We start from the raw sequence: 140,004 nt of genomic DNA, 5'->3' as shown, positions 1-140,004 counted from the left end.
AGGGGCTGACTCAAGTGAACAAAGCCATCAACCAAGACCAGGACTTTGGGAGTTTCTCAGACACAAATGTGTCTGAACAGATACACACTACTCTGAGCTCCGAAACAGGCTTTCCACTTTACCGAAGGGGCAAGCTTTCCCACAGGAGCAGCCGACAGTGCTTGGGTCAGGTGCTTAATCCTGGGCGGCCACAGATGTGGCATCTGTAGCTGGGCCTGGAGTGAGGAGGGTCTGCCTCAAAGTCACTGAGTTACTGACAAGAGACGCCTACCCCGCTCTGTCCCTATTTGTCAAGCCACATCCGCCTGCCCTCAGAGCCCAGGGGAGTCGTAGGTTCTGAACGACAGACTCGTCCTGTCCCCCGGCTTTGAGGACCACGGTTCTCTGCCATCACCTCCAACTTCACTCAGGTCCACTAACCTGACCTCTCCAGTTCTTTGCTACTCCAAATTCCAACTTTATCTAATTCATTTCCTTAGCCCTGTTCTGCGCTCAGTGGTGACAACACGGACAAAACGAGCTCTCTGTAGTGTGACATTCACTCATGCAACAAACACACCTGAGCACCTATGCATGGGCCCTGTTCCAGACCCTGGGAATATGGCTGTGATGGGGAGAGTGAGTCCCTGCTCTCATGGAGCTTCTCCTCCAGCAGGAGAGACAGACAGGAAAACAACGAACTTCATAAAGGAATCCTATGTCACTCTTTAATAGGCTAAGCATTATGAAGGAAGAAAAAGTGGGGCAGGAAAAGGGGAACAGGGCAGTGGTATGGGGGTAAAGGGGTTGACTGAGTCATACTGAGGAAAAAGCTAGAACAAAGGCCGGGGGCAGGGGTGTGTGGCCATGACAACAGGAGGCCAGTATTGTTAAGGGGCAGGGGCCACTGTTCCTAAGCCCAGGGACTGACTGACCCTCCCTACCCCAGCCCATTGCCTGTATCTGGAGCAGGGGTGTTTGGGAATTAATATGGGGGGACCTCAGCCTTGGACCAAAGGAATGGAAGGATTAAGAAGGCAACATGTGTGTGTGTGGGGGGGGGGGGGTCTGTGTGCCAGAATAATGGCCTCTATACATGTCCACCCCCTAACTCCAAACCTATGAATATGAGAGCTCACATGGCAACAGGGACTTTGCAGATGTGTTTAAATTAACGATTCTGAGATGGGGAGATTACCCTGGATGGACTGCATGGACCCTAAATGTAACCATGAGGGTCTTTAAAAGTGGAAGGGGGAGACAGAAGATGTGACCGTGAAAGAAGTTCTGAGAGATACTATGTAGCTGGCTCTGAAGACGGAGGGAGGGGTTCCAAGCCAAGGAACGCAGGGGGTCTCTAGAAGATGGAAAAGGTAAAACATGGATTCTCCCTCAGAGATTCCAGAAGGAAAGAGGTCCTATGGACCCATTTCAGACTTCTAACTTTCTGAACTGTAAGAGAATAAATGAGTGCTGTTTTAAGCCACTACATCTGTGATCATTTGTTATGACAACCGGAAGGTGACAGAGGAATGGGGGAGAAAGAACAGGATGGACTCAACCTAGACAAATGGATGGGAAACACATCCTGGATTTGGGGCCAAGGAGAGGCTGGAGAAGAAAAGTGACAGGGCCAAGGCGCACGGTCTGCCTCTGTGCAGCAGGACCAAGGGAAGAGGATACAGCAGTCACTAGGGCCTGGCAGCTGGGGAGCAGGTAGGAAAAGAACAGAGAGCTGTGATTCTGAGAATCTGGACATCCCCTGCTGCTGGGGTGACCGAATCAGGGGAGTGGATGTGTGCAAAACCCAGCAACAACAGGCCACCTACGACAGAGGGAGGGACAAGGTGGCCCGGAAACACGAGAAGGGCTGACGATGGTGACAGTGTTAGCCCACAGGGCAGGATTTTCTGCTTTTGTTCACTACTGTTATGCCCAGCATCTAGAGCAGTGCCCGGCATGCAGCAGGCACTCCATAAATAACTGCGAGGGACCAACAATCTGACAACTAAGAACTACCGTTTACAGAGCACCACCTATGTAATGGTCCTGGGCCAAGAATACTAGGTAGGAGCACAATGAATCCTTCCTGGATGGGAAACAGGCTCAGAGAGGTGATGCAACTTCTTCAAAGTCACAGAGCAGCAAACACTAGTCCCAGGATGGGAATCCAGATCTTTCTGGGGCTAAGTGCTGAAGTTCTGCCTGGAACAAGGAAGGAGATGTCAGAATTAAGTCTTAAAGGATGAACGGGGCTTTCTGGGCAGACAGGTCACCGAGAGAGTAAGATACACAGGCCAGCTTCTGTACACTTTGTGGCTGAAGCAGCAGGCTTTGGGGAGGAGAGGTTGGGGGCCAGGTCACAGAGGTAGATTGCCAGGCTAGTCCATCCAGTGGAGACAAAGCTGTAACATGGTTTCCCTTCCTGATCCCATAGCTGCCTTTCATCTTCACACCTCAGAAATGTAGTGACCCTGGGGCGCCTGGGTGGCTCAGTGGGTTAAGCCTCTGCCTTCAGCTCAGGTCATGATCTCAGGATCCTAGGATCGAGCCCCCCATCAGGCTCTCTGCTCAGTAGGGAGTCTGCTCCCCGCCCCCTGCTTACTTGTGATCTGTCAAATAAATAAAATCTTTAAAAAAGAAAAGAAAAGAAAAGAAATGTAGTGACCCTTCCACACTAGGATCCTGCACTGGGGATGGAGACAGCTGCTGTCCCCTCCTCTACACCAGCTCAACTCCACTTCATTTGGGGCAGCAGCGAGTACAGCCAAAGGGCTCTATTTCCCAGGGCTTCTAGATGGGGCTTGGGATTATGAGTCCTGGGTTTTCTAGTCCACTGATGGGCTGGGATGGGGACTGCAGACAGTAGGCCTATAGCTGTCATTAGAAGTCCAGACTGGGGATTTCTGTGTGCTCTGAGGAAAAGGGCCTTGTTTGTCCTTTTCTGTCAGTCACTTGGCAAGACTCTACAGCCTGCTGGCCAGAGACCCTGCTTCTTCACTCCTAATCCTGGGATCTTAAGTTCTAAATTCATCCCCACGCCTTTTTTCTCACATGAAAAACAGGGACTACAGCTCATAGATCTGCAATGGGCACTTAGCACGCTGCACTCTCGGGGCGCAGGAAAAGCTAACCTCTCACTAATGCAAGCTCTGGCAGCAACTAGAGGAGACGCTCCTGACATTTCAGGCCCATGGCCGCCTGGTGGCGCTGCCAACAACGCTGAGGCCAGGGAGCAAAGGAGCGATCACTGCGGGAGCCACCTCTGCAAAATAAGCAGTTTAGTGGGGCGCCTGGCTGACTGAGTTGGTGGCGTGGGGCTCTGATCTCGGGGTTGTAAATTCGAGTTGGGTGGAGAGAGTACTTAAAACATAAAATTAAAAAAAAATAAATAAATAGGGATGCCTGAGTGGCTCAGCTGGTTAAGCCTCTGCCTTCAGCTCAGGTCATGATCTCAGGGTCCTGGGATCCAGCCCCACATCCGCATGGGAAAGGGGGGAGTCTCTGCTCAGCAGGGAGCCTGCTTCCCCCTCCCCCTCTGCCTGCCTCTCTGCCTGCTTGTGATCTTCTCTCTCTCTGTCAAATAAAACACTTAAAAATAAATAAATAAAATCTTAAAAAAATAATAAGTTAGCAATTAAGACTTGGAGGACATGTGATGGCAGACTCAGAGAGACCAGAGTAGGAGAGAAACAAGGGAGCACAGGAGATGGGAGCAGGAGAGAAAAGGCAGAAAATCAGAGACTGAAGGGACTTTGCCTTTGGCCCCCATTGGCCCAGCCAGGGAAATCTGATTCCCCTCGGGGGCTCAAACACCTGCTGGTACCTTTGCCACTGTGCTAGTGTGGGAACTCCCTGTCCACTCTGCTGTCCCGTTGTCCATCCCACCCCCCTCCCCCTCCCCACCGCAATCATCTCTCCCCTCTGGGTTGTCTCACCAACATGTAAAACAGAGGTCACTGGCCACTCACCCACCCCGAGTCAGTGCACGCTGCTGCTGAAACAACTCTTGAATCAGTTCTTCTTTCTCCCTCTAGTCAAAGATAAACTCTCTAACCCTCAGGAACAGGCGAGCTGAGAGCGCACCAGCCCTTCAGGAATGGAAATCGATAGCAGCGAGCTGCTTGCTAGCCAGACCACAGCCAAGGCAGAGTCTACAGTTCCAGGCGGGGAAGGGACAGCAGCGTGCTAGGTGGGCTCCGGAGCAGGGAGGGGTCGGTGCGGCCAGACTAGGGTGCAGCATGAAGCCGCAGGAGGAATCTATGTGAAAGGATCTCGTTTGTTTTGAAGGCCTTCCCCAGGCGGCTGGGGAGGAGCTGGTGGTGTTCTGGGCCACTCTGTCAGGCTCTTACACAACCACCGGGCCTGGCGGGCACGGGCAACCGTGGTTGCCGGGAAAGGCAGGAGGCTTTTGTAAGCTAAACTGGAAGCAGGAAAACCTCGGTGCTCCCGGCAGTGTGAAGGCTTCTCTGCCACAGGGCATGGTGTCCTCAGCAGTGAAGGCAGGATTGACTCCCCCTCAGTTTTCAAGCCCTCTCACCCCCTTAGGCCACTTGGGATTCTGGCCCCAATTTCCTAAACCTGTTCCTCCCTGAGGACCCCCACATTCGAGGTCCTTCAACCTCCCAGGTATAATGAACTTGTGTTAAATATTAGAGACCTGTGAAGAGAGGACACAAAAGAGGCATGTCTGTCCATCTGTCTGTCTAATCTTCGGGGGGAGGAGCTACGGAAAGCCTCACAGCCTGTTTCACTGCGACTTGTCTTTGGCCCCAGGTGGTGTCCCATGATCAGATTCTTCAACGCCCCTGCACGCTGACTGCTGGGCAGCTTTGTCACACGTGTTCCATTTCTCAACCTACCCAATAATGTGGTGCTGGCTATTTTATTTTCATTTTAAAGATTTATTCATTTACTTTAAAGAGCCAGAGCACACATTAGTAGAAGAAGGAGCGGGGGGGCGGGGCGCGGGTGGAGGGAGAAAGTGAGAGAGAAGCAAAAGAAGCTGACTCCCTGTTGAGCATGGGGCTCCCCCGGTGGTGGCTATTTTATTTATTTATTTATTTATTTTTAAATATTTTATTTATTTGACAGAGAGATCACAAGTAGGCAGAGAGGCAGGCAGAGAGAGAGGAGGAAGCAGGCTCCCCGCTGAGCAGAGAGCCTGATGTGGGGCTTGACCCCAGGACCCTGAGATCACGACCTGAGCCAAAGGCAGAGGCTTAACCCACTGAGCCACCCAGGCGCCCGGTGGTGGCTATTTTAAAAGTTAAAAAAAAAAAAAAAAAAAAAAAAAAAGTGAAATTTAAATTTTTTGTGAACAGATCGTTTGTTCACGTGGTTTTACATTCCAAAGGGAATACTGTGGTCTCCGTCCTCCCCCATCCCCATAGCCACCAGCTCTCTTTCCCAGAGACAAGCGGTTAGGTTTCCTGTGCCTCTTTCCAGATTTTTTTTTTTTTTTGATTCATTTAAGCAAATGCAATGCGCGCTCTACCCCTCTGTACACGAGAAGGTCACCTGTCAGACCCACTGTCCATTTTCACTTACTCTATCTTTGGACTCATTTTATGTAGGCTTGTCATCCTCATGGGACGGAGGACACCCAGTCTAGCAGAGGCACCCACAACCTGCCTTGGCTGCTCGCTCCTGTGGTTGCCTCGAGCTGGTACGCAAATACTTCTTGGATTCATACGTTCCCAGCCTTCTCTTCCCTTTCTTCCTTCCCCTGAAAAAACTGGTTTTACCCCAAGTCACTTCCCAGCTAATTAGCAATTACATTCTTTACTCCAAGGCCTGAATTATACCCAAAGGAGCTCAGGTGGTGGGAAAAACAGTTCTCCCACAGGGAAAACAAATCAGGTTAAGACCTACGTGGAAAAGAAGTCAGGAAACAAAAGAATCGATTTTAAGGAAGATTCTAGAATGACGACTCAATATAAAATAACGGGAGTGGAAGAGATCTGAGGAATTCTCTGGTGCTGGGCCCCCTACCTATTTTGCCAAGAACTGTTTTCTCTTCTACTGAAAGATTTTTTTCTCTAACTGCATTTAAAAAAAAAAAAGATTTTTATTTATTTGACAGAGAGAAAGATCACAAATAGTCAGAGAGTCCGGCAGAGAGAGAGGGGGAAGCAGGCTCCCCACTGAGCAGGGAGCCCAACGCAGGGCTTGATCTCAGGACCTTGGGATCATGACTTGAGCCGAAGGCAGAGGCTTAACCCACCGAGCCAGCCAGGCATCCCTCTCTAACTGCATTTTTAACCTTTAAATTTTAACTGCACAATTAATACATAAGTCCTTTCTTTAAAAAAATGTCTTGCACATCACCATCAAAGCTAAGATTCTCTCGATCACTACCCTGCACCCTGGTTCCCACACCTGTGAGGTAACTGCTGTTAAAAGCTGCCCTGTATTTTTTATCTATGTATTTGTATGTGCATTCATAGCCTGAGATGAAATGATTCTAATCTTTCTTTTCTCCAACAACACTCCAACAAGCATGCTTCTTCACACCTTCTCTGGCATAGGCGCTTTTCCAGGGCAGATCCTCAGGAGAGTTGCTGGCTATGGATACTTGCATTTTGGTTTTTCGAGGGGCAACCAAATTGCCCTCTAACTCGCCTCTAACCATTTTTATTCTAACTGGCAGTTCCTGGAGAGAATCATTTTCCTACAAGCTGCCAGCACCTGAAATTAGGAAACTCTATCAATCTGATGTACCAACTACATTTTATTAAAAAATGATCAAGCACCAACCATTCAGCACTCATTATATGCCAGCATGGCTGGGTAATTCACAGATATCCTCATTCATTCAGTCAGCACACATCCACTAAGACTTAGAACAGGACGGGCCCTGTGTGGGCAAACGAAGAGACTACGTCATGGTCACCACCTTCATGAAACTTAGAGTGATAAATAGAAAGAAAAAGTTACCAGAATTGAAAAGAAGCACTGAAACAAAAACTCGCACACAAATATTCAGGGGCATTATTCCCTATAGCCAAAGTGTACCCTCGCTGGTAGCCACTCTTTCCCTCCAGCATTCCACTGCAGCCCCACTTGTTCTCGACTAAGTATTCCCGCCTTAGGGCCTTTGCACCTGTTGGTCCCTCCTTCTGGAACACTCCTCCCAAGTGTCCCCATGGTCACCCTTTACTTTCTTAGTCTTTGCTAAAACTACTCAGTGAGGCCTTCCCTGACTATCCTTAGGACTTAGCACCATCTGAAACAGTAATTACTGAACTTACGGATTTCACTTGTTGTGTCTCTCCATCCGAATGTCAGCTACATGACGGGCAGCAGTTCTGTCTGTCGTTTCCACTGTGGTATCCCCAATGTCATTAACAGCTGCTGGCCATCGCAGGCACTCAGCAAATGCTTGTCAATAAAGAGACCCAGGGGCTGCTTTATGCCAGGTGCTTATACAGACTCCTTCAGTCCTAACCCCTCCAACTGCAAGGTAGGTACCACCCGTATTTCCCTTTTAGGGTTAAGTAACTTGTCCAATGTCAACATAAATGTCAAAGTGAGGATGATTAAGGTAAGGTCTTTTGCCCTCAACTAATTCAGAATTTACTGAGAGTAACAAGAGATAAATGATAGGATGACACTGTGAAAGAGCTCTCATAGAACCTACTGGAAGCCTAGAGGACACAGTGAGTACCTTCACCTGGGGAATGGGTTAAGGGGAGGGTCAGGGAAATACTCCTTGAGGAGGAAGGGATATTTAAGCTTGGTTTTGAAGGATATAAAGGAGTTAGGGTAGGAAGGAGTTAGGTCAACACCTCATTCCAGGCAAAAGCTTGGAAAGGCAAGGGCTGTTGCCTTGTGGAATGGTGTTGGATACCTGTGTTAAAACTGCAAGATGCTGGGGCACCTCGGTGGCTCAGTGGGTTAAGCCTCTGCCTTCGGCTCAGGTCATGATCCCAGTGCCCTGGGATCAAGCCCCACATTGGGCTCCCTGCTCTGCGCGAAGCCTGCGTCTCCCTCTCCCACTCCCCCTGCTTGTATTCCCTCTCTCGCTGTCTCTCTCTCTCTCTGCCAAATAAATAAATAAAATCTTAAAAAGAAAGAAAAAAAAAAAAGGAAAACAAAACAAAAAACCCCACAAGATGCCAGGGGTGCTTGGGTGGCTCCGTTGATTAAGTGTCCAACTCTTTTTTTTTTTTTTTTTTAATATTGTATTTATTTATTTGACAGAGAGACACACAGCGAGAGAGGGAACACAAGCAGGGGGAGTGAGAGAGGGAGAAGCAGGCTTCCCACCAAGCCGGGAGCCCGATGCGGGGTCCGACCCCAGAATCCTGGGATCATGACCCGAGCCGAAGGCAGACGCTCAACGACTGAGCCACCCAGGCGCCCCAAGTGTCCAACTCTTAATTTCAGCTCAGGTCATCATCTCAAGGTTGTGAGTTGGAGCCTGCAACAGACTGAATGTGGAACCTGCTTAAGATTCTCTCTCTCAGGGTGTCTGGGTGGCTCAGGTCATGATCTCAGGGTCCTGGGTTCAAGCCTTGCATCAGGCTCTCTGCTCAGCAGGGAGCCTCCCCCACCACCCCACCTGCCTCTCTGCCTACTTGTGATCTCTGTCAAATAAATAAATAAAATCCTTAAAAAAAAAAAATTCTCTCTCCTTCTGTCCACTGCTCTCCAAAAACAAACAAACAAACAAACAACCTTCCCCCAAAAACCCATACCACCAGAGCCAAAGAAGATACACAAATGACCAATAAACATAGGAAAAGATGTTCATCATCACTGGCCATCTGGGAATGCAAATCACAACCACAATGAGATACCAGGTCCCATCCACCAGGATGGCAATAAAGATGGACAAGTGTTGGTGAGGATGTAGAGAAATCAGAACCTTCACTCACTGCTGATGGGAATGGAAAATGGTGCAGCCACTGTGGAATTCCTCAAAAGGTTAAACTTTGAGTTACCTTATAACCTAGCAATCCCAGTCCTTGGTATCTTCCAAGAGAAATGAAAACATATGTCCATCCCAAACTCGTACATACATATTTGTAACAGTCAAAGAGTATCAACAACCCAAATGTCCATAAACTGATGAATAGATAAAATGTGGTATATCCATGAAATGGAGTTATCGCTCAGCTTTTATTTATTTATTTATTTTTTAAAGATTTTATTTATTCATTTGATAGAGATCATAAGTAGGCAGAGAGGCAGGCAGAGAGAGAGGAGGAAGCAGGCTCCCTGATGAGCAGAGAGCCTGATGCGGGGCTCGATCCCAGGACCCTGGGATCATGACCTGAGCCAAAGGCCTTAACCCACTGAGCCACCCAGGTGCCCCATCACTCAGCTTTTAAAAGTAATGAAGTATTGGGGCACCTGGGTGGCTCAGTCAGTTAAGTGACCACCAACTCTTGATTTTGGCTCAGGTCATGATCTCAGGGTTGTGGGATCAAGTCTCACATGAGGCTCTACACTGGGCTTGGAGCCTGCTTAAGACTCTCTCTCAGGGAGCCTGGGTGGCTCAGTTGGTTAGGCATCTGCCTTTGGCTCAGGTCATGATCTCAGGGTCCTGAGATTGAGCTCTAAGTAGGTTCCCTGCTCAATGGGGAATCTGCTTCTCTCTCTGCCTCTGCCCTTCATTCTGCTCATGTGCTCTCTCAAATAAATAAAATCTTAAAAAAAAAAAAAAAAGATTCTCTCCTTAAAAAAAAAAAAAGAAAAAAAGGAATGAAGTATTGACATATGTTACAAAATGGATGAAGCTTCAAAGCCAGATAAAAGACCATCTATGACGTTACTACATTTATATGAAATGTCCAGAACAGGATAGACAAAACTAGAGACAGAAAGCAGGTTAGTGGTTGCCTGGGATTGAGGGAAGGGAGGGAACAGGGAGTGACAGCTAACGGATATGGGATACGGGGTTTCTTTGGGGAATGATGAAAATGTTCCAAAATTAGATTGTGGTAACGGCTGCACAACTCTGTGAATGTACTAAAAACCACTGAATTGTACACTTTAATAAATAGAGGTGTGTTATACAATACCTCAAAATAAAACTAATAAACAGACCAACCGGGCATGGGATGGCAGGAAGGGGTTGAGGGGGCAGAAGTGAGGTTACAGAGGTGGGCAGGGGCCAGGCTCAGTCCTTGAGGGCAGGGGCTAGGCAGAGAAGTTTCCAAAGATAGGATCATGCTTTCTTCTGGGGACAAGTGAAGCTGGCTTGGGAAGGAGACTGGAGTTGAAATGCTCCTGTCAGCTGTGAGCCCATCAGGGGCTCCCCGAGAAATGCAGCTGGGCATGGGGGGTCAGACAGAGAGGTACCCAAGGGTACGCAGGGTGGGATTTTATAAAATTCTATTTTGTAGAATCACACTCATCCGTGCTCCCTTCTCAGCCTCACTCCCTGTAATCAACACCAGCATCTCAGGGGAGAGGCAGTGATGTCACTGGTGAAGGAGGAAAAGGTCCAGGCTGGGTTGTGGTAGAGACAGTTGCCATGAAGATGGTTTCTCTGGGGACCAGGTGAAAGCCACCAGAAGTTGGGGGTGGGGGAGAAGAGTGGCTTTGACTCTGAGAACCAGAAATCAATCACAGCCCCAACCTGCCTCTAGGTATCACTTCCCATGCTAACACTTTTGGAGATTTATTATGTGCTGGGCTGTTTGCAGTGCTTTACCTGCACTGGCTCCCAACTTTATGAGGTGGGAACTGTTCATGACCCAATTTTACAGACATACAAACTAAAGTCAAGAGAACTTCAGTAACTTACCCAAAGTCACACAGGTAGTCAGTACTGACCCACCAGGCTGTCTGACCCCAGAGCTGAGCTAACTACTCACAAGCATCTCCAACGTGACTTTTCCACCCCACCCCCATCACGTGCCATGTCTAGTACTCCCTTCCCACTCTCTAAGGACAGCTTGGGCATGTCTGTCACCTTCCAGACTTGTGTTTCACTCTGAATCCAGTTCAGTGCTGTCTACCTTCTCCAGCTGCAGGCGAGACTCCTGAAGGCTCAGGGTGAAGGGGGAGGAATCGGCTGCTCTTCCCTGTCCCTGCCTATGGAATCTGTTCCCAGTCTGTGTGGGGGCAAGAAGAGAAGGGCAAAGGGCTCATGAACTGAGAGGGGGGCTCTGCTGGTGCTGACCCAATGCTCTCCAGGGGCAGTCCCCACGTGTGTGGGGGGCACCTGGGAAGCATGGGGGCCTATGAGGTTTCCCCATTATGGCCCCCTGCCTCTGCCCCTCTCTCTCTTGTTCCCCTCAGCTCCCACCGTTACTGGCCATCCCAGGAGTACTGGCAGGGTTCAGGTCCTGCTTCCTTCTTCTGTGTTCAAGTCACCCGGTGGGAACTATACACATGTGGCCCACCCCATGGCAGGGGGTTTCCACTTCTTTCCCCCCATTTGGAAGGATGAGCTGGTTTGCTTTGAGAAAGAGAAAGCAGCCCTGGCAGCCAGGTCCTGGCATGCTCCAGTCAAATACAGCAACTCCAGAGAATACCAACATCAGGCAGGGCCACTCTGACTGTGGTGGACCAAGACAACTGTGGAATCATATTTCAACACAGACAAAAGCACATTGTCCAAAGCATAAAAATGACCAACCTCCCCTTCCTGGCTCAGAGCTAACAGGTGCTTCTCACATTAACCACAGCATTAGCTCTGCTCATTCCTCCCCAAAGTTACTGAACTTAACCCAGCTGCCATTCTAAGTCCTCCTTAATACACACTTCTTGAGATGCCCTGAGTGTCCCAATGGTGCGTAGCTCCTTAGCTGCGACAGCAAGAAACCCAAGTTGTTCAACTACATGTGTTCCTGGTGGCCTCTGGCTGGAGGCACAGCCAGTTGGTAAGGGACACACAGGGTAGTAAGACACCAGCCCCTCTCTGTTAGGCACCCAACCCTCAAGGACCATTCCTGGGACCTGCTTCACTGCTTCCCCACAGACACAGCCCTCTTGACTTTACAGGATGGGACTGGGTCTGAACAAGGCCCTACTCTTCCTCAAACTTGATCAGTCCAGCAGGGAGAGGTGTGGTCCAAATTGTCAGTAACTCTGGAAGGAGGAGTACTTGGCTCCTTTGGTTCTCTGCTCAAGGCAGAGAGGATTACAGATCTGAGGGTGAGGGGCTATCACAGAACCAAAGGTCAGGGAGGACCCGCAGCCTGAGAGTCTCTCCATACTTACGGTTTGTTAGGGTTTCTCTCAATTACTTGCCAACCTTTTAAAACTGTATCTTACAGAAAATGCTGGATTTTCAACTTCTGTACAATCAGGAGCTCTGCACCACCGGGCCAGTACTGCTACCCAGCAAGTTGGGCCACCCCTGAGCCACAACTGTGCCTTCCGGGTGCCGGGGGCTTTGCAGGCCTCTCCCTGACACATGGCCTTTGGGTTTGCAGAGGTGGCTCACTCGCTGAGCCATGAACAATCCTACGTCTTTTCATGTATCATCTCTTTGGTCCTCATCTGCGGCCCTCTGAGGGTTGTTACTGTCCCCAATTAAGCGACGAGGCCACTGCAGCATAGCATCCTGCCAGAGCTCACACAGCTGGAAGTGATGGCACCGTGAGCTCTGGGGCACTATGTGGTCAATCACCTTCAGTTTGCCTGGTCCTTTTCCTACAGCTAGTCCCGGTGGGCATGGGCTGGGGCACCCTAAGACTGACCCCAGCCTTCATCTCCTAGATGAGAAAACAGGCTCCTAAAGGGAGCTATGGCAGGCTGGACACTGGCTCTCCAAAGAGATCCACATCTCAGTCCCCAAAACCTGTGAATGTATTACATGGCAAAAGGGGGTTTGCAGATATGACTAAATTGAGGATCTTGTGATGAAAACATTATCCTGGACTATCTGGGTGAGACCCAATGTAACTGTAAAGGCCTTGGTAAGCTATAGGGCAAGATCATCAAAAGAGAAAACAGGAGAGGAGATGATGGAAGCAAAGATCAGAGGGATGTAAAAAGGGCCATGAGCCCAGGAAGACAGCCACCTCTGAAAAGGCAAGAAAATGGATTCTCCCCTCCAGCCTCCAGAAGGAACACAGCCTTGTGAACCTATGTTAGACCTGCAGTCTTCAGAATGAAAAGGGAATAAATATTGTTGCTCTGAGCCACTAAGTTTACGATGGCATGTTCCAGCAGCCATAGGAGACCTATACAGAAGATGGCTGAGGTGCTGGAGCTGGTGCAGCAGCGTGAGACCTACCTAGGTGGGAAGACCTGTGGCCGCCTCTGCCCAGTGACACACGACGGGAGCAGGGAAGGGCTGTGAAGCTACTGGGCCACGTGGCAGATCGATGCTGTACATGCCTGGCCTCTACACTGCCTTTCCCCCAGTTGGGATGGCCTTGGCCTTCCTGCCCTTGTTTGCTGGGACGTCCGCCTCCGCCTCGGGCCTCCACCCCACCACCACCTGCATGACCCAGGTACCTGCCCTAGTGCCTCTTCAGAAAGAATCTAGGTCCATCTGATGCAAACTCTGTCCCTTTTCCATCACGCCAGGCTGTCACCTTGATTGGGAAACCAGTGAGGGGTGGCTGGTGAGGAGGGCCTCCACTAGCATAGGGGAGATGGGGAGGAACAGGTCGGAATCAATAGATTTGGCAACTGTGAGCTGCAGCAAACCTGTGGTGAAGGTCTGGATGAGGTGGCCTCCCAGCGGGCTATGCCCTAGGCTGGGGGTCAGGGACTTCATAGATCTGAGGGAAAACAGGCTCTCCCTGGGGCTTGTAGGGCCCTGGAAGCTGTGCAGTATTGCAGAGGCCTGGGCTCTAACTAGCACTGTGATTGTGCACAACCCTCTTCAGCTCTTGGGACCTCAGTCTTGCCCCTTGCAAGACAAGCAGGTTTACTTCTGCAATCAGAGGCCCCTTCTGAGCACGGAATCTCAGATATTCAGGATCCTGCACAGGTGGCTGCTCTCGAGGCACCCCCCCGCCCCATCTCTTCCCAATTCAGGCATGGCTCTAGGGCTGTGCTAACCAGGAACCGTTGCCAGGTGAGCCAGGGCCCCCAGAGAATCCCCTCCACTCCCCCTCTCCATCAAAGAATCTGGGTGATGCAACCGGCCTGCAATTTCCACCTCACTCCCCAAGCCTGGCTCCTCCGCACTGAAAAAGAGTCCCCAAGCCCCACCCATGCTCCCAGTTCAGGAGTTGAAGGAACTGGGGCACCTGAACCCAGGGACACTCTGCAAGCTCAGCGAGGCAGAGGCGTCTGAGTCCTGGAAGTGCCAGGGTCTGGGTCAAGAGTAAGCACAGAAGGCTCAGGATGCCAAGACCTGGGCTCAAAGGTAGCCACTGATGACCCACCACCCACAAATTAGGATACACCGGAAAAGGCTAGGGACCTAAGGGTGCAAACTGGCACCCACTCAGTAGGAATCAGTCAAGCTGACACCAGGGCTGAATCGGGGGAGATCCAACAGCTAGGGAGAGAAAAAGGTGCCAGGGGCTGGGACAGGAGGACCAGCGTCCCTGCCCCAACGTCTCCTCAGTCAGCACATGCGGCATGTAGCTGGCAACAGGATTCCCACACTAAGCAAGTTCATTTCCAGTTACTAAAAAACATTCTACCTGGCCACCCTCTCAAACACCCATAATCCCAGTCTCTGAGACAAAACCAAATTGAGGGGTATTACACAGAATAACCAACCAGCACTCTTCAAAGCTGCCAAGGTCATGAAAACCTAGCAAAGTCTGAGAAACCGCTGCAGACACCAGAGGAGGCTAAGGAGACATGATGACTAAATGTGGCATGGCATCCTGGAACAAAAAAACAGCATTAAGAGTAACTAGTGAAATCAGAATAAAGCAAGCACTTTAAAAGCCCACACCGATTGGGACGCCTGGGTGGCTCAGCTGGTTAAGTGGCTGCCTTCGGCTCAGGTCATGATTCCAGCATCCTGGGATCGAGTCCCACATCGGGCTCCTTGCTTGGCAGGGAGCTTGCTTCTCCCTCTGCCTCTGCCTGCTGCTCTCTCTGCCTGTATTCTCTCTCTTTCTCTCTCTGACAAATAAATAAAATCTTAAAAAAAAAAAAAAAAAAAAAAGCCCACACCGATGTGGGTTCTTCAGTTGTGACCAATGTACCACTGTAATGTAAGAGTCATGGGGAAAACTGGATGAGGGGTATATGGGAACTCTGTACTATCTCTGTAAACTTTCTGTAAATAAAAATTATTCCAAAATAAAAACTTAATTAAAATATACCTTGTTTACGTTTACATACTAAAAGATCTTTTCAGAAGACCACCCAAGAAGCAAGAGCTGTTAACCACCGTGTATATTGCTATGTTTCTGTTAACTAAACTCCATACTTTATTCTGGTACTATTTGTGGAAACCGAGGCACAGGGAAGTGAGAGAAATTGCCAGCAAGCTAATAAGTGGGGTAGAGTTAAAGTCTGAACCGAACAACCTGGTGCCAGAATCTGTGCTTAATCGCTACTCTATGCTGCCTAGGTAATAACTTAGCCCCTATAGGTCAAGTCCCCAAATTCTGGCAGAGTGGACAGTAAGTGCTCTAAGTGAAAGGAGTCAGATCCCAAGAGGGACTTCCTGCATGGAACAGAAGCCTGCATATCTTCATTCCCAGAGAACTCTCAAGATAAAGGTTCCTCCACCTCCTCTGGATCTCTTAACAGCCACATTGGATGTTAAGTTGAATTCCCCGTGTCCTGCTGTGGACAGATGCAAGATGAGAAATGGAGGGGTTTCTGAAGCAAAGACCCACACCCACCTGGGCTACTGGAAGGGCTAGAACACAGGGAGGGGATGGTCAGGAAGCCCCCTCTCTTTTAGTAAAGGGCGGTGCAGAGCTCCCTATTTTGGGCAGGGTTGCTAAACTGATCCAGTGGGGGAGAGGTGAAACAGAGGGCCTTCTGAAAGGAATTCCAGATGAGTGCTAAAAGAAGGGCTCATGGGAGGTGGGCAGAGGATGGAGAAAAGAGAGAGGTGATGATGCCTGTTTCCCTGCAACCGCGGACCGCCAATGCCGCTGAACGTCCATCATCTGCAACGGGGAAGAGTGGGGATGGCTGGCCATTAACTGACGCCCTGAAGGAGTGAAGAGGACACAAGAATGACCTACTAGCAGGGTTGGATGGTCCAACGTCCGAGGCTCTTGCCAGGGCTGGAGGAAGGGTTGAGACTGGACCCCAAAATGGACCCCCCAGGAAGGGGTGGGGTTATTAAAAATTAAATACGTCAATCAGGCACCTAAGAGCACGGCTCTGGGTTTCACAGGCATCGAATTACTTGCCTTTCACCAAGCAAAGTCAATTATTTCCTTCATTTTGTAAGCAGTTCCCGATCTACGAGACTACAGAACTTATTTGCCACCGTCGCAGGTCGGAGATTTGAACGGCGCGCGCGGTCTCATTGTGACTCAGACCTGAGTCTAACCCACAAAAACGGTTCTCAGCGTGGGCCGGCGGTTGGGGGACGGAGACTAGCATGTGGCGGGCCGGAAATTCGGGAAGCGGGGCTAAAGAAACGAAAAGTGACTGGTGCAGGTCTCAAAAAAAAAACAGGGACTGAATCCCCAGAATCGGGGGGTGGGGGGGCTGGACCTCAGAGTCAGAGAGACAGAGAACAGAACCCCAGAGTCAGAGGGAGCAAAGGGCCACCCATCCCGGATCAGGAGGAGGGGGCCGGAACCTCAGGGGTAGGAACGAAGACGGGACTGGATCCCCAAGTCAGAGAGAAAAAAGCCACACTTTTGGGGTGGGGAGGGGACTGGATCCCAGGATCCCCGAGAGGAAGGGGCTAGGCCCGCCTCCCGGTTGGGGCCTCGCGGGGCGGGGCGCGGAAGGATCCGGGCGGGCCGTGCTGCGCCACCCTCGGTATATCTGTCCCCAGTCCCCGCGGCCGCCTCATTCCCCGTCCTCAGATCACAATATCTCTTCAGGCTACCGAGACGCCCTCTCTTCCCGCGTAGCCCCGGCTATGGCTCTGTAGCCACGACCCCCTCCGTGTCCCGGCCCATTTCCGCGCTTACCGCGCTTGCGCTCTTCTCTACCGCCTTCTTTTCTTCAGCGGAGGCCGCCGCCGCCTCTCCTTTCCGCAGCCATGGAGTGAGTAACCGCCCGCCCCTCCCTCTCCAACCGCCTTTCCCGCCCTTTCGAAGCTCGCGGCCTTCACGACCAGTCGGGGGGTGGGGGTGGGGAGACGAGAGTGAGGAATCACGGTCGCGCAGGCGCAGAAGAGGAAAGACGCGCCGTTGGCACGTGGCCGAGCATGCGCATTCGGCCCGATGGGGGAGGGTGCGTTCTCCGGGAGAATGTTGGCATTTGAAGACGGTCTGCGTGCAGGTGCGCCTGCGCACTAGCCCCAAGGGGGAGGGGTCAACGAGTGTGTCCGCGAGCGGTTGCTCACGTGCACAATCCCACCAGAGCCCGTATTTTTCTGTGAAGGGCGGACAATAAGCAGCCGCACATGCGCACTGAGTCCTCCAACCCCCGTAGGTGTGAGAGCAGTTGGATCGGTAGCGGAGCATGCGCTTTGGCCCTGGGCGAGAGAGCCGCGTGTGGAAGGGTCGGGGTAGGGGCCGGGTTTTCCGCCGGCCCCTTCCTCTCTCCCGGCTCCACGTTGCGCAGGCGCACAGCACAATTTACGTTTCATTCAGGCACCTGCTGGGGCTGTGGCGGGGGCCGACTTAGATTGACAGGGCGGAAGCGAGGCTTAGAGGCTACGGGTTAGGAAGGGGGTGGAATTAGAAAAACCGCGGCCGCGAAGGGGGGGGCTTGGGGGTGGGGCCTATTACGATAGGGGGCGTGGTCACGCTAATTTAACTGAAGGGTGGGGTTTCGATCGGAGAAAAGGTGGGGCCTTTGGGGAGTCATCGCGAAGGGGTGGGGCTAAGGTAAATTGGGGGCGAGACTTGGGCGGGTCTGGGGGGGGGGGTCATCGCAAATTTCAAAGGAAACCGCGGAACTTGGTAGATAAACCAGGTTAGTGGAGGGCGAGGGCTGGGGGAATTTCCCTGGGAACTAATTTGAGCTGGCCTCTTGGGAGGAGGTGGAGCCTAAAGGAAATGCTTAGAGGAGGGGGTGTGGCTGGAAGAAAATTCTCCTGGGATTGAATTTTTTATGAAGTGGAATATTGTGGGGAGGATGGGAGGGCTTAAGGAAATTCCCTTGGGAGACCATTAATTAGGTTTCTGCATTAGAAGGAGTGGGGCTTGGGAATTCTAAAGAAAAGTAACTGGGAACCTAAAGAGAATTCCCTTGGGAGTATGTGGGAGTTAGAGATTTGGGGAAAGAAAGCATAGATTTAGAATTCCGATAGGGCAAGGTGCAGTCTCGAGCCTAGTTGGAAGGGCAGGGGAGGACCCTGGGGACATGGAGCTGTGGCTTGGTTTCTCTGCGATGTTGGTGGTGGATGAGGATGGCCTCTGACACTACCTCCTTTTGTCTCACTTGTAGGTCTTCCACTCTCGCCTTGGTGCCTGTCTTTGCCCAGCTGAGCAACCTCCAGAGCCTCCTTCCAGCTGTTGGTTCAGCCTTCTTCATTGCCACCCCTGCCCAGAGCCTCTGCTGCAGCCATGTCACTCCTGGCGACCCTGGGGCTGGAGCTGGACAGGGCCCTGCTCCCAGCTAGCGGGCTGGGCTGGCTCGTAGACTATGGGAAACTCCCCCTGGCCCCTGCCCCCCTGGGCCCCTATGAAATCCTCGGGGGAGCCCTGGAGGGCGGGCTCCCAGGGGGAGGAGAGCCCCTGGCAGGTAAGGGCAGGTGGGGAATGGAGGTGCAGCATGGGGGCAAGGGAGAAGAATTCATTGAGTCATTCAATAAATATTTATTGAGTACCTGCAATGTGCCAGGGGTTGCTTTAGGTGCTGGGGGATAGAGCTGAGACAAGACTGACGTAACCCTGCCCTCCTAGAACTCACACTCTATTGGGAGGCAGACAGAAGACAAATTAGGTGATGATGGGTTGGGGTAAGTGGGAAACACTTAGTAGCTGAGCTGGAAAATGAAAACAGCATCCTAGGTTAGAGAGGATAGCCCGGAAACACACCGGAAATTTTTTGGCTAGGGCCTAAAGGTGGGGAAGCAATAAGCCATGAAAAGACCCAAGGGAAGAGCTCTTCAGGAAACAGCATCCCAAGAGGCCCTGGGGCAGAAGTTATTTTATTCATTAGTTTATCCCTAATACTTGGCACATAGTGGGTTCTCAATAATTAATGAATTAAAAATGAAACAGTCTGTGTTGTGTGTGTGGTCTAGTTTGCCCTTTAAAAATAGTAAATCAGAAACTACAGGCATAGGGTAATCAGTAAAGCGAATCTTGGGATGGTTGAAGAAATGTCTGGTTGACTTTGGTTGTTTGGATCATTGGTTGGTTGAGTGGTTCTTTTTTTTTTTTTTTTTTAAAGAATTTATTTATTCATTTGACAGAAAGAGATCACAAGTAGGCAGAGAGGCAGGCAGAGAGAGAGAGAGAAAGGAGGAAGCAGGCTCCCCGCCCAGCAGAGAGCCCGATGCGGGACTCGATCCCAGGACCCTGAGATCGTGACCTGAGCCGAAGGCAGAGGCTTAACCCACTGAGCCACCCAGGCGCCTGGTTGAGTGGTTCTTTGACTGGTTTAATGGGTTGACTGGTTGGTTGACTGATTGATTCAGTCCATTGATTAGCCAGCTGGTGGTTAAGTGGGTAGTTGATTGGTTGGTTAACGGGTTGGTTAGATGTTTGATTCGTTGGCTGGTTTGTTGATTTGGTGAATGGTGTGATTATTCATTGATTGGTGGGTTGACTGATGGGCTGCTTGGTGGTTTCACTCTATGAATGGCATGAAGGAAACAGGCATGAGTGAGCACCAGGCTAGGTGGAAGACTAGGAGCTCAAGGATATTTATGTCTCTCCCCCAACCCTCCAGGTGACGGCTTCTCTGACTGGATGACTGAGCGGGTGGACTTTACAGCCCTCCTGCCCCTAGACCCCCCCTTGCCCCCAGGTGCCCTCCCCCCACCTTCCCCACCCCCGCCTGACCTGGAAGCCATGGCCTCTCTCCTCAAAAAGGAGCTGGAACAGATGGAAGACTTCTTCCTTGATGTCCCACTCCTACCACCATCCTCCCCACCACCACAGCCACCACCCTCAGCACCGTCCCTCCCTCTCCCACTCCCTGTCCCCACCTTTGACCTCCCCCAGCCCCCAGCCCTAGATACCCTTGACTTGCTGGCCATCTACTGCCGCAGCGAGGCTGGGCAGGGAGACTCAGGGTTGGCACCCCTGCCCCCACCACAGCAGCCCCCTCCCCCTCCCCCTTTGCCCTCGCGCCCGGCCCCCTACCCCAATCCTGCCACCACCCGAGGGGACCGCAAGCAAAAGAAGAGAGACCAGAACAAGTCAGCGGCTCTGAGGTACCGCCAGAGGAAGCGGGCAGAGGGTGAGGCCCTGGAGGGCGAGTGCCAGGGGCTGGAGGCACGAAACCGGGAGTTGAGGGAGAGGGCTGAGTCAGTAGAGCGCGAGATCCAATACGTCAAGGATTTGCTCATTGAGGTGTATAAGGCTCGAAGCCAGAGGACCAGGAGCAGCTAGAGGAGCAGGGGCTTTGGGCGAGAAGGGGCACTGGTCTTCAGCTCCAGCTCGCTTCTGTTTCTGGGGCTGAGGTAGGAGGGTCCCTCCCATCATCCCCTCGTCTGTCTCCCCCCACCCTCTTTCCCTTTGTCTCCTCTCCTGTCCATTTCTGAAGCCGATCCCCTTCTCCTTCCCCAGAATCATGGAGTGTTTGGCCTCAGTCAACATCCCCACTCTTTAAGTAACAGCTGAGGGCCTGGGGCCTGCAGGGAGTCTGGGGAGCAGGGGAGAGCTTGCAAACCTGGCCTTTCAGACGGAAGAGAGGCCAGGAAGCAGGGCAGAATGAATGTGCAGCTGAGGACAGGAAAGTCAGCTGGGGACGTGGGGCAGGGAGGGTTTCAGGAATGGCCCTCTGCCTACAATATAAGCAAAAAAGCTAGCCAAGTGACCTTGGGGAAGTGTATTTGGGCTGGAAGCCAAAAGGCGGCCAAGTTCACAGAGCAGGTGAATATGCAGGTAGCCTGGGAGGTGGGCAGGGCGGGGGATGGGGTGATTGGTGACTCGGTGTTCATTTTAGCTCTGGGAGGAAATCAGTGTTTGTGAAGGTGTTGGGGAGGGGCTATATCTAGGGGAGGGAGGGCAGGGACTGATCCTTTTGATGATTCGTGAGTGGAAATAAAATGAAGAATTTCCTCTGGTGTGTGTGTCTTTGTCTTGGAGAGGAGAAGTTGGAGAGAGGGAACCTCAGGCCAAAGACCATACTAACAGTGGACAGAATGGATGCCTGAGTGCATGCCTACTTGTGATCTCTGTCTGTCAAATAAATAAATAAAATCTTAAAAAAAAAAAAAAGTTTTTATTTAATTTCTGCACCCAACATGGGGCTCAAACTTAAGGCCTGAGATCAAGAGTCATGGGCTTTTCTGACTGAGCCAGCCAGACACCCCCTAAAATTTTTTTTTAAAAGATTTTATTTATTTATTAGAGATCACAAGCAGGCAGAGAGGCAGGCAGAGAGAGAGAGGAGGAAGCAGGCTCCCCGCTGAGCAGAGAGCCAGATGTGGGGCTTGATCCCAGGACCCTGAGACCATGACCTGAGCTGAAGGCAGAGGCTTTAACCCACTGAGCCACCCAGGCGCCCGCCCCCCAAATTCTTAATTCAAAAGAGTATCGAAGGCACCTGGCTGGTTCAGTCAATGGAATATGCGATTCTTGATCTTGGGGTTATGAGTTTGAGCCCCATGTTGGGTGTGGAGACTACCGAAAAATCTTTAAAAAAAGGGGGGGGTGTATTTTTTTTTTAAAGATTTTATTTATTTGACAGAGATCACAAGTAGGCAGAGAGGCAGGCAGAGACAGAGAGGGGGGAAGCAGGCTCCCTGATGAGTGGGGAGCCCGATGTGGGGCTTGATCCCAGGACCCTGAGATCATGACCTGAGCCAAAGGCAGAGGCTTAACCCACTGAGCCACCCAGGCGCCCCAGAAGGGGTGTATTTAAATATATTGTTGATTAAGATACTGATTTGATTTACCAATGACTAAATAACAGAGGCTTTAATAAGACAGAAGATGGATCTCATGTAACTATCCAAACTGGTCTCCTGAGGTCGTTCATGGACCCTGGTGCTTCGATCTTGTTACTCCCCCAGCTCCCAGCTCAGTGGTCTTCAAAACTGAGTGTCAGAGTGCCCAGGAGGGTTCTTTGAAACACAGATTGCCAGGACCCAAGCCCCAGCGTTTCTGATTCAGCAGATCTTGGGTGGTCCTGAGAATTTGCCTTTCTCCCGAACTCCCAGGGGACGCTGCAGCTGCTAGTCTGGACCACACCTTGGAAGCCATTATTCTAAGGTGTGTCTTCCTTGACTTCAGTTGAAGCGAAGTCACCACCACCACAACCTTATTATAGCAAGCAGGAATGGGGATGGAGATATGGGAGAGCAAGCCACCTCCTTTTAAGGACTTGAGCTGGGAGTTTTCCACATCTTTTCTGGGCCTTGCCTTGGAGGAGAGCGTAGCCACATGGTCACAACTACCTGCTAGGGAGCCTGGGAAATGTAGTCTCCAGATGGATGGCCATTTTTCTCAGCCAGAGCCTTGACGGTCCTATGACCATAAAAAGAAGGGGAAAATCAACTTTAGGGACTCTGGTCAGTAGAATAAAACCGAAGGCTCAGCAAGCAAGGGTTAGGAATGCAGGGGTTTCTAGAGCATCAGTCTTGTCTGGAGGCGTTGGGGTCCCCAAGACCTTTTCCGGTGATTTGCTAGGTTAAGACTATTTTCATAGTAACACTAAAATGTTATTTGCCACCGCCTTCTCCCCCAACAAATCTGGAGTTTTCCCGAGGTTATGTGATGTGTGATGACATATTACTCTAACAGCTAATGCACTTTGTGCTTGTGAATTCCTGCGATTTAAAAGATTTGCAATTTTAATTATAAAATTGTAAATATGGGTAGGTACAACCCGCGCAAACAAAAGTTCTTCGGGGTCACTGGTATTTACTTAAGAATGTAAAGGGGTCCTGAGACCAAAAAAGTTTGAGAAGTGCTGTATTGGGATTTATTTCCCCTTAAATTCAAATCTTGAGATTTTGGGCGACCCAAGTGTTGTGAATTGGGGCTGAGACGCCACATGGGCACCGACGGGTCCTTAGAGCTTCTCCGAGGCAGGTTTTCCTTTCTCCACCAAGCAGCAAAACATCTTCACTCGCGACAATACTGTCACCTTGCGCATCTGGAAAACAGCAACCGTTAAAGAATCCTCCCAGACGTTTCCATTTCAGGAACTGGGAGAAGCACCCTTCCTCATGACTCTGAGGTGACCCATGGGTGAACCCATGGTTTACCCAAGACAGGGCCACACATAATCACTTCAAATTACCCCCAAAAAGAGGGTGGGGGGGACTCATAAATGATTAGTTGAACTGTTTTGCCCCTACTGATCCATCAGAACAAAAAGCTTGTTAACCAGGTCTAGGTTGAGTTGCTCCCCCCACTCCCCAGAATCTGGAACTTCAGTCCAGCCTCAGCCTGAGCCCTCCTCTACCTCGCCGTAATCCTAATAAAGTCTCTCCTTACCAAATCTGAATTTTGTTTGACAAAAGTGAATTCACATAGTATAAAACTGACCATTTTATTTTTTTTAAGATTTTATTTATTTATTTGACAGACAGAGACCACAAGTAGGCAGAGAGGCAGGCAGAGAGAGAGGGGGAGGCAGGCTCTCTGCCGAGCAGAGAGCCTGATGCGGGGCTCGATCCCAGGACCCTGAGATCATGGCACTGCAAAGCCAAGCTGTGTGGCCTTGAACAGGTGTCTTTTTTTTTCTTTTTAATGATTTTATTTATTTATTTGACAGAGAGAGAACAAGCAGGGGAAGAGCCCAAGGGAGAGGGAGAAGCAGGCTCCCTGCAAAGCAGGGGAAGCCTGATATGGGACTCGATCCCAGGACTCTGGGATCGTGAGCTGAAGGCAGTGGCTTAACCAACTGAGCCACCCAGGCGCCCTTGAACAGGTGTCTTTGCCTCTCTGACCCCAGGTTCCTTACCTGGAAGGCAGGGATGGTGAGCATGAGACCTTTGAGGCAGCAAACACGGAGCAAGATCAGGGTCCAGCCTGGGCGTTAGCTTCTGTTCCATCATAAACTTTCTGTGTGAGCCGGGGGTGGGGGGGGGGGATGAAACAGCAGGGTACCCATTATAGCGTCCTGGCATTGATGGGAAAGATTCTAATCATCCTTTAGAGACAGGAAGAGAGTAAAAAATATGTCGTACATGGTGGTATTTCCTGAAATGGTGTTAATGTGATATGATTTCTTACTATGCATCACGGTCAGAAAAGTCTGGAAGCCACAGGGAAACGGGCCCCAGCCTTGCACTGATTTCCAGACGCCTGCCTGGAGCACTCCTGAGAGCATCTCCCTTTCAGACGAGATCCCACCTCCCTCAGAGCAAACTTTCCCGGTCTCCGGGTGGCGCGGTGCTGGCGGAACTCGGCCGCCAGGTGGCACTCGTGCCCCGCCGCGAGTGAGTTCTGCTCAATCGGACCGTCCAAACCCCTAGTCGTCAGGAATCCAGCTCCCAGAGCAGAGCACGGCAGGGGGGCTTGGACCGTCAGGAAGGGATGCGGCCTTCCTGAGCCTCACACCTCCGTTCATTCTGCAGTGTGCGTTGGACAGAGTCACCGCTCCCAGAGTTTGCATCCTGGAGGGAAAGACGGATGAGAATCCACAGTCACGACCCCGCCAGTACAAGGGCTCCTCCCCATCTAGAGCTTAGAGACAAGTGGAACAGCCCGGGGTGGAATCCCATCCCGCCCCCAGATGGCTGTGTGACCTTGGGCAGCTTGTTTAGCCTCTCTGTGCCTCAGTCTTCTCTACTGTAAAATGGGAAAAGTAGTGCCCATGGCACAGCCTTGTCACGGGCATGAAAGGAGTTAATATCTGTAAAGCATTTAGAAGGGGCTTTGTATGTTTGTAAACCAACTATTATAAATTCCCATTTGTAAGAGAAACTGAGGACCAGAGAAGGTAATGAATCGCCAAAGTCACATTTCTGAGCTCTAGGAGGATCTCTGAGTTGGGTTCAGTGAATCTGATTCCCAGCCCAGAGGCTTTTCTTCTGCATTACACCTGCAGGGGTAAAAACCCAGCTCCCTTTGCATGGCGGAGGCCAGGCAGAATGAAATCCTCCAGGAGGGACCAGGGCCCAGCCCCACGGGGGCCAGTAGTGGAGTCAAGCGTGGAACCAGAGCAAGATGCTGTGTGTGGGTCAGGGGAATAGCTCAGCAGGAGAACAAATCCCTTTCATATAATGACCTACATCCTGCTTGTAATAAGAATGCAGAAGAGGGGTGCCTGGGTGGCTCAGTAGGTTAAGCATCTGCCTTTGGCTGTGGTGATGACTCCAGGTCCTGGGATTGAGGCCCATGTCGGGCTCCCTGGTTGGCGGGGAGCCTGCTTCTCTTTTTCCCTCTGCTGCTCCCCCTGCTTGTACTCTCTGTCAAATAAATAAAACCTAAAACAAAAACAAAACCCAAAAAACGCAGAGGAAATGTGAAGTGAACTGGCCAGCAGCAGTCATGGAGATGCCCTGTCTTCTCCATACAGAATTGTGATGAATTCTGAAGCAAGGTTGGGCACGGCATCAACCCTCCCTCGAGAAAAGGGATCTAACAAGGCCAGAATAAACCAGCCGCCTGCAGGAACATGTACCCCGAGGGCCCTATCTTCTGCGTCTGCTGCTCCCTGGTCTTGCCCTTAACGTTCAACCATGACTTCACATGGAGCTCCCCATGGCCATCTGACCTAGCATCCTGGTCCCCCCACCCCGCTCCCCTCTTTCCACATCCTCCCCAGAACCTCAGAATGTGAGTTATTTGGAAACAGAGTCATCGCAGACGTAACTGGTTCAGATGAGGTCCTACCGTGGTAGGGTGCATGATGCCTCCAATAGGACTGGTGTATTTACAAGAAGAAAAAGAAACACAGAGGGGCGCCTGGGTGGCTCAGTTGGCTAAGCGACTGCCTTCAGCTCAGGTCATGATCCTGGAGTCCCGGGATTGAGTTCCACATCGGGCTCTCAGCTCCATGGGGAATCTGCTTCTCCCTCTGACCCTCTCCCTTCTCATGCTCTCTCAAATAAATAAATAAAATTTTAAAAAAGAAAGAAACACAGAGACAGACATGCGGGGAGACACACCACGTGAAGACAGAGTCAGGGAGAGCAGTGCTGACGCCATGAGCCAGGGCTTGCTGGCAACCACCAGAGGCAGGAAGGGGCAAAGAAGGATCCTACCCTGGAGTCTTCAGAGGGATCCCAGACTTCCAGCTTCCAGAATGGTGAGAGAATACATTTCTATTCACTTAACCCCCACAGTGGGCGGTCCTTTGCAAGAATTTCTAAGAACATTTGTGTACTGAGAAAGGGAAAATGAGATCCTGGCCAGGTGGCGCTTTTCTCTTGTGGGACAGAAACAATCTCGCAGAACACAAACCACAGTCAAGGTCACTCTTTGGCCTTCATAAGGTAAGACAAAACAAACAAACAAGTGTATTTCGTAATTTTCTCTAAGTGCAGACAACAGTCATTGTACAAACCCTGAAGGTACAAACATCCCTCTCTCCTAGCTAATAGGAGTGACCTCGGATTTTTTTTTTTTGTTAAAGATTTTATTTATTTATTTGACAGAGGGAGACACAGCGAGAGAGGGAACACAAGTAGGGGGAGTGGGAGAGGGAGAAGCAGGCTTCCCGCTGAGCAGGGAGCCTGATTCGGGGCTGGATACCATGACCCTAAGATCATGACCTGAGCGGAAGGCAGAGGCTTTACCGACTGAGCCACCCAGGCACCTCTCCTTCCTTATTTTAAAGGGTCCTGAATAGAAGGAGGGAATCCCTGCCCGCCCCTCATCATTAAAATGGGCATTACCGTTTGTGGTAGGCTAGGAAAAATGCCCCCCAAAGATACTCAGGTCCTAATCCCCAGAACCTGTAAATGTTAATTTTTAGATGACAAAAAGGATTTTGCCAATGGGATTAAATTGAGCCTTCTGAGGTGGGGAGATTACCCTGGGTGATCCTGGTAGGCCCCGAATGTAACTCCAAACACTTTTTAAAAAATCCCATTAGCCAACATATAGTACATCATTTGTTTTAGGCGTAATGGTCAATGACTCATCAGTCGCATATAACACCCAGTGCCGGGACGCCTGGGTGGCTCAGTTGGTTAAGCAGCTGCCTTCGGCTCAGGTCATGATCCCGGCGTCCTGGGATCAAGTCCCACATCGGGCTCCTTGCTCAGCAGGGAGCCTGCTTCTCCCTCTGCCTCTGCCTGCCATTCTGTCTGCCTGTGCTTGCTCTCTCTCCCTCTCTCTCTCTGACAAATAAATAAATAAAATCTTTAAAAAAAAAAAAATAACACCCAGTGCCATTACGACACGTGCCCTCTTTAGTGCCCATCCCCCACCCCAGGCATTCTTATAAGAGGGAAGCAAAGGGAGATTGGGACACAGAAGCGAAGGCCAGGGGACAGAAATGCAGCTCAAAGCAGAGTCCGAGAGAGAAGATGCCACACGGCTGGCTGTGAAGATGGAGGTGGGGGCCGCGAGGCATGGAATGCAGCTCTACAAGCTGGAAAAGGCCAGGAGATGGATATCCTCCTGGAGCCTCTCGAGGGCCAGGGGGGTTAAACTTAAAGTCATGGCTAACACAAGACACATGTATTTACTTACAGTTCTGGAGTCCAACAGTGAGCCTCACGAGGCTGAAGTCAAGGCATTGGCGGGGTTGGTTCCTTCTAGAGGTTCTGGGGAGAATCTGTCCCTTGCTTCCAAGGTTCCCAGTGGCCGCCAGCATTCCTGGACTGACTATCTCTACAATCTTTCTTCTGCCGTCACATATCCTCCTGTCTATTCTGCTGTTAGATCTCCCTCTGCCGCCTTCTTACAAATGTGGGATCACCTTTGGGTTCCACGTAGATGATCTCTCCATCCCAGGATCTTTAAGGTCCCGGTACCCGCAGAGTCCCCTTTGCCTTGCAAACTTGCATATTCCCAGCCTCTGGGGATTAGGATGTGGACGTCTTTGGGGGCCACCATTCTCTTAAATACACTGCCTTCTTGAATCTCCGCCTGGCATCTGGCATTTTCTCTGATTCTGTCTGTGCGAGGGGAGAGAAAGAAACACTCTCTCACCCCACCCCTTCGCCACCCGCTCCATCTCTCCCCAGGGCAAAGTCACATTCGCGTAGTCCCAGAAATCTGGCCTCTGTGCCTGTTCTGAGCCAGGCCTCAGGCTCCAGGAACCACAGCCGACGGTGGGAGGAGTCTGGGGAAGTCACGTGCTGACCCCACCTGCAGGGCCCTAGCTGATGATGTACTCTAGAGCTCAACAGGTGAATTCACTTTCATGCCCGGACCCCACCTGGGGCAGCTCCAGGACTCCAGAGTTCAAGGGCTGTGAGGGGCTCAGGATTCGGCTCCCCCCGGTCCAGCTCAGCCTGACAGGCGTGTTCAGGTGCAGAGGGACCCCTTCCAAGACTGGAAGAAATGCATCTCATGTGCAGAATGAGCCAGAAGCTGGGGGCAGCCATGACTAGGCTTCCCTAATGAGTGAGCAGGCTCTGTGGGACCACTCTATATTTTCACTTTTAGAAGCACATTTTTCCTGCTTTTAGACACTTTAATGAGGCTCCCTTTGCCCCGGAATTAATGACCCAAATCCCTAATATGGTTCCCAAGATATACATGGTCTCTCTCAATATTAGCTTCTGAGGTTGGTTTCAAATACCCCAGCATGGGACGCCTGGGTGGCTTAGTCATTGAGCATCTGCCTTTGACTCAGGTCATGATCCCAGAGTCCTGAGATCGACCCCCTTGTCAGGCTCCCGCTCAGCAGGGAGTCTGCTTCTCCCTCTCCCTCTGCCCCTCCTCCCTGCTCTTTCGCTCTCTCTCAAATAAATAAATAAATAAATAATCTTTTTTAAAAAAAGCCCAATATCAAATAGTGTGCATGTGTGACAATTACACACATAGGCATCCTCACCCTCTATGGACACACGAATACAAAACACACTTACAGACACAGACTTTTGAGTCCCCGGAGGCTCTCCACCCTCCTATTTCAGGAAGGGTGGCCTCCTCTGTATCTAGGCAACCAGACCCAGTTGTCAGGCCAAGGAGACCCAGAGGCAATGATGTCTCCCGAAGAAGAGAACGAATTAGGGCTTCTTTCTTCCCGAGGACACTGCCTGGCATTGGGTGAATCCTCGGTCCTCGGCGCCCACAACGTGTCAGCGCTATGTGGTCCTGGGTCCCCGGCATCCCACCGGTGGCTCACCCCCTCCCTTTGCTCTTTCTGGTCATCTACTGGAAAAGCAAGGAAGCGCTTACTTAATTTGAAAGAAGGGAAGTTGGAGGGGTCCATCTTGCAATTCTGCAGAAATAAAAAAGCTGACTCAAACCAAGACAAGGCGGAGTGACTGAGCTGGAGACAGAGGTCCCCGTGTCCCCAATCCACAGAGCCTAGGTCGGGTTGTGGACCATACAGTAGCCATGGCAACCGGGGGGATGGGCAGGGGACACAATGACCCTTGGATCCACACGCCATGGGTTGTATGCTGTGCCGGTGTCTCTCTGGTACCTCCTGGGACCATTTAGTTAAAAGTGACAAGTCCCCTCATGTTTGAGGGACAAGTGGTTGATGAATTAGGTGAGGAACCGGTTCCAGATGCAAAGGAACTGAAGCTTTCTCTATGTGTTTCGGATTAGGGCTTGTCCCATTTGTGAACTCAGCAATCTGCCTGGTCACCCACCAACTTCCCGGCGGGGGCGAGCGGGGCGCCGGGGCTCGCTGCGAGCAGAGCGCAGCGGGGCCACCAGGGGGCGCGCCGAGCCGCCGTCTGCGGACCCGCGGAACGAGAATGCCGGGCGCTGCCTCCCGCGGGCTTCCCGACCCGACCCCAGAAGGGGTGGACAGTCTGTTCTAGGGAGTGGCGTGGGGGGAGTAGACCACCCTGAGGTTCGAAGATTCACTAGAAGGACCTGAAGAACAATTCCTGTTGTTTGAGGCCGCCTAGCCTGTGCTGCTTTGCTAGGGCAGCCCCCAGGAAACTGCTATAGGGACAGTCGCACAGACGTGGAACTTCCCCCGCATGGCTGACTTAAGTTGTTCCCATTCTAATCCCTCCAGGGATCAGACTGATCCAGTGCCTACCTGCTGTGGCCCAAGGCCCCCAGGTAAACCAGAGCACTCTTGCCAGGCAGGACTTTCCAAGGGCTCAGGGGCTCCCCCTGCCCCCGCTCCCCGCAAGAGCCCAGACTTTGTGGAAGATGGAGCCCACCTCCATCTTCAGCTCTGGTCTTTGCTTCAGGCTGATTCTTCGCTGCACGCATAGCTAGGAAGCTGGGGTTGCACAGAAGCAGAGGGGCCCTGGATAGGCCTCCTTGATTCCTATGTTGTCCTGGCTCTTCAAGAGATGCTTATGGACCCCGCCCCTGGGCAGTGGTGACCAAGCTCCCCACCCCACTCCGGGCAGGTCTGAGCCTGGAAGCTTCTCACCAGAGCCAGCTAGGTAATTTGTGGGGCCCCGGGGAGAATGAAAGTGTAGGGCCCCTGTGACAAAAACCAGGAAAAAGCTTTTTCGTTTCTTCCAGGGATTGTCTCTCTTGACCTGTGGCTTGGTTTGGTTTTGTCTTTACACTTAAAAAAAAAAAAAAAAAGTAAGATAAAAGGTAGTAAAAAACACATAAGATAAAATTAACCACTGGGGCGCCTGGGTGGCTCAGTGGGTTAAAGCCTCTGCCTTCGGCTCAGGTCATGATTCCAGGGTCCTGGTATCGAGCCCCACATCGGGCTCTCTGCTCCGCGGGGAGCCTGCTTCTTCCTCTCTCTCTCTGCCTACCTCTCTGCCTACTTGTGATCTCGTCTGTCAAATAAATAAATAAAATCTTTTAAAACAAATTAACCATTTTATTTTTAAAGATTTTGTTTGAGAGAGAGAGAACGAGCCAGGAGACAGACAGAGGGAGAGGGACAGAGGGAGAGGGAGAAACAGGCTCCCTGAGCAGGGAGCCCTGACCAGGGGCTCAATCTCAGGACCCTGAGATCATGACCTGAACCAAAGGCAGATGCTTAACGGACTGAGCCATCCAGGCACCCCTAAAATTTACCATCTGTAAGTTTTTTAAAAGGATTATATTTATGTATTTGACAGAGACACAGCGAGAAAGGGAATACAAGCAGAGTGAGTGGGAGAGGGAGACGCAGACTCCCTCCTGAGCAGGAAGTCTGACCTGGGGCTCGATCCTAGGACTCTGGGATCATGACCTGAGCCTACGCTTAACCAACTGAGCCACCCAGGCGCCCCTGTAGGTGGCAGTTTTAATAAGCAAAGGGAACTTCCGTTGGAGCTTGTCTTGGGCTGCGGCAAGACCAGTAGGCTGTGCACCTGTCCTTCCAAATCTTGAAGTTTGTATACGGGGAGGCCTTAACTGGGTTCAGTCACTGCACGGTACAGGTGTTCTCAGGGCTGTGTGTCCTCGGAGCAGCCTCTGGGAGCAGGAAAGGTGTAACCCTCAGGCTTGACTGGGGGCGGGGGGTGGGCAGTGTAGACCACTGGTGGGCAGTGTAGAGGTGTGGGGCTCCCACCTCTCAGCAAAGCTCAGACCCTCTCTGTGCCCAGGTGGGGCTTGAGGGTGGGAGTGGGGCTGAGAACCTGCCCTGGGGGTGAGGGGTGGGGGAGGGGGAGGGTGGGAGAAGCATGTGATCCAAGGTTCCAGTTTCCCCCTCTGGAGCTCCTCATCCCATGAGACTTCACTTACAAAACACAAATTCAAATCTAGCGGCGCTTGGGTGGCTCAGTCAGTCAAGTGTCCAATTCTTGATCTCAGCTCAGGTCTCGATCACAGGGTTGTAAGTTCGAGCCCCGGGTCCTTAAAAAAAAAAAAAAAAGATCCTTAAAAAAGAAATAAAATTATTAAGGCTTTCAAGGTGGCGACCCCAAGTGTGAGGCCCTGCTGAGTGCAGTGACCGTGGGTCCCCACTGGCTTCTCACTGTGGAGCTGGGAGTGTGGGTGGGCTGCAGACACGGCCCCAAGGCTTGTGGGGAAACTGAGTGCTCTTGGGGAGCCAGAGGGCATTGGGTGTTGGGGGGCATGAGGCGTGGTACCTGCGGGCAGAAGTCAGGTGGGTCCTGTTCTCCCCTTTGTCCCCAGCCCCTGCAGGGAGTAGATGGGGCCTGGTGAATGAATGAATGAATGAATGAATGATTCCTGCCCCCAGCTCCTCACCTGGAGCCCTTCCTCACCCATTCCCCCTGAAAACCCCACTGCCAGGGCCGCCCTCCCCCGAGCCCCATGCCGGGCTCCTTCCCTGTGTAGGCAAGCCCTGGGTCCTTTCTGCCTCTACTTGTTCATCTGGGAAAGGAGAAGTTGGAAGAAGGGATTTGTCAGGACTTCACAGTTCCCTTCCTGAGGTTCCTCTTCCGTGGACGGTCACTACCCTCTTCTTCCCCCAAGAAGCTTCCTGTCGGAGCTTCCTTCTGGGACAGACAGGCACGTCCAGAAGCCAGACGGACTGAGGACAGCCCCTGGGACCATGGAGATGCTGTTGCTGCTGCCCCTGCTGTGGGCCGGTGAGTGGGCTGAGGGCCAGGGGGTCCCCAGGAGTGGGGGGCCGTGCTGGTCCTGACACGGCTGCTGAGCCTTGGTGTCCCCGCAGGTTCCCTGCAGGGGGATCCGGGGTACGAGCTCCGGGTACAGGGCACGGTGACAGTGCAGAATGGTCTGTGCGTCCACGTGCCCTGCTCCTTCTCCTACCCCGGGCTTGGCACGAACAACACTACACATGTTTACGGCTCCTGGTACCGGTTAAAGGATAATCCTAGAGCGGCAGTTCCCATGGCCACAAAGAGCCCAGTCAGAGGGACGAAGAGGAAAGGTCTCCACCTTTCCGGAGACCCTGGGGCGGGCGACTGCTCCCTGAGCATCACGGACGCGCAGAGGCGACACAGTGGAAACTATTACTTTCACCTGTACAGAGGTCTCATGAGACACCGTTACAGAAGTAACAGGCTCACTGTGCGTGTGACAGGTAGGGAAGGTCCCCAAGAGCCAATCACGGGGCAGGGGGCATGTCCTCAAGGGCAGCAGCGGAGCCCCAGCTGCTCATTCTTAATGGGGAGAAGGTAGCACGGTCAGGTCAGGGTTGGGGTGAACCTGACCTGTTTCAGAGTAATACATGGGGGTCCCCTCTGGGGTCCGGACTCTCTTTCTCTCCTCTCTAGCACTGACACAGACCCCGGATATCCGGGTCAAGGAGCCCCTGGAGTCCGGCCGCCCCAGCCACCTGACATGCTCTGTGCCTGGGGCCTGTGATGGGGCGACGCCCTTCACCATCTCCTGGACGGGGGCTGCCCTCAGAGCCCCGGGACTGGACTTGGAGGCCTCTAACTCCTCGGAGATCCTGCTCACCCCCCACCCACAGGACCATGGCACCAACCTCACCTGTTGGGTGACCTTCCCCAGGGCTGGCGTGAGCACCCAAAGCACCATTACGCTCAACGTCTTCTGTGCGTGCAGGGCCTGGACTTGGGTACCTGCGGGTGGGTCGGGGAGGCGCAGAGGGGCTGCAGGGAGGACACTGGGCTTGTCTGTGTCAGTTCCCATTCCTGTGTCTCCTGGGGATGGATGGCAGGGGAAGGGCCAGTTCCGACCCCATTCGTCATTGTGTCTCTCTGTCCCAGATGCCCCACAGAACCTGAGCATCAGCATCTCCCGAAGAAACTGCACAGGTGAGTCGGGAGGGCCCCCTCCCTAAGGCTGGATGGGAGCACATCCCCCCAGCAGAGCAGAGCCTGGAGCTCGAAGCCAAGCCGGGAGGGCCAGGTCGACAAACAGGGAGAGCAGAGCTGGGAGGCCCCCCATCCATGATCTTCGCTTACTATTCATTATATGCAAAGCCTTTTTGTCAAATACAGGCAAGTTACAAAGAATCACCATCCAATGAACACCTTGGTACTCACCACCCCAGTTAAGGCACGAGGGGCGCCTGGCTGGCTCGGTCCGTGGTGCCTGCAACTCTTGATCTTAGGGTCATGAGTATGAGCCCCGCACTGGGTGCAGAGCCTAAGAAAAAAAGAACAGCAACCCCACCTTTGGAAACCCCTCTCTCTGAGGCCCCTTCTATCTGGCCTCAGAGAGAGCCATTACACTGGACACTGTGTCACCATCCTTTCTCTATATTTTACTTTATTTTTGATGAAGGTATAATTGATGAATAACTTGCATCTATTTAAATCGTACAAGCTGAGATTTCATAGATGGAGATTCGATATACGTTTACACCGCCAAAGGAGGCACACGATCCAGTTAATTAACACGTCCGTGTACCTTCTGTTTTCTTGTAATTTTCCTAAACACGTGTCTGGCTTCTTCCACTTAGGATGACATGATCAAGGTTCATCCCTGTTGTAGCGCGGGTCAGGGGTTCACTCCTCGTTAGGTTGAGTATTATTCCGTTGTATGGAGAGACCACCGTCCGGCCGTCCGGCTGTCCGTGGATGGACATTTGGGTTGTTTCCTCTTCGGGGCTCCTGTCAACAGGGCAGCTCCAAAAATTTCTGTACAATGATCTGCTTGACTCCTCGCTTCCACGTCTTTGGGATCTACTCCTGGGAGTGGATTTGCGGGGGTCATAGTCCCCTTGACTATTCTGATGGGATGTCACCCTGTGTTCTTGACATTCCTCCGTGTTGCTTGTGGCTCTAATTTTTGCCTCTGTTTGTAGGTATTATGTTAGTTTCACATTCCATTGTTTCTTTTTTTCTTTTAAGATTTTTATTTATTCGACAGAGAGAGGGAGAGATATTACAAGTAGGCAGGCAAAGAGAGAGGGGGAAGCAGGCTCCCGCGGAACAGGGAGCCCGATGCAGGGTTCGATTCCAGGACCCCCGGATCATGACCTGAGCTGAAGGCAGAGGCTTTAACCCACTGAGCCACTCAGGTGCCCCTCACATTCCACTCTTGATGGGCGATGGAGCTGTCCACAGATTTTAGTTTCCATGATAATGCTGCTTCGGACATTCCCCTTGTGAACAGAGGAGCGTTTCTCTCGGCTGTACCCCACAAGCTGTCGAGCACCTGATTTCTCAACCATTTTGTGACAATGCAGATGTGACTCAGGAGGCCTGAGCGACCTCTGGTTCTGCATTTCTATCCAGCTCCTGGAGGGTGCCCGTGCTCTGAGGGACAGGACTATACATTTTATGCCCAGGAGCCAAACCGTGGGGCCTCGGGGAAGTATATTTTCAATGCTCCTAGATAAGGCTGCCTTGAATAGCTCTGGAAGGCCATATGAGAAACTGGCAATCATCAATCATCGTTGCCTTTGAGGAGCGGGATTTGTGGCCTGGGGAGTCCGCACGGAAGGGAGACTTTGTTCTGAACTCCCCTTCCTCCTTTGTGAATTTTAGAACGCACAGTGTGGTTGCCCTACTCCTGAGACAAGGGGGAAGGTGGGGGAAGGAGGCAAAGAGGTAGAGGTCACATCCTGAAGAGCCTTGAGGGGTCTGGCACTTGAATTTTGGATACTTGTGAGCGAGGGGTGTTCAGCGGTTCGGGATAGAGAGGGGGAAATGTAGTTAAGGGCGCTTGCCTCGGGGCGCCTGGGTGGCTCAGTCGGTTAAGCGTCTGCCTTTGGCTTGGGTCATGATCCAGGGGGTCCTGGGATCGAGCCCCGCATTGGGCTCCCTGCTCAGCAGAGAGTCTGCTTCCCCTTCTCCTGTGCTCTCTGTCAACAAATAAACAAAATCTTTAAAAAAAAAAAAAAAAAGAGCACTCACCTCAAAGAGGTCAGTGTCCATCAATGGACGGATAAGCACAAGGCGGTCTGTCCATGCGATGAACTTGATTCTGCATGAACAGGAGCGAGGCCCAGGCAGGCGCCACAAGGCGGGAGAACCTTGGAAATGTCACGCCCTGAGAAACAAGCCAGACACAGGAGCCCATGTGGCGTGTGATTCTACTTAGGCCATGCTCAGAAGAGACAGATCCACAGGGACAGAAAGTTAGGTTAGGGGTTGTCAGGGGCTGGGGGTTGGGGAGGTTAGTAAGGGGGGAGGCAGCTGGGGGGGTGCAGGGGGGAGTTTTGGAGGGTGATGAAAACATTCTAAAATTGATTGTGGTGAGGGTTACCCCACGACTCTCTGTAAGTGGTGTGTGAATGGAATTGTCTAGTACGTGAATCATATCACCATAACGCTGCTTGCGGGACTACGTGTAAAGATCCCTTCCCAACTTAGGAGAAATGGAGGAGGAGAAAAGGACCAGGGCTTTGAAGCCTCTGGCCTGCACTGAGTGCGCCTGTGCTCTCTCTCTCTGCCCCCCCCAGAACTGAAGTACCCAGGGAACGGCTCAGCTCTTCCAGTCCTGGAAGGGGAGACTCTGCTCCTGGTCTGTGCTGCTGACAGCAACCCTCCCGCCACTCTGAGCTGGGTCCAGGGGAGCCGGACTCTGGGTCCCTCCTGGCGCTGGGAGCAGGGGCTCCTGGAGCTGCCCCGAGTGGAGCTGGGCAACGAAAGCAAATTCACCTGCCAAGCTCAGAACCCGCTGGGCTCCCGGCAGGTCTCCCTGCATCTGTCTGTGGTCTGTGAGTGTGGGGACCCCTGGGGGCAGGCTGCCCGGGGCCTGGGGAGCAGCGGCACCCCTGACCCTTCCTCTTTCTCCCGCAGACCCCCCGCGGCTGCTCAGCCCCTCCTGCTCCTGGGAGGGCGAGGGGCTGCGCTGTAACTGCTCCTCCCGAGCCCAGCCGGCGCCCACCCTGCGCTGGCGGCTGGGGGAGGAGCTGCTGGAGGGGAACCACAGCAACGCCTCCTGGACCGTCACCTCCAGCTCTGCTGGGCCCTGGGCCAACAGCTCCCTGAGCCTCAGTGGGCCGCTGGGCTCCAGCCTCAGACTCAGCTGCGAGGCCCGGAATGCACATGGGAAACAGAGCGCCGCTGTCCTGCTGCTCCCAGGTCGGGGAGCTGTCGGGGGCAGAGGTGTAGGAGGAGGGAGTCTGGATCCTAGAAAAGACGGTCTCGGGGTGGGGCTGGGAGCCAAAGGGGAGGGGGTGAGAGAGAGGAAGGGTGGGGGGCAGAGTCCTGGTGTTCCGCTAGTTGGGGGCCAAAAAAGGTGAGAGCCCGAGGAGGGGGCACCAGAGTCCTGGGGCTTGGAGGGGACTCACCGGCAGCCCCACTCACCTGCAGGGAAGCCTGAGCTCGAGGGAGGATTCGTTCTGGGGGCCGTCGCGGGTGCCGGTGTTGCTGGCCTGCTCAGTCTCTGTCCCTGCCTCATCTTCTTCATGTGAGTGTCGCCTCTGGACGAAAAAGCGAGGGCGTGGGACGGAATGGGTCTGAGTCCTGGGGTCCCAGGCAGCCCCAGCTCGAGGAGCCCAGATGGTGCCGAGGCTGTGAGAACTGGGGATCCCGGCCAGGCCCATTCTCACGGGTGGACAGACTCTGTACGTCCCCTCCTGTCAGCCTCTTCAGTGGGCATGGCAGTGAGTCAGCGGGGCTGCTGACGGGTCCTGGCCTCCCCCTCAGGGTGAAGATCTGCAGGAAACAGGCTCCCTGGCCTGCAGCTGGTGGGACGGATGCCACCCGCACGCTGGGTTCTCTCTCCTGGGTGAGTGATGAACCTTCGTCCGTCAGGATGCCATTTGGCCACCACCCCAGGATGGTCACGGCCACAACCCTCTAGACGACTCAGATGGTCATCATGCCCCAAACAGGCTGTTGTTCCCCGGTCCCCGTGGACTCAATCTCCCAGGCCAGCGACCTGGGAGTCACTCTCCCCTCTGCTCTCTGACTCACCTTGCAGAGCCAAAGATCACCAGCATCTGTCTGTCTTCCTGTGTTCACTTGGACCCTCCCTATCCCTACCTCCTCATCTCTCCCTGGACCCCAGGCCTGTCTTCCCCTCCTTCCTCTCTCTCCTCCCCAACACAGGATGCCAGGGGGTCTCCCCAAAATAACTACAAAATTCAGGGGTCCCCAACCACTCTCAGCTTCAACAGCTCACCAGAAGTCCTCCCAGAACTCACGAGGACCTGTTATACTCGTGGCTAGTTTATTTCAGGGAGGAGAGACAGATCACAGCAGCCGAGGGGAGGGCCCCTGGACTCTGCCACGTAAAAGAACCTTCCAGGTGTCTCTCCCTTCAGAGTCCCATAGACAGTGCTGATTTTTCCCAGCACTGGTGTGTGATGAGAGGCAGGGGTGTGTGTGTGGGCAGGGGGGTGGGTGTGGACAGGGGGGTGGTACTGCCACCAGGGAAGCTCACCCTTGCCTTGTGTCCTGAGTTTCTACTGGGGGTCAGTCATGTGAGTATGGAGCACCTGTATGACTGACCTTGGTTACGTGGTCTCCAGCCCCTCTAGAGGTCAAGCTAATACTGTGTGGCCCGAGGTCCCAGGTGAACGGAGATGTTCCCATCAGGCAGGACCTTCCACTGGCTTAGAGCTTCCCTCCCAGGGGCTGGGGCAAAGGGTCAACCCTTTCTTCAGGTACACTGGGCCTTTTACCACACAACGTCCTTTGCTTTTAGGGTTCATGGTATAATTTTGTAATTGTTTGCCTGAACTTCTGAAATACTGGATGGTCCCTGAAGGCAGTTTAGCTCTGAGCAAATCCCTGTCTTCTCACACCACCCACCCTAATCCTGAGCATCCTATCACAATTTACTATTAGATGGTAGTCTAATTGACTACTACTAAAATGTCAGCTATCCCCACTGTGAGCTAGCTGGTGTAATGGACCATGTCTGCCCTGTTTCCCCACCGAAGAGCCAGGGCCTGGCAGGGGCAGACACTGGGGCCAGAGAGACCTGGGTGTTAGTCTTGGCCCCACCAACAACTCAGCGTGTGATTTGGGGGATATTTACTTAGCCTCACTTTCTCCACCTGATAAATGGCGATAACCGTGTCTCCTTAATGGCCTAAGGAATTAAGCCATTAAGGAATGAGGGATCTGGGAGCTTGGTAACTGATTACCAAGGGCCAGGCATTATTATTCTCAAATATTTATTGAATGAATGAATGAATGAATGTGGGCGCAGCCAATGTTTGTGGAACGAATGGATGAAAGACTAAGTGCTCAGTTTCCAGGTTTGCTTGTGGATCCTCCTTACCGTCTGCCAGCTCCCATTATCCTAACTGGACCCCCTTCTTTCCTCTCCATTCAGGGTTACCAGCCAGAGTATCCGGGAAGCATCCCCCTAGCCTGCCCGCCCCCAGCCGTGGCCCCGCCCACCTTGGAGGAGGAGTCCGAGCTCCATTACGCCTCCCTCACCTTCCATGGGCTGAGGCCCTGGAAGCCTCAGGACCCGGAGGGCTCTAACACCACCGAGTATTCAGAGATCAAGATCTGCAAGTGACACATCGGGGGGACAATTCCTGAGAGAAGAGTCTTCCATGGAAACGGTTGCCAACTAGTGAGTGGGAAGCCCCCTGCTGTGGTGGTGATGGGCAGAACGGGCTCAAATTCAGCCCGAGCTCGAGCAAGTCACTTTACTTCCCAGTCGCCCCCTCTGTAAAGTGGATGCAAGAAACCGAACTCATAGGGTTGCTGTGGGGGCGGTCAAGGTGGCAATGAGTATGACGGGTCCAACAAGGGGGCAGGGGCAGAGAGCACCTTGGCGGAGCTCTCGCCCCTTCCCAGGGCAGCCCGCCTGGTGTAAGGGTCCTCTCTGAACGGGGACCACTCTGCAGGGCTGTTCTAGCTCCAGAGCACCGCCCCAACCCCGGGGCACTTCCTCAGGAACACCCTGAGCTTGCCTCCTGGGAACCCAACTTGTGTATTTTCACCACACAGAAAATAAATCGCGGATTTTCTGAAATAAACGACAGGTTATCTAAATTATATACCTCTTCCTTTATATGTCCCGGAGGTTTTGGTTCTCACCAGTGTCTTCTTTTTGTAGAATTGGCTTGTAAAATTCCTTGCAGTTTCGGTCTATGTTCCATTAACATTGCAATATTGTGTTGATCTTAAAATAAAAACTGCCAGCTCCTTTACCAGCAAAAATGGATTTACTGGGGGAATAAAAGAGTGCTGTGAACCAAAAAAACCCAAACCAACCAAAAAACCAAAAAACCTTCTCCCGAAACTGCAGGGAAGTCGAAGAACAAAGCAGGAGCACGCATTTATGGAGAAAAGGAGCAGGGAGGGCTGTTATAACTAAAAGTCCATTGGAGGGGCGCCTGGGTGGCTCAGTGGGTTGGGCCGCTGCCTTCGGCTCGGGTCGTAATCTCAGGGTCCTGGGATCGAGTCCCGCGTCGGGCTCTCTGCTCGGTAGGGAGCCTGCTTCCCTCTCTCTCTCTCTGCCTGCCTCTCTGTCTACTTGTGGTCTCTCTCTGTCAAATAAATAAATAAAAAATCTTAAAAAAAAAAAAAAAGTCCATTGGAGTAAACTGGGAGTTGGAAGTATACTGACTTCTCATTGGCTGAGCTGTTGGGGGCGGGGTGGGAATAAGGAAAGCCAGTCTTCCCGCCCTCTGGGAGAGTGGAACACATCCCCCTGCAAGGTCAAGTGCATTCAAGGTTAGGTCTGTCTCTTCTTGTAGGGTCTGCAGTTGACTCTGCGTATAGGGCATCAGAGCTCTCCCTTGTGAAATCACCCACGAATGTCTATTTACTTTTTTTTATCCTGTTGTGTCCATTAATGAGAAAACATGCTCAACCTTAGCATCATGATCCAATACAGTGTCAAGGGGCACCTGGCTAGGTCAGCCAGTGGAGGGAGTGACTTTTGAATTCAGGTTCGTGGGTTCGAGCCCCACACGGGGTGCAGAGATTACTGAAAAATAAAAGTCTTTAAACAAAATTTCGATATGTCAAATTCCATCGTTCATGGCGCAATTTGCTTTGCCCTTCTTCAGGATTATGCGGCATCTCTGGCTCAAGGAGTTTTAAAAATAGTGTCTACCCACAAAATAGGAGCATTGTTCTCATTTCTTATTCCCATTTTCAACACCTTACGGGGTGATTCCATTTGTTCTGTGCTGGTATTTACTTCATGTAAAAGAATAAAATTCTTTAGGGATTAAAATCATTTTGTAAAGGGCATTATGGAAATGCTGCAGTAACTATCCACTTCAAATCAGAAATTCTCTTTGTGTTCTGAGCAACATCTCCTTTAACAATAGCCTTGACGGGGGCGCCTGGGTGGCCCAGTGGGTTAAAGCCTCTGCCTTCCGCTCAGGTCATGATCCCAGGGTCCTGGGATCGAGCCCCGCGTCGGGCTCTCTCCTTGGTGGGGAGCCTGCTTCCTCCTCTCTCTCTCTGTCTGCCTCTCTGCCTACTTGTGATCTCTCTCTGTCGAATGAATAAATAAAATCTTAAAAAAAAAAAAAAAAAGAATAGCCTTGACAGGGGCGCCTGGGTGGCCCAGTGGGTTAAGGCCTCTGCCTTCCGCTCAGGTCATGATCCCAGGGTCCTGGGATTGAGCGCCCCGTCGGGCTCTCTGCTTGGCAGCGAGCCTGCTTCCTCCTCTCTCCCTGTCTGCCTGCCTCTCTGCCTACTTGTGATCTCTGTCTGTCAAATAAATAAATAAAATCTTAAAAAAAAAAAAGAATAGCCTTGAGCACCTGGGTGGCTCAGTCTATTAAAAGTCTGCCTTCTGCTCAGGTCATGATCCCAGGGTCCTGGGTTGGAGCCCCTCTTCCCAGCTCTCTGCTCAGCAAGGAGTCAGCTTCTTCCTCTCCCTCTGTGCTCACTTGACCTCTCTCACTCTCTCTCAAATAAATAAAATCTTTAAAAAAAAAAAAGAATAGCCTTGACATGTAAAGAGATAAATTTTTCATCAATTTTTTAAACACATTCAAGAAGTTATTTTTTTTTAAAGATTTATTTACTTATTTGAGAGAGAGAGAGGGAAAGAGAGAATCTCAAGCAGACTCCACACTGAGTGCAGAGCCCATGGTGGGACTAATCTCACCACTGTGAGATCACGACCTGAACTGAACCCAAGAGTTGGACTCTTAGTTGACTGCCCCACTTGGGCGTCCCAAGAAGTTAGTGTAAATACAGAGCACTTAACACTGTTTTCTGTTCTTTCAATTTGTATAATTTTGTTGCTAAACAGATATTGGAAATCATAAGGAAAAATAAAAATTAAATAGGCTTCCCAACATGGATTATTTTGTTTTTTAAAGCTTTATTTTTTAAATTTTTTAATTTAAAAATATTTATTTATTTGACAGAGAGAGACACAGTGAGAGAGGGAACACAAGCAGGGGAGCAGCAGAGTGAGAGGGAGAAGCAGGCCACCCGCCAAGCAGAGAACCTGATGTGGGGCTTGATCTGAGGACCCTGGGATCATGACCTGAGCTGAAGGCAGACCCTTAATGACTGAGCCACCCAGGCGCCCCTATTTTTATTTTTTATTATGTTCAATTAATTAACATACAGTACATTAGCTTTTTATTTTTATTTATTATTATTTTTTAATATTTTTATTTATTTATTTGACAGAGAGAGAGATCACAAGTAGGCAGAGAGGCAGGCAGGGGTTGGGGGAAGCAGGCTCCCCACCGAGCAGAGAGCCTAATGTGGGGCTCGATCCCAGGACCCTGAGACCATGACCTGAGCAGAAGGCAGAGGCTTTAACCTACTGAGCCACCCAGGTGCCCCTATTTTTATTTTTAAAAAAAGATTTTAAGTAATCTCTACACCCAGCATGGGGCTTGAACTCACAACCCTGAGATCAAAAGTCACATGCTTGGGGTGCCTGGATGGCTCAGTCGTTAAGCATCTGCCTTCAGCTCAGGTTGTGCTCCCCGGGGTCCTGGGATAGAGCCCTGCATTGGGCTCCCTGCTTAGCGGGAAGCCTGCTTCTCCCTCTCCCACACTTCCTGCTTGTATTCCCTCTCTCACTGTCTCTCTGTCAAATAAATAAATAAAATCTTAAAAAAAAAAAAAAGTCACATGCTCTACCAACTGAGCCAGCCAGCGTCCGCATGGCTTACTTTAAAAATCAAGAATTTGGGCAGCTTTTTTTCAGAATGAAAATGTAATTTCAGCACTTCAACCAAACTGAGGATTTTCCCAACGTTATTTGTTTGAGAGAGCCACTGGGGAGATTTTGAGAGAGAATTGAAAAATACTGCGCAGCAACAAGTGGCGACAATCCTTTGATCCCACAGTTGTAACAGCATAAAGGGTAAGTCAGAAACCAATTTCCGGACACTTTAGTGTCGGTAGAAGAGCCAACAGGCTGTTTGAGCCGCGTTGAAAGGCAGGACAGCCAACGCCTCCCACAGAATCATTCCAACTGCACGCCGGCTCTGAAAAAATACTGTCTCCTACATCTTCCATCAACAGCCATCAACATTTGTATTTGTAGTGTCTCCCATCAAAAGCAGTAAAATTCTGTCAACTTCCAGCACAGCGTGAAAAATAAGACAACAACGGTCCCAAATGTAGTTGCTTATGCTAAGCTCCACGTTCCCTAACCCAGGCGTGCAGTTTCAGCTCGCCCAGACGCGGACTCGGAACCGAGCTGTGCCGGAATCGCCCTGATCGGCGCTAGTCAAGTACTCTGCCCTACAGACCCCTGAGGGAAGGCGATCTTGCAACCGGCAACCTGTTTTTGGCCTCCTACAACTTACTGCCCTCTTCTGCCCACAGAAGTCTTTCACTTCCGCCGCTCCCTGGAGCGCCTCTCCCTTGGCTCCATTGGTTGTTGCCAGATTCATGAATCACTGACAAGAGCCAACAAGATCTTTAAAATTTGCTCGGTGGAGTTTTGTTTTTTAATCTCAGTAAGGGAGTCTCTGTGAACATTGGCTATTGTTTCTGGGGTCTCATCTGGGAGGGATTCTACTTTTACTAGTCTTAGAAACAAGCTTTGATCACAAGAAAAATACTTCGTAAGTCAAGGGAAATGGGTTAGTCCTTCCCAGCTGCCTCCCGGGACCCCTCTTGGAGACGCACTACATACCTGCATTTACTGAAGGTATCCTGTAGTAAAAATTATTTTTTAATTAATTCATTTTAAAAAAAGATTTTATTTATTTATTTGACAGAGATCACAAGTAGGCAGAGAGGCAGACAGAGGGAGAGGGGGAAGCAGGCTCCCTGGTGAGCAGAGAGCCCGAGGCAGGGCTCAATTCCAGGACCCTGGGATCACGACCTGAGCTGAAGACAGAGGCTCTAACCCATTGAGCCACCCAGGCGCCCCTTTATTTTTTAAAAGATTTTATTTATTTATTTATTTGAGAGAGAGAGAGAAAGAAGGAGCAGAGGGAGAGGGCAAAACAGAGGCCCTGCTCAGCAGGGACCCCAATGTGGGGTTCGATCCCTAGACTCCGGGACCATGACCTGAGCTGAAGGCAGATGCCCAACTGACTGAGCCACCCAGGTGCCCTGTAGTAAAAATTACTAAACAACAACAACAACAACAACAACAAAAACAAAGCAAAACAAAAAACCCACCACCAGCCCCTGCACCACAAACATCTGATCAACTCTGGGCCAGAGTTTCACTTGGAGGTAGAGGCAAGGTGTAGAGGACAAAGAATGGGCACCAAAATCTCCCCATAGGCCCTCCCTTCCTCCAGTCATGACCATTGCCCAGGCCTCATGCTCCCCCGGGGGCGGCTGTGCCTGCCTCCTCCACCGTCGCTCTATCTAAGCTCTCTGCCAAGGCGCCTCCCCTCCCCTTGGCCTCCATCACAGCACCGCGCCTTTTCTCCAGGATGCGGAGCACAGCCCCAAGTTGTCGTCTCACTTGATGGCTTCTCCTTCCACTTGATTGGAGGGTCCACAAGCTCAAGGACCTCAGTGTGTCTTGTTCATCAGGATCCTCCGAGCAGCATGATGAGTGTCAAGATATGGCTGCTGAATATGTTTCATAAAAGGATAAACGTATGGAGGAGGAAGGTACATGGATGGGAGAATGAGCAGATGGGTGAAAAGGAAGAAAGGAGGGTGGGAGAGTGGATGATGGAAAAGTATAGGAAGGTTGGATGGATGGATGGATGAATGACTGGGTGGATAAATGGATGGATGGGTGAATGGAAGGATGGATGGAAAGATGGATGGAAAGATGGGTGGGTGGGTGGATGGATGATGGATGGATGGATGGATGGGTAGATGACTGGATAAATGGATGGGTGGATGGGTCATTGGTTGTATAAATGTAAGAATGGATGGCTGGGGGGTGCCTGGGTGGCTCAGTGGGTTAAGCCTCTGCCTTCAGCTCAGGTCATGATCCTGGGGTCCTGGGATCGAGTCCTGCATTGGGCTCTCTGCTTGGCGGGGAGCCTATTTTCCCTCCGCCCTGCCTATCTCTCTGCCTACTTGTGATCTCTGTCAAATAAATAAATAAAATCTTAAAAAAAAAAGATTGGATGGCTGGAAAAATGGACGGATGGAAGGATGGGTGGGTGGATGGATGGATGATGGATTGATGGATGATGGATGGTTGAGTAAATGGATGGGTAGATGGGTGGGTGGATGGATGGATGGGTAGACGGCTGGATAAATGGATGCGTGGATGGGTAGTTGGTTGGATAAATGTAAGAATGGATGGCTGGAAAAATGGGCGGATGGCTGGAAGGATGGGTATCTACATGAAACTTTGGATAGAGGGATGAAAGTTTGAAGGGATAGATAGATGGAGAAAAAGAGAAGGTAAACTTTTCCAAAGAGAACTCCTTTTTCAGACACTCAATTCTCCATCTCTGGTGAAACAATTTATTACCGAAGCATAGAGGTGCCAAGAGTAGCAGGAAGGGTCTCCACTGAGGGGGCTGGCTCACCCCCTATCATGAGTTTAGGGGTCTTCTCTGTCTACAGCCCCAGTGGCTGGTGGGAGATGATGGCTGAAAGGACAGGGCAGTCAAGCACAGGAATTCACATTATCTGGAGCCGAACTGCTGGGTTCCCTGATGCTAGGCAAGACCGAGTCACAGTGTTGCTTAAAGTAGCAGTAGGCGTGCACATTCGAGGGATCCTTCTAGAAGCGTATCTGATACTACAGCAGGCCTTGAGTCACATTTCTTGTTTTTTTTTTTTTTTTTTTTTTTTTTTGTTTTTTTTTTTTTCTATTTCAAACCTCGAGTCAAAAGTTCTGGAAGACAACAAAAATGGCTGTTAGTGTCCTAGTCATTCAAGGAGTACCCATGAAGTCCCTCCTGTGTGACAGGCTCTTTATAGAGACTGGCTATACTCCCATGAACAAGAACCTTTGCTGGGGTGATGATGCAGAAGTGGGGGTAGAGACGCTACAAATTGAACACACGCTTCCTTCCAGAAGGGGACGGGGCTGTGTGGAAAACAGGTGATGTGATGAGAGGGGGTGGGGAGGTACTTCCCTGGGGTAGTCAGGGAAGGCTCAGGTCTGAAAGTCAATAATGAGAAGGAGCCAGTCATTCCAAGATGAAGGGGGAAAATGGGAATGGTAAGTGCAAAGGTCCTGAGGTGGGATCAAGCTTGGCCTGGTTTAGAATCTGGGGAGGACAGTGTGGCTGGCCCAGAGTGGACTGAGGTGGGCGGGGGTGTGGGGGAGGTCAGACTCGCAGGCCAAGGCAAGGAGCTGCCATAAAGCTGAGATGGGGTGATCTTTCAGTTACTCCAAAGTCACCAGGTTCTTTGAATGGCACCTCCTCACTCAGTTCCTAACTGTGGCACAAACCTGCTCCTCAGGGGACTTACTCAGTTTCAGACCCCAAATTGGCAATGATCCTGAAAGGGGCTGTTAGTTGTTTTTTTCTTTTTCTTTTTCTTTTTTAAGATTCTATTTGTCAGAGAGAGAGAGAGAGAGAGAGAGAGAGATAGACAGCACTCGCTCGCACCCAAGTAGGGGGAGGGGCAGAGGGAGAAGCAGGCTCCTCGCTGAGCAGGGAGCTGGATACAAGACTCTATCCCAGGACCCAGGCGGGGATCACAATCTGAGCCCAAGGCAGGCACTTAACCAACTGAGCCACCCAGCCACCCCTACATAAAATCTTTAAAAATAAAATAAAATTTCCATTGCACTGGGTGGACAGGAAGTCACCACGGGACAGGCCAGTGCCAATACGAGGACGGGTATATATGGGTGGCATCTCCATGCGTGTGGTCAGCGAGCGGCAGGCGAGATTGCGGCCATAAGCCAGGCAGAGGAGACTATGACAAATGACCGCGCCCCTGGGAGATCCCGGGAGGAGGGGGGAGGCAGAGACCTGGAGGAGATGGACTAGGGAGGCTGGCCTGGAGGGACAGAGTGAGTGGGGGAGAGGTGTGGGGCAGGGTGTGGGGCGGGGGGCTCCCCGACAGCTGTCTGCTGAGCTGGAGAGACAGGCAGCAGGCAAGGCGTGTGGGTGGACAGGGTCACACCTTCACTTTCGGACAGTCTCTGTGGTGGCCGCCGGCTACGTGTCTCGGGGCATTGAGTGGTGTCCCGGTCTCCACCCACTCGATGCTAGCAGCACCCTTTCCCCACTCGTGACAACCCCAAGGGTCTCCAGACACCCCCTCCCCGGGGCAACATGGCCTCCCTCTGAGAACCCCTGACTGAGACAGACGCTGAACTCTGATTCCAGCCAGCAGCGAAGACAGAAATCACAACGCCGTGGACAGCAGAGGGCACTGGGGAAGCTTCGCTTCAGAACACGTCCATGCAGCCTTGCCGGAACTATCTCGAGAGTGAACTTGGCTATGTCGTTTTGACCTCCCCTGATTTCTGTACACCCTCCCAGGGGCTAATGGGAGTGCAGACGGGTACACGGTTCCTACAGAGAGCAATCCAGTGCTCGCTTTCCAAGTAAGAACCCCCTCCACAGACACACGAGTGAGGCCTGTGCACTCAGGTGTTCAAGCTTGTAGAACAAACACCCGGGTGTTTGCCAATGCCCAGCCGCTGGGCATGAGGAGTCGCCTTCCAACCCACATGGGAATACGGTGCAACAAGGTCGTGGACCTTCTGTGTGGACAGGGAAGAGCCAGGTGTGGTGGGGGCACAGAGCCAGCAAGGTTTGCCGTGGGGGCGGGGGACGGGGGTTTGAGAGCCAGCCCAAAGGAAAGTAGTGGCTACGGGGGGCTGGCGGGATGGACAGAGAGACAGAGGGATGAAGAAAGACGGAGAGAGCGATGGCATCTTGATTCTATCTTCCAAGCCCTGAATCTGGTCATGCCTAGAGCTTCCCCCTTAGAAGTTTCTTGTTACAAGAGCCAATGCATCCCCCTTTTCCTTAAAGCCAATTTGAGTCAGCCTGGAGCTACTTGCCATTCCCGAGGACTGGAAGGTTCGAGAACCCCACAGAAAAATCCAGCATCTACCTGGGAAGTTGGTCCTGGAGTAATGGCTTCCGGGAAGCAGGGTTGGGGCCAGGAGGGGGGGTGGGGTTCAGATTCACAAAATCCTTCCACCAGAACCCACCTATGGAACCATCTGGAGGTCCACCGGGTCGTAGGCTGACGCCCGCAGATCCCGTAGCAGGTCTTCTAGACTGCTCCTCAGCATGCTGTAGGGCGGCTTCTCATCGTACCCGAGGTTCATCACCACCTTCATGTACTCTTGCAGGGTCTCTGCAGTCAAGACACCCCCCACCATGAGAGAGGCCTGAGAGGGGGCCTCCCCCGAAACCCAGAGCCTTGGGGGCTGTGCCCCGTCTCCACCATGGAATTGCCTGGAACTGAGGCCTGGAATTGCCTCAGGCACTTAGATTAAATTTTTTGTTTTTTTTTTTTTTCTTTTTTTTGGTAAAACATCCAACATGTGTAACAATAGAGCGGTATCATGAGCCCCAGTCTACCCATCGCCCAGTTTCAACAACTACCAGCTCACAGCCAATCTTGGTCATCAAACCCCCCGCCACTTCCTGTTCTGGTCTTGGGGTAAAGCAAATCCCAGCTAATTATATCATTTTCCTACAATCATTTAGGGTGTCATCTCTAAAACAGGGGTTAGCAAGCTTGCACTGGAGATTGCCAGAGGATGACAGTTTTGGCTGTGTGTGCGTGTGTGTGTGTGTGTGTGTGTGTGTGTGTTTGGGTGGGGTCTGTGCAACCCCAAAACAGCCACAGACAACTCGTAAGCCGGTGGGCATGGCTGTGAGTGAGGAAGACAGGTCTGTTTGTGGACACGGAAGGCTTATTTTAAGACGAGTTTCATGTACCATGAAATGTTCTTCTGATTTTTTTCCCCTCAGCTATTTATTATTATTTTTTAAGATTTTATTTATTATTTGAGAGAGAGCGAGAGCGAGAGCACGCATGAGCAGTAGCAGGGGTGTAGAGGTGAGTGGGGGGAGGGGCAGAGGGAGAGGGAGAAGCTGACTCCCTACTGAGTGCGGAGGGCCCCCCCACCCCATGCCAGGGCTCGATCCCAGGACGCTGGGATCATGACCTGAGCTGAAGGTAGATGCTTAACCGACTGAGCTCCCAGGTGCCCCTTCCCTCAGCTATTTCGAAATGTAAAACAAATTGGGACACCTGGGTGGCTTCGTTGGTTAAGCGTCCGACTCTTGATTTCAGCTTGGGTCATGATTGCAGGGTCCTGGGATCGAGTCCCTCCTTGGGCTCCTTGCTCAGCGGGGAGCCTGCTTCTCCCTCTGCCTGCTGCGCTCCCTGCTTGTGCATTCTCTCTCCCTCACTCTCTAATTAATAAATCAAATCTTTAAAAAATAGTTTTGTTTTTTTTTTTAACGAGAGTTCTGTAAGACAAAACCAGGTGTACGTGTGTTTATCTGGGTTTGCTTCGTATGTAGAGGAGCCCAGCAGCAGCTTGGAGGAGTGCAGCCCTCCCATCTCTGTGTCATGTCCCTTTGTCAATGTCTGCTGCCGCCCCCAGCATGAGGCAGAGCTACTTGGCCACGTGTTGAGTCTGGGTTGGCCTTGTGACTTGCTTGAATGTGGCAGACTGATGTTCTGGGACTCCCATGGTCTACAGCTTCCCCTCTTGTCCTCTTGGAAAGCTGACAGGGCTTCAAGAAGAAGCCCAGAGCTGAGGCCTCCCAGACCTGCCGGCGACAAGCCACCTCCCATTGCCAGGCAGGAGAGAGGCGCACTGAACAAGCCGGCCCCGGTCGAGCCGCCGGATGGTGCCATCGGCATGCGTTCCCTTGTCCTGTGGGGCCCGGAGAAGAATCACCTGGCAGAACCCAGTGCGTACCGCTATCTCAGAGAAATTTTCTAGGGAAATATAACATTGTGTGTGCGGTTGCATATGTGCCTCGTGTGCACAGAAGCATATTCAGAGATGCCTCTTTATTCTGCTGGGAAGATTCTGGTTTTACGAGAATGGGCATAGATGCATATGTGATTTGGAGAGGTAACACTGGGTTGGACACAAGTCACCTGTCCCCACCACAGCCCCCACCTCAGGACATACCTGAGGGACAGATCCAGCGACTGCACTGTCCCACGAGGGTCTCCGGGTTGTCAAGAAACCTGACAGGACAGAGGTGTATGCAAGAGGTCTTTTAGGGAAGGGAGAGCAAACTTTCAAAGTAGAATGTCTAGCAGGGGTATGCAGACCCCTGTGATCTGTGGGAGTTATTCCGGGTAGTGGGGCCTGCCAACACCCCATCAGTGAGTGCTTTTAGGGAAAACACAGCCTCAGGCTCCTGTGAGGTTCTGGTTACAATGTTTTCATCGTGACCTCCACCACTCTCTACTTAACTTTGTCTTATGTGTTTAAAGATACCTTGTTTACTCTATCATTGATCTAGCCACACTGAACTCAGTCAGCAGCACCAAAACCTAACATGTATTTTCCCTGTAAGGCTCATCCCAGTGTTCTTACATCTTAGGGAACCTCGACGGCTCTTCAGCATCAAGCGTGGGACCATTTTAAATGGTGAGATCACCAAGAAAAAGCACAAAAGTCTGGAAAATGTGGCATTAAATGGACCACATAAAGGAGCCTTGTTTATAGTGTGAGATTCAAAGCAAGAAGGCAGAACATCGCCTTTTTTGACCTCACCTGGGACTGTGTGCATCAGACAACTCAAAATTTTCTCTCCTCTGCGTGTGTCTGAGAATGATCTGGAAAGTACCGTGAGTATGGATTCTGTGGTCACAAATACCTTTTGGTGAACAGGCAAATTCACAAATACGGAGCCTCTGAATCATGAGGACTATCTTCCTCTTTATAAATGCACACATGTATTTGTGTACACACACACTCTCTCTCTCTCGGGCCACTTGAGAAAGCCAGAAATTTACCCACTTCCTTTGTTCCATCCTTGCAGTCCCAGCCCACTGTATCCTCTCGGGCCTGGACCACAGGCCTAGCTCCCCACTATCTGCACAGTGCTGGCTGCTGTCCTTGTCTCCCCCAACCCCAGCCCAGAAGTCTCCAAGCTCCACCCTCCTGCTCCCCAACCCTCTCTGACTCATCCCCTCTCTCTCCAGTTCAGTCCTCATCCTCTTTTCTGGGACCTCAGCCTCCTCCCCAGCTTTCTGGCCCAGTTTCTATGTTTCTACACCTAGAACTGATTTTGCCCCCTCCTGCTCACAGCCCTCCAGTGCCCTGGGGGAAAAGCGCTAGCATGCAGGGCTGCCAGCCCCTCTGGCCTTGTCTCTCTGACTTCCTCTTCCGAGCTCATGCTCAGGCTACACCAAGCCCCTTCTGGTTCCCTAAGCACCCACTCACGTCTCTTGGCCTTGGCAGATCCTTCCCTAGTGCCTGGGCACTGTGTGCAGAGTCCACGGATGCCCTGAGGCAACTGTCAAAGACACAGGAAGGATCAGGCAGGTCTGACCCTCATCTCTCCCGGCAGCCTCAGGATATGTGTGGCGAACTGCTGAGGGATGGCACCAAAGAGCTGTGCCCCTCGCATGCCATAGATTGCACAGCAACCCTACCACTGGCTGTCGGTGTCTGTGGGACCTCCCTGCCTAGCCTGCAGCCTTAAGAGCAGGGACCAACTCCCACCGGCACCTGGGCTTTCCCAGAGGGGATTTACACACCAGAAAGCCTTGGAGAATCAAAATGTCTCTCCTAATTCTTTTATTCATTCATTCCATCATGAACGAGACTGTATCAAAAAATGAATTAATGTTGAATACATGGAAAAAGGCCATGCACACCAAGAAGACACCCTAGAGAGGTTAGAGTTCCAGAAAATGTGCATGTGGCAACATCGCCCCCTCGTGGACCTTTGTGTTACTGCTTCAGGTCTTGGGACCCAGGTTTGGTGCGGAGTCTATGATGCGCCCATCACCACCATCCCCATCCCCTTGTGGAGTGCCTTGATGTCCGAAACACAACCCTCTGTGGTTGTGGTTGGGATCTGGGGCTCCGGGAATGAACTGTTACTCACACTCCAGTCATCTATGTTAAAGTTATTACTAGGACCTATCTTATTTACCCTGCACTAACTTGGTGAGTGTGGAGACTCTTAGGGAAGCACTCACTGATGATCTCTGGTGAAGCAGAAGGTGGCAGAGTTGTGCAAAGTGGTATAGGGCTGTTCTTAAGAGTCGGAGGAAGTAGCGGAAGGGGGATTCAACCCAGTGGAGCCTCAATAGGTGATTTCACCCATGACAAGTGGTGCCCTCCGCTGATTCACATCTGGGTCTCCAGCATTTCCCAGCACAGGGACTGGCACATAAATGCCCTCTGGAAACAGGTTCTGGATGAATGAGTAGTTCATTCATGTGCTGTCTTATCTGTGTAGAAATCTTGCCTCTCTTGTCCCTCTGGGAAAGCCCTCTGCTCTGACACCGGGTCAGGCATCTCAGTGGCCTGAGGCCAGCTAACCTGCCTCCCCTCTGCTCCTGTGATGCTCCTGGGGCTGCCTCCGCCCTCATGGGCAGTGCCTGCTTCCTGCCTAGGCGTCTCCTCCCAGCCTGGGAACTCCCCAAGGCCAGGGCCGCGTCTGCCTGACCCGTGTGTCCACACTGAAGCCTGGGCCTGTGAAGGAAGGCTCACGCATGCTTTCCTTGTTCATTCGTTCTGCAACTATTTCATGAGCACCCGTTGCATGCCAAGTGCTGTGGCGTGAGCAACACAGTGAGGGGGCAGCAGATGCGGTCCCTACCCACACAGAAATTTGGCTGAAGGTGGCACCGTGGAGGGGTCTCTATCTGCTGTCCACTGTCACTTCTCCCCTTTAAGGGCAGAACCTCCAGGGTCAGTAGCCACAGGCTGGAAGTATGGCTTTGGGGTGGCCATGTGGTCAAGAGACGCATGTCATTGCCAGTTCTGTCTCTCAAAAGCAATGAGAGATGGTACCCACAGAGCGAGCCCCACAGGAGGACAGATGCACGTTGGAGAGGCCAAGGCTCTCCTCCTGAGAGGCGAGTAAACATCTACCTCTTCTGAGCCACTGTGTTTTGGGATCTCCTCGTAAGAGCAGCTCAGCTTTGTCCTTAATGTAACAGAAGCGTGTAAGGGGCAGTTCACAGGCTCCGGGCACACCGAGACCTTTAGCAGTTGGGCCCAACGCTCCTACTGCTGCTGTTACCAATTCTGTGACTCGTTTTCACCTGGCTTGGTTTAAAAATGTCGAGCTACTGGAAAACTAGAAAGGAAGTGCAAAAATAAATTCTGAGAAAAATAGGGCAATGGGCTTCTGGTGGGTTCTGAGGCTGGCTTCTGGGGCAGAGGTTGCCCGTGGAAGCCTGGGAGCCCAGGACTTCTCTCTCTCTCTCTCTCTATGTCGCTCCCTTTTTCTGGAGAGGTCAAGGGCATATCAGCGCCAAAGTGAGATATCCTCCTCACCTCACTGTCCTTCTGGAGGCGACTCACCTGTCACCACTGCCATGAGACCTGCCCGGGCCATTAAACCAAAAGGATTGGTGTGTGCCTGCGCCCTGACAGTCGGCCTGGTGGGTACCCAGGGCTCTGGCCTGTTGGTCCCAACTAGTCTGGCCTATGACATGGTCTGTGTTTCACTCTTCATCTCTTTACTGTCTGTCACCTCCACTAGTATAGGAGTTCCCGAAGGGCAGGGATGTTTGTCTTAGTTGTTCCTGTATAGCCAGGGACTAGACCACGGTGTGGTGCATAATAAATGCTCAATAAGTATCTGTTGAGTGAAGGAAGGCTGCATCCGAGCCACCAATCCATCTGTGATAAGCCTCCCACACAGCTTCATGTTGAAAGAGCCCTCTCCGGAGTCAAATGGCCTGGCTCTGAGTCTAAGCACCTCTCCTTAGTAGCTGTGTGACCTGAGCTGATTCCCTAAGCATTCTGTGCATAAAAGAGCATTTATCTCAGAGTTGTTCTGAGGATGACACAGAGAGCAGTGTCTGGCACAGACAAGCTGTCCTCCCATGGGTCATTACGAGCAGGACAGTGTGGCGGGGGGCAGATCCCTTCCTCTGACTGAGCACCACAAGCAGGGAAACTGATGCACTGGGGAGTGAGTGAGCAGAAATCTGGAGGATGAGTAGATTCAGGGCATGCGACAGTTCATGCCAATCTCATACCCACCCAACAGCAACATCATGGCTTTTTCAAGGATCCAGACACGTCCAAACAAACAAATTCAGCAGCAGTATTTCAGGCAGTGAACTAGCAATGTAGCTAAAGTTAGAAAATACGGCACTAAGTGAAAGGAAGCAAGGAACAGAATGACATTTAGAGCTCAGTACCATTTATGCAAATTAAACACACCGATCATAGATTGTTCAAGGTCACAGACATGTCTGTGGTCATTGGAAAGCAGAAGTCAGAAGCAGTAAACTGGATGCACGTGTGACATTGCAGTTAAAGTTGAAGAACAAGGTGTTGAGTGAAAAATGCCAGAAACAAGTGAGATTTGGAGCAGAACAGTATTTATGCAGGTCCAACACACATAGTGCTGCCCCCACCAGGTGAGTTAAGGATACAGATACACTTAAACACAAGTATCAGTAGAACATATATTAAGTATGTTTGAGTATGTGTCCATGGTTGAGAGAAGATGGTGGGGGGTTATAAAAGGGAAACAATAGAACAAGAGAGAGGCTCAGCATGAACTAGCGACACGGCACACAGAGAACTGAGAAGCACAAAGGACTCGATGTCCTTCCCTGGAGTTTTCCCTCCTCCCACCAGGCACACTTTCCCTGGATAATCCCATTCCTTCCCAGGTCATCTGCTAACAAGTCCTGAGCTAGCAATAAGGTCTGAGTCTCTAGACATTCTTGCACTTCAGACGTGGATGGCCAAGCATCTCCTAGATGGGCCCTCCTAGATGACTCCTGGGCAAATCTCAGCAGCCTCGCCAAGGCTATACCAGATTCTGGATCCCAACCTCTGGACCCGCAGGGCTTCCCCTCATCCAGCGCTCCACTGTCCTTGGTGCTGAAGACCAAAGTGCCTGCGTGCCCTTCCCGCCCCAGCCCTGCTGACCACTGTCCTTGGTGCTGACTATTGCTCTGCACCTGCATGTTCTCCCGCTGTCCTTGGTGCTGATCACCTCTGCACGCAGTTACTCTTCCGCTGTCCTTGGTACTGAATGTCTAAACCAGAGCTAGCAGGATCTGGTGGTTTTATAAGCCGACGGCAGGGAGAGGAAGTGTGGATAAGGGTGGCCGGTATTGTTGCATGCTGAAGCAGAGCCCAGGCCTAACTGCTTAGGCTGCCCACTTGTCTGTGAAGGAACGGATGAATCATGGTGTCCTGTGCGCTGTGAGTATTTTCTACAGGTCAGGCTCTGTGCTGAGTGCTGTGTACTTGACTCCCCTGAATCCTTCCACAAGACCTGAGGTAGGTGCTAACAAGATCTCATCCCAGGGAGAACATAAGGCTTGTGGAAGTTATTAAGCTGCCCACCCAACACACTGCAGTGATGGGGTCGGTGTCTGACCCCCGGCAGCATGACTCTGGAGCCCATGCTCTTGTCCACTGCAATGGATGTTATTGGATATGCCCAAGTACTGTAGAGGCCTTGGTTCTGCTGGACGCTGCCTCCCCCTCCTTTTTGTTCCCTGCTGGGTTCTGAGCTTCTGCCCCACCTTCCGGGGTGCTGGGCCAGTGCTGCGTTCTGCTGACCCTCAGACTCACTTCTGTTTCAGCTTCATGATATCCTCGATGTTGGGAAGGCAGTCTGTCCATGGCAGGATCCCGTAGAGCCATTTCAGCAAACAGTAGCCCAGGGTCTGGAGGTCACTGCGGCGGGATGGCCCTGGGGAGGCAGGGCAAGAGGAGGCAGCTCAGTCTGAATGCTCCACATACTGACACCTCCACTCTCTTTCTCTGACTCAATGCACTCAACCACCCAATCACACAGGCTCTCGTCTGTTCATTCACTTTCTCATTTACCTGCTCTTGTGCCCTCATGAGTCTCTCAATTACTCTCATTTACTCTCTCAGCTGTCCCTACATTCCTGCTTTTGCTAGCTTACTCCCTTGTCTACTTGTCTTTTATTCATGCACTCATCCATTCAATAGGTCCTCAGAGCTCTGTGCACCAGGCCCCATCCCACATTCTTAAATCCCAGGCAAGAGTTTGGTTGGCTTCCAACCCTTAACAGTTTAATGGAGACACAGTATGTTGTGGGATTACCTGAGCTAGGGTGGTGGCAGAAAAGGGCATGAGGGAGCCCAGAAGGATGGGCACTGAACTCAGCCTCAATGGAGGAAGGTAATGGAGCCTGTGGGATTTTATTTTTTTTATGCCCCCTAAATAACATAATTTAGACAACAATGTGTGTAAGCATTAAACAAGCACTGAGAGTTGACTGTGCCAGACCTTCTGCCACTCAGTGCTGGAGGCACAGGCACCACCCCTTTCCTGGGATGGGGGTAATCTGATGGGAGGACACATGTAGACACGTGGATGTATACAACATCAAGGGATTTGGGAAGGAGAGGCGGAAAACTCCTCAAGGAATTTTCTCCTCAAAATACTCTCTTCTTACTTACTCTGTGCACTTTCCTTGGATAATCTCATTCCTCTCCCAGGACTTCAGCTAACAACTCCTGAGATACTGCTGATATGTGGGTCTCCATCCAGACTTAACTCCTGTGCTCCAGATATGGATAGCTAGCATCCATGCCTCCTTGACAACCTCTCCTGAATGACTCTTGGACAACTTTTATGTTCCCAGTCTAAACCAGATCTTGAATCTGACCCCTGGAACTGCCTTGTGTTCAGCCACTTGCTGTCCTTGGTGCTGCCCTACAACTCACTAACACAGGCTGTCAGTGGTTCTGAATCCTTATTCTAGCTCCCTTAGTGTGATTCCTGTGTCTGGCCACCTGTCTGCGGCTATGAAAACCTAGAGCCGGGGTGCCTGGGTAGCTCAGTTGGTTAAGTGTCTGCCTTTGGGTCAGGTCATGATCCCAGAGTCCTTGTTCAAGCCCCACATCAGGCTCCCTGCTCAGTGGGGAGTCTGCTTCTCCCTCAGCCCCTCACACTGCTCTTGTGAACTCTTTTACTCTCTCTCTCTCTCTCTCAAATAAATAAATAAAATCTTAAAAAAAAAAAAAAAGAAAGAAAACCTACAGCTACCCTTGTATGAGAAGCATATCTCCATGGTCCTGAATCCCTTCTCTGGACTCTTACCACATCCCTTGTGCAGGTCAAGGCTCATGAACTCAAGATCCCCCTCATGTGGGCTCCTGCTGTCTTCCACGTAGGCCACGTGTTTGCCACTGGGGGCATAGCGGAAGGTGAAGCCGTAGCCTGCCAGTGTCACCTGTGTGGACATGGGGAGAAGCCATACAGTTTGGAGGTTAGGAGCTTGGATTCTAGAGTCAGAGAGTTCAAACATGGGTGCAATTTGAAACAACTGAATGCCAAACAGTACAGAAGAGCATGAAGTGAAAAGAACCCAAACCAACCACTTCTAGCCCCCAACCCACCACTCAGAAGTAACCACTAATAGTCATTTCTTTTTTTTTTTAAAGATTTTATTTATTTATTTGACAGAGAGAGAGAGAGCGAGCGAGCACAAGCAGGGGGAGCAGCAGTGGGAGAGGGAGAAGCAGGCTCCACACTGAGCAGGGAGCCCAAAGTGGGGCTTGATTCCAGGACTCTGAGCTGAAGGCAGACACTTAAATGACTGAGTCACCCAGGTGCCCCTATTTTATTTTTTAAAAAAACTGATGGATTGATTAGGGAGGGAGAGAGTGGGGAGGGGCAGAGGGAGAGCGAAACTTGAGAAGACTCCTTGCTTAGCTCATGACCATGAGATCATGACCTGAACCAAAACCAAGAGTCCGACGCTTAACTCACTGTGCCACCCAGGTGTCCCACCCTTGCCCTTTAATAGTGGTTCCAGGCATTAAAATTTGGAGCCAGATAGACCAAGTTTAGCCATGCCTGAAGTTAATGAAGTTCTGGATTTTTCCACTCAATGGGCAAATAATTTGCAACACCCCCTTATACATTTTTTTAAAGCCATGTTAAATTGGGTTTCTGTCATTTGCAACTCTAAAAGTAATTAAATTTACTTAAAAATGTTATCTAATCAGTACTCCACCAGGAATGTATATTTAAAGTTTTCTCACTTGACTACTACAATCAATGCTGTCAGAAACATTTTGTACATATATCTTTGCACAGTCCTGTGAATATATGGATAGGACACATTCCTAAAAGATGAACTGTTGGATCAAAAAAACCCCATATGCATTTAAAATTTTGACTGCTATATCCAAATGGCCTTCCAGAAAGGTTGGCCAATTCACACTTCCAACAGCATATAAAGAATTTCTGTTTCCTTACATCCTTATCAGCAATTCTTCATTCTTTTAAGTTTTATCCACCCCTAAAAGAGGAAGTTTTAATTTTTCAATTTCTATGATTACGGACATTATTTAGGGAGGCTGAGCATCTTTTCACATGGTTAGCTAACCTGTGGGTTTCTTATTCTGTGAACTGCTTTTCCTAACCTTTGTCCATTTTCTACTAAGTCGTTTAACTCTTATTTATTCAAAGGAGCCCTTTGCATATGATGGATAGCAATCCTTTGTCTGTGGTAAGCATTGTGAGATACATGGAGGTTTTGCGGCAGATGAGATCCTGGGCCCAGAGAGCCCCTGGGGTGGAGGGGACCTGGCTATTACCTGGCTCAGGTCCTCTGGATTCACAAAGATGTTCTTAGCTGTCACATTTCCATGGACGTACTCATTCTCATGGAGGAACTGCAGGGCATCCAGCTGGGGGAAGAAAGCAAGCATCTCCATGATGACGAATGGGAAGAGGCTCTGAGGCAAAGCCCAGTGAAGGAACCTCCACAGTTGGGCCTGGGGCCTGGAGGCGCTACTCGTGACTGGCAGGGGGAAGCGCGTTTAAACCTGATTCTGAGTGAAGCATTAGGAAGCCCATTCCCGATGACATACCTAAGCATGTCTTTTAACTAGGCTTTGGAAAAATCAGCATTAAAGGTAGTATCCGTTTTCCATCTACCTCTTCCGGCTATTCCTCCGTTGACTATGAACTCAGGAGGGGAAGATGTTGGTTTCTTATCGCCACCCCACCCCCCGCCCTGCCAAAACTAAAAAAGCAAAACTCAATGGCCAGTTACACCAAAGACTTCTCATTTCTCCCAAAGAGCAGAAATATGTTTAGTTAAGCAATCTGTATTTCTTATCCCTAGCTCTGATTTCTTCGCTGAGATCTAGACTCATACACTGAACTACCTGGGTGTTAGTTACATCCTGAATATATCCCGAAGCCCACCTTGACCCCAAGGCTTACCTGTCCACTAGGTTCTTGTTCTACAAACTCTCTGTCCCCAGAGCCCATCTCCTCAGGCATGTCCTTTCATGCCAACCTCACCTGGCCTCCTTATCACACCCTCCTGTCCATGGCCATGTGTCCCCAGGGTCTTTCTGTACCCACAGATGATCCTGCCTTTCCTCTGCTCCCAATCCTCCCATGGCTCCCCAGTGCCCTTAGGACAGAGTCCTCAGCTTGGTGTTCTGTGTGATTGGTCACCATTGACCTCTCCATGCCATCCCTACCTTGCCCTCTCTCCCCAGACATATCAGCACAGAGACCTTCAGGACACACCTAACAGGTCACTCCCTGGCCACTCCCAGCTCTCCAGGAATTTAAATTGGGTCTTTATATCGCCCGTCACAGCACAGGGACATTTCTGTTCAGAGAACTTTCACAGCTTGTGAAACTGTTTAATATCATCCTCCCCCACTGGACATAAAAACCATACCCCTGTTACTCCCGGCCCCTGGGACAGTGTCTGACACCCAGCAGTGACCTGATAACTATTTAACAAAGGATGGATGGGCGAGGGACTAAATCAGTGAACAAATGCCTTATGCTCCCTCTCCTATACACACCTTTGCCTAAGCTGTATCCTTGGCCTGGAATATTCTCTCCGTGTATCTCCTCCACTCCCACTCCACCCACCACCTTGCCATTTCCCACTCACGGCTTATAAACAATCTCCACCAGGAAGCCCAGTAGAGTCCCTCATTTTGAGGCCGGGCCCCCTTCCTCCAACTCCCACATGGGAATGCTTATCTCTCTGGTTCTAATGGCCCAGTGTTCATTTGTTCTGGTCAAGTGCTAGCCCCCAGTGGCCAGCAGAGGGACGCACAGGCTGAATGTGTCAGTGAACAAGGCGGCAGATAATCTAGGACCCAGGTCTCCATCCCCTGGACGGGAGCCAGCAACTGCAAGGCACCTACCAGCCGGCAGGCCATCTGGAACACAGACTTCACCGACAAGACGTGCTTCGGGTTGTCATCCAGGACTGACTGAAGGCTCCTCCCCAGCATGGGAAACACCAGGAACCTGGAAGATAGGAGTATCCCAGGAAGAGGGAGAGAGGACAGGGCAGGGAGGGGACGCAGAACAGAGGCTGGACTCTGGCTGGGTGGCTATAAGGTCCCGGTCCCGGGCGAGAGCAAGGGTTCCTGATTGTTAGGGGATCAGCCTGGCTCAAATATGGGGAGGAGGAAGCCGTGGACTGGCTCCAGGGGCCCGGGCACATGACATGGAGAAAAAGAAAGGGACCAGCAAGGTGGCTGGAGGTGGAGTGACTCACCTGTACCTGTCCTGGTGAATCCCAAAACCGATGCAGGTGGGGATGGCCAGGAGGGGGGTCGCGTTCAGCTTCTTCCACTTGTTCACTGTGGGATGGGGGCAAGAGGTCAGAGCCTCCGTGGTCCTGGGGCCCACAGTCCCTTCTCAGGGCAGAAGCAAAGAGTGCCTGAGCCCAGCCCAGACTGCCAGAGTGCCTCTCCTGGTCAGAGATGCCGCCTCTATGGGCTGGTGACAATGGGGTGGTGAAAGAGTGCTCATTGCTGACCCCTGACAGTAACCTACATCTGCAGGGGACAGGGTGAGCCCAGCTGAACGCATATACAGATCTGGTGTGGAAGGGAGAAGGACAACAGAGTGACCTCTGAATTCACATGTGTCATTGGTAAGATCAGGAAATGTCTCAAGTGTTATGGCATCAACCAGTGGTCTGCCCATCTCCCAGGATCTTGGCTGGATGGTATAGAGCCAGGAGCGTGCTGGTAAAAGTTTAATGACTGGCCGTCCAGGGAAAGATAGCCCTGACTGGTCATGTTTGCCGATTTTTTGTGGTGTCAATGCTTCCCACCACGGCCCATTTCAGGCCATAGGTCTGAGATCACGGAATGTGGAGCTGGAAGAGACGCCACATGCCATTCGTATGGCATTTTCATCAAGTAGGTACAATGGACATGAGCAATGTGTTCCAGGTGGCCCGCTGCCCGCTATGTACCTAGAAAAACGATTAGGAAGTGATGAGTTTTGAGGATCTGAATATTCATTACTGTTCTTAACATAATGTATTTGATTGTAAGATGATGTAATCAATTTTATGACTATAATAATGACTATAAATAATGACTATGCTTAGTAACTGCCTTGCGCTCCTGAAAATTGAACGCTTGGCTCAGAGCTGGTACAGCTGGCCTCGGCCCATGCTGTCTGTCCTCTGAGGCCTGACAGATGACTGGGCACATCTGGGCTTGTAATGTCATCCCCGCCCTTCCCACCCCTTCAGGGGGAAGCTGCTGTTCTGACCAAGCTAGAAGCCCTAATTCTCTCCCCTTTGCCCATCTCCGGGCAAGATACCTTGCAGAGGCTTGGCGGCCCGCTGGAAGAAGTTCTGCTCGTTGAACAAGCGCCCATCCTTGGCATCCTAGTCAGGAATGGCGGGGGAGAAGGCGTCATGGCAGAAGCTCTTAGACAAGGTTGTCACTAGCCATGCATCACCCCAGGTTAACGCCAGCAACCACCACCATGACCCCCCATCAGAACTAAATTCCCCAGGGTGCTGCATGTGAACACATGATTTCCCATTGCCCAGATTCCTTCTTTTTTATGATAGGATCCACAGGTTTCCCTAGGCCTGTGGCCTTCAGTTAAAAACTACATTTCCCAGCCTCCCTTGCAACAAGGAATGACCCTGTGACCAAGTTCTAGCCTATAGAGATGTAAGCAGATGAGATGGGAGTGACTTTCAGGTTATGCCCTCAAAGGGCTGGGCAGGCTCTCCCTTTCCTCTTCTGTTCCAGGTGGCTGGAATGCAGTGGAGATAGCAGGAGCTGGGGCAGCCATCTCAGCCCATGAAATGGAGGTTATACACGACTGGTACAGCTGGTCTCTTAAGAGCACGGGTTAAAGAGAGCTAGGTTCAAATCTCAGCATTGCCATTCATTCCTTCTTTGTACAAAACACCTATTATGTGCTGAGTATTCTACTGGCATGGGAGATACAGAAGTGGACAAAGCAACTTGTATGCTGGGTGCCCCTGGGCAAGTGATCAAGTCCCCATTTCCTCATCTGTTAAATGGGGGGAACAAAGGAACTACCCACCAGGCCTGCTCGTGAGACTCTTAGCCCAGGGCCGGGCACAGAACAGGCCCTCTCTCTTTATCTCTCTTTTTAAAAAAATTATTATTATTATTATTATTATTTTTTCGGAACAGGCTCTCAGCAAGCAGGTGCCATTACTCATCTGTTAGCCTGGCTCTGGAGTCCACTCACACAGCCTCCATCTAGGGCCACAGGGTGGGGGGGGGGCACCAGGACTGGCTGCCCTGGTGTTTTAGGAGTGACAAAATCTGCATAAACGAAGGTAAGAAAATGAAAGGCACCTATAAGTGCAGCTCTCAGGGGTAATGATGAGGCTGCTAACCAGGATGATATACTGTTATAGGCTCTTCCTCTCTGGGAGGGACGCCACTCGCCTGCTTGGCTGCTCTCGTGTTCTTGGTTGGCTTTTCCTCTGGGCCCCCCTCAAGTGCATGTTTCCCATGTGTTGAGGTTGTGTGCGATTTCATGGACTCCTCAGTGAAGGGACCCCATCTCATTGCTTGTCTGATGGGCCCCAACACCCAGCACAGGGATATAGAGTGGTGCTCAAGAAATACACGCTCTAAGACAGGCAGGTGGGTCACACAGTGTGGGTATTAGTGGCTCCCTCACCCAGATGAGGAAACTCAGCCCCAGGAGGGAAGAAGGCACCTGCCCAGACAGCCGTGTGCCAGAACTGGGGTGCGGGGCAGACCTCATGGCAGTTTCCGAGTCCCCTGTGATAAAGAACATGAGGCTGGAGGGAGATGTGCCTGGTCTGAGGTCCCACAGCCGCCCGCAGGCCAAGACCAAGCTCTTCTGCCTGCGCTAGCCCTCCGAGGGGCCTGGAGGTCGGTGGTGCCCAAGCCGCAGGCCCTCCCCTCTTGGCTCTGCACCTCGGGGATACTCACGAGTTTAAGCGAGAACGTCTGCTTCTGACTTGACTTGCAGGCAAGGGTGGAGAGAGCCTCAGCTGTGGGTGGACAAAATGAACCAGGTTATCATCTAGAGGGAAGGTGGGTCATGGTCCTCAAGCTTCCCAGGAATGAGCAGCACTTCCGCTTCTCTGGTTCCCTGGGGGTCAAGTGCACTCTTGGCTTTCAAGATCCCTTTCTTCTGGGGCGCCTGGGTGGCTCAGTGGGTTAAAGCCTCTGCCTTCGGCTCGGGTCATGATCTCAGGGTTCTGGGATCGAGCCCCGCATCGGGCTCTCTGCTCAGCAGGGAGCCTGCTTCCCTTCCTCTCTCTCTGCCTGCCTCTCTGCCTACTTGTGATCTCTGTCTGTCAAATAAATAAAATCTTTAAAAAAAAAATCCCTTTCTTCCTATTTTCAAACAGGCTCTTTTTTTTCTTTGTTAATATTCAGCTACACAAAGAGGGTTATTGATGAGAAGGCCTGCCTGCTCTCCTTGGAAAGGCTTGCTTGCAAGGGTGACCCCTGACTGGTGTCTGGGAACCTGGGTTTGAGGAGGGTTCCAGCATTCTCTAACAGTAAGAGGGGGGCCCTGTGCCCAAACTATCATGCTGAATAGCTGCTTTCCTTGTAAGAGTCTAGAATTTGGTACGTTCCAGGCAGGATGCGCCTATGTAATGAGTTTCCAGTAAAAACCCTGGGTGCTGAGTCTTTCAGGAGCATCCCTGGTAGATGACATTTCACACATGTCACACTTCCTTGTGCAACCTGTGTGACTCCACAGGGAATGGACTCTCAGAGGCCGATGCTGGTCTCCCCCGGACTTCATGTGTCTTTCTCCCCATTGCCTGTGCTCTGTGTCCTTCTGCTGTAATGAATCGTGGGACGAGAACAGCTATGGACTGAGGCTTGTGGATGGGTCCTCTTTGTGAACAAGTGAGCCTGGGGGGTGGTCCTAGGGACCCTCAACACACCAGCTATTTGCATTTGTTGACACGTATGGGGAAGTACAGATGCAGAAGCCCTGTGAGGAAGGACTTCTTGTCCCAGCCCCATCCCCCCGGGGAGTGCTGTCCCAAGTAGCCTTCAGCATCTCGGGGGTCCCCAAAGCTGCAATCCTGGGGCGGCTCATATCCAACAGGTTTTCAAGGGGGATGTAAATGCCCAGCTGTGTTGGGCCAACACAGAACGATGCTCAAAGACCACTTCTGCTCCAGAGTCCCCACGGGAACAGCTGAAGCTATGGTTGGGCTGCACCCGCCTCCCACCTCCTTCTTCCCCTCTTGCTCATAAACACCTGCATGTTTGTGCCATTCTGTTTGGTTACAAACCCCGCGCTAAGAGTGGGCTTTAAAAGCTCATGGTTGGGGGACGCCTGGGTGGCTCAGTTGGTTGGACGACTGCCTCCGGCTCAGGTCATGATCCTGGAGTTCCGGGATCGAGTCCCGCATCGGGCTCCCAGCTCCAAGGGGAGTCTGCTTCTCCCTCTGACCTTCTCATGCTCTCTCTTACTGTCTCTCTCTCAAATAAATAAATAAAATCTTAAAAAAAAAAAAAAAGCTCTTGGTTGGGGCGCCTGGGTGGCTCAGTGGGTTAAGCCTCTGCCTTCGGCTCAGGTCATGATCCCAGGGTCCTGGGATCGAGCCCCGCATCGGACTTTCTGCTCAGCAGGGAGCCTGCTTCCCCTTCTCTCTCTCTGTCTGCCTCTCTGCATACTTGTGATCTCTGTCTATCAAATCAATAAATAAAATCTTAAAAAAAAAAAAGCTCATGGTTTCCCTTTAAGGTCTACTATGATGTTACTATTACTGCTCTTGCTGTCATCATTAGCGCCACCTGGTGGAGGAGACGAGAGCGGAGGGTCAGAGAGGCCAAAAGACAGAGGAGGCCACTGGGCCACCAACTCTCTGTGTGACTTTGCCTGAGGCGTTAGACTTCTCTGGGCCTCCATTGCCATGTCTGTGAAATAGGAATGACGAAGCCCGCCCCTGGGGCTCTGAAGCAAGGGCTCCGACGGGCCATAGCTGAGCATCATAGCTAGTTTCCGCCTTCAAATGCACCACTCGGTGAACCCACCCGGCCCCAGAGCCAAGCACCAAGCCGGGCTCACAGTGGGTGCTTGGTGTGTGGCAGTTTTCAAAATATCATAATTGGTCCAAGGACCCACAACCAGTAAGCGGAAGGGCTGGCCCTGCCTAGTCATCCAGAGCCCATGAACTAAAAAACAGCATAGTTCATCCCTGCGACCCTCCAAGTCCTCCCTCCTCTCCTTCCTTCCTCCCATCTTTCCTACCACTTCACCATCCAGGTTTGTGTTGTTTAAGATGCTGAGCCGAGGGACAGGGAGGTGACAGTTACCCAGAGGTCATCCTTGCTCTCGAGAAGCTCCAGCTGGAGCAGGGTGGGAGCCCCGGGTTTGCAAACTCAGGGCCAAAGGGGACCTGAGCTGGTCCTTTAAGAAGGAAATGTGTGAGGGGCTGAGATCTCAGGGTGCAGAGGGGTCCGTCCCAGCTGCGGGAAGGGGGCTTGGGGAGATCGTCAGCGGGTGTCTGGAGTGGACTGTGGCACCTCTCACGCATGCTAACCGGGCTCCCAGAGTTCCCACGTGGGCAGGTGACAGGTACGCGCCTGGGACTCAGAAGCAGGCAGGAAGAGCTGGCAACTTACATACATCTCTTGCACTTCTCTGCGGATTATGAAGGGCTTCTCTCGTCCACTCCTCTAATAGCCCGGGGAGCCAGCTGGGCCACTCGCATTATAGAGGGGGGCCGACAGACGCCCAGGAGGGGCAGTGTGCTTGGCCAATGGCTCCTGCAGAGCCTGGCTATCAACCCAGGGCTCCGGACTCTGGGACCTAGGGAGACCCCTGTCTGACGCAGACCTGATACATGGAAAGTCCCTATGTGCTCCCAAGGCTGACAAGGGCATAGCAGGCGAGCAGGTGGAGGCCCCCGACTACCAGAAGACTGGCGATGTTGAACCTGGAGCAAGAAAGCTGCTCTGAGATCCATCATGAGCAGCACAGCGACAAGAAGCACTTGCACTGTGCTTGTTGCTTTCCTCTGCATTGGTCCACCTGTGCAGCTTTCCCAACAATGACCTTTTGAGGTCACTACTACTCTTATCCCATTCTGCAGGTGAGGAAACTGAGGCACAAGGTCAGGACATCACTTGAACCCAAACGAGGTTAGACAACTAGCTGCCAGCAGAGACAGGAGGACAGCCCACAAGGTCTGGCTGTGCCGTCCCACCTCCCAGCCAGGGGAGGGCTTACTGGAGACTCTGGGCACCCCGCACCCCCACTCTCACTGCCAGGAACACCAGCATCCTGATGCTTCCTGCTCCTGTTCTTGGGTTTCTAGCCTCTGAGTCTTTGCTTATGCCCCGCCTGAGCCTGGCACGCCCATCTCTGCCCCAACCTCTCTGTTGTGGGCCGTTTGAAAGGTGCTTAATAAAATCACAGTGCTGGGGTGCCTGGGGGGCTCAGGTGGTGGAGCGTCTGACTCTTGGTTTCAGCTCAGGTCATGATCTCAGGGTCGTGGAGTCGAGCCCTACTTCGGGCTCCATGCTCAGCGGGGGAGTGAGCTTGAAATTCCCTCTCCCCCTCTCCCTCTGTTCCTTCCCCTCTCATGCGCGTGCTCTCTCTAATAAATTAAAAAAAACCTTAAAAAATAAAATAAAATCACGGTGCTTCCATGTGACTGTTAAACTGATGTCTGGGATGGCCTGACTCAGTGGGTCTCAATTTCCCCTGTGGGCAGCTGGCAGTGTCTGGAGATAGTTTTGGTTGTCACGGTGCGGGGAGGGGCTGGGTGCTACTGGCGTCCAGTGGTTTTTCTATTGGCATCTACTGGTTCTCCTGGATTGTTCTGGGGAGACAGGGAGGATGATGTCATAACCCAGGAGCTGATGAGGAAGAGAACGCCCCCTCACAGAGCTGCTTGAGTAAGGGAGTGAGATGAGCTGAGTGGTGGGATGAACCAAGGACGGGGGACAGAGTGGGCCAAGAGTGTCAGCAGCCATTAAAAAAAAAAATCGCAATTCTGGCTGTTGTTTAATTGTTATTGGCTTTAACTACAGGACATAAAACTGCACCATTTCTTGACTGGTGCAAGCTCGCAGAGGAGAAAGGCGATGTGGCTGGTGGGTGACACAGCCCCAAACAGTGCAAACGTGCTCCACAGCCCTCACCAGCCCTGCTCCCCGCCCGGACAGCGGCCCACGCCCAGCTGGCACTTCCAAATCAAAGATTTCCCATCAAAATCCAGATTTCTGGCTTTTCCTGCAAACTTGGAAGATCTCTGGAGCCAGATCTCCGGCTGGTTATTGACATCTCTGGGATTCACATCCCTCCTCTAGGACACGGGGACAGTGACAGTGCTGGCGCCCGTGGTGAGTTAGGAAGTACAAAGCAAACATTCGTCCCCATGGAAATGTGTACCCAGACGCTCAGGGCAAGAGGAGTCATCACAGCCCAAAGCGGAAACAATCCACTTGTCCACCAGCCAACCGGTGAATGGAGAAACTGACATGACATACACACACCAAGAGACTATTGTTCAGCTACGAGACAGAATGAAGTTCCGACACACACTATGATGTGGACCGACCTTGAAAACATCACACTGTGGGGAAGAGGACAGATGCAAAATCTGGAACGTCCACAACAGAGAAACCCGATGAGACAGAGAGAAGATTAGCAGATGCCCGAGGCTGGAAAGTGTGGGGTGGTGGGGAAGTGAGTGCTTTGGCACGGGGCTTCCTTTACGGCTAATAGAAACGTTCTGCAATGAGATACAGGTGATGGCTGCACAGCATTGTGAATGGACTATACCCCCCTGAACTGCAGACTTTAAAATCATCAATTTCATGTTACGTGGCTTTTATCTCAATTGAAAAAATGATCAAACCTCCCACAGAGTGCTTAGAACACAGTGTGGCCTTGAATAAGCACTCGATAAACATCAGGTTGGTTAATACTAACACTCCCAGCACAGTTCTTTTTCTCTTCATTGTCACAAGGTGTCTGACTCCATTTTTTAAACTTTGACAACGCCAGTGTCTAAGCCGGGTCCTGCCTCTTCCTCTTTGGCCCCACATCTGGGCAGGCTGATAAGCAAGCCTGAGGATGGGGGCTCCCTCCTTTGCTGCCATGGGAGATGCAAATCACGGAGGCCCTGGCCCCAGGGCAGGAATCCTCACTCCGGCTGCACCCCTTAACTGAACAAAAACCCAGACCAGGTGCCCTTCCTTCCTCTTCTCAGGGAGGTGCAGACCTACACTTTCCAGAAACCTCAATTATGCAAGCAAGTAGTCATGCATATCCTCCATCACCACTCAACATTCAAACTACATTTTGGGGCAGGGGGGCTGCCACCACTGCAGGATAGATAGAACATTTGTCATGATCCTTATCATTCACTGCCCTGGGCCTGTACTCCCCCATGATGGAGGTGGAGGTGGGGCATGCCTCTTTACACAGAGCACATGCTTTCCAGTTGGCCACAGTCCCCACCATTACCAACTGCTCACTCTCGGACTCCTGCACACATTTACTCGATCTGCCCAGCCCCTGTGGGTGGAGAGTTCTGCAGGCCCAAGTCTAAGAGAAAGTTGTACAGAGGCAGGTCTGCAGCTGGGAGATGGTTTCCATTTCCATTCCCAGAAAGGGGTTCCATTCCCCTTGCCCTGGTTCGAAGACACCCCGGTCCAGCCCAGCCCAGGGCCTGCCGGCCTGTGGACACTGTACCTTCATAGAGAATGCCCTGGTCATCCCTGGTCTGGAGGGGTCCCAGCTTCCAGTGCCGCCCACTCTTGTCTGTCACCACCACCCCTGTGGGCAGAGCCTCAAGTGAGGTTGTCACCCGGCTCCGCTTCAGCGTCTGTGGGCTTCTTTTCGTCGCCTGTGGGCTTCGCTTGGTTGCCTGTGGGCTGCTTTTGGGGGTTGGGGGTCTGCTCCAGGACCCTGCGGGATGATGCTCAGATTAAAGAAAAAGCAGCATCTGGGAGAACACAGTTGGATGGGTAATAGGATAATGCTTGCCACTCTGCTCATTTATTCACTTGCTCATTCAACAGATGCTTCCCGGGACCTTTCATGAGTCCGGGCCTCGTGGGATAAAGCTGGAGATCCAGACAGGACTCAGACCTGGGCCCTGTCCCTTGGGAGCCCCTAATTTGGTGGGGGAGGCCGATCTGGACACAGCTGGTCAGAACTGAGTCTGAAACAGGGCCATAGAGAGGAATATGAGAAAGAGATTTTTGGTGCCTTGAGAAGTCAAGAGAGGCTTTCTGGAGGAGGGGACATTTGAGTTGGGTCTTGTTGGAGGAGCAGAATTTTATGAAGGGGAAGAAAGACATTCCAGATACTCAACCAGAAACATCCCAAACCAGGCCCTGGCCTTGTGCTGAGTATCAAGAAGCTTCAGAAATTTGTTAGACCGAGACGCTGCCCTTGAGGGGCTCCCAGGCTGGCAAGTGAATGGGATGGCATGGTCAGGAGAGAGACGTGGACACAAGAAAGGATACTGTCTAATGCATTCCTCCCACCCACCATCCACCCAAGGCATAGAATGGCAAGAGGCAGAGGGGCCTGGAAGATAACAGGGGATGGAAGCAAGGCACCGAGGGCTGAGACTTTAGATCCAAGGGCCACCTGGGAAGGAGATGGGCACACGGTCCTCAAGACTCCCACACTTGCTGGCGGGCACCAGGCTTATGCAGATGAATCTACCTGGTCCCTGTGCACACAGGACTCTCAGTCCAGCAAGTGAGGCAGAAAGGATGAGGGCCCAGGCAAGGTAGGGGATGCCCGAGCAGGGGAATGAAGCCCGGAACTCTGTCCAACAACCTGCCTTTTCCCCATTGAGTCCAGCGGGATTGACCCCAACTCTTACCTTTGGATCTCACAGTATCTTCAGACCCGGAACTGTCACCATCTAAGCCGAGGGATGATGAGGGGGAGGTGACAGAGCTGGACCATTTCACTTTCTTAGAAGGGATCTCAGGACTGGAGTTGCTTTGTCTCCTTGAGCCTACAGAAAGGGAGACCAGACACAAACTGGGATGACAAAGCCTCTGCAAGGAACCCCTGAACCAGGAACTCTGAGGGCACATTCGAGTACTCTCTTCCCTTGGACCCCCAGAGCCAAGTATTGGTTCTCTTGTCACCTAAATATCTAAGCAAACTTCATTTTAGTTATTTGCTTTTCCTCCTTGGGTCATGGTGTCTCTTGTGTGTCTTCTACTGCTTTGTCATTCTGCTTTCTTCTAGGCAATTTCTTTGAATCTATCTTCCAATTTGCTAATTCTCCCTTCAGCTGTGTCTGGTCGGCAGTTAAACCATCCAGCAAGTTTCTGGTCACCATGATGATGTTTGGTTCCTTTTCAAATTGTTTTGGTTCCTTTACAATTCTAACTAACTTCTGCTTCTTCACCATATTTTGAATTTCTTCTTTTATTTCTTTAACTATGTTAAGTGTGTTTCAGACATATTCTCATCTGTTAATTCTGAGGTCTCTGGTCATCATGGGTGTGATTCTGTGGTTTGTTGTTTGTCCTGACACTGGCCTTTTCCTGGTGTCTTTTATTTTAAAGATTTTATTTATTCATTTGAAAGAGAGCAGGAGAGCCAGCAAAAGAGCACAAGCGGCAGAGGGAGAGGGAGAAGAAGATTCCCCACTGAACTGAGAGCCTGGTGTGGGGCTCGATCCTAGGACCCTGGAATTGTGACCTGAGCTGAAGGCAGATGTCCAGTCAAATGAGCCACCCAGGTGTCTTTCCTGGTATCTTTTGATTGACTGGGAGCTCCTGGTCCTAAGAGAATTCTCTAAGTCAGAGGCAGTGGGAGAGAATCTTAAGCAGGCTCCACACCCAGCACAGAGCCTCATCTGGGCTCAGTCTCATGATCCCAAGATCATGACCTGAGCCGAAATCAAGAGTCAGATGCTTAACTGACTGAGCCACCTAGGTGCTCCTCTAAGGTCTTTTTTTTTTTTTTTTTAAAGATTTTATTTATTTATTTGACACACGAGAGAGAGATCACAAGTAAGCAGAGAGGCAGGCAGAGAGAGAGAGGGAAGCAGGCTCCCCGCCAAGCAGAGAGGCCGATGCAGGGCTCGATCCCAGGACCCCAGGATCATGACCCAAACCAAAGGTAGAGGCTTAACCCGCTGAGCCACCCCGGTGCCCCTAAGATCTGTCTTTAAAGGGGGTGTCCCCAAGAGAAGTTTTGCCTCTGTTGGAGAAGGGCACCCACCCCTCATTCCTTTACACTAACTTTCCCACTTGGGTTTTTCTGGGGGCTACACAGATCAGTACAAATTCTGGCCCCAAACTGGTGAGGATGTGAGTTCTTGGCTAGGAATTCTCAGGGAGGACATTCTTCCACCTTTCACCCACAGCCAAGGCTGAGGCAGACAAATGTCTTTACCAACTTTCTCTGTTCGGTGTTTTTCCAAACATTTTGTTGTTGTTGTTCCAGTTTACCCACTGAGGAGTCCTGGATTTTACATTTTCCAGTCTTACCTCTTGCACTGCTCAGGCCCTAAACTTTGTCTCTTATACTCCATTAAAACCCAGGCTCGAAACCACCAGTGACCAGCAAACAGTCCAGGATCATGCGCTCCGGCATGCGCTCAGCCCTGTGTTTTGTTACTGTTTCTCACTCTCTCAGAATTCACTCACTGAGTGATAGGACCCACTTGGTCTTGCTTTTCAGCAGATACTTTTTATATTTTATCCAACATTTTGTGGTGTGTTGAACCATAAGGGGCTTTTGCTGATCATTTAGTCTGCCATATTACTAAAAACAGAAGTCTTTCAGTTGCCACTAACTTAACTAGCATGGCTGGTTCCCGGACTGCTGAAAGGGCCTCCTAACTGGTCTCTTTTCTTTCTTTCTTCTTCTTTTTTAAATTTTTTATTTAATTTTTTATTTTTTTAAAGATTGTATTTATTTATTTGACAGAGATCACAAGTAGGCAGAGAGGCAAGCAGAAAGAGAGGAAGGGAAGCAGACTCTCCGCTGAGCAGAGAGCCCAATGTGGGGCTTGATCCCAGGACTCTGTGACCATGACCCGAGCCGAAGGCAGAGGCCTTAACCCACTGAACCACCCAGGCACCCCTCTTCTTTTTTTTTTTTTAGAAAGAGAGAGCATGAGTGCTCATGAGTGGGAGGAGGGGCAAAGGGAGAGAGAATAGAATCTTAAGCAGGCTCCAAATCCAGTATGGAGCCTGACACAGGGCTCCATCTCAAGACCCTGAGATTGTGACCTGAGCCAAAATCAAGCGTCAAACACTTAACTGACTGAGCCACCCAGGCACCCCCACTTTCCACAGAGATCTTTTCAAAATGCAAATCATATTGTATCTCCCACTTGGTAGAAACCCTCCACAGCTCCCGACTACATCAGTGATTACTAACCTCCTTACCCAGGGTCTACAGAGCCCTGCCTGTCTACCCCCAGTCAAGATGCCCGCCTTTATCTTTCCTACGTGCGTGGCTCCCCCCAACCACATGGCCTTTCCCTTTACCGTGCCCCAGTGCGTGGAACTTTTGTGACTCCCTCAACTCGACCCCACTCTTCACTTAGCTAATTTTTATCACCCCTCGGTCTGGGCTCAAATGTGACCCACAAGGGAGGTTTTCCCAGATCCCCCCAAAAACAAAGTTCCTTTCAGTGGGTTCCACGATCCATCCATTTCCCTTCCGTTATCATATGCTCTCCTGGTAGTTGCTAATTCAGTGTCTGTTTGCCTTACTGACTTTCAAAAGCTCTGAGAAACCAGACACCTGGTACGTATTGTGTGTGTTACTACCTCTCTGGGACAGACAGCACCTAGGTACACAGGAGGCAGTCCAGGTGTATTTGATGCCTGGCGACTGGGTGAATGAATAATGAACCGAGTCCTAGGTTGGCATTAGAGAAGGCCGTGGTTAAAACTCAGGCTCTGAGGGTGCCATTGGTTAAGCATCTGACTCTTGGCTTTGGCTCAGGTCATGATCTCAGGGTTGTGAGATCGAGCCCCAAGTCAGGGTCTATGCTCAGAACAGAGTCTGCTTGAGATTCTCTCTCCCTCTGCCCCTCTTGCTCATGCTTGCGCACTCTTTCTCTCTCATGCTCTCTGAAATAAATAAATCTTAAAAAACAAAAAACCAGAAGCAAAACCAAACCCTCAGACTCTGACCTCAGGTGAAGGTAAATACTGTCGGCAACTGTCTGGAATGCAGACACGACGCCGGAGGTGAGAAGCCATCTTGAAAACTCAAGGCAATAAGCATGGGGGGAAAACCCTCCTGTTCACAATGTCCGAACAGAAAGACGGGGAGCCTGGGTCCCTTATGGCATTGGGGGACCCCATTCCTCCACTGGACTGGTCCCCACAGACTTTTTTAGTATGAAAAGTAAACCCATTCATTAAAAAAAAAAAAAAAAAAAAACTCTTGAGGAAGCATTTTTCTGTTACTTGCAGCTAAATGCAATCTCAAATGATAAAATGAAGGTCACATTTGCTGACTTCCTTCCGTGGCCTTCAGACAAGCTCGCTCGCTTTGATTTCTCAAGGCAGGATCTGTGCTTGGGCTTGCCATTGGCCAGGACCTACTGCTGATATTTCATTCATTCAGTCCATCAATCTGTGAGATCTCTCAGCACCCCACTCTGCCAGGTCCTGAGAGGTAGGGGACGGACGGGGTGTGGGAGGCCACAGTAAGGCTTGAGATGAGAACCCAACCAGGCCCTGACTTGTGCCTCCTTTAAAGGCTGAATAGCCAAACAAAAGGCTTAGGTCGATAAAGCCGAGTAGCATGAGAAAGGGTCGGTGCTATGTGTTGCGCGCTCGCCTACGTGACTTCCCACACGTTCGCTAGTCAGATAGAGACGATTTGGCCAGGGTCAGAAATTCTTGGCTGGTCCTTGCTGTCCTTGCACGGGCTATAGACTACACCACTGTAAGACTGTGCTGCGCTTGCATAAACTATGTCTTGAGTGGCCTTGAAGTCAGTACATCTGGCGCTAGAGGGTCTGCTACTGGTGCTTGGGAAATAGATAATGGGAAAGCTTGAAGGATTTTCTGTGCATGTTGCAAACTCTTTAGTAATCAGCTAAAAATAGATACTTTCTTATGATTGTTTCTGTTAGCTATATAATGCCTTGCTGCCTTGAATAAAATTGGCACTATTGGACATCCTCCTTGGTGCTCCTCCTGCCCCCATCTCTTTGTCTCTTAATTTCTTTTCATCATCCTCTTACCCTCTCGACCCTGGTCGATTTGTCGTGCCAGCCACGACAACGGGGCAGGGTGGTGGCTCAGGAGGTGGCAGAAGTGGGCACTGATTTTGAAGGGAGAATGGTCAAGATTTGCCGGAGAGCTGAAGTCGTGGGGTGGGAGAGAAAGAGGACTGAAGGATGGTGACTGCAGGGTCTGGTCTGGGAAACCGGATTACACGGTTGCCACGTATACTGTGATGCAAAGTCTACGGAAGGGACAGATGGGTGGGCGAGAGTTCCATCAGGAGCTCAGCCCTGGGCATGTGTGGAGATGCGTATGGGACACACAACAGGTACAGCGGGCGAACACATACACATATGAATTTGGATTTCAGGGGAGAAGTTCAGACTGGAGACAGGAATGTGTGAATTGTCAACTTTAACAGGGCCGATCAGATGCCAAGAAACTGAGTGTAGACTGAGCCCGAGTCCCCGGGCAGCTCCGGGATCAGTGCAGCATCAGACAGGCTGCAAAGGTGACTGTCCTCCCTCCCTAAATGCACGCATGCACGCACACATCATCCCTTGAAGGCCTGGTTCTTACCTCGGAAGGATGACGTACGCGGTCTGACAAAGGTCTGGGACCCTTCATGCTCCGCTAAGGACAAAGGTTTTCCGCAGTAGGGGCAGAATTTGAATGAGGCTTCGATACTTTTGCCACAGTGTGGACAGAAGGTGAACATGCTAGAAAACAAGAAGTGGAGGGAGGGAACAGGAAGCTGAAGGCAAAAACCAAACGCACCACCAGTGAGTCGTCACCTGAGCTCCCTGTGGTTACCAGACTGGAAAAGGGAGGAAAGTTATCGTGTTGGAGCAGACTGTCTTAGGAAGTGGCCACTTTGGAAATGAATTCCTGGCCCCTGGATCCAGGATCCAGCCTCCAGCCTCCAGCCTCCAGCCACTCCTCTCTCCCTTGTGGCCTGGGTTGGGGGGGTTGGTGAAAAGCAGAAAAATTCAACACGGGCGTGCCTCTGAGTCAACGGACGTCATGCAGGAGCTCTGCTCCAGGCGTGGGAGCACGGAGGGTTTTCTGCCATCATCTGTGATGTTCATTTCTTAGAACCCACGACAGGGATGGGAGAGAAGGTGAAAGTTGGCCAATCAGCCACACGCTCCCCTACACTTCCCGGACACAAAACCCCCGCCCCGTGCAGATTGGGGCCATGTGACTAGTTCTGGCCAATGGCGTGTGAGTGGAAGTCACTTCCCAGCTGAGGCTGTTAAAAGCTGGAGGGCCTTCTCTGTCCACCAGCCCGCAGCTTGGAGACCTATGGGGGCGGCATGCTACGGGGGGGGCATAGCTGCACAATGGAGGAGGGTGGCCTGGTCCACACTGGAATCTCAGGATCAGCAAATAAACTTATGCCACATGAAGCCACCAGGGCTTTAGAGTTGGTTAGAGCTATGCAGCGGGTCTCATCCTGACATACTTAGTGAGACACAGGAGTTCATAGCACTGTCCCCCAGGCCTTGAGTGTCTCTGGAATATTCCCTAACACTTGTCAAAATCAAGACCAAAATCACACATAGAGCTCACTACAAAGGAGGACAGGGTAGGAGTATTCATTTGCTTGGGCTACCCTCCCTAAACACCACTCCCTGGGTGGTTTCAAGGACAGGAATTAATTTTCTCAGAATTTTTGAGGCTAGAAGTCCGATATCAAGGTGTGAGAATGGGGTGCCTGGGGGGCTTGGTCTGTTACACCTCTGACTCTTGATTTCCACTCAGGTCATGATCTCAGGTCCTAAGATTGAGTCCCACACCCCTGCTGAGAACAGGGCCTGGCCTACGGAAAGCCTTTTATGGTAGTGGATGTTATTACCGTATCACACCCTGTGTCCAACTTATATTTCAGTTGTTAATGTTTCCATTTTCCCCCTTCTCTGTCCATAAGTCCTGAGCCTCGCAGGCCTCCCCATTTCCTCTTGGTGCTGACTTATGGAATTCTAGTGCTTGCCCTTGAAAACCCCACACCATCCAGACAGTGAACGAAAGAAATTTCAGCCAGAGGGGACAAGGGTTCCTCTTCCTGTTGGTCTGCAGAAAAGCAGAAACCATTTTTTTCCTGTGGGAAAGAGTTGCCCTTCCTTCATTTCACACAAACAAGTGGTGTACGACACCAGACACCAAAGACTGTCGCCAAGTATCCTTTAGCCTCGACAAAACCTATAATTCTGACTGGTTGTGTCACTTGATAATTTGTTGTCCTCATCATGACATTTAAAAGGACATCTCTACCTTCTCGAAGGTACAAATACTGGTGAGTATTTTTGTTAAGCTGGAGAAGTCACCTCCACTTCCCCTTTCTCCCTTTAGGCCACAACAAACCTGAAGCCTTGGTGTTGACGTCAGAGCCACAAGATCAAGATTGCCTAGAGGGTGGCTACCCTAAGGAGCTGTTCCAGACTTTGTTTTTAGTGAGAAACTTGTATTTGGGTTAAGCCACTGAGATTTGAGGGCTGCTGCTACTGCAGCATAGTCTAGCCTCAACTGACTAGCATACTAGGACTTTACTAGGTTACTTATGAAACCAGAAATATGAAAATCCGGGGATGCCTGGGTGGCTCAGTCGGTGAAGCGGCTGCCTTTGGCTCAGGTCATGATCGTGGGGTCCTGGGACTGAATCCCGGAACGGGCTCCCTGCTCAGCAGGGAGTCTGCTTCTCCTGCCCCCTGTGCCCCCACCCCTGCTCATGCTCTCTCTAAAAAATAAATAAAAATTAAAAAAAAAAGAAAATCCATGGCATTTTTAAGTGGCTTTGCTTTATGTGGAATTTTCCCCAGTGCCAAGTGCCTTGGTTAAAGATGGCCTCTAGGGCGGGGCAAAAGTCTAACTCAGGGACCCTGCCATGCCCATGATAACCTTCCTCCTGGGAGTGAAGTCTGAGAGCAGCAACATGGAGGAGATGGAATAGGAGCAGGTGTTGATGGGGAAAAGGCCTTAAGGGGCATGTCCCTGAGGGGATGGTACCTTTAAGGGGTCACGGTCTGGCCCTCAGATTCACTGGGCTGGCAACTCCATCTTAACAGTATCCTGTAAGTGAATGAAAGTGGAGAGGTTGACTCAGGCCCACTTCACATATAAGTGGAAGATAATGGTTAGTGTTTATTGATCATTGGCAACATAGCCAGCATGTGCTAAGTTCATCCATTCATTCAGTAATCATTCACTGAACTCCTGATATGTGCTGACCACTGTGATACAGCAGCCAAGGCAACGAACAGGCTCCTGACCGGAGAAAGCTCACATTCTAGTGGCAGAAGGGGACATTAATAAACAAATGAGCAACAGTTTAATAGGTCAGATGAATTTAGTGCTATAGAAAAAGCTCAAGAAATATGGATGGAAGAAGGGAGTCTCCAAGTGAAGTCACCAGTCGAAGATCACATGGCTAGGACTTAAACCCAAGGCTCCAACACTCAGAGGTCTTTATCATTCATTCACCCATTTATTTTATTTATTCAACAAATATTTACTGAACATCTCTGTGTTAAGAATTACGTCCATCGGGGCACCTGGGTAGCTCAGTGGGTTAAGCCTCTGCCTTCGGCTCAGGTCATAATCTCAGGGTCCTGGGATCGAGCCCCGCATCGGGCTCTCTGCTCAGGAGGGAGCCTGCTTCCCCCTCTCTCTGCCTGCCTCTCTGCCTACTTGTGATCATCTCTGTGTCAAATAAATAAAATCTTAAAAAAAAAAAAAAAAGAGAACTGCTTCTGTCCTGGCATGTTCTCAGCCACAGCACAGCAAAAGAGATAAAGGCTGGATTCCACCTCCCCGCAGGAGGGACAGGTGTCGAGATAACCCGCATTCGCCTAGGCCCCGCCCTCAAAAGAAACCAGGGATGACGTAGTGCCAAGGAGGGGCATCTGTCAAACTCCTCACTAGCTCCGCCCACCTCGGTCGTAGTCACGACCACCAAGAGCCAACAAGTGGCTTACAGGGGTCGCAAGGGCAGGCCAGTTATCCCGGCCACCAGAAGTTTCTTTCATCCAGACCCCTGTCCCCGGGGACTCTGTCTCCCACAAAAGATCGTGCAGACGGCATAGGCACCACTACTGGACTGCGGTCAGTGGATCGGGAGACCTCCCCCTGCTCCGCCTCACCTTCCCCTCACCTCTGGACTCCGTGACCGGGATAGGGAGCCAGACGGCTGCGGCCCAATTCTCCTACCCTTCCCAAAGAGTAGGACTCACCTTTGTCCTACGCAAACTTCCGGATGGCGGAAAGCGCTGCGCGCGCATCCTCCACCTGGAGGTAGGACAGCGCCCGCGCAGGCGCTGCTGACAACCAGATGGCCCTCGGGCTGTGCGGGGGAGAGATTATTTCCTCATCGTTCACCCCCATTCCACCCTCTTTTGGAAGTGTCCTCGTTCTATTGCGCATGTGCCAACCTGGAGCCAATCATAAGGAGGGATGAAGTATGAGGCATCTCTCCGCCTATCAGAGAAAGGCCATATTATCATTTTCCCACCTCAACTCCGCCCCTTACGTCCAAGCGTCTTTTCAGGAACTGCCCTCTCAACGCGTTCCCATGGCAATCCTCGGTCGCCTTCGGGCCCGAGTGCGCTGATTAGGTGGTCCTTCAACAGTGTAAAAACTGAACTACAATACCCACAGGCCACCTAGCCCCGATTTTGTTTCTATTCTATTTCCCAGAGTGCTCAGCGGAACCTCTAAGGCCAAGAAGCGGGTGGAGATAGGAAGACCAGGGAAGGAGCTCGCACAGTCTTCTGGGAAACGGAGTCTTCGAGCTGGTGCGGAGTCTCCTCAGTGGAGTAGTTTGAGGAAATTCACGCGGCGCCGGAAGTGGTTATGAGGCACGAGTGAGAGGAGTTGGGTCGGCGTCTCCCTCCGGGCGGGAGTCGCGTCTGTTAATCCGGCGGAGCAGTCTTCCAGGTGAGGAGACGCCGAGGCTGGTGTCGCTGAGTACTCCGGACGCTTGGGCGTTCGGTCCTTCCTGAAGGGTGACGGAACCCTCACGGGGCGATTTCGGCAAAGGGTGCGCCGTCTTGGACCGTAAGGTGTCTAGATAGGGTCTTGAAGGCTGTCGGTTCAGAGCCTGTTCTGGGTCGGGCTCTCGCTGAAACAGAGGAGCGGTTAAATTTTTATTTTACTTTTGATTGAGGAGTCTGAGGCCGAAGGAGGCGTTGAGTTGCCCAAAGTTGAAGCGGGGCAGATCTCGAGGGACGAATGAATGGGAGTTCTTCAGGAGGTCTCACTGCTTCACATTTGAGCGCGCCTGCTGCGTGCCAGGCGCCGCGCTGTTCTCGGATTTCCCCCTGGGATCTCTGCAACTGTTCCAAGGGCAGCTCCTCGCTTTTATCGGCTCCCTTGGAAGCGTCTCGGGAATCACAGTTTTTCAGAGCTTAGAAAGTTAATAGGGTGCATATTTCATAGTTAGGCATACCCCAGAGGGATCTGGCACAATTCTTGGAAATTGATTATTTCTGCTGGGAAAGGCGTGTATCTTCACACTATGGGCAGCATGTGGCTATTCGGGTTCTGTTTTGCTGTCGGTTTATGAATAAAGTTCTGGTTTTCAGAACTCTTTTTGGTTTTTAGAATTACAGATAGGGCACTGTGGATCTTATAATTTGTCCCATTTTGTGCACGTGGTAACCAGACGCAGAGAGCATGAATGATCTAGATCTAGCCATGGCCCCACATTAAGAAGAAGCAAGACTTCCTAACTCCAGGGCCCAAGATTTTTCAGTCCTGTAGTTGTTTGGCTCAAGTTATTCTGACAGGCTGGGTGACCTTGAGCTTCACAGTCAGGCTCCAGTTTCTTCTGTCCCAGGGCTTAGAGTGTATGAGATATGGACAGACGTGATGTGAAAACTGTAGACAGGTCTCAAACTCAGATGTCTCTGAGAGTCAGACAGATAAGTTAAAGGAGAGAATCCAACTGGAGGAGGACTGTGGGGGCATCAGGGAGCATGTGCCCCATCTAAGGGAGATAGCTTTAAATAGGTACCAACAGACAGCTAAGTGGGCCAAATCCTAGGAATTTTTGGAAACTGGAAATAGAATTTTTTTAATTTATTTATTTGACAGACAGAGATCACAGGTAGGCAGAGAGGCAGGCAGAGAGAGAGGAAGGGAAGCAGGCTCCCTGCTGAGCAGAGAGCCCGATGCGGGGCTCGATCCCAGGACCCTGGGATCATGACCTGAGCTGAAGGCAGCGGCTTAACCCACTGAGCCACCCAGGCGCCCTGGAAATAGAATTTTTAAGCGAAATTTCCCAGTTTTCAAGTTTGAGACTACGTAATTTTCTTTCAAAACCTATCTGCCAACACTGTGGGCAAAAAAACCACATCTGTGGACCAAATTGTACTTAGAAGTTGAGACTTAACCTCCGTCATGTGAGGAAAACCACTGATGAGTAAATGTTAGCACTTACAAGTCTGCTACTTTGCCTTATCTGCAATCAAAATCTGGAAAGCCCTGGAGATCATTTTTTTCCATAAATTTGGTATCTGCTGATTGGAACTGCTAAGAGTTACAACCTTTAATTATCTTACCTAGAGTGAATATTTATACCCTTCATACGAAATAACGATGTGTTCAATTACCAAATGCTGCCCATCCCACACTGCACTGTGAAATTTAATGAAATATATTGTATATATGGTATATCACCTTCTAAAAAAATCTGAACATTTCTGAACTTTGAAGCACAGCTGGGCCCAGAGGCTTAAGACTTGTGGGCCCATCATTAAGTCCTGCTGCTTTGTGACTGGGGAGTGTTTTCATCACTCCACAGATACGTGCCAACTAGAAAGGTCACAGTGGCTACCGATATGTAAAAAGCCCTATGCTACAGTATTTTGTATATTATGGGTCATGAAAATAGCTTGGCAGTGGCCATAATATATATATATATATTATATATATTTATTATATATAATATATAATATATATTATATATAATATATATTATATATATTTTTTTAATGAAGTAAAATAGAAAAGATCCTGGTATATTTTACTATATAGGATTCAGTATTATTTTATGAAGCTTTTGTTCAGTTATGCGTGTGAATGAGTAGTAATGGTATATATTGTCTTTGTTCCTGTGGGTCATGGTTAAAAAAAAAAAGTTGGAGAAATCTTGCTATTGTAGAATAGCCAGTTTTGGAGGCCAACTCATCTGGACTTATATCCTAGAGATGGTCATTAGAAATCCCAGAAGGGTCATCCCAGGGGTTCAATTAGACTTTGCGTTCTGTCAAAAAACACGTAGAAAGTATTTACTGTGCTGGGCCTGAGACACCATAGTGAGCGAGACAGGAGGTCCCATCACCTTAATCGAAGGTCCCACCACCATAATCGGCATCTCTCCCAAACATGCACCCGGACTCTAACAAGTGCCAAGGATGGTCACGAAGTCGCTTTGTAGGCTCTGAAGCACAGTGGAAATGGGGGGCTGGGGGAGTTTCAATAAGTACAAAATGATTGTTGTGATTCCTGCAGGGAGACTCACATTCTGCCTGGTCCTCCTACTTCCGGACATTTTGGGGCTCATCCAGCATGGCCAGGGAGTCAGCCCTCAGAGGAAGGGAGACTTTGCCCCAGTTCCCTTATGCCCCCTGCAGCCCTGCCAGTGGGGAACGTGGAGGAAAAGGAGAGGGAGCTTGAACAAGACTTCCAGCTGTTGGGCCCTAGTTGGCTGTGACTGAGGTGAGTTGAGGGCCCCTCCATCCTAATTGGTCATCCCCAGAGCCTGCACAGCTGGCCTGCCTTTATTCTAGGCTCATTTTCCTCTGGTGGCCCCCAAGTGATCCTCTTGTTATACTGTCACTCCCCTGTGGATTCCTTCCAGGAATCCTTGCTGCTTATAGGATGAAATCCACATTTCTCAGCACGATCCTGTCTGATCTGAGTCCCACCCCCTTACAGCATCTTCTCTGCTTCCCTGTGTAACCAGAACTCCCTTCTAAACTCCCTTCTCGGCCTGGTGATAAAACGTTCCACTGTACTTTCCAGATTCCCAGCCTCTGCTCTGGCTCCACCCTCTGTCAGAATACCCTGCCGGCCGTCACTGGCTGGTGAGTCTTCCACAGCCTTCACCTTCTCTGGGCGTCAGCTCTCCCCAGCTCTGCTCTGCTCTCGCATAGCGCCCCCTGCTGCCTCCCCCCAGCACAGGTCCACCCGGATGTGGTTGTCCCTGCCCCTGTCCGGCAGCCCCACCATACACGGTGCTCCTTGGGGACATGTACGGATTGGGACTCACCTCTGGGCCCCCAGGGACCAGCACAGGCCTGGTACACGAGAGTTCTTGAGGTGTTGCTTGAACGATGAATGAAAACCTTCCTCTCCCTGGTAAATACCTGCTTATCCTTAACGGCCCAACTTGAATATCTCACCCGATCAGGAAGCTTTCCCTGCCTCCAGGGCAATGTTCTCATACCCTTTCCCGGCCACAGCCCTGGATACTGCCCTCTGTCACAGCCCTGTCATCTCTTTATGCTCACTATCAGCATCCCTGAGTGTCCCCTCCAGGCCAGGTACCGGGTCTGACACCTCTATGCCTCTAGCCTTCTCAGAGGGTTCTGGCACACAAGAGAATTGACTGTTGAAGGAATGAATGCATGCTCTCACCTTGTCACTGTCCAGTATAAAACTCTTTGTGGTTCCCTAGTGCCCCATGGATCAAGGCCAGGGTCTTCCCACATCCTCCATCACCATTTCAGGGGTGCTGCTGTCCCTCGAGGTCGAGGAGTCCAGGAAAGGAAGCTACTTGGGACTCTCTAATCGGGCGCCTGCTGAGAAAATCTCTTTGGCTAATCCCTTCCAACAGGGTAGAGATACCAACAGTTTCAGCTACAAATAAGAGAACACTTGACTCAACCCAGTTTAAACAGCCAGCAGATTCTAGCGCACATAACTGGAAAGGCCAGCGCGGGTGCTGGCTTGATCCGCCAGCTCACCCGGTGTGATCAGGACCCAGTTTATTGTTGCCATCTCTGAACCCCACTATCTGTCGTCTCCGTCCTTGTCCCGAAACAGGACTGCAAGCTCCCACATGCCTCCTCTGGGTGGGCTTTGTTCCAGGCGCTGTATCTACACACTAGGGAACTGGCGGATGTGGTCCCTGCCGTCCTGTAGCTCACATGTTATGGGGGGGTGTGGTGAGAGCGGGACTGTTTGTGAGGGCTGCTGTAAGAAACTGCCTTGAACAACAGAAATTTATTGTCTTAGTTCTGGAGGCTAGAAGTCTAAGTCAGGGTGTCAGCAGGGCTCCTTTGTTTCGGAGGCTGCAGGGGAGAATCCCTTCCATGCCTCTTGCAGCTTCTAGAGGGGCCTGTGTTCCCTTGACTCGTGGTCACATCCCTCTGACCTCTGCTTCCGTCATCACCTTGCCTTCTCCCTCCTTGGACTCCTTCTGCCCTTCATAAGGATATTGGTCCTGACACTTAGGGCCCACATCGATCATCTGGGAGAAACTCCCCATCTTAGGACCCTTAAACTGTCACACCTGTAAAGTCCTTTTTGCCATACAAGGTAACAGCTGTGAGTTCTGGGGATTAGAACGTGGATGTCTTTAGGGGATCATTATGTCTAAGGTCTAAAAGGGTATCTCAAACTTAACTTGTACCAAACCAAACTCAGACTCTGCCCTGAAACCTGCTTCTCTCACATCTCCAGAAGCTACAACTCTGTCCTTCCAGCTGCTCAGGCTAAAATCTTAGCGATATCTGGGTCCCTCTCTTTCACTTGCTATATTTGATCTCTTGGGAAATGTCAGCACCGTCATCAAAATGTCTACATCTCACCCTCCCCCATTCCTGTCTCATTTCTCACCTGGATCATGGAGTTTGTCCTTTTGCTGGTCTCCCTGCCTTTGCCCTTCCACCTTTGAACATTTTCCAGGAGGAGAAACCTGTTGAGAATATGCTTCATTAATATGCTTAATTTTTGAGAAATCTTCCTGTTGTATTTTTAAAATTTAATTTAATTTTTAAATTTATTTTATTTTTATTTATTTATTTTTTAAAGATTTTATTTATTGTTTATTTGACAGACAGAGGTCACAAGTAGGCAGAGAGGCAGGCATAGAGAGAGGGGGAAGCAGGCTCCCTGCTGAGCAGAGAGCCCGATGCGGGGCTCGATCCCAGGACCCTGAGATCACGACCTGAGCTGAAGGCAGAGGCTTTAACCCACTGAGCCACCCAGGCGCCCCTATTTTTATTTTTTTAAGTAGGCTTTACACCCAGCATGGAGCCCACCATGGGGCCTGGACTCATGACCCTGAAATCAAGACCTGAATTGAGATCAAGAGTCAGATGCTCAACCGACTGAGCCACCAAGGTGTCCCGAAATCTTTGTTGTAAAATAAAGCACAAATGCAGAAACCCATGCACGTCAAATGAATGACTTAGTGAAGGCAAACACCAACCGGGTTAAGAGTGAGATCTTGGCCATCCTGGAGGCCCTCAGTGGGCTATATCCCAGCCTTCTTGTGTCCCCATAAATAACCTGACTTTTGTAGTCATCATTTCCTTTAGAGAAGTTGGTGTGGGGGGGAGGTGGGGAGAGGCAGAGGGAGAAAGAGAATCTCAAGCAGACCCCATGCCCAGCACGAAGCCCAATGCTGGACTCCATCCCACCACCCTGAGATCATGACCTGAGTGCAAATCAAGACCAGACACCCAACTGACTGAGCCACCGAGGCGCTCCTTCCTTCTGGTTTTTTGAACAATAGTTTTATCACCCAAATGCATGTCCCTGTTGCCCCATCTCTTTTTTTAATGCTTTTTTGCGGGGGGTTTCTTAACATACAGGTTCCTCCTCTGTCCTGTTCTGTTCTTAGTAGTTTGTCCATTGAAGAACCAGGGCTGTTTGGCCTGTAGAATTTCTCCCAGTCTGGTTTTTTTTTTTTGCTGGTTACATACTTTTGCTGCCATTCAGCGCGCTCTCAGTTGGTGGAGGGATTCAGAGGCTTGATCAGTCTCAGCTAATCCTTTTGGCAGACACACTTATGCTCCCATCTCTGCATTCCTCATGGCTTGTGAGATGGTGGTGCTCTAATTCCCTCGTTCCTTTTCATTAGTTGGAATACTCTTATAAAAAGATAGCTCCCTGGGGGCGCCTTGGTTAGGCGTCTGACTCTTGGTTTCAGCTCAGGTCATGATCTCAGGGTTGTGAGATCGAGCCCTGCATTGGACTCTGCCCTGAGCGTGGAGTCTGCTTGAGATTCTCTCTCTCCCTCTCTTTGGCCCCTCCCCCGCTGCATACACACACACTCTCTCTCTTAAAACAAAGATACCGCCTTTCATCTTCTATTTGGTAACCCACTGATACAGTTCATATAGCAGAGGTGGGATAAATGCTTGATTCTTTCCTCTTATTTACCAATTTTCAATATAAGATCAGTTCCTTACTATCATTCTCTGAAGATGAGCATTTTTTTTTTAACATACCCACGTGTGTGTGTTGACTGTTAATTCTTAAGAGTTTTACAAAGCATTTTCCACAAATATCAGTAGGACTCACCCAGACTAAATCCCGTAAGGACTAGACTTCTCTGCTGGGTGCCTGGCATGAGGCAGGCTTGGAGCAGGTGCCCAGTGGTCCCTGGCCGATGGGTGGTGCTGTGCAGACAGGCCTTGGCTCACTTCATCCCCACAGCAGCTGTATTTTAGAGATGAGGAAACACGGCCTTAGAGGTATGGAATAACAAGATCCCACGGTTCATAAATAGCAGAACCAGAATTGGATCTGAGGGTCTGACAGACTACAGAGTCATGCCTCTAACTGGTTGGCATCCTAGGGTCATGCCGATGGGGCTCTTGCTCCTTTGCCCCCACTTAGAGAATGTGTGATTTTGGGCAGGTGAATTTAATTCTCTGGGTCTCAGTCTTTTGTAAACGGGATAATCCAGCTTTCAAGGAGGTGGTGAATGAGGACTCCTGGATGAGACATGTGATGGGGATGGAGAGGCGTGGAACTGTCCTTTGGTTCCTTTGCTTGGGTCCTTCCTACGTGGTAGGAGGACTTGGTCACTTCTTGGAGTAGCCCTATGCCATGGGGCTCATTAGTCCCATTTTACTAATGGGGTAGGAATCAGGGTTCAGAAGGGGCATGTGACTTACTTGCCAGTGGTCATCCAGAGGGGAAGGTAGTGGGGCCAAGTGCCAAGCCCAGCTAGAGACTTGGGTTCCGTTCTCAGGTAAAACATCCCTGTAGGGGCACCTGGGTGGTATAGTCACTTAAGCTTCCGACTCTTGGTTTCGGCTCAGCTCATGATCTCAGACCGAGCTCTGTGTCGGCCTCTGGTCTCAGCGTGGAGTTTGCTTGACAGTCTCTCTTCCTTTCTTTCTGCTCCTTCCCCTCATGCTTTCTCTCTCTCAAATGAATAAATCTTAAAAAAAACAAAAAAACAAAAAACAAAACCATGCCTATGTGTGCATTGATAGCAGTCTGGAGGGAGCACACCACAGAGCCTTGGGTCTTCCTGGAGATGGGGTGCTTGGCAGAAGGCTGGCACTTTTTTAAAAAAAGATTTTATTTATGTATTTGAGAGAGAGAGAGAGGGTTGAGAGACAGAGGGAGAAGCAGACTCCCTGCTGAGCAGGGAGCCTGATGCGGGGCTCGATCTCAGGACCCTGAGATCATGACCTGAGCCCAAGGCAGACACTTAATCCACTGAGCCACCCAGGGCCCCAAGGCTGGCACTTTATTGTCAATACTTCTCGAATATTGGAGGGTTTATTCTAAGTCCCTATTCACTAGGAAGTTTTCAAATTAAGAAAGATGGTGTCACTTAGAGTTGGATGTTCGGGCGCCTCAAAATGGACCCAGCACTACCTCTGAGGGCTCTTGCTCCCCCTCACAAGTCATCTGAATCTAATCAGGCCGCTTGCCACACAGTTTCCAGAGATGCAGTGGGGAGAGTATCAGCCAAATGACAGCAAGAGGAATTGTCACATCTATAATGGGGGACCTTCAGTCAGGATGGTGGAGGGCAAGGGCCGCTTTGGCTTCTGATGCCAACAAGCCAGAAAAACATACAGTCAGACCCAGAGCGGTCAAATCATCGAGACTGAAACACATATGGTGGTGCCAGGGGGTGGGGTGGGGGTGGGGAGATGGTGGTTAAAGGGGACAGAGTTGGGACGCCTGGGTGGCTCAGTCGGTTAAGCCGCTGCCTTCGGCTTAGGTCGTGATCCCTGGGTCCTGGGATCCAGTCCCGCATCAGGCTCCCTGCTCATCGGGGAGCCTTTTTCTCTCTCTGCCTCTGCCTGCCACTCTGCCTGCTTGTGCTCTCTGACAAATGAATAAATGAATAAAATCTTAAAAAAAAATAAAGGGGACAGAGTTTCCAGTTCTGCAAGACTAAGTAAGTTCTGGTGATGGCCTCATAATGTGAGCGTTTAATGCCACTGGATGAAGTGGCACTTTGGTGTTGTGGGTTTTTTTTGTTTTTGTTTGTTTGTTGTTGTTTTTAACCAATTAAAAAATGAAAAAACCACCACTGAGATGTTAGACAAATCTGCATTCAGACTTTGAGTATGGTCTAGGTAGTCAGTGATTAAGGAGTTCTATTGTAAATATTTAAGTATTCACAGGGGAAATCAGATCCTGCCTGGGATTCATTTTGAAATATTTTGCTCCCCCTCCCCCCTAAACCTTTAATGAACAAAACAGACCAATCTTAACAGGGTTTGAAGTTGGGTGATAGGTACATGGAAGTCTGTTACCTGCAAATCTCTACTTCTGTATTTGTTTGAAAATTTCCATAAGAACTTAAAATTTTGAAGGAACAATCAAAAGCAAGAGCCCCAGTAAGTAGATTTAAGCAACAGGCAGCTTTAAGTGGATTTAAGTCCTGCCTGTGTGACCTTGAGGGGATCTCACGTCCCCTCTCCAAGACTCCATATCTCACCTATAAAATATGGGGATGCCCCAGTCTCTTAAGTCTCAGGCTTCTTAGGAGATGATTTTTGTCAAAGGCCTGGTACGTTGAGAGCGGGGTGCATGGAGTAAGCCATTCGGTCCCTCCCTGACTCCAGTCCCGGTGTCACTGACGGTGTGTCACATTTCAGGAATTTGCACCTCTTGGGGATGCAGCCATGGACTTCACCTTGGACTGGGAGCACCTAGGGCTGGACCAGGGGAACCTGTTCTGGGACACAGCGCTGGACAACTACCAGAACCTTTTCCTTCTAAGTGAGTGTCCCCTCCAGCTCTGGGGGCCCAGTCACTGCCCTGCCCAGTGGCTCCTGTCCCCCAGGATAAACTCCTGGCTCCTGAGCACCAGGGAACCAGCATGACGTGGCCCAACAGTGCTCAGCCGGGTGGTTCTGGCCACAACCCCCACTCCGGGAACATTGGCAATGCCCTTGCTAATTGTCGGCCCTTGGGAGTGGGGGGTGTGCCCAGGCTCACTGCCACACGTCCTGGAATGCAAGGACAGTCCCTACAGCTGAGGATTATCCAACCCCAAATGTCAGGAGGTTGAGAGACCCCGATTGGCCTCCACCTGCCCCTCTGGCCTCGTCAGCACTTTTCTCTTTGTCCTTGTTGAGCTGACACACAGGGTCCTCTCATCTGCCTTCCCCTCTGCTAGACTCATCCCCTCGCTGCCCCCAGGACGGCCTGTGAGCAAGTCCTCTTCTGTCTTCTGCTCTGCTCGCCCACCTCCCCTGCACTTGCTAACTGCTCCCCGATGCTCTGTCTCCTGAAGCTGGGATGGGTACTCCCCGAGGGCGGGAGGACTCAACATGTTGTCATACTCCTAGCAATGACATGGGACAGAGAAAGGACCCAGCACAGGCGGCCCAGGGGAAACCAGAGCCAGCTCCCAGAGCCTTCTGCCTGTGGACTCCCACAGGATGCTTACCGAGGTGACAGCACCTGTGAAATGTCTACCAGGAAACGCACGTTAAGGAGACCCAGCTCCCATAGTCTTTATTTGGGGGCTGGTCACAGACGCGTCCTCTACCTGGAACATGACAGGATTTTAGACTTCCAGCAGGAGAGCAGAGGTTCAGCATGACCGTGGAGGCACAGCTCATCTTAGTTCGGGAGATCGGGCACCCACCTCCAGTCCAGGTTCCCAGACACCAGCACGGGCCAGCCTTGCAGATTTTCTCTCAGCTCCGCTCGATGTGTGTGACACAAGCAGCTTGGCTCAGACCTCCGCGTCTTTTCTGTTTTTAAACTAGGGCCCCCGGTAAAGGCACGTTTCCCTTGACTCCCTCGTGTGCGTGTGTGCGTGTCTGAGTGGCGTACTCGCTTCCTGTGGCTGCTCCTCCTGCCACGGACACCGCAGTGAGACAGTTCTTACGGTTCTGGAGCTTGGAAGTACAAAACGGGTCTAACTGGGCGAAGACCAGGGTGTTGGCAGGGCTCGATCCTCTGGGAGGCTCCAGGGAAGGGTGTTTCTTTGCCCCTTTTCAGCTTCTAGAGGCGCCTGCATTGCGTGGCTCACAGCCCTTTCGTTTCAAGCCAGGAGGGGCTTTTCCTCCACTGTAGCATGGTCCCCCCTGGTATTATGACTCTGCTCCCTTCCTTGAACAGTCTGCAGAGGGCAGAGCACGGGGCCGACTGGTCCGTGGGAACCCAGCATGCTCCATCCTGGCCCGGCCCACAGAGGCCTCGGGTGATGTGCACTCCCTGGTGAATGCGGGAGCCACGGACGGCGGCGTAAGTACGAGCCTCTCTCCACCTGGCAGACTGCTCATTCCTCAAGAGCTGCGGCAGGTCCTTTGTATCGCCAGCCCCGGCTGTCACAGCTCTGATCGCCCTGGATTGTGACTGGGTCCCTCTCCTCCACCGGACTGGGAACCCAGCAGGGCAGGTGTCCCTGGAGTCACTCAGTGCCATGTCTGGCCCTCAGGAGCAGTGTGCTGAATAAAGCACTGGCTGGGCAGGACAGTCAGAAGGTTCCCACTATGCAGCCGGCTGGCCCTCTGTGTCTTGGTGGATGACGGTGCTCTTCTCTGCCTGCAGACCCTTCCAAACCCAAACTGACCTCCCAGCCAGATGGCGCCGAAGAGCAGAAGGTGCTGGAGAGAGAAGGCCCAGAATCAGCGGGCCCCAGTGAGTGGGCAGGGACGGGAGGGCGGTGGGCCTGTGGGACCTGGCCCTTTGTGTGCCACCCATCTTTGGAACTTCCGGCAGACCCAGAACGTTTATCCAGACATCTTGACCCTGGGCTGATGAGTGCCGCTCTGCTGTGTGCTGGCTTCTGTCCGCTTGTCCTGGTGGGTTGGGACCCTCCCTCTGCGGACCTGTCTTATCTCCGTCTCCATCAGTGCTCAGCATGCGGCTGTCTGGTGGCTTTCTTTTGTTCCCTCTTTGGTCCTTTCAGGCCCTGAGTTAGTCTGTCCACCTTCCTGCCGTGTGCCCCTTGAGGCCTGCGAACCCCCAGTCTGTTTCACCCCTCTTTGTACAGGTCTGCCCCACACGGCACGGTGGGTGGCTGCATCTGGGAATAAGCAAGCCCAGGCCTAGAGGCAGCCCAGAACATTTGTTCGGGTCTCCCCTAGGCCACAGCTCCTTTGGGGGGGAGCAGGTTAGGCATTGAGGCTGTTAGCCTTGTCGAGATGTCCCCAGTGGGAAAAGGCAGAGGCAGGGGCCTTGCCTGGGGCACAGAAGGCTTTTCTCATGGTCACATCATTCACATAAGAAGGGCCCCTGAATCAGAGACCACAGGGTAGTGGCCGCATGGCTCAGTCTCGGCCTCCACCACCCAGTCAGGATGCAGCTCTGTTCTTGGCTCACTGCTTGTGAGCTCATGAGCTCGGGCCCTCTGTAGCCTTCTTTTTTTTTTTTTTTTTTTTTTAAAGTTTTTATTTATTTGTCAGAGAGAGAGGGAGAGAGAGCGAGCACAGGCAGACAGAATGGCAGGCAGAGGCAGAGGGAGAAGCAGGCTCCCCGCCAAGCAAGGAGCCCGATGCGGGACTTGATCCCAGGACGCCGGGACCATGACCTGAGCCGAAGGCAGCTGCCCAACCAACTGAGCCACCCAGGTGTCCCCTGTAGCCTCCTTTTGAGTGCACCAGTGTTTATACAGAGGTGACTGGCCCAGGCACAGAATCCCAGTACCTTAACAATATACGCTGTTTCCAAGCCTGTGTAGTCGTGCCTTTGCCAACCACATCTGTCCTCCAGTGGTAATAACTGTACTGCATTATTATCATCTGTATCTCCTGCCCCTTCTCCAGGAAGCAGGCCATAGCAGATGGGGGTGGTGGCAGAGACTATCTGCTGAAAGGCTCCCGTTCCCAGGGGGAACCCCGTGGTTGCCCAGTTCCCCGCTTAACTGTCCTGGAAGCTATTAAGTTATTAAGAAATAAATCTTTATTTCCTGTGATGCCGGTTCCAGCCAGGTCACCACTTTGGCCCCTTCTCCTTCATTGCCTTGAGGACAGGCTTACCGGGGAGCCATCACCCGTTCTCCCTCTTGTCTGTGTTCTCACCCTGCACCTCCTGACATTTTTTTACCCCAGGGAATGGGAGACATTTGCATTTTACCTCTCTTTCAGACCCGGCTGAGATCAAGAACTGTTTTCTGGGCCAAGACTTCTTGGAAGAAGGACTCTCCAAGGAGATCATGGAGACGTTTTCCGAGGATGGCCTCTGGAACTCCAGTTGGGGGAAAGCCTGTGTAGGCGAGAGTTGGTTAGATAGTTTCCTAGGAGATCCAGAAAGTTTTCTGAGGTCTGACTTTGTTACCAACAAGGAAAGTCCCATAGAAGGCAGGAGTCACGATCTCAAGGGAGATCTCGGTCCTGAGTCCCTCCTTTCCACAGGAGAGGATTCTGTGATACACGATCTTCCTGAAAAGAGCCCGGCACCAGCTACATCTCTGGAACACGGGAATGACTTTGGCTGTGGCTTAGACCAGAGCCGACAGGAGACTGTCCAGGAAGAGGAGAAACTGTATAAATGTAGTGAATGTGGGAAGAGCTTTGACCAGAGTTACCACCTTATCCAGCACTGGATTATTCATACTAGAGAGAAACCCACTGTGCATCAAGAGTATGAGGAAGGTTTCAGCCAGAGTTCTTGCCTCTTTGTGCCTCTGATGACTCATACAGGCTACAAATCCCACGTGTCTACCAAGTATGGGAAGACTTCCAGTCAGAATATACACCACCTGTGGCATCAGAAAAGTCACTCTGGAGAAAAGCCACCTAAGAATGAAGATAGTGACCAACCGTCGGATCTCAGCTTACAGCTTGCTGAGCATCAGAAAACCCACACAGGGAGTCAGTCCTACAGATGCAGTGAGTGTGGCAAGAGTTTCAGCCAAACCTTTCACCTTACGCAGCATCAGAAGACCCACACCCAGAAACGCTATGAATGTGCCAAATGCAAGGCGTCCTTCAACTTCCGTAAATACCTCCTCCGACACCAGAAAATCCATGCTGCAAACACTCCCGCTGAGTGTCAGGAGGGCGGGAAGGTCTTCAGGCGGAGCTTGCTGCTCGCCAAACACCAGTCTGTTCACACTGGAGAAAAGCCTTACAAGTGTGATCAGTGTGGGAAACCCTTCAGGAATATCTCAACCCTAAAGATCCACCAGAGGGTTCACAGTGGAGAGAAGCCTTACAAATGCAGTGAGTGTGGGAAAGCCTTCTACCGGAACACTCACCTTAATGAACATCAGAGGATTCACACTGGTTACCGGCCCTACAAATGTCACAAATGCATCAAGAGTTTCAGCCGGCCCTCCCACCTGATTCGACATCAGTCCATCCATGCCACAGAAAAGCCCTACAACTGTGCTAAATGCAAGGAAGCTTTCAGCCACAATGAACACCTTGTCCAACACCAGAAAATGCACAGTGTGGAGACCCCTTATGAATGTCAGGAGTGTGGTGAGCACTTCATCTGCAGCTCCACCCTAACTTGCCACCAGACTGTTCACACCAGAGAAAAACAAGGACTTGGGGAGAGCGGGAGGATCTTGAATCAGGACTCAGAGCAGAGGGAGCAACCAAGGATAGGCGAGAAGCACTTTAAATGTAACAAATGCGAGAAAACCTTTAGCCGCAGCAAATACCTGACTCAACACGAGAGGGTTCACACCAGGGTGAAGCCCTTTGAGTGTAACCAGTGTGGAAAAGCCTTTGGCCAAAGTACACAGCTCATTAGCCACCAGAGCATCCACTCTGGGGCAAGGCGGTATGAACGTGGGAACTGTGGGAAGACCTTCATCCACAGCACTTCCCTCACCAAACATCAGTCTGTCCACAAGAGTGAGCACCCCTTTAAATGTAATGAATGTGGAAAGACCTTCAGTGAGAGCGCACATCTTTCAGAACATTGGTTAATCCACACTGCAGAGAAACTCTTCCAGTTTAACAAGTGCGACAAAGCCTTTGCCCACGGTAACTACCTTACTGAGGATCAGAGAGGTCATGCTAGAAAGAAGTCCTTTGAGTGTAACGAATGTGGAAAATCATTCCATCAGAGCTCGTGCCTTTCTAAGCATCAGAGAGATCACACAGGTGAGAAACCCCACAAATGCCCAGATTGTGGGAAAACCTTCAGCCTGGGTGCTCAACTCACTCAACACCAGAGAGTTCACACCGGAGAAAAGCCTTATGTTTGTCAGGAATGCGGGAAAGCCTTCAGCCAGAGCTCATGCCTTTCTGTTCACCAGCGAGTTCACACCGGAGAAAAGCCTTATGTTTGTCAGGAATGCGGGAAAGCCTTCAGGCAGCGCTCGTGCCTTTCTGTTCACCAGAGAATTCACACTGGAGAAAAGCCTTATGTTTGTCAGGAATGTGGGAAAGCCTTCAGCCAGAGCTCATGCCTTTCTGTTCACCAGAGAATTCACACTGGGGAGAAGCCTTACGTGTGTGCTGAATGTGGGAAAGCCTTTGCCCAGAAAGCAAATCTGATGCAGCATGAGAGAATTCACACTGGGGAGAAGCCTTATGCCTGTAGGGTATGTGGGAAAGCCTTTGGCCTCAGTGCGCATCTCAGTCAGCACCAGAGAGTTCACACACAAGAGAAACTAGCAGTGTCAACCTCGTCAGCTCTTTGCTGCAGGTCTCAGCAGACATCAGCAAGTTCACACTTACAGGTAACAAGGAGTTTAGAAAGTAACAAGTAGCAATACTTCTTACTACTGGGTGGCAGCAAAGCCCCAGACATCTGAACACAGTTCATCTGAGTCCTAAAGTTGAAATCACATTGTAAGCTCCCTGCCCCCAAATAAATACATCTCTTTATCCATAAAGAGTGATTAGAAAATTTGTACACAAGTTTCATGAAAACACAGTAGTTGAGAACATGGGAATTCAGAGGTAGAGCCAGTTGGCTGATTGAAATCTCAGCTCTGACACCTGCTACCTGAGTGATCCTGGGAGAGTCATGGGACCTCCGAGGGCCTCAGCATCCTCATCTGTAAAATGGGCACAAGACCTACCTCAGAGGGCTGTTGTGAGGATAAATAAATAGATGTAAATAAGCACTTTGAACTGAGTGTCCAGCACATATTGAGTAGCCACCAAATGTGAGCTACAAGTACTTATGAGATACAACGAATATATATATATAGCAATCCTCTATTTACTGCAGTTAATGTTCTTGCTAATACTATGTGGTGGCTTTTATTTTTTTAAAAAGATATTTATTTATTTACTTGTGAGAGAGCATGAGCAGGGAGCCCAACCTGAAATTCGATCCTAGGACCCTGAGATCATGACCTGAGCCAAAGGTAGATGCCCAAATAACTGAGCCACCCAGGTGTGCCTCATTTTTTTTTTAAAGACTTTACTTTTAAGTAGTATCTATACCCAATGTGGGGCTCAAACTCACCACCCTGAGACAAAGAGCCATATGCTCTTCTGATTGAGCCAGGTGCCCTTGTGTCACTCTCATTTTTTTAGATAGTTTTTTTTTAATATTTTATTTTAGAGTGAGTGGGAGGGCGAGGAAGAGAGAATCTGAAGCAGACTCCACACTGACTACAGAGCCTGATGTAGGGCTTGATCCCACAACCCTGAGATCACAACCTGAGCCAAAACCAAGAGTTGGATGGTCAACTAGCTGAGCCATTCAGGTGTCCCATATAGCTTTCATTTTTAAAAGTTTTCTCCAAAATGGCCCTGGCTAAATTTAGTTCCCCAAACCCAGCACCTTGCTCTTTTCTTTAAAAAATGTCTAGGCTTTTCGTTCCCTTTCCTCTGTTGTACTTTCTTAACTAAACCACAGAAGCTAAGAAGAGCATGTAAACTAACACCAAGTAGCTAGAACTTTCCACTCCTCTAACCTCCCAAACCTCCCACTCAGAAGGACACCCTCCCACATATACATGTCACCTCTTCCCATAATTCCCTTCCCCCATTTAAAGTTGGTTATACAGTATGAGACCCAGTTTGCTGTGGGAGTTAGTGGTACTGGAAGCAATAGGATTCATTTGGGAAAGCTGCATTGTATATTGCCACATGGTTCACAGAAGATGTGCTTGATGGTAGAAATTGTGGTATACGGAAATGACAGCTAGAATGTTCTTCATGTACCATTTGTTCAAGCCAGGTGCTTTGTCAGGCTCCAGGGTAGGGAATACCAATGTGGTAAGCCCTGCTCTGGCCTTGAAACTTCTGGAATCAAAGGGAAGTGGATGGCCCCATTTCCACAGAGAGGTACAATTCATTTACAAGGGACATCTTAAAATGCCACATTGCCTCATGTCACAGCAAGTTCTGGGACCATGGAGGAGTGCTAGAGAGCCCAGAGAGGACACCATCCTTCCTGTTGGAACTTCAGGTCAGCTGCTTGCCGGGCCTGTTCTACAGCTGAGACACGTGAAACCACACGGCTCCCTCTTGACACCTTCTCAGCTCTGGGTTTTTGTGTCCCACCCACTGAGTGACCAGTGACAGGTTTCCTGAAGCACAGACAGAATCTAATGAAGACACTGACACTTTGGGTATCTTTCATGTTTTTGGCGCTAAAAAGCTTAGGAGTATGCGCTCTGTGCTCTTGAGCTTTTTAAACCTTGCACCTTGCATTGTTCTGGTTGATTGTTATTGTTGAAACTGGGAACGGACTGGCTGACCACTGGGGCCCACACCACAGTGGGGAACATACTAATTTTCAAATGGCCAGAACAGCGAGCTCGCTGCCTGTGGTCCCCACCCTCCGATCACTGTGTAGTCTCTGCAGTGGGCCTGTTCTCTACCACAGGGGCAGCGCAGAGGCAGGAACTCAAACTGATGAGTGTGTTCAGTGAGAGTTTTGACACTAGAGAGAGAGGCGAGAGGCCCTGTGGAAAATTGGCAGCCCTGCTGGGGGGCAGACTCTGTAACTACTGACCTGTATTGCCGGGGGCCAGTGTGGAAGTGCCCTTCATGTGTGCGTGTTGGTTCTCTGATTAAAGTTTTGTCTAAAAAGTGTTGGTTTCTTCTTTTAGCCTGGTGCCGTGTATCTTACCGGATGCTGGGCACACAAGGGCCTCCATGCCAGCCAAGTGCTTATGTACTGGAGGAAGGCTTCTAAGGGTGAAAACTACCCCTTGAGAGGGGATGGTTATGTCTGTTTCCCCAAGTGTGGTTGGGGCATGGACACCAGGGAGCCACACAATTTCCGCTGGTCCTCAGATACATCGTCAGACACACTTCCTTCTAGTGCGATCCTGACTGAGGAGGAAACATGGACCACATGTCGTTCACTCCTGTCTAGTTACAAAGACCTAGGCCTCAGACTCAGGCAACCATTGCAGCTACAAATTAATTATTTTCCCCTCAGCATTTTAGTTCCTTTCTCCCCCTTTTTCCTTTACTGACAAGAGATACTAGTTTCCCACTCATGGCAATATAGAAAGTCTTCCTTAAAAATAAACCAGTTTAGGGGCACCTTGGGTGGTGTGGATAAGGGCCTGACTCTTGATTTTGGCTCAGGTCATGATCTCAGGGTTCTGAGATCAAGCCCCGTGTCACGCTCCATGCTCACGGCCATGACTCATTACAGCAAAATCATGCAGAGCAAAATCAGCAAAGGGATAAGGCCCATGGGGTGAAGTCCAGGGGAGACCAGTGCCAGCTTCCAGAATCCTCTCCCTATGGAGCCACACAAGTCACATTAATTCCGCCAGCAGTGAGGTGTGACAATGCGTGTGGAATGTTCTCTACCAGGGATGCTCAGTAGAGACCCAGTCATCGCCAGAGTTTGTACTGGTGGCTGGTCCCCTAGACGCCCTTGGCCTGGGATGCATCAAAATTAGAGACTCCCAGAAGGAAAGCAGATGTTCAGCAGCAACCAAAATTAAAAAGTCACCTATTGTGTGATTCCACTTATATGAAACTTCCAGAATAGGTAAATCCATAGAGACAGAAAGCAGATCAGTGGCTGCCAGGGGCAGGGTTGTGGAGAATGGGGAGTAAATGCTTAATAGGGAGGGGGTCTCCTTTTGGGGTGATGTAAATGTCTCAGATCTAGATAGTGGAGATGGTTGCACAACAGCATGGGCTATGTGCCCCATAGAGCAAAGGTGACCCAAAAAACTCAGTATAAAAATAATGACAAGGCCAAACACCCAGGCGAGACCCCTGCACTCTTAAGGACACAAAAATAAGTGGAAGTTTGTTGTTAGGGGCCCATGGCACTCAGTCCTCCCAGGGTTATGTGCCACATCTGTGACAGGCTGCTTGTGAAGAGTGTGGGCCAGGGCCTGGCTCCCATATGTGGCCCAAGATGGGTCAGGCCTGCCCAGGGAGCCGGGCGCCCTTCATGTTTCTGTGAGATGCCCCCCCCCCCATTGTGCCAATGAACTCTCCCATGGTTTTGTCAGAAGAAACCATTAATATTCTCCTGGTCCTGAGACTTGCTACACAGTGGAGACTAAAATCTGCATGTTGTGGGGAGGCTGGGTGGCTCAGTCGGGTAAGCATTTGACTCTTGATTTCAGGTTAGGTTAGGATCTCAGGGCTGTGGGATCAAGCCCAGCGTCTGGCCCTGTGCTGCGTGTGGAACCCACTTGGAATTCTCTTTCTCCCTTTCTTCCCTCGGCCCCTCCCATGTTCTCCCTCTCTCTCAAAATAAAAAATTAAATTAAATTAAATTAAAATTTACATGCCCTGAACTCTAGGATGAAATGGACTTATTTCTGGGTTTCAGTTTTAGTCTCCTTTTCTACCTACTAGCAGTGGGACCACTAGTGAGTCACTTGGCTCTTCTGGGCCTTAGTTTCTGCATCTGTGGAGTGGGTGATCCTACAGCCCTTCCCCAAAGGGTTGATGTGCAGTCTTTACACTTCACTGAAGCTGGGCGTTATATTCATAAGACACTGGACTTGGGCTGGACTCTCAAAGTGTGAGCCAGGATGTAAGAGTTCTGACTCAAGCAAACCCTTTGTTGGGGTCCATTTGAGGCAAGTGGTTCAAGTGGCCTTTTATTGGCACTAGCTGTCTTCCTATGCTGTGTGCCCCACAGTGGCTGGGGCTTCTGTCTCATTCTCCTCTGTGTCTCCTGTGCCCAGAACCCCCAGTACACCCCAGGGCCCAACACCCACTGGTCACTGACTGCTCTGTCTTCTTGAGCCCTGGGTGTGGGATGTACCCTGCTCACTGCTCCTCTGACTGGGCTGGGTAAACCCAACATTTGAGGGCCTTTCAGGCAAGACACACCTGAGTTCTGGACATCCACACAGCCCACCAAGCTGCCCCTTCCTCCTCAGAGGTCTCCTTTTATGGAAGGGTAGAGCCCTGAGCCCACAGAGTTGAGGGAAGGAAAGTAGGAAGACCAGCCTGGCCTGCAGTCCCAGGAATGCTCGGTGCCAGATCCCCTTCCTCCATTCCATGCATGCTGGTCTCCGCTGGGCTCCAGCGTTCTCAAGGCTGTTGGCAGCTTCCAGGCTCTGCCTGGTGTCGGTGAGTCCCTGGCCATGAGCCACCTTGGGTCTGAAGGGGTAGGTGCAGGAGTGTACCACGGGACTGGGAGTCAGCCAATCTGCTCTCTGCCTACTTCCTGCCTGTGCGACTTTAGGTAGTATCACCTCTCCATGCCTCAGTTTTCTGCATCTATATAATGGGTATGATATATGTGCTGCTGAAGTGAGCACTAAACAGGTATGAAAGCACACAGGGTAACATGAGGATATCACCAAGCACACAGGTTGTAAGCGCTCCTTAAACGTGTAGTTTCCACATAGTTTCACAACATCCCTCTAAGGTAAGTTTTGCTCAGACTGTTTTGAGACAGAAATGAGACCTCAAAGAGATTGGGTGACTTGTCCAAGGTCTGCCAGGAAACAGCAAACCCATCCACGCCCAGCCTTGAAATTCCATGATCTTACCTGCTTTATTTGTATTTTCTTTCTTTTTTAGAGAAGAGTGTGAGTGGCAGGGGTGGGGGAGAGGAAAAGAGAGAGAGAGAGAGAGAGAGAGAGAGAGAGAGGGAGAATCTCAAGCAAATTCCACATTCAGTGCTGAGCTGGATGGATGCAGGGCTTGATCTCATGGCCTTGAGATCATGACCTGAGCTGAAATCAAGACCCAGACCCTTAATTGAGCCACCACTACTTCTTCAGGGACAGTCAAGTATAACAAAGAAGGAATTTAAACCCAGTGGATTTTTGACAAGGGTGCCACAATTCAAGGGAAAAGAACAATCTCTTCCACAAACACTCCAGGGACAACTGGATAACCACGTGTAAAAGAGCCCTACCTCACACCATACACCCAAATCAACAACAAATCAAAGCAGTGATGATATCTAACATTCACTGAGGACTCACCATGTGCCAGGGGCTTTCCATAAATCAAAGTAGCCCCCAGAGCTGCACTATGAGACAGATATTGGTATCATTCTCACCATATAAATGAGGAAACCTAGGGACAATGAGGTTAAGGAAACCTGACCCTGTTGGTCAGTATGGAAGTTCTAGAGCCAGAATTTGAACCAGGATTTTGAACTTCCACACCTGGACTCCTAACCACTATGTGAAAGGGGAAGACTCCCATCTCTCCTAAACATCTGGTGACCCTGGGCAGGTGCCATCACCCCTGCAAGTCTGCGTTTCCTCATATACAACACGGCAAGAACAATGTTGGGACTCCACCAGGAGGCTGTGAGGGGTAAATGCTGGTGAAATGTTTAGAGCTGTGGTTGGCTCCCAGGACGTATACATATTAGCTGTTTTGGTGTAATTAATCATTTTTAGTAATTATTAGCATTAAAACTAAGCGTTAAAACTAAAACTACCCTTGGCTCATAATAAGCACTCAACCGATTTTATTATTATAAATTTTAGTGATTTTGTAAGGTTAGCATTTCTAAATTTGGAACCCTACTCTTAACCTCGACCATAGCACATCACCTGGCGATTAATAAGTGACTGAGAAATGTATTACTTGTAAAACAATAATAGTGGTAGATTTTATTACTAAGCATTTACTAATCACCTTCCTTAGAAAGTGAGTTAGAAACTGAAATAGAGCTAGTTCCACACCATTCAACTCAGCCAGTGAATTCCTAAACCAAGAGCAGGAGAGGATCGGTTAACAACCCTGGTCGAACCCCCACGCCCTCTGACCCTGTTTTTCCACTGGACTCAAGAAGGAGCCCGGGCATGAGGATTCTCAGAACAAACGCCAGCATCTTCTGCCCAGCCTGCTTCTTTGGCTGAGGTCTCCCCTCTTTCTCCCGGGCACAGGCACGCCCCCGTGCTTACCCCAGCCAATCCTCGCGTTAGCCCCGCCCACAGCCCCGCCCCGCCCCACCCCGCTTGAGGCCGCGTGCCAGCCACGACTCTGGGGCTCCACTGGAAGGAGCCGGTTTCTCGCGCGTCTTCGTCCGGGTTAAGTGGCCTAAGTCCTCCAGATCCCTCCGAACCACTTTTCTGGCCAAAGACGGGAGGATGCGACGAGTGTCATTAACACTCGGGGCCCCAAGTACCTGGCAGTTGTGTCCTGGACCTCGAGTGGGCCTCCCACGCGGAGCTCGCTCGGCACAGGGCGTCCCCACCCTGACGGCGACGGTGCGTGCGGCGCAGCCCCAGAGCTGTGCATGCGTCTGCGCCTGCACGGACCCCCCGACGGACTACGCTTCCCAGATCCCTGCGGCATTCGGGCTCCTCTGGGCTACCATCCTTCGTCGGTCAAGGAGGAAGAAAACCCGGAGTCCCCCCGCGGCCTCTGTCTCCATGGCAACAGCCTAAGCGCTGGCGCTAGGAGAAGGCCCCTCATTACAGGCGCTTTTAAGTAGCAGGGATGCTCAACAAAGCAGCGTGCTCTGCGCATAAGACTTAATGGGAAACATATGTTCGAGCACGAAGAAGGGTAGGAAAGAGTTGATGTGAGGAAGGTTTCCCAGAGGAGGGGATCTTTGAATAAGGTTCTGAGGGATGAATAGGAGGTCACCAGGAAGAGAAGAAAAGGAGAAAAAAAAATGCCATCTTTATCTCTCTGGTCAAAATTTGAAGCTGTATGACATAGTCTTAAGGAGGGTGTGGGGAAACTACCATTCTCCTACCATGCAGGCAGGGAGGGGAATGACTTCAGCCTTGAAGTCAATCAGACAATTGAGGACTATTTTTTGAGAACATACTCTGTTCTACACAGTGCTCCAGGCGCTAGGGATATAGTGATAGACGACCGCACATGGACCCTGCCTTCGGGGGTCAGGGAGCGGGCAGTACATAGGAGACATATAAAGGGAAATTATGATTTGTGCTGTGAAGTAAACAGGCAAGCGGCTGAGACCAATGAAAGGACACCTCTGTGATCAGGAAATATAAATGTTTGGGAACATACACGTGCAATAAAAACCAAATAAATCTCGGACGAATTGTAAAGAGATATTAGTGTTTAGCAGCTAGAGGTTGCCCTACCTGTAGATTTCTTCTTTCTAGAGTTTGTGAGGATCTGAGTTGGGGTTTTCTTTTACTTGCCATTGGAGGCATTCTTAAGTACCAGGATAAACAGGTTAAATGCCTAGTCTTTTTGATCACTTAGTAAGTAAATCGTCTCTCTTGCTTGAATTATTCTGAGTTTTCTGTGACTTGAAATCGAAAACATCCTTCATAACAAAGTCATATTATTCTCCTTTGAAAAATAAGGACACAGGGGCGCCTGGGTATCTCAGTGGGTTAAGCCTCTGCCTTCAGCTCAGGTCATGATCTCAGGGTCCTGGGATCAAGCCCTGTATCAGGCTCTCTGCTTAGCAGGGAGCCTGCTTCCCCCCTTCTCTCGCCACCTGCCTCTCTGCCTACTTGTGATTCCTGTTGATCAAGTGAATAAATAAATAAATAAGAAAAATAAGGAAACTGGATCAGACAGTAAGACAATGGCAAAGGCAAGATTCAAAATTAGCTTCTTTTTATACTAAAAAAATTCAAGAGCATTCTAAATTATTATGTGAATAAAAGGGTGAGGGTGAGTCTTTGAGAAGGAAGTGGATCAAATGTGCTTAGAAAGGTACATATGTGATGGAATATATTAGGAGAAGGCATTTAAAGATACTACCCTGCTGACTTTGAACATGGAGGAAGGGGCTACAAGCCAAAGAATGCAGGTGGCCTCTAGAGATTGAAAATTCATACCATAAGACATTTTTAAAAATGCAGACAGAATAAAAATTTAATTGTTAAAAAGTCATAAAAGTACTAGAATACAATATAGGATAATCTTGGCAGTGAGGAATGCCTTTCTTAGCATGACAATAGGTCCAAGAATGATAAAAGAAAATACAAATAGATTTGAATACTAAAAATTTAAAAATTCTATGTAGCAAAATACATCATAAACAAAATTGCAATAACAAACCTGGAGAAAATATTAGTGATGTATATACCAAAGGGTTAATCTATGTAATACATAAAGACTTGCTCCTATAAATCAATACACAAAGGCAGCCCAATTCAAAGTGGGCAAAATACATAAATAAGCAATCCCAAGAAGACAAAACCCTAACAAACATATAAAAGGTCATTAATCTCACTATTGCTAGGACATCTCTACTTATTGGATTACAAATTTTTTTAAAACTTTTTAAAAGATGTATTTATTTGAGAGAGAGCAGAGGGAGCACACAGAGGGAGAGGGAGCATGGAGAGAGAAAGAGAAGCAGACTCCCCACTGAGCAAGGAACACAATGCAGGGCTCAATCCCAGTACCCTGAGATCGGGACCTGAACCGAAGGCAGACACTTAATCGACTGGGCCACCCAGGTGCCCTTAGAAATATTTTTAAAAGGATAATACTGAGTAATTTTTGAAGGAAGTTGGACAACAGAGAAATAGGCATTCATATACACTTTCAGGAGTCATGTAAATTGGTTCATCCTTTTTTTGGAAGATTATTTAGCAGTAATTATCAAAATTTAAACGTGGACATTTTTGGTCCCACAAGTTTATTTCTAGGAATTTATCTTATGGAGACACCTTGCACAAGTGTCAAATAGTAAATGTCCAATGATGGAAAAGAAAACAATTTCAATGTCCATTAATAGGGATTGGTTAGGGATGCCTGGGTGGCTCAGTCAGTTAAGCCGCTGCCTTCAGCTCAGGTCATGATCCCTGGGTCCTGGGATAAAGTCCCACATCAGGCTCCTTGCTCCACAGGGAGCCTGCTTCTCTCTCCGCCTCTGCCTGCCACTCTGCCTGCTTGTGCGCTCTCTCTCTCTCTCTCTCTGACGAATAAATAAATAAATAAATGAATAAAATCTTTTAAAAAAATAGGGATTGGTTAAATAAACTCAAGAAACCCTAGTATGAAGTATTATTATGAGGATACACATATATGTTTCTATATATTTATATATATGTTTATATATAAACATGTTTGCATTATCATGGGAAAATATCCACATTATACTAAGTGAAAAAAGTCACTTCTAAAATTGTATGTGTGGGGTCGCCTGGCTGGCTGTGGGTGGAGCATGTGACTCTTGATCTAGGGGTTGTGGGTTCAAGCCCCATGTTGGGTATAGAGATTACTTAAAAAAATAAAAATCTTAAATCATATGTGTGCATATACCATACAAATTGTATACTGTATTTATGTGGATATATACATGTGTGTATACACACAACCAGTTTTACGAAAACAAAAAAGGAAAAACAAAAAAGGAAGTTCGTATTTACAGAAAAAAATCTAGAATCTTTGGAATAAAGATTTACAGGGAGTCATTGCTTTCATTTTTGTCTTCTAAACTATTCATCATAAACGAGCATTTTTTCAACCATGAAAGGAGTCATATACTAAAAGAAATAACTGGGAAGACTTTAAACATGGTACTAGTTACCATGGGTGATGTTGGTGAGACATAGTCCTGTCCTCTGCTGGTCAGATTGCCAACAGATACAAAAGTTCTGGGAAGCCATTGGCCCACACGTTTGGGATCACTGAAACATTCTTCTTTTGATCCCATGACTTCCTTGCCAGGATTTCACTTGGAAACTGGTCAGGTGCTCAACCACAGACTTCAGCTCAAGGGACATTTATAAAAGTAAAAAACTGGAAACAACCAAGGTGTCCAAGAGGGGATTGGTGAAGTTACTGGCTGAATTACTATGCAAACTTCCCCCCAAACATCTGGTTGTTAAAGATGATTTACAAGATCCTAGCAAACAGGATCCAACAGCACATTAAAAAGATTACCCACCGGGGCACCTGGGTGGCTCAGTGGGTTAAAGCCTCTGCCTTTGGCTCAGGTCATGATCTCAGGGTCCTGGGATAGAGCCCTGCATCGGGCTCTCTGCTCAGCAGGGAGCCTGCTTCCCTTCCTCTCTCTCTCTGCCTGCCTCTCTGCCTACTTGTGATCTCTGTCTGTCATATGAATAAATAAAATCTTAAAAAAAAAAAAAGATTATCAACCATGACCAGGTGGGATTCATCCCTGGGCTACAAGGATGGTTCAACATTCGCAAATCAATCGGTGTGATAGAGCAAATTAATAAGAGAAGAGAGAAGAACCACATGGTCCTCTCAATTGATGCAGAAAAAGCATTTGACAAAATCCAGCATCGTTCCTGATTAAAACACTTCAAAGTATAGGGATAGAGGGAACATTCCTGAACTTCATAAAATCTATCTATGAAAGACCCACAGCAAATATCATCCTCAATGGGAAAAAGCTTGCAGCCTTCCTGTTGAGATCAGGAACACGACAAGGATGCCCACTCTCACCACTCTTGTTCAACATAGTATTAGAAGTCCTAGCAACAGCAATCAGACAACAAAGAGAAATAAAAGGTATCCAAATTGGCAATGAAGAAGTCAAACTCTCTCTCTTCACAGATGACATGATTCTTTATATGGAAAACCCAAAAGACTCCACCCCCAAACTACTAGAACTCATACAGCAATTCAGCAACGTGGCAGGATACAAAGTCAATGTACAGAAATCAGTGGCTTTCTTATACACTAACAATGAAAATACAGAAAGGGAAATTAGAGAATCGATTCCATTTACTATAGCACCAAGAACCATAAGATACCTGGGAATAAACCTAACCAAAAAGGTAAAGGAACTGTACTCGAGGAACTACAGAACACTCATGAAAGAAATTGAAGAAGACACAAAAAGATGGAAGACCATTCCATGCTCTTGGATCGGAAGAATAAACATCGTTAAAATGTCTGTACTGCCTAGAGCAATCTATACTTTTAATGCCATTCCAATCAAAATTCCACCGGTATTTTTCAAGGAGCTGGAGCAAATAATCCTAAAATTTGTATGGGAATCAGAAGAGACCCCCGAATCGCTAAGGAAATGTTGAAAAACAAAAATAAAACTGGGGGCATCATGTTACCTGATTTCAAGCTTTACTACAAAGCTGTGATCACCAAGACAGCATGGTACTGGCATAAAAACAGACACATAGACCAGTGGAACAGAGTAGAGAGCCCAGATATGGACCCTCAACTCTATGGGCAAATAATCTTCAACAAAACAGGAAAAAATATACAGTGGAAAAAAGACAGTCTCTTCAATAAATGGTGCTGGGAAAACTGGACAGCTATATGTACAAGAATGAAACTCGACCATTCTCTTACACCGTACACAAAGATAAACTCAAAATGGATAAAAGACCTCAACGTGAGACAGGAATCCATCAGAATCCTAGAGGAGAACATAGGCAGTAACCTCTTCGATATCAGCCACAGCAACTTCTTTCAAGATATGTCTCCAAAGGCAAAGGAAACAAAAGTGAAAATGAACTTTTGGGACTTCATCAAGATCAAAAGCTTCTGCACAGCAAAGGAAACAGTTAACAAAACAAAGAGGCAACCCACGGAATGGGAGAAGATATTTGCAAATGACAGTACAGACAAAAGGTTGATATCCAGGATCTATAAAGAACTCCTCAAACTCAACACACACAAAACAGACAATCATATAAAAAATGGGCAGAAGATATGAACAGACACTTCTCCAATGAAGACACACAAATGGCTATCAGACACATGAAAAAATGTTCATCATTAGCCATCAGGGAGATTCAAATTAAAACCACATTGAGATACCACCTTACACCAGTTAGAATGGCCAAAATTAGCAAGACAGGAAACAACATGTGTTGGAGAGGATGTGGAGAAAGGGGAACCCTCTTACACTGTTGGTGGGAATGCAAGTTGGTGCAGCCACTTTGGAAAACAGTGTGGAGATTCCTCAAGAAATTAAAAATAGAGCTTCCCTATGACCCTGCCATTGCACTACTGGGTATTTACCCCAAAGATACAGATGTAGTGAAAAGAAGGGCCATCTGTACCCCAATGTTTATAGCAGCAATGGCCACGGTCGCCAAACTGTGGAAAGAACCAAGATGCCCTTCAACGGACGAATGGATAAGGAAGATGTGGTCCATATACACTATGGAGTATTAGGCCTCCATCAGAAAGGATGAATACCCAATTTTTGTAGCAACATGGACAGGACTGGAAGAGATTATGCTGAGTGAAATAAGTCAAGCAGAGAGAGTCAATTATCATATGGTTTCACTTATTTGTGGAGCATAACAAATAGCATGGAGGACAAGGGGAGATGGAGAGGAGAAGGGTGTTGAGGGAAATTGGAAGGGGAGGTGAACCATGAGAGACTCTCCATTCCCTCAGCCTTCTTCCTCAGCTGCCCCTGTCCTCTCCCTCAGAATTACATTTTCTGCCTCTGTCTCTCTTTTTTCTTTTTTTGGAGGGGGGCAGTCCTAGAACACAGTGCCTGGCACATAATAGGCGCTCAATAAATACTTGTTGTTTGTTGAATGTCTCCTCTCTTCCACTCTGGGAAACCTAGATTTCTGCCATTCTCAGTAACCCTGTATTTCCTTTTGGTGTCCCCTTCTCCCATCTGTCCAGTTGGTATTTCCCTTTGTTTTATAAGATAATTCTCCAAGAAGCTGGGTCTCATCAGATCCCATCTAGAACCAAGTGCTTAAAACCCAGTAGATGCACACCATCCTAAGCCCATGTGGTAGCCCCGGGGAAAGGAAACAAAGCTACCTCATAGCAGTAGAGGTACCTCTAAGGAAGGGGTAGGCTTTTCTATTCTAGAGCAGTTTTGGAGAGGGATATCCAGGCTCTTGAGTCCTAATTTCCAGGAATTTCCCTGCTCCTCTCAGCTTCAGGAGAGGTGTTGACAGTATTATCTCTATCTTTCCATCTTCTTCCAAGCTGTGTCCTGAGCTGTTTCTTTTGCAGGGGTCTGCCCCACCCTGTTAAAGCAGGATCCTTCCCTTTTCCTACAGAACCACCTTCATATGTTGGATTCCTTCCTTTTCCCCTGGTTGGAGAAGGGGGCCAAGAAGGGGAAGAGGGACTAGCCTCCAGAAAGATCCTCCCCATCCCCACCCTTTCTTAGCAAACACCCAGCTCTGCTGTGTATATACAGAAAGGTTTGTACTGCCACCTAAATCTTTTGAATCATTCTTCCAGAGAGGGGACAAGGAGACCCTCCCATCTTTGGCAACATCTCATTTTTTCCTTTTGCTATTCCCTCCCCTGCCCTTGGCTTTATCCTGTCCTACACTTCAAATTTCTATTTTGTGTTGAACTTGCTTTTTTTCATATTGAAAAGATAACATTGCCCCAAGAGCCAAAAATTAATGACAACTGGAAAAAAAAAAAGATTTAATGACATGGTTATATTTAATGATAGGGGCTCGTGATAATAAAGTAAACTAGAAGTATGATAAATTGCATATTCAGTATACCCCAAATTTATTAAAGCATCTATAATATTCTATATTATTTTTTAAACAGCAGAAGTGACCCAAATGTTAACAGCTATTTCTGCATGACACTGGACTTTGGGTGAAATCTTCTGGATTTCTTGGATCTTCTAAATTTTCTATAAGAAGCATGTATTGAGTTTTATAATAATAAATATTACTTTAAGAAGGAAATGTTATATGTGAAATGTGTTCAATCCCCATAGATGTTCAGAGCATAGCTTCTGAGCCTGACTACCTGGGCTTGAATCTCTATACTCCATAAGCTCATAGCCGTGAGGTTTTGGCCACTTCATCTCCCTGTGCTTTGGTGTCCTTACCTGTAAAATGGGACAATACAGTCCTGAACAGGTGGGATTGTTCAAAGAAAGAGAATTCATACATACCAAGGGCTTGGGACAGAACTTGGCACATAGTAAGTTACTAAAAAAATGTTTGTCATCTCATATATTTGACAGAGGAAAAAATTATGGATGTTCAGTGCTGGTAAAAATGTAGATGGCAGTCCTCATGCTCAATTTGTCCCAGGCAGACTGGGTCCAGTCGATTTGGAAAGCAATTTGACAAAATGTTCCAGTATTCAGGAAAATCATTAGAATCGTGCTTCTCCTATTTCCATCCTGGGAATATGACTTAGAGAAATAATCTCCTGAGAAGAACAGAGGAAGCAGGTGTGGAAATACTCATTCCAACATTCATAATTAGGAAAACCGGTGAAGCACCTGTGTCAACGAGGGGCTTAGAACAAAACCCATGTGGGAGAATGGACTTGTAAATTTTACACCCCCCAATGAAATATTATTAGCCCGAATGATGAGGAGTATGAAGTGTATGGGATTACAAAAGACAATGCTCAGGGTGTAACAGGGGCAAATCAGAGAAGCCAAAATTGTTTCTACACTCTGATCACAATGAAATAAAAGAACACTTATTTTAAGATAATACTTGAAAAAGAATAAAAAAAATCAAGACCATAGGACTTTTGAGGGTGGCCAAGTTGAGGATGAGTATATTGCTTTTGTTTCATTATTAAAAATATGGATATGGGGCACCTGGGTGGCTCAGTGGGTTAAGCCTCTGCCTTCGGCTCAGGTCATGATCTCAGGGTTCTGGGATCGAGTCAGCAGGGAGCCTGTTCCCCTCCTCCGCCTGACTCTCTGCCTACTTGTGATCTCTGTCAAATACATAAATAAAATCTTTAAAAAATATATATTGATATGGAAGACAGAGTAAAACAGAGTAAAACAAAACCAGGAAGAAATAAACGCAAAATGATGGGCTCTCCCTGGGCTAAATGGTTACAGGGAATCTGTATTTTATTCCATACTTCTTGATACTTTCCAAATTATCCTTTACAATAAGCATATGTTATTTTACTTAAAAGTTTCCTGTTATAAAAGTATGTGCATTATTTTTATAATAAAATATAAACACTATGGTTTTTTTGTTTGTTTTTGGGTGGTTTTTTAGAGAGAGAGAGACAGAGGAGAGAGAGAATCTTAAGTAGATGCCACATTCAGTGCAGAGCCTGACTTAGGGCTTAATCTCATAACCCTGAGATCAAGGGTTAACGGACTGAGCTATCCAGGCACTACCTGCCCCTTTTTTAAACATTATGTTTTTATGATGAAAATATGATGAAAGAAAAACTTACTTTGGGGCATGAAGAAAAACAGAAAATGATGCTTAAGACGGCAATTCCTTTATAAAGCATAAATCCTGGACTGAGAAAGATGCACAAAATAAGCCTTTAAAAATGACTGTAAATAGTGGAACATACTGTGTTTAAGCCAACTGCAGATTTGGTCATGAAATTTGTAGCTTGAAGTTTTGTAGGATACTAAAATCTAGTGTTGATGTTCAGCTACATAGACTTGTACTCTAAAGGGTTAATCTTTCCAGTTGTGATTTTTTTCTTGAATTTTCAAGCTCCAATTTAATAACTGATCGATAAATTTAAAAAGTTCACAGAGAGGCACCTGGGTGGCTTGGTGGGTTAAGCCTCTGCCTTCGGCTCAGGTCATGATCTCAGGGTCCTGGGATGGAGTCCCGCATCAGGCTCTCTGCTCGGTGGGGAGCCTGCTTCCTGCCCACCCCACTCCCACCCCCTGCCTGCTTCTCTGCCTACTTGTGATCGCTCTCTGTCAAACAAATAAATAAATTCTTAAAAAAAAAAAGTTCACAGAGACCTTGTTAAAGATGTCAGATGATGTCTCGTTCCATTTACACCACCCTCTGGGGACGCCATAAGACTGAAAAATAGGGGGGAAGCTGAGATTTTAGTAGGGAGCTCCTAAAATGATCAGAAGGTGTCCCAGCAGGTGATCAATGGCACCAGCTCCTTGTAGGAAACAGAGAAGCAACTCTCTCTCACAGTATACCGTGTTAGGGTTCCTCTCTGGGAGGAAGTTACTGGTGCTGATGAAGGCTGCACTGAACCCAGCATCAGAATCGCCCACCTGCTAATTTCTTAGGCTTTCTGGTCAGCGAGAGTTCTCGGAATATCAGCAAGCTGTGTGCTCCATGCAAAGGCTTTCTCAAAATCATTGCAGACGTAGGTGCTGTGCATAGTGTGAAGCCTCCGGTGTTTGGTCAGGTGTGAACTCCAGCTGAAATCCTCCCCACATTCCTTACACACATAGCGTTTTCCACCCACGTGAACCTTCTGGTGTTGAATAAGGTGTGAAATCTGGGTGTAGGTTTTTCCACAGTTGTTACATTTATAGGGCTTCTCTCCGGTATGGGTCCTTTGATGCTGAATAAGGTGGATGCTCTGGTTGAAGGCTTTCCCGCATTCCTTACAGGCATAAGGTTTCTCGCCAGTGTGAATTCTCTGATGTTGGGTGAGGGAGGAGTTGTGACTGAATGTTTTCCCACATTCTCTGCACTTGTAGGGTTTCTCGCCCGTGTGGATTTTCTGATGCTCGATAAGGTGTGTGCTCCGGCTGAAGGCTTTCCCACAGTCGCTGCACTCATAAGGCTTCTCTCCAGTGTGAATCCTCTGGTGTTGGATGAGGTGGGAAATCTGGGTATAGGACTTCCTGCAAACTTTACACTCATAAGGCTTCTCCCCAGTGTGAATCCTCTGGTGGCGGATGAGCGAAGAGTTCTGGCTGAAGGTTTTTCCACATTCGTTACATTTGTAGGGCTTCTCACCAGTGTGAATTGTCTGGTGTTGTGTGAAGGACGAGGTGTGACTGAAAGCCTTTCCACATTCATTACATATATAGGGTTTTTCTCCCATGTGAACACTCTGGTGCCTCATGAGGTGGGAAATCTGTGTATAAGCCTTCCCACACTCATTACACTCATAGGGTTTCTCACCAGTGTGAATTCTCTGATGCTGAGTCAGGGATGAACTGTGGCTGAAGGCCTTGCCACACTCGGAGCACTCATAGGGTTTCTCTCCCGTGTGAACTCGCTGGTGCTGGGAGAGGGATGAGCTGTGGCTGAAGGTTTTCCCACACTCGTTACATTTGTAGGGTTTCTCTCCGGTGTGGATGGTCTGGTGCTGAGTCAAGGAGGAAGTGTGACAGAAGGCTTTGCCACACTCAGCACATTTGTAGGGCTTCTCTCCTGTGTGGATTTTCTGGTGGCGGGTGAGGTGGGACACCTGTGAGTAGAACTTCCCGCACTGGTCGCATTTATAGGGTTTTTCCCCAGTATGGCACCGCTGGTGTTTAATGAGGGAGGAGCTCTGGGTGAAAGCCTTCCCACATTCCTTGCATTTGTATGGCTTCTCTCCAGTGTGGATCCTTTGATGCTCAGTAAGCGATGAGCTCTGAGTGAAGGTCTTGCCGCACTCACCGCACACGTAGGGCTTCTCTCCCGTGTGTATGATGTGGTGCTGAATGAAATATGAGCTGTTGCTGAATGCCTTCCCGCAATCATTGCACTTGTAGGGTTTCTCTCCTGTGTGAATCCTCTGGTGCAGAATATAGTCTGAATGGTAAATGAAGGTTTTCCCACATTCTATGCAGTTAAATGGCTTCTTTTCTATGAAGGTCCTTTGGCATTTCAGGATCTTTCTTGGTCCATTCCTCTTCCGAGTTCTCTCTCCCACTGGCCCTCTTTGCTTCTTGATGAAGGCTGAGGTCTGTCTGAAGCTCTGCCCCAGCTCGAGACACCCCATGTCTCTCTCCCCACAGATGGTTTCCTTGCGAGGAGCAAACAAACACCTCAAACGCCTCTCTTGCTTTCCCTGGTCCTCCAACTGACAGCTCCAGGCCCAGGATCCTCCCAGCCTGGCATCTCCAAGCACTACCCTTAAAACCCCCTCCTTCTTTCCCACAGGGGAAGTAGCCTCTTCAGAAACGCTCTCTCTCAGAAGTGTCTCCTGAGGTGTTGCAGAGCTGGTATCCAAGGCTGAAAGACATGGAAAATGTGACTATCATCTGCATCGGACCAAGGACACTGATTAAGTTGAACTGACACTGGAAAACTTTAAAAGGCAAGTTTCAAAGTTTAGGTAGCTCTTTCAAAAGGCAGGAGAGATTTGTGTTGTGACATGGAAGGATGGCTTCCAAATATCCTAAAAATAAAAATATGTTTTTTAAAAAACTTTTTACCTATTTATTTGAGAGAGTGAGTGAGCAAGGGCATGAGCATGGGGAGCAGCAGAGGGAAAGGGAGAAGCAGACTCCCCCGCTGAGCAGGGAGCTTGATGTAGAGCTCGATCCTGGGATCATGACATGAGCAAGAGACAGACACCTAACCAACTGAGCCACCTAGGCACCCCCACCCCCCACCAAGTTGGAGCATTTTGAACTTATTAACTTTTTTATTGTGGTAAAATACATACAACATAAAATGTGACACTTAGGTCATTTTTAGGCGTGCTGTTGGGTTGCATGTGTGCACTCACGCTAGGGTGCAATCATCACCACCACCATCACCACCATCCACCTCCAGAACCTTTTCATCTTCCCAGACTGAAACAGTGTACTCATTAAAAACTAACGCCCGCTGTTCCTTCCCCAGCCCCTGGGCACCGCCATTCAACTCTGGCTCAATGAATTTGCCTCCTCTAGGCACCTCATGTAAGTAAGCCAGACACAAAGTGACAATACTTGTCACTTTGTGTCTGGCTTATGTAATTTAGCGTCATGTCCTCAAGATTTTTCATGTTGTTATTATTTACTTTTGTAATTAAAAAGGGGGGGGAGCTCAGTTGGTTAAGTGTCTGCCTTCGGCTCAGGTCCCGATCCCAGGGTCCTGGGATCGCGCCCTGCATTGGGCTCCCTGCTTGGCGGAAATCCTGCTTCTCCCTCTACCACTCCTCCTGCTTGTGTTCTCTCTCGCTGTGTTTCTCTCTGTCAAATAAATAAATAAAATCTTTTAAAAAATATAGTAGAGCTTTGGGGTAAAATGAGAAAAGTAAATTTTTTTGAGAGAGAAGCAGCATTATGGGGAGAGTTTCATTTCCTGCCTTATTCTTATTTAGATTTTCAAAGTTTCTGTGATGAACACACATAACTTTAATTTGATCAAGAGATATTAATAAATAGGGGTGCCCGGGTGGCTCAGTCAGTTAAGTGTCTGCCTTTGGCACAGGTCACAATCTCAGGGTCCTGGGATTGAGCCCCGTGTCAGGCTCCCCACTCAGCAGGGAGTCTTCTTGTTCCTCTGCCCCTTTCCCTGCTTGTTCTAGCTCTCTCTCAAATAAATAAAGCCTTTTTAAAAAAAGGTCAATAAATATTAAATGTGTGTGAGGCTTTTACAGCACAATATTGCAATTTGGAGAAAGGGAAGTATAGAGAAGAGATGATAAGCAGGAAGCATATCCATGTGGGATTTGTTGAAGGGGATGGATTTTTTGATGCTAGTAGATCTGTTCTTGGGACCCCTATTAATTGCAAAACTGTTATGTGCTAACCACAGTGCTAGGGTTTGCTGTCAGGGGTACTAGGGAGCCATGGGAGGGCTGTGAGTAGGGGAGGAGTGGGATTAGCTCCAGGTGTGGAAAAACCCCTCTCAGGCTGTGTGAGATGAACGGGGGGCTGGGAGGTGAGGGAGGAGGCTGGGCTGAGGGTCCAGCCAGGGGAATCTGAGGCCTGAGCCAGGGCTGTGGGAGACAGCACAGCAGTCTGGGAAAAGTTAGGGGCAGGAGGGCAGCCCTGGGGACCAATGGGCTGTGGTGAAGGGGAAGGAGGGGGCAAGTCTCACCCCACAACATGGTGGACAGTGATGGAAACAAAGAAGCTCCAACCCCCTCCCCTCATGGAGTTTGTGAGCCAGTGGGGGGCAAACATCTGGACTCCTGTCCCCCAGCATGTCCAGCGGGGTCCCACTTTTGGGTCCCTACACAGAAGATTCCCGATAAAGAATCACCGATCATCATTGTAGCCTATTCTGACCAGGGGGGTTACCATGTGCCAGGTGCTGGGCTATACTTTTATGTGTTCATTCATTCATCTTTCCCAACCCGGGGTACTATTACTGACCTCATTTTGCAGGGAAGGAAATCAAGGCCCAGAGGGGCTAAATGACCTGCCCGAAGATCACAGAGCCAGGAAGTTCTGGAGCTGGGATTTGAGCCCACTGCCCACGACTATGGCTGTGTGTGACGCTGCCTCGTTCTTGTCACTGATCCAGACACACAGGGTAGGCAGATGGCTCACATCTGCTGGACGAACTCACCCACCTGGACAGGCAGCTAGCTGGGCTTCCCTCTTCTCCATTCTGGGCTCCTCCCCTCGCTCCAGACGGGATATCACGTCAGGTTTGGACCCAGGAGGCCCGGCCCCTGGAAAAGATACCAGATTTGGCCATGGCTGGAAGTCATCAGGAGGCCTCAGAGCTCAGCCCCAGGCCCTGGGTCTGCAGGGGAGCTGTATACATTGGGTGCCTAATGATGAGAAACTCTAATGTTCCAGGCATGTGGGCGGCTCAGTCGGTTAAGTGTCTGCCTCTGGGTTTCAGCTCAGATCGTGATCTCAGCATCCTGGCTCCACGCTCAATGGGAAGTCTGCTTGAGATTCTCTCTCTCTCCCTCTCCTTCTGTCCCTCCCTCCACTCGCAGTCTCACTCTCTCTAAAATCCATCCATCCATCCATCAATCAATCTTTGGTTCTGCGCTGTTCAAGCTGATGTGAGGTACACACTGAACTTTAAAGACTGACTTACCAAGGAGAAAAATAGAAAAATATCATCAATAATTGGCACATTGATTATCATCTCAACAGGTGTCAAAGTGGCCATCCTTTGGATGGGCCGGGTACAAGAAAATACATCCCTAAAACTAATCTCATCTCTTTCTATCTCCTTTTTTTTATGCCTGCTGTCTTTGAGACCACACTGACTTCCCTTTTCCCAGAGTGGGTTGAACAGGGCTCTCCCAAAATTTCGTCCACAGAAACTGCAGAATGTGACCCTACTCGGAAACAGGGGCTTTGCAGCTGGAATTAGTGATGAGGTCCTCTGGGAGCAGGCTGGGCCCTGAGTCCAAAGACCGGTGTCCTTGTTTGAAGAGGAGAGACACACAGACACACGTGGAGGGAAAAGGTCATGTGAAGATGGAGGCCAAGACTGGGGTGAGGGGGTACAGGGCAAGGAACAGCAAGGGCCGCCAGGAGCCTCCAGAAGCTGCATCCAGGAAGGACTCTGGCCTGGACCCTCCAGAGGGAGCAGGGCCCTGACCACAGCTGGATTTTGCACTTCCGGCCTCTGAACTGTGAAGAAATATATTTCTGCAGGGGACAGGCAAAAGCAACCTCACTCTTTACACCTAACTTGTGCAGAAAAGGGGTCACACAGCAGGCTCTCCTTGGAAAGGCCTGCTCACAAGGCAGCCTGCGGCTGGTGTCTGGGCAGCTGGGTTTCAGGAGGGTTCTCAGTGTTCCCTGACCGACAGGAGGGCTCCCCGTGCCCAAGCTGCTGGGCGCACAGCATGGTTTCTGCTGAACCCCTGCTTTCCTTTGGGGAGTCTAGAGTTTGGCCGCTGACGTGACAGGACCTCAGTGAAAACCCTGGGTGCTGACCGGGGAGGGGTGGAGGTGGGAGGTTTCTAGCGAGCGTCCCCTGGTGGACAACACCTCAAACGTACTATCACATCCTGCTGGATGTTCTGCGTGACTCTTTGGGGAGGGGACTCTGCCTGGTCTCCCCCAGACATCGCCCCACATGGCTTATCTCTTAGCTGACTGCGCTTGGTGTCCTTTCGCTGCAGTGTGAGTGCAACTGAGGCCTGGGGGGCCTCCCTCCTCAAGCCCCCAAACCTGGGGGCTTTCCTGGGGTCCCTGATGCAGAAGTTTAAGCCGGTTTTTGGTGAGTTGTCCAGTGAAAGTGTGTGAGTGAGGACGGCTGAAGAAGGAGCTTCAAAGCACCAGAGCTTACAGGGAAAAGGCCAGATAGAAGAATCAGAAAAAGAAGTTGAGGAGAGACGGAGGTGGCCAGACAGATAGCTGAAGAGGCCAGAGTGGGTCAGGGCGGGGCTGCAGGGACAGAGAGGAGGGGATGGGCAGAGATTGTTGGGAGGCAGAGAGGATGTGGGGGGCTGTTGAGGAGGGGGTAGGGAGGAGCAAGGATGGGGCTGGGGGTGTCTGGTCTGGGGGCAGGGGGCCCAGAGGAGGAGGAACAGGACAGCGTGGAGACGCGGAGCTCAGGGTGAGGGTGACAAATGTGAAGGCCGTTGACAGGGCGCAGTAGGTGGGTGGGTGGACAACACAGGACTAGGGAGACATATTTGGTGAACAGCATTTCTGTGCCTTCGAAAGATGAAGCCAGATGACTGGAGGACATCCAAGGATGCATCTGGAGTCTGAGGTTCTAGAACAGGAATTGCAGGGAAGAGCCTGAGGTCACCACACATGGAAAGGGAAGCAAGAAGAGAAAGTGGGGGCACAGGCTGAGGATTTTTCAGGACAGGCAGAGGACTTGGGGCCCTGGGGGGACATAGGGACTTTAGGAGAAGCGGCGGAGAGACAGAGGGACAGACAGAGTCCAGGCAGGAGCGACCAGTGAGAAGAGCAGAGAGGGCACCCCATGACCTCAGCAAATGCCCACTGTTGAGCAGTGGGTGGGAACAAAAGAGATGAGAGCAGAAGGGGGGCCATCACGCCTCTTCCTGGGAAGGCAGGGGCAGGGCCTCACCCAGGGAAAGAAGGTTCCGGTAGTTCTCCAGCATCACATCCCGGTACAGCTCCCTCTGGCCAGGCCCCAGCTGGCCCCACTCCTCCAGGGTGAAGTCCACAGCCACATCCTTGAAGGTCAATGATTCCTGCAAGGGCCAATTTTACATGGTGGAGGGGCACATCCTTCTAGAACTCTGGGCCCAGAGAGGTCATGGGTCAAGAGCCTACCATTGCTAGTGGCTGAACCAGCTCTAACATTTCAGGCTGGAACATACGGACTCAGTAGGTTTAATTAAAATGGCCCACAGGAATGTAGAAAATCTGGGGCAGCTACTAGCCCAGAGGTTCCTTGGCAGAAGGTGGAGAAAGCTCCCTTTTGCGTGACTCTTTACTGCCATCTGTTGGAAAGTCTTTATAATATGCCAATTATTTTAGTAAGTCATTGTTTACTGCCATCTGCATGAAAACCACCATTATGTACCAGTGTATGAGGTATATGATGTGAATCCCGCCACTGAGATGAGGCACCCTTGTGCAGTGCACAACCTGCACACCTGTATATGACATCCCTAAGAAACACTTTTTTAAAAACCAAGACATGTGTGCAAGAGTGATAACTAAGTGGCACTCCATCCCAGACCTGCACTGGGATCCCAATCCCCATCCCTGACTCCAAGGATAAGGCTCCAGGGGAAGCAAAACCATCCACTGCCCACCTCTCCCGGCAACTCAAAGTCCGCTGAGCATTAGAGTGGTTTTTAGACCGGGTCATAAAGTCCCAGCTCAGGGCATCCTGCCCTTCCTTCTCTCCTCCTCCCAGCACTTCCCAGGCCCAGAGCCCCTCCTGCCATAGTCTCTTCCCCATGCCTGGGGGGGTGGGGTGGAGAAATCTTCATCCAATAGGCAGAGATGCGAATGGCCCTCTGGGGTCCACAAAATCATCCTGGGGATGGGGAAGCCCGAACTCACCTGGTCCTCAGCCATCAGGATCCTGTGCCCCTTGCAGCGTCCTGGGCATGTGTCTCCAGGAGAAAAGACCAGGCCTGAGTCTGCAGAGCTGGAGGAGGAGAATGGAGCACAAAGAGGGTCAGTTCTGGCCCAGACAGACAGACAGACAGATAAACGTTTTCCCAAAGATGCCTCATAACAGAAGGGACCCTCCATACTAACAACCGCTAGCAATCAGGCACCTCGGCTCACTGCACCCACATAATAGCTCCAAAAGACGACACTAGAATTATCCCGAGAGAAGGAAATTAGAAGAACAAGAGGTCAATGCCCTTGCTCAAGGTCAGAGGTTTCAAGTGTCAGACTGGGACTCACACCCAGAAGTCTGGCTGCAGAGCTAAGCCATCTTTTTATTCTTACTTTTTTTTCCTTGTGGTTAAATGCATATAACATGTAACATAACATCTTAACCGCTTCATTTTTAAAAAAAAGATTTTATTTATTTATTTGTCGGAGAGAGAGCAGAACCAGGAGGAGCAACAGGCAGAGGGAGAAGCGGGCACCCTGCTGAGCAAGGAGCCCGATGCAGGACTCAATCCCAAGACCCCAGGATCGGGACCTGAGCCAAAGGCAGACGCTTAACCAACTGAGCCACTCAGGTGTCCCCACTTTAATCACTTTAAATAATTTTTTTAAATTTATTTATTTGACAGACAGAGATCACAAGCAGGCAGAGAGGCAGGCGGAGAGACAGGAGGAAGCAGGCTCCTTGCCGAGCAGAGAGCCCGATGTGGGGCTCGATCCCAGGACCCTGAGATCATGACCTGAGCCGAAGGCAGCGGCTTAACCCACTGAGCCACCCAGGCGCCCCTTTAATCACTTTAAATGACACAGTTCAGTGGCATTTAGGATGTTCACAATGTTGTGCAACCATCACTACAATCTGGTTCCAGAACATTTTCACCATTGCCCTAAAAGGAAATGTTAACCAGTCACTCCCAAATCTCCCTGTTCTGTCCCAGCCCTCTGATGCCAGCCCCTGAAAACTACTCATCTTTCTTTCTTTTTTAAAAAAGATTTGTTTATTTATTTTACAGTGGGGGTAGAGGGAGAGGGACAGAGTCCTAAGCAGACTCCGCACTGAGCGCAGAGCTCAATCCCATGACCCTGAGATCACCACCTGAGCCGAAACCAATCACTTAACTGACTGTGCCACCCAGGCACCCCTCATCTTTCTTTTTTTTTTTTTTTAAAGATTTTATTTATTTATTTGACAGAGAGAGAGATCACAAGTAGGCGGAGAGGCAGGCGGAGAGAGAGAGCGAAGCAGGCTCCCCACCGAGCAGAGATCCCAATGCGGGGCTCGATCCCAGGACTCCGAGATCATGACCTGAGCCGAAGGCAGAGGCTTTAACCCACTGAGCCACCCAGGCGCCCCTCATCTTTCTGTCTTAATGGATTTGCCTATTATGGACCTTTCCTATGAATGGAATCATATAATATGTGGCTTTTCGTATTCGGCCTCTTTCATTTAGCATACTGTGTTCCAGATTCATTCATGTTGCACCACGTATCGAGTTTTCATTCCTTTTTTTTTTTTAAAGATTTTATTTATTTATTTGACAGAGATCACAAGTAGGCAGAGAGGCAGGCAGAGAGAGAGGAGGAAGCAGGCTCCCTGCCAAGCAGAAAGCCTGATGCGGGACTCGATCCCAGGACCCTGAGATCATGACCTGAGCTGAAGGCAGAGGCTTAACCCACTGAGCCACCCAGGAGCCCAAGTTTTCATTCCTTTTTATGGCTGGATAGTATTCTGTGGCATGGATCTACCCTTTTTTGCAGAGCTCGTTCTTTAAGGAAAAAAAAAAAAAGGTGTAGAGTCCAATGCGGTTCTTGAACTCATGACCCTGAGATCAAGACCTGAGCTGAGATCAAGAGTCTGAATGAGCCACTCAGGTGCCCCTACAGAGCTCCTTCTATCTGCCTTACAAATCCAGCATAAGGATCCTGATCTCTCTTAAGATGTTGTTTGAAGAAATGTCCCACCTGTTGAAATAAAGTTTAAAAGTCCCTGCAAAAAAACCTCCCCAAAAAACAAAAAAACTCTGCCAAAGAAGAATTGGTGTCTGGACTATGGTCACTTCTGTTCCTTCATCAGATACGCTCTGAGACTCATGTGAGAGTGACATGCTCATCTGAGGACAGAATAACGAGCGAGATGAGGCTCTGCCCTAAAGGGGCTCCCCACCTGGTGGGGGAGACAGGCCTGGATATAGGCCGGGTGGTTGGCGGAGCAATGGCCCCACTCTTGTATCTTGTGCGATGAACCTGTGATGTGATTAAGTTAAGTGCCTCTAGATAGGAAGATTATCCTGGATTATCTGGTGGGGCCTAAATGCAATCATAAGTGTCCTTAGAAGAGGGAGGCAGGCGGGTATTTGACCGGGAGGAGAAGGCCAAGTGAGGGAAGTAAAGAGGAGCAGAGTCAGACAGAGAAGACACTGTCTCTCTGGCTTTGAAGCTGGAGGAAGAGGCCTCATCTAAGAAACAAGCAGCTTCTAGAAGCTGCGGGAATATGGCAAGGAAATGGATTGTCCCCTAGAGCCCACAAGGGAGCATCACTCTGTTGATACCTTGATTTCAGCATGGTAAAACCCACTGCAGACTTCTGACCTCCCGAACTGTAAGAGAACACATTCGTGCCGTTTAAAGCCACCAAGTTTGTGGTCACTTGTTAGAGCAGCAACAGGAAACTAAAACAGCCGAGAAATAAGACGCAGCCTCGCACCTGTTTCCAGTTACAGAGGAACGCCAGCAGCTGAAGGCTGAAACCAGTGGGCGAAATTCTGATGAGGAAATGAGAAGCCAAGTCCTACAGACACTCCCCCCATGTCCTCGCAAGTTATTTAATAATCACAAAAAGAAGGTAACTTTAGAGCAGAGACGCCTGGCGGACACCACCGCAGCCAAATGACCAAGACGCACAAGACCTGTGATGGGCAAACACGAGGGGCTCCTGCTCTGATGAGGACACAGCATCGCCCCGCATTTAGGTATTCCCGCCAAACCTAAGTCTAATCATGAGGAAACACCGAACAAATCCAGACCAAGGGACATTCTAGAAGTACCTGGTCTGTAATCTTCAGAATTGCCAAGATCATCAAAATCAAAGAAAGACTGAGGAACTGCGTCTGATTCACGGAGACTAAAGGGCCCTAACAACTTACGCAGTGTGTGGTGTGGGCTTTGCTTTTGCCATTAAGTACCTTACTGGGACAGTTAGCAAAATTTGAGGGTCTGCAGATTAGCTAATAGTTTTTATCGATGTTACTGTCCTGCTGTGTGATCATGGTGCTGTGGTCTTGGAAGATAATGGCCCTGTTTTTAGAAACAAACACAGACTCGGAAGAGGGGCGCGCAGACACACAGAAAGAGGGACTGAACGGGGTTTGGGATGGTGGGGGGGAGAACACAGAGCGATTAGAGACCCAGAGAAAGGGTGGCGTGCTCAGGATAAGGACAGAGACGGAGGGCGTGACTTGCAGAGTACGCGGTGGGCTTTCAGGTCAAACACCCCAGGCCGACCACTGGGACCTGCGAGAAGCCGCGTAATCTGTTTCTTCACCAGCGAAGTATGGAAACGCACAGTCTCCCTCCTGGGAGACCGCACAGTTCCGCGCTCGCTGACTCCTGGCAAACAGCAGGAGCCCAATTCCTGCACGCTGAGATCCTCGGGGTGGCAGCGGCGCTCTGGGGCCGCCTCGCGAGAGATAGGAGGGGGCGGGACACCGCCCACAGCGCGCCCCCAGGTAGGACTCGGGCCCGCCGCCCTGAGCACCCACCAGCCTGTCCCGCTCGGCGGACACCCACCCGCTCCAGCTCCCGGCAGCTAGGTCGGGACTCACCTGTGCGCCCTGCGGGTTGCGGAGGGTGGCCAGGCCTTCCCTCCCTCTGGCGGGCCGCGGAATGCGCCTGCGCGGTAGTTGTATCCGTACTATCAAGCCCGGGTTCTTTAAACGCGACTTCGCAGCTGGACTACATTTTCCAGAAGTCATAGCGGGCTCACGCTCCTCCCGGCCTCAGGTCTCTAAAGCGGGGGAATGTTGGGAAATGGAGTCTGGGAGAACGATGTGGGGCAGGAGGGAACCTGGTATTGAGAAATGTCTGGCTGTACTGACACAGCGAATACACCCATTTTAGCCAGTCTTTTCGCTGCCCTTCACAGGAGGGGACATCATAGCCCATTTAACCCATCTAACAAAGTTACCCCTGTGGTTGAAGTACACAGGACACAAAGAAGTTGGCCCCATCTAAACTGATGGTGAATGAGTTGAGCCTCTGTCACTTAATTACTTGCTATCCCTGGGCATCCGCTTCCTGTTTGCCTCAGTTTCACCGCCTCTTAAAGGGTGGTGTGGTAAGGGAAACAGACCCCTGTAGTGGGAGCCGGGAGATATACGTCCAGGAATGCAAGGATGGTTTGATATTGGGCTATCACAGAATTTGCTAATTGATATATCAAAGTAATACCATCACATCCATGGCTATGAAAAGGGTTTTGAGAACCCCCAGTAATAAGCCATGTCTACATAAACTTAATATATTTAAGAATAGGCCCATCTTGGGGCACCTGGGTGGCTCAGTGGGTTAAAGCCTCTGCCTTCGGCTCAGGTCATGATCCCAGGGTCCAGGGATCAAGCCCCGCATCGGGCTCTCTGCTCATCAGGGAGTCTGCTTCTCCCTCTCTCTCTCTGCCTGCCTCTATGCCTACTTGTGATCTCTGTCAAACAAACAAAATGAAATCTTAAAAAAATAGGCCCATCTTGAATAGTAATGACAATAATTTTATTTATTTGAGAGAGGGAGGACTAGTGGAGGGCGGTGGGGGTGGGCAGAGGGAGAGGGAGAAGCAGAACCCCTACTGAGCAGGGAGCCCAATCCAGGCCCCATCGCAGGACCTTGAGATCATGACTTGAGCCAAAGGCAGATGCTTAACCAACTGAGCCACCCAGGTGCCTCAATAATGACAACAATCTTAAGGAGTTACTTGCCTCTCCCTTGTTTTTAATTATATGCATATCATTAAAACCCCAAATCAGGCTTAATGCTAAAAACCAAAAGATTCACCATTAAAGTCAGAACAAACTGTCAGTCCAAACAAAACAAACTGTCTAGCATGGCCACTTTTGGAAGAACTATCAATGTAGTTAGACAAGAGAAAGAAAAGTTATCATTGGAACGGAGAAATCTGGGTTTTCATCCTTCTTTAAATGTGATATGATTTTTATCTTGGAAATCAGAGAATCAAAAGAAACACTAAAATAAACCACAAGATAATTATATAAAATTACTGGGTACAAGATTAATAAAATCCCATAGGTTTTTGCTTTTCAAAGAAGAATGATGAAAAATGTAATGAAAAGGGGGGCTATTTGGATTTTAGTGCCATATTTGCCCTATAGATTGTAATCTCTTTGTGATCTGGGGCAGTTCTCTTCCACTGTCTACGAGGTTTTCTTCTCTGTAACCCCTCATTGGGGTAATGTGAGGCAGATAGCTCTTCTTCAAAGCCTTTCCCCTACTTTCTCTGCACACAACTAGACTACATTTTCCAGCCTCCCTTGTAATCTGGGGTGGTCACATTACTAAGTTCTAGCCAATGAAATGAGAGAAGTGAACATGCACGCCATACCCAGACCTGGCCCATTGAAACTTCTCACTTGTCACCTCCCACAGTCTTTTCCCTTCTGTGGCTGTAGATGAAGACTATGACCCTAGAAGTCCTATACTGAAAATGGAAGGAGCCTAACTCCCTGAATTGTCACTGGGGTGGGGGGCAACCCCAATCAGAAACCAAATAACAAAAAGTTATTTTCAGTTATATGAACTCAGGGGATTGATTAAATAAACAATGGTATATCCGGCCTATGAAACGTTATCGAGCCTGAAGTAATTATGATCAGGACACAATAACATGGGGAAATAGTTGCGAATGAACATTAAAAGAAGAAAAATCACAAAGTTATGTATCTTTCATGTTTATAAAGATGTAAAATCTATGTATACACATGAGTAAAACCTAGATGAACCACTGTCAAACTGAAAAAGACCAGCTGTCACTTAATGACAAAATGCAGCAGGTTTTATTAGCTTAATTAACTCATACAGCTACCCCAGGAAGATGTGTCCAACAGCCCTAGGGAGACCTTTGCAACCCCAAGGCTCAACGATCCAGCCAGCGACAGTGGGTTCAGGGAAGCCCCTCTTCTCACCGTCAGACTCCCCAGCTCTGCTGTTCTCTCCATGCCCATGACCTTGGCCATGGCTCAAATCTTGTCCTCATCCTACAACCTCACTGCAATCTCATCTCAAACTTCCTGGCCCCTAGTGTCTCCCCTCTAGTCTGTCCCCCCCCCCCCCGCCGACCTTTCTTTTTAAATATTTATTTATTTATTTATTTGAGGGAGAGAGAGAGAGAGAGAGAGAGAGCGTGAGCATGCACAAGTTTGGGGAGGGGCAGAGGGACAGGGAGAAAAAATTCCAAGCAGATTCTGTGCTGAGCTCAGAGTCTGACATGGGGCTTGATCTCACAACCCATGGGATCACAACCTGAGCCCAAATCAAGAGTCAGATGCTTATCAGACTGCACCACCCAGGAGCACCCCCCCACCCCAGAATGGTCTTTTTGCCCAGAGCAGATCCAGTCCTTCCTCTGGCTTGGCACTGCCCTCAGCAAAGTGTCCAGGCCTTAGCCTGGTACCTGAAGCCCAGTGAGCCTGAAGACGGCCTTCACTTCATGATGCTCTTTTTAAAAAATTTTTTTTAAAGATTTTATTTATTTATTTGACAGAGAGAGAGGGAGAGAGAGAGAGAGACAGCGAGAGACAGCGAGAGGGGGAACACAAGCAGGGGCAGTGGGAAAGGGAGAAGCAGGCTTCCCGCTGCATAGGGAGCCTGATGTGAGGCTCGATCCCAGGACTCTAGGATCATGACCTGAGCCAAGGCAGCCGCTTAACGACTGAGCCACCCAGGTGCCCCCATGACACTCTAGCTTAATCAGCTCGGGTGGCCATAAAAAAACACCGAAACGGAATGACTTAAACAACAGAAACTTACTTTTCTCACAGTTCTGCAGCCTGGAACTCCTAGATCCCAGAGCCAGCATGTTGATTTCTGGTGAGAACTCTCTTCCTTGCTTGGAGATGGCCACCTTCTTGATACATCATCACATGGTTTTTCCTTGGTACAGGATCATGTAGAGAGAGAACTCTGGTGTCTCTCCTCTTTTTTATAAGGACATTAGTCCTGCTACTGTCCTTGACCAACTGTGGGTCTTGTATGGGTTACTTAAATCCTCCTTCTAGGTGTCCTTCTCTCTAAAATGGGGGAGCAATGCCTTCCTCACTGGGTAGTCATGCAAGTTAAATGAGATCAGTGACATATGTCACTTTCATCCACATCTCATTGGCTGAAGCCAATAGCTTGGTTGCAACTGAGTTCATATAGCAGTCCCAGGGAGGGGTTCTGATTGGTCCTTCTTGGGTCTTGGGCCCACCCCTTGGGCCAATCACTATTGCTAGGATTAGGGTACATGATAACCGCATGGTTACAGGCAGTTGGCCCTAGTGTGATATGTATGCTTGATGGGGGTAGCCCAGGGCATCGTATGAGCACAGAGGAGGACCTCTAACCCGCTGTGGGCAATCAGGGATGACTTTCGGAGGAGGTCTCACCTTGGCTGTAGGTTGGAAGATAAGAACAAACAGACTAAGAGACATAAATGTGACGAGTGAAGGCACAGAACGAGATGGGCTGTTGGAGGCAGAGGGAACAGAGTGTATGGAAGCCTAGAGTGGGAGAGAGATATATAAGTAGCTTTTTGAGTCTGGCATGCAAGTGTGGGTGTGGAAAAGTGCTATGGATTGAATGTCTGTTTTCCCCAAAATTGATATGTTGAAGCCCTAACCCTCAAAGAGACTTTATTTGGAGATAGGGTATTTGGAGAAGTAATTAAAGTTAAATGAGCTCAAAAGGGTAGGATCCTGCTCCAATAGGATTTGATGTTCTATAGAAGACAAATGGCACAGTGCTTTGCAAGTAGAACCCATTAGCAAGGGCCACACAGAATAATGATTACTCCTACTTATTCACTGAAAGTCATTAACCTCTCTATACCTCCATATCCTCATTGTACATGGAGAGATAATAGATACACTAATAAATAAATGACATTTGACTAGGTTGATATGACTAAAGCCATTAAAACAGTATGGTACAGAAACCACCTTCTGTTTGCTATCTATATTATTGACATTAAATACTGTTCTTAAAAGTTATTAATACTTCCCCCCCCCCTTGACCTTCCTACCTGCTTTTCCCTCTGTCCAGAACGTTCTTTTCCTCTATTGCTCTTGGAAAACTCCATTTCTTGCCACTAGCGCTTACAGCCATTCCTATAGGAAACTTTCCCCTACACCAACCCAGCCCAGCTGGAGCAACTCCTCTCCCTTCCGGGGTTCCACCCGAACCTAACGCTGATATTATAATTGTATTCTAATTATTTGGTAACTGTCTCTCCTGCCCCAGATTGTGCTCTCTGGGAGCATTCATCACACTACAATTTCTGCACAACTTAATTATCCGTTTATTGTGCACTGCTCCCCAGGAGATTCACAGAAAGTTAAGGGAGTCGCTGGACTTGTAGCAGGAAGACATTTTAAAAACCAAAACAACACTGTTACCCAAGCTAAAAGCACTTTAGGGCCACCAGCTTATGACCCCCAGGCCTTCACCAGAATGGGTTTGGATCAGCTTTAAGAAGTGAGCGTGGGCACCTGGGTGGCTCAGTGGGTTGGGCCTCTGACTTCGGCTTGGGTCATGATCTCGGGGTCCTGGGATCGAGTCCTGCGTCGGGCTCTCTGCTCCGCGGAGAGCCTGCTTACCCCTCTCTCTCTGCCTGCCTCTCTGCCTACTTGTGATCTCTCTCTCTGTGTGTCAAAAAAAAGAAGAAAAAAAAAAAAAAGAAGTGAGCGTGAAGGGGCGCCTGGGTGGCACAGTCGTTGGGCGTCTCCGCCTTCTGCTGGGGTCATGATCCCAGGATCCTGGAATGGAGCCCTCCAGCGGGCTCCACGCCTCTCAGGGAGTCTGCTTTTCCCTCTCCCACTCCCCCTGCTTGTATTCCCTCTGTGGCTATCTCTCTCTCTGTCAAATAAATAAATAAAATATTTTTTTTTAAAAGGTAAAAAAAAAAAAAAAAAAGAAGTGAACTTGAAGTCGGGCTGCTTTGACTTGCCCGGTGTAGCCTTGCCTCCCAGCTAGCGCGCTTAGTGAGGGTGACGTCATGCGTGCCAGGAGTGACGTCACCAGGGCGACAGCATCCCGTTGCCTCCACAGAAGGGCGCCTGCGTGGGAGGGGGATGTGGGGGATCCTGGAAACTACCATTTCCAGAATCCTCTGGGTTGGAGCCTCTGCTCCTTCTTTCCCGAACCGCCCTAGTCTAAGCGCTCCTTACTGTGCATAAACCAGATTGGTATCTTGGCAACGGATGGCTGGAGTGGAACTCTTCATGTGCATACCCCCCTACCTTTAAAGGGGCTCGGTAGTATCTATGGCAACGAACGCAAGTTGTAGGCAGAGAGGATTCTGGGAAATGTAGTTAGAGAGTCCAGCGAGCTCTAGCTACACTTAAAGCTTCATTTACTAATAGTCTCTAGCATAAAAAATATGAGCAACACTCAGCCTCAGAGGTTTCTCCCGTCACCTCACAATGATAGCAATGATATTTTTAAAAAATATGAATTTCTGAGACTCTTGAAAACTCTGAAGATCTGAAAACACTGGGATGTTATTTCACCGTGACTGCAATAGAATGGAGCTGGGTACTTTCTATCCTCCATGGATGCGGCCTGCAGTTCACTTTATCTTCCTGGACCCATCAGTATTTGGGGTTTCAATCCCTGGGAAAAACCACCGAGCTCCTTTCCCTGACGTTTAAAGGACCTCAGTGTATGGATCAGTATCTTTTTTGCAGGCTTCCTCCCCTTCCCCCAACACCACCATCCTCATTTATTCAACAAATATTTACTGAGTGCCTGCCTGCTCTGGGTCAAGCCTTGTGCAGGGTACCGAATCTGCAGTAAATTTTGTTTTTCTTATCAATGCACATTCTTCCCACCAAACATCTTCATTATCCAGATCCTGAATGAGATAGCAATAGTTTTGCTAGCAAGTTCAGAAACACAAGGATACCAGTCATCCAAATTTATTTGCTTCCTACTTTGGGTTAGCAGGTAGCAAGATTTACAAGACAGCAAACGATTTACATGACAATGTATCTGAATCTATTCAGGAACACAGCAGGGTGAAAATTTAGTTCAGATAGGGAGGGGAACCTGTATTCTCTGCATTAACTACTGCTGTTCTTCTGTCACACCATCCTCGAGGGTCCCACTATGGTGTCATCTCCTTTAGGATGCATTCCTCCTCAAAGCAGGAACGGCTGTCCTTTCAAGCTCTCATTGTAGGTTGTCTATTCCTCTTGAAGATCCAAATCTCTTCTACTTTGATGTAGGGTCATTGGTACCTATGGATGAGTGAGACCTGGTCCCAACCCTTGACACCCAACTGGGAGGAGGGCCCTCCAGAAACTGACAGAGACATCAAGGAATTTGTCATAGACTTTATTAAACTTCTTTTCCTTTCCCCTTACAGACCCCAAACCACCGCCCTACTGCAGCAGGAGTTTTCGGTTTTGCCTGTACGTGATAGCCCTGGTCAGAGAGAAAAAGCCTGGAGGTTACAAAGAGAACTTCAGGTCCCTCCAGGTCCCTCCATGCCACCTTACAATCATCAGCCTTATTTATTCCAGCCTGTGACATCATGGGTATCTGGGCAGATTTCCAGGGTTCCCAGCCATTCAGTGTTGGTACATGAACGAGGAGGAGAGGAAATCTGGGACTGGGAGTGAGGGTAAAATGTGAAAACAGAAAGAGTGGGAAAGACTGAAGGAGACTCTGAAAGACATAGACATAGGGCAAGAGACTCATGGAGAAGAGAAAGAGAAGGAAATGAGGAAGAGAGAGAAGCAAGTGTGATGAATTGAACTGCATCCATCCACACACACCCCCACCCCACCCCCTCGTATATCCAAGTCCTAATCCCCAGGACCTGCAAATGTGACCTTGTTTGGAAATTGGGTCTTGGTGGATGTAATTAAGATCATTTGGGATTTAGGATGGACCCTACATTCAAAGCCGGGCGTCCTCATAGGAGGAGGTGTCGCAGAGGAAAAATCCATCTGAAGATGGGAGGTGGGTGGGCAGAGATTGGAGGGAAGCCATGAGCCAAGGAATGCCAAGGATGCCAAAGAGACCAAGGAGTGAGACAGACCTTGGGCAAGAGGCTTAGGGAGAGAGAAACAAGATTCAAGACAGAAATAAAGACTGGGGTGGTGGTGAAGGGGTTTGAACATGGGGGAGTGGGAAAGAGCAGTGGGGAAGGTACTGGAGAAAGAGAGGGGAGGTGGGAGGGATTCAACTTGGGAGGTGGGGGGTGGGGGAGACAGCAGGATTGAGACAGGGAGGGGGAGGGGAGGAGAAAGCCCAGTGGGAGAGGCAGAGAGAGGGAGAGAGAAGGGGACGCAGACCGAACAAGCTCACAGTGGGAGCAGACATTCATTGTGCTGAGTCCTGATTTGACTCACCACTAGGCAGTGGGAAAGGAGGGTGAGGGGCAGGTGGAGGGAGCAGGGAGGACAGAAAAGGGGCAAGAGAGAGGAGAGGAGAGGAGCTGGAGGGGAAACAGGTAGGCAGAAGTGGGAGAGTCCCTCAGAAGGGCAAAGTGGAGGGTGAGGTCCACTTCCCCCCTTGCACCCTGGGTTCAGTGCTTGGGACCCATGGAAATATTTTCATTTTAACCACTTTGAAAAGCAGAACAGAATAAATTAATATAACGATGATGGTGAAGAAGAATATATAATAATGAATTCAGCTCTGATGACATCTGTCTTCATATCATGGCACATGCATGAAATACAATTATATATATATCTTTATATTTATATTTGTGTTTATAATTATATTTACACTTTATGGAGGAAGAGATCCAGAGAGGCAAAAGTGCTGAGGACCCAGGAAAGATAAAAGGTGGTCCAGGGGTGAGAGGAAGAGGAGGTGTGAGAGAAGGAGAGATGGACAGAGAGATAGAGGGTGGGTAGGAGAAGAGATGGAGAGAGAGGAGGAGAGGTACAGACAGAGTGAGTGAGTGAGTGAGATTCCCAAATGACACAGGGACCAATACAGGGCAGGGACATTTTTGTGGGGCCCAGTGGGGCATTTGGAAGCCTCAGGAGAGGGCAGAGATGACTCACGCAGCCACGATGACCCCGAAGGCAAGAAGAGCGAGAAAAATGGAAATGATGGCACCTCTATCCTTCAGGCTCTCCTCCTCCTCCTGGTACTGCAGAGCCACGCGGGGCTGCGCGTCAACTGGTGGGGTGGGGGAGACAAACCTGACTTCCAAGTCACCTCCCCTCCTTGGCTTTGCACCCACTCCCACCTGCTCACCCAGCAACCTCAGCCTCTCTCTCCCTGCTCCCTACCTGTCTGCTGCCCTCTCTCCTGGAGTCTGACTGCATTCCTCCATTCCTCAAACTCTGTGTCCCAGGCACTGTTTTAGGTGCGCTGCATACTTCTACGAGCCCCACTGGCAAACAACTCTGCCGTCGCGGCACCGGCAGTCTACACAGCACATCCCAGTGACAGCGAAGAGCTCAGCGCTAAATACGACTCATTGGCTAGGGGGTGGGGCGGGGGAGACGTGGATCCTTCGACTGCCGGTGAACATCAGATGCAATATTCTGACAGTCTCAAGACAAGATGAAAGTCAACATGCATCTTAGCTGGGGATCCTGAAGATCCTTGAGAGTCCCATTCGGCATCTTCAAGTCGTCCCCTCCCCCCGACTCTTATTCTGTCAGCAGAGCCTCTTGGCTCCACCTTCAGAATGTATCCAGAGTCTGATCCACCTCCTGGATACATCTCGTGGGCCACCGACCTGGTCCAGCCCCCTATCAGATCTCTCTGGCGGGGGAGGTGGGGGGGTTGAGGGTGGGGGGTGGTGGTGGTGGGGTTTCTCCTTGCCCTACAGTTCCCCATCTGGCCGCCAGAGGGCGCCTGTTAACACCTAAGCCATCTCTAGTGCCTCTTCCCGCAGAGCCTCCCCTAAGCGGGCCTCTCACTCAGAATAAAGGCCTAAATCCTCATCACGGCCCACCAGGCTTTGCACAATCTGGTCACCATGTGAGTTGCTAGCTACTATGCCCTTCTTCATTCATTTGGCTCTGGTCACACTGGCCTTCCTCTTGTTTCTCAACCATGTTGGATCCTTGCACTAGCTGTTCCCTCTGTCATTCACACTGTTCCTTACTTGCTCACTCCTTCTAGATCCCAAACACCATTTCTTTAGAGATGTCCCGCTGCCTGCACTCTCTAAAGTAGCACCGTCCCTCCCTTTCTCCCAGGCACTTTCTATCAAACTTTCCCGTTTTGTTTTCATTAGAACACACTTGCTATCTAGAATCGGTCCATTTATTCCTTCATGTAATTTGTTCCTTCACGTAATTCCTTCATGTAATTGTCCAGCGGTTCTCAGCTGAAGACAATTATGTCTCCCACGGGATATTTGGAAAGGTCTGGAGACTAGAAATGATTGTCCTGACTTTGGCGAGGGGAGTACTACTGGCATTTAGTGGGGTAGAGGCTAGGAGTGCTACTGAACCTCCTGCAATACACAGGACAGCCCTTATAACAAAGACTGTCCAGCCGCAGCTGTCAGTAGCGCTAAGAGAAACCCTAGTTAACCCTTCACCCCATTAAAATGCAGGCAATATGAGACATTTGTCTTCCATTCTGCTGATCCTCCGTTTGGGAGCATAATGGGGTCCTCAAAATATCTATTGTAGTTAACCACCGTCCTAAAGGAGCCAGTGGACAAATTCCTTCTTTGCAGCTAGTAAGTGTCATGAAGGGGGAGGGAGGAACTAATGAGAGACTCTTCTAGATGAAAAAAAGTGAGAAAAAACCTACAGTTGAATTATATGAGAATTCCTATAATTGGGTCCTGGTTTGAATGAATCAGCTGCGAAAGATATTCCACGGACAATTAGGGAAGATGCAAAAGGACTTAGAATTACTTCATATTGAAGAATTGTTGCTAGGTTTTTTGGCTGTGAGAATGGCAGTGTGGTTACATAGGAAATGTCCTTATTTTTAGAGGCACACACTATGTATGGGTGAAACTTCACAATGCTTGATTTCTTTTAAAATACCATGGCAGGGGCGCCTGGGTGGCTCAGTGGGTTAAAGCCTCTGCCTTTCGCTCGGGTCGTGGTCCCAGGGTCCTGGAATTGAGCCCCATATTGGGCTCTCTGCTCCGTGGGGAGCCTGCTTCCTCCCCTCCCCCCGCCTGCCTCTCTGCCTACTTGTGATCTCTGTCAAATAAATTAATAAAATCTTTTTAAACTGTTTTTTTTTTTTTTTTTTAGATTTCATGTATTTATTTGACAGAGAGAGAGATCACAAGTAGGCAGAGAGGCAGGCAGAGAGAGAGGGGGAAGCCCCGATGCTGGGCTCAATGCGGGGTTCGATCCCAGGACCCTGAGATCATGACCTGAGCCAAAGGCAGAGGTTTAACACACTGAGCCACCCAGGCGTCCCTAATTAAATAAATAAAATCTTAAAAAAAAATACCATGCGAATGGGGTGCCTGGCTGCCTCAGTGGGCAGAGAATGTGACTCTTGATCTTGCAGTGGTGAGTTTGTGTGTAGAGATAACTTTAAAAAAAATACCATGGCAATAAATAAGTAAACCAAATGTGGAGGCATGTCCACTGTCAACATAATTTGATAGAAAGTGCTACTTTAGTGAGTGTGATCAGGCAGCCTTTGAGGAGGTGAACTTGAAGACTTTTCTGAAATAAAGGAGTGATAGGAACAGTGTGACAGAGAGGAAACAGCATGATTTTTCAATCTTGACGGATATATCGGGTTCACTGTACTATTCTCACTTTTATGAGGATTTACATTTAAAAAATCTCTGGGGGTACCTGGCTGGCTGAGTCAGTGGAGCATGCAACTCTTGATCTCAGGGTTGTAGGTTCGAGCCCCATGCTGGGGGTAGTGATCATTTAAAAATTTAAAAATCTTAAAAATCTCTGAATGAATGAATGAGTGAGTAAGTGAACAAATTCAGCAGATTCTTCTGGACTCCCCAGGTGTGGCACTGGTGAAAAAAGAAAATGTTTTCCTAGCACCTGCCGTTCTGGTATTAGAGGCATTTTAAAGTTACAGCAGAATCTTCCCAGTTAACAGTAGGCGGAAAGTGAATTTCAGAATGTGGAAGCAACATCTGGGTCACACTGTAAGCAAGTGGTAAGTGCAGGATTCAAGGTCATATGTGGGAGATCTCAAAAGCCCTATCTGCTGGGTCATGGCTGTCTTCATCTCTCATGCACCCCTGTCTTCCCTCACCTGCAGGAACTTACCAAAACAGTACTTTTTTTTAATGCACCTGGGACTGATCTTCTGGCAATGTAAACAGTCTAAGACTTCTTCTCTTAGCAAGCCTGAAAAGGAGGGAAGGGAGAAGTGCGATAAGGGCAGATATCAGAGGACTGGCAAGGGGCAGGAAGGCAGGGGGGAAAGAGATGGGAGTCTTTGGCCCTCCTGAATTTGGAGGTCCCATGCACAGCACAGGAAGATGAGAAAAGTGCCCTGATTCACATTAAAAATAAATTTTAGGGGTGCCTGCTTGGCTCAGTCAGTGGAGCATGTGACTCTTGATCTCGGGGTTGTAAGTTTGAGCCCCAAGTTGGGTATAGAGATGACTTACGATTAAAATCTTAAAAATGAAAGAAAAATTTTTATAGAATCATTGAAGAGTTGAATTGAGTTGCAGTTGTCTTGTTGTCCAACATTTGCTTGTAGACATCTAATTAGTTAAACAAATGTTAGATTTGTCGATTGAATGTCTACAGATCATTTAATTTGTAGATATCTGTAGATTAAATGTCCACAAACAGAATGCTTGCATTTCTACATTCCCGTTTTGCAGGCCCCTGTGACAGATAGTGGGTAGATGCTCACGAATCTGTCTCCTCTTCTTCCTGACTCTCTCTCTCTTTCTCTCTTTCTCTCTCTCTCTCTCTCTCTCTCTCTCCACTTCCCAGGCTCCTTTGCAATAGGTTGCAACCATGTGACCAGAGTTCTGGCCAATGGAAAGTGGGCAGACGGATGCGGCCAGTTCTCAGTCAGGACAAACAAGTTTCTGTCGGAGTTCTCCCTATTCTCTCTTCCTTCTAAAGCTAGCTTAGAAGCCACAACACAGGTCTGGGCTATATCCCCGGGCTACCACTTGGAAGAAAAGTTCAACTCTCAAAGAAATTTGAGTAAGAGAGAAATCTTTCTTTTGTTAAACCACTGAGACGTGGTGTTTATTTGCTCTATGACCTGGCCTGTCCATCCTGACATTCCCCCAAAATGCTTTTTTTGCAGGTTGCAACCACTTCCATGAGCCCTCAAAAATCAGATATCCCTAGATATTATAGTTTTGGGGAGGAAGAACCACCAGATGGAGTAGATGATAGTGGAGCTTGATTTGGGGGGGAGACAGGGTAAAGAGGTGCGGAAGGGTAGAGAAGGTTAGGGACAGAAAATAAATCCAGGACTCACGGCAAATTTTGCGATGGCAGGCTGCAAGAGAAAAGAGCTGAAGTGAGTTAAGTCGGGAAAGCAATTTGAGAATTTAATGGGAAGGGACCAGGGGAGGGAGAAGTGTGTCTGGAAATGAGAGCAGGGAATATTGGGGAGAGGCAGAGAAGACTGAGTCACAGGGGAGGTGAGCAAGGAGTCTGGGAGACAAAGTGGGAGAAGGGAATTGAGTGATAATAGGGGAGGAGGGGCTTGGTGGAGAGAGATGCTGCACCTTTCTGTTCATAAGATTTTAAACCTTTCTTGAGTTCCTTGATCACTCTCTCCCTGAGAGCCACCAGCTCCTCCAGCAGAGGCCCATCTGAGGAGAGAGAGAGAGAGAAAGAGAGAGAGAGATACAGATATCCTTGTGGGGTGGGAGGTGTCCAGCAAGCCCACCCCACCTGCAGCTTCAAAGAGATGAAGAAACCCCTTTTCATTCACCAAGAGTCACCAAGACCGGGTATTACTTAAGTTGTGGCCTGGGCAGTCTTGCATCTAGCTTCTGATCCACTGTGGGGCCCCAGGACAATCCACCTTCCTCTAGCCTCAGTTTTCTGATCTGGTAAGTAGTAGAACAGACTTGGTTACCTCTCCCTTCCTTTCCTCTGACCTGTTCTCCTCTCCTGTCTACACTCACTCCTTCCTCCAGCTGATCTCATCCAACTTCATGGTTTTGTATATTACCTAGACCTGCACTGTCCAATGTGGAAGGCACTAGCCCGCACGGCTATTGAGTGCTCGAAATGCGCTAGCCTGAATCGAGGTCTGCTGTTAGTATAAAATGTGTGTTGGAGTTTGAAGACATGGTGTGAATAAAACAACTGAAAAAAAAAAACCTCAATAATTTTTATGTTGCTTGCATGTTACAATGGTCATTTAGGTATTGGGCTAAATAAAATGTATTAAAATTAATTTCACCTGTTTCTGTTACCTTTTGAAACGCGCGGCTACTAGAAAATTTAAAATTACGTGTGACTCCTACTTGTGCCTCCCATCGTATCTCCACCGGACAGCACTGTTCTGTGTACACCAATTTCTCCCACATCGATGTCCCTCGCCTAGACCGCTCACTGCCTGAGCGCTCAATCCCTGAAGTCCAGATGCACAGAGCCAAATACCCACTTAGGAACTCCGCTCTGATGTCTGATGGGTATCTTATAATCAGTAAGTCCAAAACGGAACCTTGACACATTCCTCCAAGCCTACTCCCAACCCTCGAGTCTTCTCCACCTTAGGAGATGGGAGGTGCCTGATTCTAATTGTTCATCCCAGTCCTTGGTGCTTTGCCTCCTTTTTCCTCACACCGAGCATGCAGTCTGTCAACATGCATGTTATATGAACAAAACCTGTCTGTTCAATATCCAAGATAGGGCGCCTGGGTGGCTCAGTCGGTTAAGCGTCTGCCTTCGGCTCAGGTTGTGATCCCAGGGTCCTGGGATCGAGCCCCGCATTGGGCTCCCTACTCAGCTGGGGGTCTGCTTCTCCTCCCTTTGCCCCTCCCCACCTCTCATGCTCTCACGCAGATAAGTAAATAAAATCTTTAAAAATATATATCCAAGACAGATCCAGGAATATGATCTCCCTCTCAACCCTTCCCCAGCTACCACCCTGTTCCAGCCACGATCATGTCTTGCCTGGGCCACCACGGCCGCTTCTTGCTGGTCTTCCAGGCTCCCCCACGTCCTGCTCAAATCTCTTCTCTGTAACCAGAGGTATGCTCTTAGAACCACAGTAAGCTCACCCATATCCCCCTTCTTCTGCTCAGAGCCCTCCCATGTGACCCAGAATAGAAGCCAAAAGTCCTCACCATGGTCTGGAAGGCTCTAGCCCACTTGCCCATCCCCACCCCCTTACCTCTAGGACCTCATCTTCCACAACTCTCCCTCTCTGCACTCCAGCCTCCCTGGCTTCCTTGAGGTTCTGTGAATATGCCAAACATAGGCCCATCTCAGAAATGTGTTCTAGCTGTCCTTTCTGCCTGCAGTCTTCTACCCCAGCTGCTTCCTGAGGCTTCCCCCTGTCCTTCAGGTCTGCTCACATGCCGACTTGTCGGTGACATCCCTTTGGCTGTTTGACTTCATACTGCGGCCCCCACCCTACTCCTAGCACCCCCTATCCCCTGGCCCCTGCGGTATTTTCTCCATAGTATTTGTTCTCATTTATGTTATGCAGTAAAGGGTTAAAGGGTTAACTCGGCAGGTCTGGTTTGTCCAAACCTTGCACATTCCAAAAAAAAGGTCTGGTTCCTCTAAGTCCTTGGACTATCCTGCCTGGGAAGGATGTCTTTCTGGGGATGCCCGGCTGGCTCCTTAGTACAGCATGCGACCCAGGCCCAGGGTCGTGAGTTCAAGCCCCACATTGGGCATGGAGCCTACCAAAAAGAGTGTCACATGGTAGCGGCTTGACCTCCAGAGAGGCCGGAGACCAAGCAGCTACGTCAGCCACTTGAGTTCTCCGCACCAACATGACCGAGCCCCAAATGATACAATAATAGTTGGTAAAATGGCTGCCCAGGGGTCTTCAAAAATGTCAGTGTCCAGGGGTCTTCAAAGAGAAATGAATGCAGTGCGTGATCCCAGAGCAGATCAAGGATTGGAAGAAAGGTAGTGATGAAAGCCACGACTGTGACCATTGGAGAAATTTGAGGACTGGATATCGGATAGTATGGAGCTGGCATTAAATTTCCTAGGTCCACTCATAGTGCCAGAAAATACCCTTCCTTGTTCTCAGGAGATCCTCCATTGAAGAAATTAATGTTGAAGTGTCACTAACTCTTAAAAGGTACACACACGGAATGAACGAGGCAACTTTTATAACTACTGGAATTTTCTCAAAATACAAAAATCACCTTTTTAAAAGGTGAGAGCTTTAGCTACTGCTTTCAATTAGAGCTTTAAAATTACTGATACTCGGGCCCCACACCTGATATTCTAATTTTCTTGGCCACTGCCCAGGCTTCTGGAATGTCTTAAAAGTCTCTAGGGGATTCGAATGTACAGCCTGAGTTGAGACCTGCTGCTCTAAACCTTGTGTGTTAAGGTTCAGATACTAAATATGTTCAGCTTTGAGGTCTAAATGGTCAGTGTCACAGCTATTCAGTTCTACCTTGGAGAGCAAAAGCGGTGGAAGACAATATGTAAATTATTATTGTTCTAATAAAACTTTATTTATAAAACAGGGGGCTGGCAAAAGGCTTTGGCCCCCAGCTGTATTTTGCCAACCTCTGTTCAAGTCAGGGAGGCTAGATGTAGCATAATGATCTTAATAGCTAACATTTATTGGGCACTTACTGTTTGCCTGGCTTTGTTCTAAATGCACACGCACAAACTCATTTACCCTTCTCAGTGACCATGAGGTAAGGGCGATTATTCCTATTTTACAGATGAGGAAACTGAGGCACAAATAAGTCAAACATGGGGGCATCTGGGTGGCTCAGTAGGTTAAAGCCTCTGCCTTCGGCTCCGGTCATGATCCCGGGGTCCTGGGATCAAGCCCCGTGTCGGGCTCTCTGCTCAGCGGGGAGCCTGCTTCACCTTCTCTCTCTCTGCCTGCCTCTCTGCCTACTTGTAATCTCTGTCTGTCAAATAAATAAATAAAATCTTAAAAAAAAAAAGTCAAACATCCATGGGGCCCTCTACTGCCCTCTACTGGGGAATGTTATAAGGCCCTTAAATGACTAACCTCCTTGGGGCCACTGAATACAAAACCAGAAGAGACACCCCAGCGGTGGTGGTTAGGAATTAGTCTGCGCTGTGTACTTGGGACGGGTTACCTAACTTCTCTGAACCTCAGTCTCCCGCTCTGTAAAGGGCAGATCACAGTAGCGCCCACAGTGATGAACTGTCCCTCGACTTTTTTGAGTAAAACACTTAGAACCCTGACAGACACACACTAAAGGCTATACTCGTGTGTTTTGTTTTGCTTGTTTTGTTTTTAATATCAAGGGAACGTGTGGTGGACTCCTGGAAAGGGAGGACAGAAGGGGGTTGGGAAAAGGTTTTCCCTCTTAGCTCCTACCTCTTAGAGAATTAACCATTAAGTGGCTTGTCTGGTTCTTGATAAAGGCCGTCACATGATCCAGGTGATCTATCCCTGGGGGCAAGACGGGAGGAAATTCCAGTGGGTCCCTCAGAGAGCCAGGGGACACCCCCATCTTCATCTAGGAATGGTTCCACCCTCCCCTCTTGGAAAGGCAGACCCCAAACCGTCTGCCTCCCATCCC

General features: G+C 49.8%; 7 protein-coding genes across 9 annotated transcripts in view; 3 read left to right on the top strand and 4 right to left on the bottom strand.

The window, feature by feature from the left end:
- LOC111160654 (nucleoporin 62) overlaps positions 1-17,030 on the bottom strand; it is a 23,836-nt gene extending 6,806 nt beyond the window's left edge. Inside the window, exon 1 of the mRNA XM_022523893.1 lies at positions 16,974-17,030. The gene's annotated coding sequence lies outside the window, so the exon portion shown is untranslated. The remainder of the gene's footprint in view (positions 1-16,973) is intronic.
- LOC111160655 (activating transcription factor 5) lies at positions 16,996-21,186 on the top strand. Of its 2 annotated transcripts, none has more exons than XM_022523894.1 (3): positions 16,996-17,049; positions 18,400-18,696; positions 19,852-21,186. In XM_022523894.1, exons 2-3 carry the CDS (start codon positions 18,519-18,521, stop codon positions 20,514-20,516), a joined length of 843 nt encoding a protein of 280 aa, XP_022379602.1. In that variant the 5' UTR covers positions 16,996-17,049; positions 18,400-18,518; the 3' UTR covers positions 20,517-21,186. The 2 variants fall into 2 exon arrangements, with proteins under 2 accessions (XP_022379602.1, XP_022379603.1); XM_022523895.1 differs by lacking the exon at positions 16,996-17,049 and adding an exon at positions 17,883-17,925.
- An 11,403-nt stretch (positions 21,187-32,589) lies between these two features.
- Positions 32,590-39,404, top strand: LOC111160830 (sialic acid-binding Ig-like lectin 5). The gene is made up of 9 exons (XM_022524188.1): positions 32,590-32,626; positions 32,713-33,084; positions 33,278-33,562; positions 33,737-33,784; positions 36,382-36,639; positions 36,722-37,006; positions 37,238-37,334; positions 37,574-37,655; positions 39,213-39,404. The coding sequence occupies exons 1-9, from the start codon at positions 32,590-32,592 to the stop codon at positions 39,402-39,404; spliced, it is 1,656 nt and encodes a 551-aa protein (XP_022379896.1).
- Positions 39,405-46,064: 6,660 nt separating this feature from the next.
- Positions 46,065-79,111, bottom strand: LOC111160740 (vaccinia related kinase 3). The gene is made up of 15 exons (XM_022524066.1): positions 79,073-79,111; positions 77,850-77,912; positions 75,423-75,562; positions 70,505-70,642; positions 69,358-69,573; positions 63,609-63,670; positions 61,975-62,041; positions 60,911-60,995; positions 60,552-60,657; positions 58,965-59,057; positions 57,460-57,592; positions 55,956-56,076; positions 50,346-50,404; positions 48,393-48,541; positions 46,065-46,103 (listed from the first exon to the last, which is right to left on the bottom strand). The coding sequence occupies exons 3-14, from the start codon at positions 75,559-75,561 to the stop codon at positions 48,393-48,395; spliced, it is 1,368 nt and encodes a 455-aa protein (XP_022379774.1). The 5' UTR covers position 75,562; positions 77,850-77,912; positions 79,073-79,111; the 3' UTR covers positions 46,065-46,103.
- Positions 79,112-79,759: 648 nt separating this feature from the next.
- Positions 79,760-95,283, top strand: LOC111160679 (zinc finger protein 473). Of its 2 annotated transcripts, none has more exons than XM_022523949.1 (4): positions 79,760-79,775; positions 88,928-89,051; positions 90,837-90,926; positions 92,375-95,283. In XM_022523949.1, exons 2-4 carry the CDS (start codon positions 88,955-88,957, stop codon positions 94,954-94,956), a joined length of 2,769 nt encoding a protein of 922 aa, XP_022379657.1. In that variant the 5' UTR covers positions 79,760-79,775; positions 88,928-88,954; the 3' UTR covers positions 94,957-95,283. The 2 variants fall into 2 exon arrangements, with proteins under 2 accessions (XP_022379657.1, XP_022379656.1); XM_022523948.1 differs by lacking the exon at positions 79,760-79,775 and adding an exon at positions 82,435-82,559.
- A 16,168-nt stretch (positions 95,284-111,451) lies between these two features.
- LOC111160673 (zinc finger protein 260) lies at positions 111,452-119,069 on the bottom strand. Its single transcript, XM_022523940.1, has 4 exons — positions 119,055-119,069; positions 118,105-118,231; positions 115,658-115,759; positions 111,452-113,379 (listed from the first exon to the last, which is right to left on the bottom strand). The coding sequence occupies exons 1-4, from the start codon at positions 119,067-119,069 to the stop codon at positions 111,485-111,487; spliced, it is 2,139 nt and encodes a 712-aa protein (XP_022379648.1). The 3' UTR covers positions 111,452-111,484.
- A 10,691-nt stretch (positions 119,070-129,760) lies between these two features.
- Positions 129,761-140,004, bottom strand: part of LOC111160842 (IZUMO family member 2) — a 10,558-nt gene continuing 314 nt past the window's right edge. The window contains exons 2-7 of the mRNA XM_022524214.1: positions 139,800-139,874; positions 136,015-136,101; positions 135,762-135,782; positions 134,576-134,656; positions 131,402-131,519; positions 129,761-129,803 (exon numbers count right to left, since the gene is read on the bottom strand). Of these exons, the coding sequence (XP_022379922.1) occupies positions 129,761-129,803; positions 131,402-131,519; positions 134,576-134,656; positions 135,762-135,782; positions 136,015-136,101; positions 139,800-139,874 (425 nt within the window). The remainder of the gene's footprint in view (positions 129,804-131,401; positions 131,520-134,575; positions 134,657-135,761; positions 135,783-136,014; positions 136,102-139,799; positions 139,875-140,004) is intronic.

The sequence above is a fragment of the Enhydra lutris genome, unplaced genomic scaffold (genome assembly GCF_002288905.1).
Source record: "Enhydra lutris kenyoni isolate GAN:26980312 unplaced genomic scaffold, ASM228890v2 scaffoldscaffold77, whole genome shotgun sequence".
Lineage (NCBI taxonomy): Eukaryota > Metazoa > Chordata > Mammalia > Carnivora > Mustelidae > Enhydra > Enhydra lutris.
This window is presented reverse-complemented; position numbering and strand designations above follow the sequence as displayed.

Coding starts and splice junctions, on each gene's coding strand:
- LOC111160679 (XM_022523949.1), top strand. CDS start 88,955: ATGGACTTCACCTTGGACTGGGAGCACCTAGGGCTGGACCAGGGGAAC. Junction 89,052..90,836: donor CCAGAACCTTTTCCTTCTAA/GTGAGTGTCCCC, acceptor CTCTGCCTGCAG/ACCCTTCCAAACCCAAACTG. Junction 90,927..92,374: donor CCCAGAATCAGCGGGCCCCA/GTGAGTGGGCAG, acceptor CCTCTCTTTCAG/ACCCGGCTGAGATCAAGAAC.
- LOC111160655 (XM_022523894.1), top strand. CDS start 18,519: ATGTCACTCCTGGCGACCCTGGGGCTGGAGCTGGACAGGGCCCTGCTC. Junction 18,697..19,851: donor GGGAGGAGAGCCCCTGGCAG/GTAAGGGCAGGT, acceptor CCAACCCTCCAG/GTGACGGCTTCTCTGACTGG.
- LOC111160673 (XM_022523940.1), bottom strand. Junction 115,760..118,104: donor CCGGAACCTTCTTTCCCTGG/GTGAGGCCCTGC, acceptor TATCTTTTCCAG/GGGCCGGGCCTCCTGGGTCC. Junction 113,380..115,657: donor CCAGCTAGCTGCCTGTCCAG/GTGGGTGAGTTC, acceptor CATGTCTTTCAG/CCTTGGATACCAGCTCTGCA.
- LOC111160830 (XM_022524188.1), top strand. CDS start 32,590: ATGGAGATGCTGTTGCTGCTGCCCCTGCTGTGGGCCG. Junction 33,785..36,381: donor CTCCCGAAGAAACTGCACAG/GTGAGTCGGGAG, acceptor TGCCCCCCCCAG/AACTGAAGTACCCAGGGAAC. Junction 37,335..37,573: donor CCCTGCCTCATCTTCTTCAT/GTGAGTGTCGCC, acceptor CCTCCCCCTCAG/GGTGAAGATCTGCAGGAAAC.
- LOC111160740 (XM_022524066.1), bottom strand. CDS start 75,561: ATGTTCACCTTCTGTCCACACTGTGGCAAAAGTATCGAAGCCTCATTC. Junction 69,574..70,504: donor AGATACTGTGAGATCCAAAG/GTAAGAGTTGGG, acceptor ATCATCCCGCAG/GGTCCTGGAGCAGACCCCCA. Junction 56,077..57,459: donor TGACCTGCACAAGGGATGTG/GTAAGAGTCCAG, acceptor CTGCCTCCCCAG/GGCCATCCCGCCGCAGTGAC.